This window comes from Spermophilus citellus (assembly GCF_964194105.1).
Source record: "Spermophilus citellus genome assembly, chromosome: 11".
NCBI classification, from domain to species: Eukaryota; Metazoa; Chordata; class Mammalia; order Rodentia; family Sciuridae; genus Spermophilus; species Spermophilus citellus.
Genome location: NC_138192.1, coordinates 75252424 through 75374319, shown reverse-complemented (window position 1 = coordinate 75374319; position 121896 = coordinate 75252424). Strand labels below are relative to the sequence as shown.

The 121896-nt window shown below is 35.8% G+C and overlaps 1 protein-coding gene across 2 annotated transcripts; it reads right to left on the bottom strand.

The window, feature by feature from the left end:
* Nucleotides 1–6456: 6456 nt before the first annotated feature.
* DYNC1I2 (dynein cytoplasmic 1 intermediate chain 2) lies at nucleotides 6457–61681 on the bottom strand. Of its 2 annotated transcripts, none has more exons than XM_081262226.1 (16): nucleotides 61538–61681; nucleotides 59361–59477; nucleotides 56244–56361; nucleotides 43644–43734; nucleotides 37018–37133; nucleotides 25931–26026; nucleotides 25571–25733; nucleotides 25364–25463; nucleotides 24545–24670; nucleotides 23551–23697; nucleotides 23054–23167; nucleotides 22603–22736; nucleotides 21612–21756; nucleotides 10602–10742; nucleotides 8465–8590; nucleotides 6457–7060 (listed from the first exon to the last, which is right to left on the bottom strand). In XM_081262226.1, the coding sequence occupies exons 2-16, from the start codon at nucleotides 59466–59468 to the stop codon at nucleotides 6947–6949; spliced, it is 1839 nt and encodes a 612-aa protein (XP_081118352.1). In that variant the 5' UTR covers nucleotides 59469–59477; nucleotides 61538–61681; the 3' UTR covers nucleotides 6457–6946. The 2 variants fall into 2 exon arrangements, with proteins under 2 accessions (XP_081118352.1, XP_081118351.1); XM_081262225.1 differs by having other exon boundaries at nucleotides 61292–61680.
* Between the last annotated feature and the right edge of the window lie 60215 nt (nucleotides 61682–121896).

Here is a 121896-nt window from a genome sequence, read left to right as displayed (position 1 = left end):
CCAACCTTTTAGAGCCTATGACTTGTAGGAGCAAATTCAGATTAGTAACTGAACCTGTTGAAGGTTATTTACTCATCACCTTGCACAATAGCAATGTGTATGTTTGTATGGAGCTTCATGGTTTACTATGCATTTTTCACATACATCCTGGTTTAATTCTCATAACTGCTCTAGTGGAAGATGAGGAAATAGGCTTAGAAAGGTGAAGCCATTTGCCAAAAGGCATGGTTAACTGAGTTTCAACATGTTGACTCAAAATCCAAGACTCTTAGAACTAGAAATATAAATCTCAGGACCACTATGTTTTGAAAGGGTTAATCTACCAACCAAACATCAAGATTTTTTTCTCTCAGTTGTTATAAGCACAATTAAAGCACATCATCTTTATATTCAATTAGCCTTTTAGGGCTTTTGACTTATGCATTGTTCCAGGTATTCTCCTGTAACACTGATATTACTGTAACATTCATTTTACAGCAAAGAGAATGAAAGTCTAGAGAGATAAACTTGCCTAAGATGAGCGGGAAACCTAGGGGCAGTCTTCTTTGTATTACACTCAATTCCATAGCTGATTTGCAGCACAGAACATCTCTTTTCTCAATTGATAATGAATACTACTTAAGTAGCTCCTGAATTTCAGAAGCACTAAAGTCATTTCTTTTATCTTTGAAGGATGAAGGATCCTCTAAATCCATCTAATGACCCTTAATGTACTGACGAATTCATGATTTTTATCAGATATTAGTGGAAGTAAGAGCCCTTAGTAAGGGCCTAGCCATTTTACCAAATTTCTTATTCAACTGATGTTCAATATATCAGGTTTTGACTTGTGTCTGGAAATCATACTTTGGACATATTAAGAAAGCAAGACATCTGGAGGTCACAGTGATGCATGCCTATAATCCCAGCTACTTAGGAGGCTGAATCAGGAGGATCCCAAGTTTGAGGCCAACCTAGGCAATTTAGTGAGACCCCTTCCCTCATCTCAAAATGAAAGTCTGGGGATGTAGTTCTATGGTAGAGCATCCCTGGATTCAATCCCTAGTAGGGGGTAGGGGGAGGGGAATCAGGGATCTGCCAATCTAGGTCTGAGATTGATAAGAGTTATTCCTGCAAGACTAATTGCAGGGCTTTGTCTCAGCCTGACAACCACTCACACAGTTACCCTGCGATCAGTGCTCCTAGTGATCATCTTCCCATGGTGAGCATGTGCTATTTCCAAGGGGACTAACCCTAGGAATGTTGGAGGGGTACTGTATAAATTTGAACAAGTAATTGTTCTTCCCCAGATTTTTTAAGGAAGTGACTGATGGAGGTTCTGCCACCATGTAGCAGTCTTTAGAAGCAAGTTTGCTTACTTGCTGATTCAAAAACGGGGTCCACTTCCTCTTTTCAAAGGCTCCAGATAATCTGTGTTCTGTATATAACTAAGACCAACACCTGGTAAAGACTGAAAATTCAAAATGGATCATTGGGTTCCATTAATCATAACTTGTAACTTTATCATAGAATGTAAAAAGGGAGATTATGACAATTAATATTTTACCCTCTATTCACTGCTATTTCTAAATATCTTAAGTTTCTTAGGGTGTGTGTGCACATGTATTTTTTTGGGGTGGAGAGACTGGTGATTGAACTTGGGCTGCTACTCTTTCACTGAGTTATTTCCCCAGCCCTTTTATCTATCTATCTATCTATCTATCTATCTATCTATCTATCTATCTATCTATCTATCTTGAGACAGAGTCTCACTCAATTGACCAGTCTAACCTTGAGCGTGCAATTCTCCTGCAGTCTCCTGAAAAACTGGGATTACAGTCATGTGCCTTGCCTAGTTCATAGGGTTTAAATGTGATGAGATTTCTTTAAAAATAGTTTAATCAACACCAATTCACTTTAATCCTTTGAAGATAAGGTCTGTTTTACTACACAAAAGTTTTACAGAATGCCCCTCTCCATTCTTTTTTTAATATTTTTTTTAGTTTTAGATAGACACAATATCTTTATTTTACATTTATGTGGTGCTGAGAATTAAACCCAGTGCCTCATGCATGCTAGGCAAGCATGCTACCACTAAGCCACAACCCCAGCCCCTCCATTCTTATTCTTAAAAAAAAAAAAAAATCACAAAGGAAAAAAAATCCTTTACTTGCATAGTCCTTTATAATCTACAAAGTTTCCACATAAACATTCTCTTACATAATTGTCAAAGAAAGCAAATATTTTCATTTAACAATACTGATCTGTGTTCCAGGTTACACTATTGGTAATGGGGGAAATCAGGAATAAAACTTGGTTGTTTTGAGTCCAGTATTCTTTCTCATATACCAGGCCACCCTTAAGTGTAAGAAATTTTGTTCTAAAGCATTTCTGTTATTTTGCTCAGAAAAAAAAAGTACTTAAAAAAATCTAGTACAAAAATTCACAAAAGATAAGATTACTTGCTATCAAGGTCTTACTGGTAGTATACCTGATTTCTGAAGTCACAGTGTCAGGTCTCTGCATGTTTGATGCAATGCAGGTGTATTCTATACCCCATACAATCACTGCCCCACAGCTTTCTGAGCAAATAAAGTACATTATGAGAGAGGCGGATAATACATTACCAGAGACCTGAATAAGTGACCTCACAAAGTGAAAGAGACCTTTCAAAAAGCTTACCTGAGTGCAAGCTGTTCCATCCTCTGACTGGGAACTGGTAATGGAATATTAAGAAGCCCAAACTGAGATTCCTGCTATGAAACTAACAACACAAAATACCATAATTTTATAAAAGTTTGTAAAAGACTGCTGATTGGCTATGTTGAAACTATCTGTGGCTAGAAGCTACATACTGAAAACCGAAATACCTGACATCCATTCTAACTTTGAGAAGTTGGGGAATTGTGAACATGGCAGGCAGAAAGAAAAATCTAAACACCTAAAGTCCAACACAAAGGTCTGGAGAGCACTGGTCTATTATGAAAAGCATTACAATGTGATGACTATTCCAAGTCTTGCAGTTGGCATTCTGGTTAGGACTGTAAAGATCTTTTTCTAAAATCAACTGCATGTTTCCTATATATGAAAGGACTTTAAAATATAGTACAGTACAAGTAAATTATTAACACTTCAGGGCAATAAGACTAAAGACATAGATTAAAGGAATGTTCCTAACTGTACTTTTCCACTTGAAAATAAATACTAAACATGGATGTTCTTCCTATACTGCTTTTGGGGCATCTTTCTAAATCTTTGAGTCAAACATACAGTTCTACTTAGGAATATTTTTTAAAAACCTTTGTTTTTATGCAGTGTTGAGGATCAAACCTAGTGCCTCACAACTCACATGTGCTAGGCAAGCACAATACCACTGAGTCACTACTCCAGTCCTGGGAGTATTTTCTCCAAATCTATAAGGTCTCCCTACTTGCCTAGCTATCAGCAAGATGACAGCTAGAAAGAACTGCTTTCTTGTTATGTAGTATCAAAAATTTTTTGATACTCCAAATGATCAAGAGAAGCAAAGCTAGGGCTGTCTGTGGTTGTGGCTGGGTAGTAGAACACTTGCCTAGTATGTATGAGCACCACATAAAAAAATAAAACATTGTGTCCATCTACAACTAAAAAAAAAAAGCCATTGACTTCTTGTTCTTTTTTTCTGGTATTGGGGCTTGAACTCAGGGACACACATCCACTGAGCCATACCCCCAGCCCTATTTTGTATTTTATTTAGAGACAGGGTCTCACCAAGTTGCTTAGTGTCTCACTTTTGCTGAGGCTGGCTTTGAACTCAGGATCTTCTTATCTCAGTCTCCTGAGCCTCTGGGATTACAGGAGTGTGCCACCATGCCCAGCAGCCATTGACTTTTTAATTTAGACTTGTGCCCAATATTGAAGCATGATACCATCACTGTGGATACCAATGAGCAGCTAGAGTTGTAACTGGAGCTCCAGTCTAACATACATGTGATTAATGCAGCCTTTTCTATTTGGGGAATTACAATGTCAATGTTGAAATACTGGGGTTGTAGAAAAGACATTTAAAAGGCACTGCACAACAGAAAGAGGAAGATTGATATATTTTATAGTAGATTTTCATTAAGGCCTTCCTTTCCACATGGTTCAACTGATGGAGGTTATAGTTATCTGTACTAGTACAGAACAGAATAAATCAATGTTCTTAAAACATTGAAAGACTAGGATCAATCATCCCTAGTACTACATTCCTTTAGTTCCTGATTCTACACTTCAAGTTATTCATTCATTCACAATGCAGTATCTCAGCATTATTGCAACCATATTTTATATGAAGACATTTTTCCAAACTTTGTAGGGAACTGTAGTTTTAAGGAGGAAGAAAGCTTCTATCAATGACTATTTGGCTTAAATGCTACCCAAGGGTAATAATATTTTAACTTCCCATTCCAAACAGAAAAACCAAACAACAAAAATTAGCCAGAAAGCTACAACTTGTTTCCTGCTTAGGGAAAAAAAGAAAAAAAAAAAAAAAAAAAAAAGAAGAAAGGAAACCTGATAGTAATTTCTGTAACTAGTTTTTCAAAATTGTATTTCATTTCTAAAAGTATTAAGAGCTATAATTAGCTCTTGGGTAAGAGCTAATCAACATCTTATCAGAAAATTCTATGTCAATGACAGTTTTAGTACTTTCTCTTCTGCTATTATATAGTCAACTGTAAATATAATTCCTTACATAAGTTCATGTTTTCCTAGAAATTGAATAGGCAAAGGTCTACATTAAGATTTTGGGAGCGGGGGAGAGAAATTATTCTCCCAAAGAAAAAACTCCTTGGTGATGAGTATTTTGCAAATACCAGTTTTATTTTCTTTTACAATTGAACACAACTTGAGTCTGGTATCTGATTTGCTACATCTCTTGAGTTCTACCCTTACTCAACACTGTATTTTTTTTTTTTTTAAAGAGAGAGTGAGAGAGGGGAGGGAGGGAGGGAGGGAGGGAGAGAGAGAGAGAGAGAGAGAGAGAGAGAGAGAGAATTTTTAATATTTATTTTTTAGTTCTCGGCGGACACAACATCTTTTGTTGGTATGTGGTGCTGAGGATCGAACCCGGGCCGCACGCATGCCAGTCGAGCGCGCTACCGCTTGAGCCACATCCCCAGCCCCCTCAACACTGTATTTTAACATTTATGTGTTCCCCCTTTCTAGGCATTTTTACAGATTGAGGGTAAAAATATTACTATTATAGTGAATACATGAATTTTTCTATACAAAGACAATGTGACCCTGCTGAAAATGAGCTTCTGACTCTGTCACCATGAGATAACTTGAGTTATCATCTTTGGTACATAATGGACAATTGTGGGGGGTCAATTTATGAAAACTGAATATATAAAAGTGGGAAATTGTTTGACATAATTTCAATTAATAATTTTAAAGACAGAAAGAAATTCAGATATCATCTAATTCAAACTTAATTAACTTAGAAAAGAATGAAAACACGGATTTTATGGCTAAAATCATACTTGTCATAGGTGCCAGAGCTAGAACTAGAGTCTGAGTCTAATATTCCTGGTCAATAATTCCTTACACTACAGAAAATCCACAGGAAGTTTTGTTATTATTTAGAATTCTATCCCAAGTAGCCTTTGTTAGAATTATTAAAAATGCTCAAATTCCAATTACTAATCTTCCTTCCTAGTTCAAATCCTGTTGAATAAAAGTTAAACTTTAAAAGAACAAAGGATCAAGGGAATGGACAATGTAAAGTGGATAAAAAAAATCAAGATCAGATCATAGGCCTTTCCTCTAGTCCTGAAACAGGTTTATTTCAATACTAGTTCTTAGATATTTGTCACCTACCTTTCACACTTGTAGAGAAAGTGTGGAAACGGATCTGAAGGTATTGAGTTGATTCAGTGTCAAAGTATGCGTCATTTGAGCACTTTTCTTCATCTTTATTGTAACCATGAAATCAGTTTCTCTCAAAGGAGGCTTTACTCTGAGAGGTCACAATCATAATAGTCTCAATCAGTGAAAATAATAAGAGATTTCCATTTATTCTTTTCTTAAAAAATATTTTTTAGTTGTTAATGGACTTTTTTCTGTTTTGTTTATTTATATGTGGTATTAAGATTGAACCCAGGGCCTCACACTGAGCCACAACTCCAGCTACTCCATTTATTCTTTAAAGTAAATATAGATGGAAAGAACAGCACAAAAGTTAAACTAGGGGAAATTTTTCACTGACAGATTATACAGACATCCATTCTTAATGCACAGGGAGATCTATAATGTCCTGTATGGCATATTTAAGGCACAAAGCTTTACAGGATTAACAGGTGTGTGTGTGTGTGTGTGTGTGTGTGTGTGTGTGTGTGCGCGTGCATGTGTGTATGTATATATACATACACACAGGGGATTAAAGAATATATATGTATATATTAAAGACTACAAAGTGATGGAAAAATTAAAATTGCAAGGAGTGAAAATGAAGAGTTAGCACATATTTGCTTTTATTTATAGGTAACTACCACATGAACTATAAAGAGAAAGGATGTTAGAATGCAACTTGAATAGGTGTATGCATGCTGCAACTAAGAAGAAACAATGTTTATATTATGACTAGTGAGAACATTACAAGTTTAACAGGGAATTGTGATTATTTAAAATATGCAGAACTTATTTAATCTGTGCTTTAGAAATAACTGTATATAGTGTTATAAATCGAAAAGAATTCAAAATAATAGTATTAAATATATCCCTGTGTTCTGTAAAGTCAGTCAGCTGTATTAAAAATGACAAATAAAAAAAATGCATGTTAATATAAAAAGGGGCACTGTAAGATTTGCTTGCTGCATTAAATCAACAGTTTAATCCATGAAATTTCTCTTTAATTATCATTTAGACAAAAGCATGCAAATAGTCTTAGGATCTACTATAGAGCCTTCCTCCGGTCCACTAAAGGCTATACTCCTCTCTTTAGGAACTAAGCAGGTATTCGGGTAGCTGCTTCCTCTTCTGCATCAGCTCGGTTTGCATTAATTTCTGCAAGTGTTCGGCCGAATCGTGCCCATTCATCATTGCGGGGAACGGCAATCTGCTGTTAAAAGAAAGACAATGTTTTGTGTTACACTGAAATAAAAGATCATTTTACCTGCTATTATTCAGCTTGTTTTCAAATAATTTTTTCCACTAAAAAGTAATAATTGACCTAAACGGCCTTTCCATAATTATAGGGACTATAACAATGATTTACAACATTTCAAAACAAAAGATGGTGTTTGTCAAGTATGTTGTGACAGCCTCAGAAATGACTTTGCTATTATCACCATCAGTGCAAGAGAGAATAACAATGATGCTTTGTAAATTTTACTCCTGTATACCATCTCATGGATTTTGCTGGTGGGAATTCCTTTAAAAATTTTTTAGTTCATTCTCATCTCATTCCTAGTTAGAAATAGTTTTGAAGCATTATTTTCATCTGAAGATAACCTTCCCTCACAAAAAGCTATGCTACTATTTCACATTTAGGATTGTAACAAGATAATAAAAGAAAAAGAGACTGCAGTTCTTTTGCCTCACAGAGGCAGTTGGGTGATAAAAATTTTTGATAATTGCCAAAATAATATCACCGAGTCTATCAGGATAGGACATAAGCCACTCTGTGATAAACGGATGTTCCTCCTTCTAAATCTACACTATCCAGTAGGGGAGTTACTAGCCAATGTAACTATATTTAAAGCTAAATAAAACTTAAAATTCAGTTCTTCAGTTGTACTGCCACATTTTAATTATTCAATAGCCATATGTGGCTAATAGCTACCATATTAGTACAGACATAGAACATTTCCATCTGTGCAGATCAATTGGCTGTTCTAAATGATTCAATCTACTTCCCTTCAGATTCAATTGCTAGAGGCCATGGGATTTTCAGTCAGGATGAGGAATCATAAAACAGCAATAGAAAAATGACAAAGTTACTAGCCAGGGCTAAAATGGAGGGAATCGATCCTGGGCATTACCATATAGCCCATCAGAGCACTAAAGATGAGGGAGCTGCATCTCATCTTATTGAATTCAGTTATAATGGATCAAGGATCCAGATTCACATTTCAGTCATCAGATAATTCTCAAAAAAATACTACTTTTGGTTTCTACTATCTGGCCCAAACAAATGTATGAATAATAATAATTAAAAAAAAACTAGTATCAGTTCTTTAAAATTCCAGTGTCCATCTATAACTCCACATTTCTTTTTCTGCCTGAAGAATTTATGATTTCCAGTAACGTATTCTTCAAGAAACAAAGTACTTCCATCATACTATATTAGTCTCAAAATCTGCCCACGGACACAGAATATCCAGTTTAGAAAGAAAATCTCAAGAGTTTCTTGTGGTATGAAGTATACAAGCATATGGTTTATACAATTCAGGATCCACAAAGATACCTTCACTACAATGTCACTAAATAGATGTGTCAAAATTACAGACAGTAAGCCCCATACCTCTCCCACATCATATATAACAATCTGTCCTTCAGAATCACCCACGGCAATCTCTCTTCCAGAATGGGTCCATCTTACACGATTAAGAGCAGGATTACCCTCCACAGAAATGCTGGCAGTTGGTACCTAAAGTCATTTAAAATATAGTTCAGTGTTAAAAGTTTCATCAAGATTTCTATAAACATGTAAAACAGTATTTCCTCTTCCAATCTGTTTAAAAAAATAGATGAAAATGGATAAAGAATTTTCCCAACTTTCTTCCTATTCAGCAATATATTATGAATGACATTATAGTCAATCCTTGAACATGGTTTGGGAAAATAAGTCCTTTATAAGAAATTCTCACATGACTGGATATACCATTTTGAAATACCTTTTCTTTAATAAAGGACTCTTTGTTGTTTTACGGTCAAATCCCATTTAAGAGGAAAACATTTCAAAAGCCCTCATAAACAGATCATGGTTCCGTTTTACAGACAGGAATTACTTTTGTAGCTTGGATCTCTGAAACTTATGTTTGATCCTCAGTTCCTAAAAATAGTTCACACTGAAGGTGCACCATGAGTCTTTCCAAAACCCCTTAATTTGCACAAACTCAGAATGAAGGCATGATGATGGATGGCACTAATACAGCAGTACCAGCCTTTTGGGTCTGGTTATGTATCTCCTATGCTGAGGAAAACACCTGAAGCAAATAAATTCAGACTAAAAAGCCCCCCCAAAATTTAAAGTTTTGAAATGTGGCCAAAATAATCCTTTAATTGACACCAGTCTTCCCCAGATGATTAGCTCAAAATTGGTATAAAGAAACTTCTTTTTTTTTTTTTTTTTTTTTTTTTTGTGGTGCTAAGGATCAATCCCAGGGCCTCATACATGCTAGACAAGCACACTCTACCACTGAGCTACATCCACAGTATAAGAAACCTATTTTGGTGTATTCTTTAACTATTATGGGAAACACCCACACTTAATTATAATCACAAATATCTGGTACCAAAATCAAAGCTAAGAAAATAAAGTTAGCACCTAATACCTATCTAGGTAAAAGGTAAAATAAATTCTAATCATTCAGCAAGGCTTACTTAACACCTTTTCCTACCTCCCAAAATTACTAAGTCTGTAGATGACAATGTTAAAATTCTTACATTTGCAATATATAACTTCCTTGTCCTGCACAACCACCCATTTGACTTCAGGGATTTGGAAAGATGCCACCAAAAATATGAAGAGGTGAGAAAAAGCACCAACTGAGTTTCTCCTCAACAACCATTACTCATGGGAACTGCTAATATTACTTCTACCAACTAACAGCAACACAGAAATCTTAAGAACATTTTAGCCTCTCTGCTGGTAAAAACACATGACTAAAAATAAGTGATAGCTGCAATTAAATTTCACTGCTAATGTTATTTGAGTATAGCAATTAGGAAATCTGATGGTTTCTATATTCATTTTATAGTACAGGAACTGACTTCAATCCTTCACAGAAAAAGTCATCAAAATACATTTCTCCTTCATTCAAACAAGGCAGGCTAAGACTTATATTTATTTATTTATTTATTTATTTTTTAAAGAAAGAGTGAGAGGGAGAGAGAGAGAGAGAATTTTAATGTTTATTTCTTTTAGTATTTGGCGGACACAACATCTTTGTCTGTATGTGGTGCTGAGGATCGAACCCGGGCCGCATGCACGCCAGGCGAGCGCGCTACCGCTTGAGCCACATCCCCAGCCCCTAAGACTTATATTTATGAATCATAATTCTATCACATCTAAAAGGATAATTCAGAAATTCAGGATTAGGTTAACATTACTTCAGTAGTCTGAAACTATTTTCCAGCTTATGAATGGAAAATATCCCAGCTGCCTTTTGAATGAGACTTTGCCAGGACATTAGAGACAAGATACTGCTTTTCATAAGTTAAAGGAAATGCCCCAGTGCTCATGGCAACATTATTTCTCCCTTCAGTTCTGCACAGCATGCTGTTTGTATTTAGGGTACAAAGCTTATTTGGTTTCTTTGTGATGAAGCCACAATCAGAGTCCTACATTTCTTTGGGATAAAAGGAATTTCACAAATTATTGAATAAATCTCCAATTTTCTATTTTTCAGTGCAATTTTTGTTATTTTCCTGCTCACCTCTGTATCATTATTGAGATTCCACAAATCCAATCTCCCCATGCCATCAACACAGGCAAACAGGGCTGGGTGGGTGGGTGACCACATAACATCATAAACGTAGTCTGAATTATCTTCAAATGAGTATAAAGGCTTGTTATTCTGAAAGGGAAAAGTTGATTCTTAGTACAGTAAAAACATGACAACTCACAAATCATTTAAACTACTGATCACTGGAAAAAATATGGCTTATATTCAACAGGTATACTATTTTATGATATTTAATACAGTAGAAAAAGTTTTTGTAATTCATTACAGAATTACTTGGCATTAAACTAAGAATCAACTACTGAATCACATTTTTTTTCTTTTAATTTGTAGATGCCACATTGGTTTTAAAAAGGAATGGAATGTGCTTCAAATCATTTGTTAGTCAAATAATTCCAGGAAAATGATAGCAGTGGCAGTGTAATTTTGAATCTCCTCTAAATCTCCCCATAAAACCCGTTACAACAATGAGCATGGCAAACCAAAAATTCACAATGTTCACAGTAAAAGCAGGAGACAAACCTCCAAGCATAAGTAGGAGTTAACAAACCTCTGACAACCACAAGATCCACACAGTATCTGTATCTGTGTGGAAACAGTCCTGACAGCTCAAGTACAGAAGAACCTTATAGTCAACAGGTGCTCACTGGACAGCACAGTGGGCCAGTCTGAGAATAGCAGTAGAAACTAAGATCACATTTATAAAAAAATGCCCCAGACTGCAATGCAATACCGAATCTGGGTCCTATAAGCTCTCAAAATTAAATCAATGCTCCCTTCCACAATAAAGTCCCAATAAAGAGAAATGGCTGGGAATAGAATCCAAGTTGTAAAATAGAGGACAACGGACAAAGGAAAAGAGAAGGTTCAGATAAAAGTGGTGCAGAAGAACAGAATATGTACATCTCAGACAAGATGTATTTGTATTTCCATTTTACAAAAACCACAGAAGAGAAAGATTTAACCTAGACCATGAAGCTAGGAAACCTATCCTTGCTCATTCTCTTTGTCTTAAGATTATAGAAAAATTTATTTTACTAATAGGTAATAAGTAACAGAAAAGGATCTTGGTCTAATTCCATACATAGTTACTGTGATATAAAGATAATTAAAGAAAAAGTCTTTTCAACAAATGGTGGTGGGACAACTGGATATATACATGTAAAAAAAAATGAAGTTGTACTCCTCATCTCTCACCTATGTTTATGAACATAGGTGAACGCAAATAAATGCATCACAGATCTAAGTGGAAATACTAAAACTATATAACTCTTGTAAGAAACCATAGAAGTAAATCTGCATGGCCTTGGACTCAGCAATAGTTTCTTAAATATGAAACAAAAAGCTCAAGTGAAAAAAATAAATAAATAAAAATTAGATAAACTTCTATATGAAAATTACCCAGGCACAGTGGTGCATACCTTATCCCAATAACTTGGGATGCCGAAGCAAGAGGATTACAAGTTCAAGACCAGCCTGAGCAACTTAGCAAGGCTCTAAACAACTTAGTGAGATACTGTCTTAAAAAATAAAAAGAACTGGGGATGTGGCTCAGAGATAAAGCACCTCTTGAGTTCAATCCCTAGTAACAAAACAAAACCAACCAACAAACAAAAAAACTTCTGTGTTTCAAATGATATCATCAAAAAAGTAAAAGAACAATTTACACAGCAGAAAAAAATATTTGCACCAGGTGCAGTGGTGCTCGCCTGTAATCCCAGCAGCTTGAGAGGCTGAGGCAGGAGGATTGCGAATTCAAAACCAACATCAGCAAAAAGTGAGGTGCTAAGCAACTTAGCGAGACCCTGTTTCTAAATAAAATACAAAAACTGGGCTGGGGATATGGCTTGGTGGTTGAGTGCCCTTGGGTTCAATCGCCGGTACCAAAAAAAGAAAATATTTGCAAATCATGTATTTTATAAATGATATATCCAGAATTCTAATAATGACCAATTAAGGACAGAAAAAAATGCTCAACATTATTAGTCATGAGCTGAATGCAAATCAACATCACAATGAGATATCACTTTATACCACTAGTATCACTAGAATGAAAGAGACAAACAATATGTGTGGCTGAAGATCTGAGAAGTCAGAACTCTTTCTTACCTGTCAGGGAAGATACCATGATCACCAAGAAATCAGAACCCTCATACCTTGTTGGTAGGAAGGTAAAATGGTGTAGCCAGTTTGAAAATAGTTTTGCAATTCCAAAAATACTAATTAGAGTTACCAAATGACCTGATAATTCTACCCCTAGGTATATACCCCAAAGAAATGAAAACGTGTGCACACAGAAAATTTGAACATGAATGTTCATAGTAACCTTACTCATAATAGCTGAAAAGTAGAAACTCCAAATGTTCATTAACTGATTAACAGATAAACAAAACATAGTAAATCTATTCAATGGGACATTATTTGACCATAAAAGGAATGAAGTATTGACATATGCTAAAACATGGATAACCCTTGAGAACATTATGTAAAGTTAAATAAATCAGTGCACATATTATATGATTCATGAGATGTCCATAAACTGTCCATATAACAGGCAAATCCAGAGACAGAAATAGATTAGTGGTTTCTAGGAGCTGTGAAAAGGGAAATGAATAGTAGCTAATGGTATAGTGGGTTCTTTCTGGACTTTCTAAAATTTCTGAAAATGTTTAAAACATTCAATCCCAGTGACTTGGAAGGTGGAGGCAGGAGAAATGCCAAGTTTGAAAGCAGCTTCAGCAACTTAGCAAGGCCCTGTCTTAAAAAATAAAAAAGGAATGAGCATGTGGCTCAGGGGTTAAGTGCCCCTGGGTTCATTCCCAGTAACAATAACAACAAAAGAGACTGGTGACAGTATACTCACAGAAATATTCATGAAGAACACTGAATCGTAACTTTTTGTGTGTGTGTATTTTCAAATTTAGAGACAAGGTCTTACTGAGTTGCTTAGGGCCTTGCTAAGTTGTCAAGGCTAGCTTTGAACTCACAATCCTCCTGCCTCAGACTCCAGAGCTGCTGGGATTATAGGCATGTGCCATTGTGCCTGGCCTGAATTGTATGTTTTTGAAGGGTTAATTTTACACAAATTATCTCAATAAAACTGTCAACTTAAAAAAAAAGATAAAGTGAATTTTTTTAAAAAAGTTATAGACACAAAGAAGATTAAAAAGACACATCTATACTGGCAGATCCTGAAGAAAGAAACAAAAGCAATAATACAGAACAAATATCCAAAATAATTCTTCTAGCTGGACCTGGTGGCACACACCTGTGGTTCCAGTTACTCAGGAGGCTAAGGCAGGATTGATGGCTTGATTTCAGGAACTTGAGACAAGCCTGGACAACATAGCAAAACCCTGTCTCTTATAAGAAAAATAAGAGGGGGCTTGAGATGTAGTTCAGTGGTAGAGCACATGCTCATCTCATGTCCCTGGGTTCAATCCCCAGCATTGCAAAAACAACCAACCCCTGCCACACATACACAAGTGTCCCCCCAACCCCTCCACCAAAAAAAACAACAAAACAAAACAAAAAAAAACCCTCTCCTTTGAAACTACATATTGATTGATTGATTGTATATGTGTGTGCATACTGAAGATTAAGGCTGGCCTCAAACTTGTGATGCTCCCACTTCAGCCTCCTGAGTAGCTGGGATTATAGTGTGCCACGGGGCCCAGTGAAACTACATATTAAAAGGGTACTCTTGTGTACTTAGGAAAACTGACCTACTTCAAAAAAGAAAAAAAAAAGATCATTTCAAAACCCAGGATTTTTTAAAAAGACTAAGTCACAGTAAGGAAAACAAAATTAGCTTGTCAGACTTTTTGACAATGCTCTTTGCCAGAAGACAACAGACTAATGTAGTTAAGGTACTAAAAAAAAAATCTATGTCATGGATTGTATATATAATCAAATGATTATGATAATATGATTTTATCATGAATATGATAATACTGTACCCTTGAGCATCTTCTGAGGAATCTATTACAGAATTGAGATACATGACCAAAAAAGATTGAACAGACATCGACATGAGAGGACTGGTGAATAAACCAAGTGAATCAAGAATCTAGAATGCACGAGGCCCTAGGTTTGGTCCCTAGCAAATGGAAAAAAATAAAAAAGAGGTGGGGGGGGGGAGGGAGGGAGAAAGGGAAGGAGGGAGGGGCAGAAAAAGAAAAAGAGACAAAGACTCAACAGGCACTTCACAAAATGACCAATAAACTCATGGAAGGGTGCTTTAGCACATTAGTGTGACAGTAACACAAAACCACTACTCCATGCAACTATATCCACTGAAATGGTTAAAATAAAACACAAAAAATTGCAAGTGTAGTAAAGGATCTTACTACTGGTGGATTATAAACTGGCAAAACCGCTTTGGCAACTTCATGGTAGCTATTAAAACTGAAAGTATGCATATACTCTGATCAAGTAATTCCACTTCTAGGTGTATGCCCAATAAAAATGACTATTTATGCCCACTGAATGATAACCAGAATGCTCATGGCACAACTATTTATAACAGTTCCAAACTGAAATTAACACAAATACCATCAGCAGAATGAGTACATTATGATATTTTTATGTAATGGAATAGAGCAAGGAGAATGAACAATCTACAATTATTAACAATATGACTCTCACAAAAATAATGTTTAATAAGAGAAGCCAGAGACAAGTGTGTGTACATACTAATTTTTATAAAATATAAAAAAAACTATATGAAAATTAAATAAAACATTTATAATAAAAGAAGATTGCTAAATATCTCAGGAAATGGTTAGATCAAATATTTCACCTACTGAGTGGACAATTATGCAGAGATAAAAGAAAGATGCATTATACTTGGGTAAACAACAATGCAAATTAAAATCCCAAAAGAATAATTTAAAATGTTTTATTTAAAAGTATATATTTTTCCCTTATATTTAAAGCATTTTTGCCTAAATCATACAGAGGCAGCAGGGAAAAGTTGAACATGGACCTACTCACTCATCTCAGGCCTGCCACTAACTAGCTTCAAGACTTTGGAAAAATCACTACATCATTCCAAGCCCCTAATTCCTTATTTATAAAACAAAGGCTTTGTACCTGTGTTTCTGAAGCTTGACTTTAATTGTAACCACCTAGAGGATTTTAAAAAAATTATGCTATTACTTAGGTCTTCTCCTATTTTTGTCTAACTGGTCTGGGATGCAAGGTGAGCACTGAAAGTTTTAAAAATTGTTCAGGTGTTTCTAATATGTAAGACTGAAAACCACTGAACTAGATAATGTCTATAGGTCTCTGAAGCTTTAAAATTTTCACACATAAACAATTTACAAAACATATTTGCCAAAAGAATAATCAAAACAAAGAGCTTCTTTGAATGACAGCATTTTAATAGGCAAAAATAGCTCATCCTGGTTCAGTGGTAATAACCATTGTCTGGTCAAGGGACAAGTCACATTTTTTTCTTTTTTAAAAAAACATTTACATATTTTTAGCTGTAGTTAGACACAATACCTTTTATTTTATTTATTTATTTTTATGTGGTGCTGAGGATCGAACCGAGGGCCTTGTACGTGCTAGGCGAGTGCTCTACTGCTGAGCCACAACCTCAGACCTACAAGTCATATTTTTTTCTAAGCTCAAGTTATATACAAGTTTAGAGAGTGCCCCCTAAAATTCATTTCTACCTGGTACCTGTAAATGTTACCTTATTTAGAAATAGATTACATCTATTTCTAAATAGATGTAAATGTAATCAAGTTAAGATGAGATCATGCTGCATAAGGGTGGTCCCTAAATCTAGCATGATTGGTGTCCTTAAAAGATAACAGTTTAGATGTGCACAGAGGCATGGCAAGACAAATAGGTAGATAACATTTGATGACAGAGGCAGAGATCAGAGTAAAGCAGGTGCAAGCAAGGAATATAAAGGACTGCTAGCCATCACCAGGAGGTAGTAGAGAAGCATAGAACAGATTCTCTCAGAACCTCCCAAAGTAACCAGTCTGCCAACACCCTTGTTTTGGCATTCTAGCCTCTTAAACTGTACAGAAATAATTCCTGTTGTTTCAATCCACCCATGTAATAATTTGTTGTAGCAGTAACAGAAAACTAATGAAGATAATTTTTCAAAACTGGGTAACTGTAGAGTTCTAGTTTAATAACAAAGAGATTCTCTAGAGTAAATACTTGACAATAACAGTAAGGTGCTCCCAAGAGAAGTGGGAAATAAATATGTCCTCAACCTGGATCAGAAGAGAGAAAGATTCCTTTTTGTGGAATGTGTCTGTTAAAAGCCTAGAAATACAAGGAAGCAGAGTCTTACAGGAAAATGAAGACAGTACCTATTTAAGCATTGTCCAGGAGAGGAGTCTTAGAATTATTACCCCATGGTAAGGCTATCTCTATGTGAAGACGAGTGAATCAAGCTATCTTAGCTTGATGCCACTGAATATTCAAATTATAAAACTTCTTTTGTTCTAATTCCTTGCTCACCAAGCAATCTTCTGATTATAATTTGGCTTCCCATGTGGATTGTCTACAGGGAAACAATGAGCTGGTCAAGCCAGCAGGAGTATCTAGATCTTCTGGCAGTTAGGTTTCACACTGTAAATTAATAAATTGATATTCTCCAATGGATCAGTGTCCTGGGAGCCTGTTCCATTCAGCACTCCTTTGTCTAATCAACTCTAGTAGGATGACAAAACTGAGTTTCTGAATATGCAAAGGAAAGGCTCAAAGGAAAGGCTCAACATTGGCCAGTGCTAAGTTACTGAGGCAAAGGCTGCTAGACAGGGCTAGGTCTGCATCATCAGTCAGCCTTCTGCAAGAAATACCTCAACTTCAGAGCATTTTTTCATTTTACATACTCTATTATGTGCACAGTTGTTTTTAACCCTGTTTTAATGCTAGTATCATCTGAAAGTTAAAAAAAAAAAGATAAGCTGTTGAAATAAGGAGCGCCTTTGAGACATCAAGGATTGTGAAATTTTTCAAGGTGTATATGGACTATAAAAGTCTTAAATCTACCTATTTTAAGAAACGATCACACTAACAATCTTAACTTTGGCACTTCATGGCAAATATGGTTCTGATGAATGTTTATTCTGAAACTAGAATATACTGCACCTACATTAAAACACCTTGCCCTTCAAATAAATAATTCTTACATTTTAAGAGTAACCTGTAACAAGTATGGTTGAAGCATTCAGCTAATTTACCAGGCCTACCCCTAATCAAGCTCTTCCACAATCCTTGGTAACCCTGAAGAAGGTTCCACTCCTCATTTACTCTCCCTACCATTTTTTCAGACCTGCCAAAAATGCTTCTGCTGTGAATTTTCAAATCTGGTATTTTGAGATGGTAACAGTGATTACCAAATGTATTAGAAGCAATCCTTGATTGGTTTAAACATCACCAATATGTTGAAGAATCTAATTTTGCCTGTCTTCTATTCTAAAAACAGATGAATTTGATGAACCACAACTATTTGACTGAATATAAATTTACTACCCAGGCAAAGATTAGAAACTAGCACAGAAGTAGATTAAACTAAATTTGAGGCAGTGTCAAACTAGGATTTCCACACATTTTTAGAGGACTTATAGAATGAGAGAAAGGAATCTAGTTTTGCTATTGAGGCGGAGCTGGCCCTTAAAATGGATATTAAGGTAAAGTAATATCTAATGATTCATGAGAGGCAGAGAAGCAAAGTGTTTAAAGTGTGTTAATTATGTGAACAATTGGTTTAAAAAGCTTAAAATAGAATTTTTTTTTCACCCCCAGTAGTAGTAGGGATTGAACCCACTACTGAGCTATATCCCCAGTCATGTTATTTTTTATTCTGAGACAGTCTTGCTAAGTTGCCCAGGCTGGTCTTGAACTTGTAATCCTCCTGCCACAGTCTTCTGAGTGGCTGGGATTATAGGTGTGCACCACCTGGCCCAGCTGGAAAAATGTTTTTGAAAGGAGATTTTAAAACACTGCCTATTATACATTACCATTCATGGTCTATTAACATTGTTTATAACATTATTACAGTACAGGGGCTCCTTCAAGTTTTTCAGTAGTGTAGAAATAAATACCAGCAATAATTAAAGTAGCAAGTGTAAATTCAAGATAAAAATGACAACTCTGGGAGCCATAGAATACCCATAAAAACATCTATTCAGTATATTGTTGCTACTTGAATGTAAGTGCAAAAAAGAATGTATAACATTTTAGATGGTACTTGGGACACTCAAAAAACACCCTATTCTATGCTGGTCCATCCTTTGGCCATTAATGTTGGAAGGAGTTGGGGCAGGGGAGTGGCATGTATCACAGTTGAACAAATAAAGGAACAATGTCTAGCTTGATTAGCAAGGAAAGATAGTTTATCACCCTTATTTACTGTTGAAATACAGTAAAATACAAGAACAAAAATATCAATTACCCATCAACTAGCTGTGTAGTATCACAAAACCAAACAACAATATGTCTGCTATCACAGATAAGTTCTGTTCTTGATTAGGCAAGATGAAATATTCATTTCAAATCCTGTTGTTAATGTACATAAAGATGAAAACCTCAAATTTAAAGCCAAAAGGAGACTAGCAAACTGAAGCCCTGAGATTTAAAAAAATCAACCAATCTACAAATTGATATGATTCTTTTCAACTATAGAAAAAGGAAGCTGGCTAAAACCTAACAAGGACATAATATCTCCTGTGACTACACACAGGACTACTAAGGTAAAAGCACATCCAGAAATCTAGCCACTTTTATGGCTGTTGAACCTTATAGAGAAATAATTAGCTTTATCTTTCTAATTCTATATCTTGCTTTGGTTTTACTAGCTAGATTATGCATTTATTTACTAATGGTTATAAGAATCTTCTCCCTCTACCTTTTCCCAACTCAAGAACCTTCCAAGAAAGAAAGAAAATGGTTTATTAAATGCATTTAGATTGGGGCTGGGGTTGTAGCTCAGTGGTAGAGTGCTTGCCTTGCAAGTGTTAAGTACTGGGTTCGATCCTTAGCACCACATAAAAAATTAAATAAGTAAAATAAAGGTATTGTGTCCATCTACAACTGAAAATTTTTTTTTTAAAATGCATTTAGGCTCTGTCTAATCCCCATTAAGAGGAAAAAGGAACTGAAGATTGGTGCCTGTTACATGCTGTATACCATGTTAAGTACTTTTCTAGATGCTTCCTTATTTAGTTAAGGTAAGTGCTAGCCAGGCGTGGTGGTACATGCCTGTAATCCCAGTGGCAGGAAGATCTCGAGTTCAAAGCCAGCCTCAGCATCTTAGCAAGGCCCTAAGCAAACTCAGGGAGACCCTGTCTCTAAATAAAATATAAAAAAGGAGCTGGGTGCAGTAGCGCATACCTGTAATCCCAGCGGCTGGGGAGGCTGAGGCAGGAGGATGGCAAGTTCAAAGCTAGCCTCAGCAACTCAATGAGACCCTGTCTCTGAATGAAATACAAAAAAGGACTGGGGATATTGCTCAGTGGTTAAGCACCCCTGGGTTCAATCCCCAGTAATATATTACTACACACACATATATATATACGTATATATAGAGAAAAAGGAACTGAACATTGGTGCCTATTACATGCTGAAAACCTCATTAAACACTTTTCTAGATGCTTCCTTATTAGTTAAGGTAAGGGCTAGACAGGTGTAGTGGCACATGCCTATAATCCTAGAGCAATAATATCAAGAGTTCAAAGCCAGCCTCAGTATCTTACCAATATCTTACACACACACACACACACACACACACACACACACACACACACTTAAAATATATAAATAAATAAAAGAGCTAGGGATGTGGCTTCCAGGCTTTAATCCCCAGTACCCCTGCTCCCCCAAAAAAGGTAAGTACTATTTTTATTTGTTAATGTCAAACCTAAAAATTCTCAATTTTAAAAGGCAAGCTTTGAGAGGCAGAGAAGCAGAGTTTTCTAACTCATTACATATTAGACTGAAAGAAAGCACCAAGACAGAACAACAGTGAACAGTGATTTTATCCCAGATTTCTAATGCAATACTCGATAGATAAACAGGAGTTCACCATAATAGTGAAGGACATCTTTTAAGGCTATAGGTTTTCTCAAAAAAATTGAATAACCAAAGAAGGACTCTAAACTATCCATGATGAATTATTCAAAAAGTCAACATTTAGGGTAAGGTAGCTGGACAGAAAAAAATAAAGTGTAAAAAATTTTAATTTGTTTAAATAGAATCTGATATGTGGAATATGCAGTTTTACCACCAACAATGCAATAGTGCAGCAAAGGTAAGGTGCTTTTATCGTAAAATGGGATCAAATGAAACTACAAAATGCCTGTCATAGGAGGCACTGTTCCCTACATGAATTTGTCTCGAGACTTTTAACCAGACAGGGCAAGGTTGTATTTATTGGAATTGCTGGTGGATCAGGAAGCACTTTATCACATAAACATGTGTTTCAAATAACTGATGTTTACTAAGACCAAAGCAAACCATTACAGAATGACAATAACAAAAAGGACCCATACCTTTTCACAATGCTTTCTTAATGATTAAGGTTTATTATGTATAGCCTTAGGACTATAGATCCGTTTCAGTCTTTTCTCTACTTCCTATCAGCTCTGTGAGTCACTATAGCTCTGAATAAGCCTCTAAGTTCTCCAAAGAGCAAATGTATAGCTTTTGTGTTGGGCTGAATGACAACTATATGAGGTACCATGTGAGACACCCAGAGGCTTTTCCCCCATTTTCAGTTTATGATAAAACAGTTCTATGCTTGAAAAACCTGAAGTTGTGGTATATTTGCCAGCATACTTTTAAGAAAACAACAACATCACTCATGCTCTATGTAACTTCTTACCAGGTATGATTTATTAGTAAACAATTCTAAGCTATTTAAAAACTTTTCATCTTTCTTATGTAGTATTAGAGCACCACCTTGTGTCAGAAATCTGACCAAATGAGCAGATATATCTATATTTTAGATACCTTAGTTGTCCAAAGTTTTACTGTCCAGTCAAATGATGAAGTGACAAAAAGATGTGAGAAGTCTACTGCTCCAACAGCTGCATGACAATGGATGCCAGTGATTGGTCCTTGATGTCCCTCAAACATCTCACTAATTCCAGCTTTGCTATTTCATAAAAATAAAAATGTTATGGATATTTTTTAAAGCAGCCCACTTATAAAAACATATTATGGTGTGTTTATATATTAGAGCTTGACTTAATTTCCACAAACTTAATTCTGTGCTCATAATGCATCAGAATAACTTATGTTGAGTGTTATCTGTCCAGATTTGATAATACTACTAAAGGACTAAGTACATTTTGGAAGCATAAATACCATGCTGTTGACAAGAGAATTCAAAAGTACAATATCTGAGGTGGCAGAATTGAGACAAAGAAATATTATATGTAAGAGAGCCAATCTGGGCTACTTTTAAATCAAAAGCTTTGAAGTGAAGGTGATCTATATTTGAGATAAAACCCAGACAATTTTTTTTAAGGAAGCAATTGATAAAGGTACAGCTAGACAATTTCAAAACAGATTGAATAGCGGGAAAAGTACTAGTCAATTTAAAATGTGTACGTGACATTACTGTATGAATATCAGGAGGATTGAACTAAAGCACAAAGTCCAAATAAATAAAAAAATGGGAAAACAGCTGAAAATCTTATTTATAAATTTGAAAGCCAGTATGTGGCATGTGCATATTGTATTTGTAATTGCTAAATTTCTTCCCTACCACTAACTTCTGTGAGTGCATGCACACACCACAATCCTCAAAATCCAGAACACATCATGAATTAGAGATACTTTTTAAAAAGTTAACTTCTAAGTTTATATGCCTGAACTCAACCTGTCACAAATAATGAGTAGTTCTAGGACTAATTTCTACTCAAATAAGGGGCAACCTGTTTCAATGAGATTATTCAAGGGGGATTTTAAATAAGTGCAAATTCCAGTTTAGGTTTACCTGCCATGGCGGCATGCTGTGTACACAGAACCTTCTTCACTCCCAACAACAAAGTTGTTGACATCTCCAACAGGGAAAGACATAGATGTCACAGCTACTGCCTTTGACTGTTTGTGAACCAACTCCATGCTATCCTATATAGGGTGGAAAAAAGAAAAAAAAAAAAAAGAAAAGACGTTATTTTGTAAACAGTCAATTTTAAATTTTCAAAGAAAAACTTCTAGTTTTAAATAATTTTAAGAGATATTTAATATATTACTTACATAAACCACAATTAAAGCAATCATGTTTGAAAATAAAAGATACACACAGCACAGTACTTTTGACACATGCTTAGATTTATAATCTGTTATTATATTATGAAACACTATGAAAAACATATGCTGGGGTATATACACAGTTTAAAAATAACAACATACTTCAAAATTTCAGTTTCGCAAGTTTAACCTACCTGTGGGTGGGAAAGCATGTCCAGACTCCATGAACATATTTTTCCATCAGTGGAGATGCTGATCAGATTGTGAGCATTTTGTGTTCCAACGACATTTACACAATAGACAGGATGCTAAAGACATGAAAAGAAAGTTTTCATGGATTATTTTACTAAAAAAAGAAGCAAAAATTGAAGCTTAATCATAGGTACTCTGTTTCATATCAAAAACTGTAGGTTAATCACAGGTATTCTGTTGTAACTTGAGGTTATTTTTAATGTGAAGTTTGCTGCTATTCTATTGATTAACAAAAGGTTGTCTCAGAAGAGACATAAGTTCCTGATAAACAGATCTCCCAAAATAAAGAAAAAAGACCTTTGTTCTCGGTTGCTATCTGAGAAGGAGTTCATACACCAAAGGAAGCACATTTTGAAACCACTCTGGTAGACAGACACTACTAAGTAGTTAATAGTGAAAGAGCATAGAAGTCTAAGGAAAATAACCTTATTATACTTACTGTGTGTGCAGCAGCTGACAGTGGAGTTCTCTGCACTGGTGTTCTCTTATTGCTACGGTTATCCCAAAGCACAATTTGGCCTGAATATGTACCACCAACAACAAGATTTGGATGAAATTTTGCAAATGTAGCAGACATCACAGCTGACTGCAAGTAAGTAGGATTTTTATATTTCAGATTTAAAAGGAAAAAGTTTAATAAGTTATAAAATCAATTTATTATTCAAAATATTTCCATTTGCACTATAGGTATTAGTAGCTATTGAGACAAATTCATTAGATATTTAGAATATTTTTTGCTTAAAAGTAAAATGTAATGCCTACTATGTAACTATATTTTAAAAGCAATTTATCAAAGAAAGTAAAAAGTTATTTCATTTGATTGCAGTATTAGATAAATGGCCTTGCAACTGACACATGACTGTAATATGACAGAGTGTATATAGTTTTAATTCAGGTTAAGTGTTTATTTAGGATTATGACATTATTAAAAGATTTTAACTTATGCAACCAGAAAAGACTTGCAAATTCTGTCTGTTAAATCCACTTAAAAAATCTGCAGCTGTTTCCTACTTGAACCATATGTTTCTACTTAAAACTATCTAGTTCCAATTCCTCAGGCCATGTATAAGTAATTCAGTGGGCAAACCATCTAATTGTATATTCAGTAAATAAGTTCCTGAGAAACTCCCTGTAGAAATATGTTTTATAAAAGATTCCATATATATGATCAATCACAAGAACAGAAAATCATAACTGTAAAGGGCTTTCAGTGTGATTAAACATTATAAGACATGTCAGTAAAGCTACAAAAGCCAGATTATGTTGAACTGAGAAGTCAGTTTTCTGTTAACATCTGTTTGCAAACATAAAGTGGTTTAGTAAATGCCAATCCAATGAAATCATAATGTTGACAAGAACAGAAAAAAAGGCACCTGTCTAAATTCATTAATGAATCCTTAAACTTGTGGAAGACTGTTGAAAGACCATCTTACCTGGCAGTGGAACACATACTCTGGAGTAGTTTTTTTGTATTTCATATTCCATACAAGGGCAACTCCATCAGGTTCATGAGGAGCATCTTCATTGTTATTATAGGAAGCCACAAGTAACTCAGGATACTGCTCGTCAGAACCAAGTAGAAAAGAAAGGGAATGCATAATAAGAACTATTTCTGGACTATCCTATTATTCTGAAAAGTACAAATATCTACCACTTCACCAATTAAGAAATCTCTTTCTTACTTGACTATCTATCAGATAATTGTGAAAGAACAAATATCTAATACTTCTAAGAAAGACGTCTCTATATTTATATTAATTGGGATATCAGTATAATTTTATTTATTTTTTGTTTTAGAGATGGGGTTTTGTTAAATTGCCCAGGCTGGCATTGAACTTGTGAGTCCTCCTGCCTCAGCCTCCTGATTAGCTGGAATTACAGGCATGTGCCACTGTGCCTGGCATTAGTACAATTTTAAATCAGTACAGTTAATTATTTAAAATATTTTAATATTAAAAAACTTAATTGAAGTATGTGTTTGTATTTCATACAAAGTATTTTGTGAGTAACTGAAATCAGTAAAGCTAGGTTTTGGCATAAGGTTCTGAATTTCAAATATAAATAATATTCCCATTTCTTTCTTCCAAAGTACTTAAGATGAAATGAATATGGTAACACAGAACCATCATCATTATTCAATTTTAAATGATACATACTGATTCAATCATACAAAGTTCCTATAACTAAAATAAAACCACATGCTAATTATAATTTAAAACAACTTAATAATAACCAATTTTGTTATATTTTACCTGAGATGACCAATCCAAACAACTAACAACCCGATGCTTTGACCAACGTTCATCAAAAAATTGCCGGTTTAATGATAGTTTAGCACCTGCTTGAATCTCTCTACAGAAAAAAACAAATCCAAAAAAAGACTGTTATGACTTATGTCATTCTTAATCTTAAAATAATTTAACACTGCTGAAGCTGTTGTGTTATCAGTTAAACATTACCCTTCTTTGTCTTCCAGATCTCTCCCACTATAGTCAAAGAAGATGTTAATCTGTTCAGAAAGAGCTCTTTCTACAATTCTTGTAGAATGGTCAAAGAAACTTAAAAATTCCTCTGAGTGTAAGATTTGTTGCTTTTCTTCTTCAGTCAGCTCATGAGGCGGAGCTGGAAAATGAATATTTTTTTTAACTATGTTAGTCAAATTATGTCAACTCAGTATAACATGATTCAGGGAATGCCTCACATTCTTTTTAAATATTCACCTCTTTTTATTTAGAGCATTTCATTCTATTTTAATTGCTTAATAAATAATAAATCTTAAGAAGAATAAAAAAAATTTAAAGTTAAATTCTTTAAGTTACCTTTACTTTCATTTTCTTCATCTTTTTTTAAAACTTTCTCTTCTTCAGGTTCAATAGGTGGTTTAGGAGTCACTACATCATCATCTTCCTCTTCATCTAAAAAACAGAAAAAAACAAATATTATTTTCATGAAAATAGCTAGTAACTCTGAGGTAGTAATTTCCAAAGGTATCACAACTCCCTAGATAAAAGCAAAAGCAAACCACTGTGCCAAGAATAAGTACAAATAATATGAGCTTTCCCAACACAATCTTAAAGAATTAAGTGGAACCCTCTTGCCTTTTATACATACCTATGTGGTACCTCATCAACAGTCACACTAAATTCTATAGCTACAAAGCGGAAACAAGATATATAAGCATGTAGGACGAATTCCTCATGGAAGTCTCTAAAAGCTTGCAAGCATTTATCATTCCAGACAGAACAACATGCAACTCCTGCATAGTTTTATATAGCATGCTGACACATTAATGCTGTAGAATGAAGAAAATCAAATGTCTAAAATAGCCCACAGAGCTGGCTGCTTACTTGTGATCTGAAACCATCAGTGTCTAATGGGTCTTCATATGGCATAAAGACGGCTTACATTAACTCTCAGGTTGCTATTTGAGAGGCAGATTTTAAAGATAATAGCTACAGGACCACATTTTCTATTCCGTCATTTTAAACGCAAGTCTCATTATCCATCGTTGTATGATGTGGCAATAAGCACTTATAATAATGCTTTCTTTAGTTTTAATAAAAATACATATTAAGATATACGTTTCAAAGACTAAATTACCCAAATTTCACATTCCCAAACCAGGAAGTAACTTAAAATAATTTATTTAAAAATGTTACAGGACATGTAACCTTGTCTACCTTCTCTTTTGCAACAAACTGAGATAGGTTTTTTATGAAGAAAATCCTTATTTTCATTACTAAGCATGTGTTATCTGTCTATAAAGGGAGGCAGCAGACACCTGCAGCAGAATGTATCTCAAGTAATGAGAGCCTGTTCGACATAGGGACTTCACTTGTTATAGTCATTTCCTTGACCCATGGACAAAATCATCTAAAACACACATACATACAATGTGCACAAAAGAATGGTCAAGGATGGGAACCAGCTGCCAAGTCAAGGTCCCAGCAGCCAGGCCAGCTGACTAGATAGCAACAACCAGATGGCACTGCTGGGATTATGTCTTTCTGCTATAAGGTGGCAATGGGATGGCATAACATTCTTACGCTTGACTGCCTCCAATCCTGTGTCTCTCCCCAATGGTGAGCCTGTGCAATTACCCGCACTCCAGGAGGCCTACAGACAAGCCTTTACCCTGCAAACAAAATGCAGCTTGTAGGCCACACCAGCTGCCAAACCACACACATAGTGTTAGGCTTAGAGAGCTATGAAAATCTTTCTAACTCTATAGTATAAGCAATAAAAATATAACTGTACCTGTGGAAAGAAAGCTTCAAATGACACTGTATAATGCACACAATGATACAACCTCCAACTTAATCAAAATGATAATGACGTATGCCAATCCTACATTACTTGAAATTGAGCGATTTTTACGTTCTGACAAGTTTACAGAACTAGGATAAATGGCACGAATGATTTCAATATATGCTCATACTTTTGAACCAAATGGTGAAGGTTAAAATTTTTCCTTTCAAGGGCCTCAATCAGCCACAAAGGAAAACAGTAATCACTGTCTTTTCAGCCAGCCCAACCGCATTTGTCAGCCCTTTCTCCGTCAATGCAGCCAGAGCAATCAACCTGCCAAACATTCAGAATGGAAAAACAATCTGAAAATACAGGGTATAATGCACCTGCCAGTGAAAATGGCCATTTCAAGAAAAGCTAGTGATCTCAGTGACCCTGCTGAGGAGGCGGTGGTGCAAAGGGGAAAGAACACGTAAAAGAATTCTTAGTGATCGCCACTCTCTTGCACATTGACACTTCCTTACAAAGCATGCCAATTACAGCTTTTGTGCTACTTAAAAAAATGAAAGCTTTTTTGGGCAAAATAATCACATAGAGAAACAGAAAGACACTACTCCTTTTTAGATGAATTCTCATATATGACAGATTATTAATCTGAAAACAGTATAACTGCTGGGGATGCTATACTATACTGCTCAAACATTAGGATAAAATTCTGCCATAGTCATTTGCAGGTGTAATGTAATAAAATAATTTAATTACATTTAACTCAAAAGTTGACTTTTAGAAAAGGACATTTACTTCAATTAAATATTCAGTGTGAGAAAAAGTACATTATATATTTTATCTTCTGCTAATTCTGTTAGCTTTCCTAATCAATTTTGTTAACCAGTAGAGTTCTTTGGATATAAATCCTAAAATCAAGGAGAGATTTTGAGTTACTTGGACAGGTCATTCTTAACCACAGTGAATTAAGAGATTTTGAGTTACCTGGACAGGTCATTCTTAAACACTGTGAATTATAAATTACAGCCTCCTACCCACATCTTATTCTCCTCCATCAACTTTGTTGACTTATCTGGCTTCTAAGTACCATTTCCAGTGACAGGTGTCAAATTCCTGTTATAATGCATATGGCCAGTAGTTTAGTGCTAAGTGACCTCATAATCTACATATTTAACAAAAAAGGTCTTGTTTACAGACATTCTTTTCCTTTTAGTATTTAAAATGTAGATGAAGTTTGTTAGTGATCTGCATCTGCCTGTTATACAGCAATTGCCATGGGCCACGTGTCCTATAATTATTTTAGTTGTAGTTACATGAGTATCAACTATTTAAATATATGGTCTCAGATTTTTATAATTATTTTAGTTGTAGTTACATGAGTATCAACTATTTAAATATATGGTCTCAGATTTCTACTTTAGAATCAATGTATATACTTCCCCTTCTATATGGATTAAAAGTGAATTTAGAAATTATAATTGGGACTTAAACTCAAGCTTCATTAAAATGATTAAGCTAAATAAATTTCCAGGAAAATAAAAACAGGTATGTTGTTCTGAAAAATTTCAAAATGTCACACTTTTTGTCTAAGCTGAGCTTAAGCAATTATCAACATATATCAAAAACATCTAGCAAAAATGCCTAACTTCGATAACATCAGATTGAAGAATGTTCCTTTGAAACAAGGAACATTCTTATCATAAACTAATAAATAGTGACTAAAAGACTATTAACATGGCCAAAAAATATAGTATTATAATTCTAAAGATTTTCTTAGCTAGTCTCTTTTACATGATAAGCTATAATATATTAAAACTGGAAAATACTAACAGAGCAAGAAGACTGAAAAATAGGACTGCCATGGCACATCAATTTACTGATGAATATTCATTACAATATGCTAAGTGGTTAACTCCATGCTTTCTCTGACAGGGAATCTAATGTTACAAACTGAGCAGTAAAGAGTGCAGAAAAGTAGCAGTTACTTTTGAAATGACAAATCTCTTGTCAATGAATTCTACAACAAGGCTTAATGAACCAGTGAATTTTTACTTTGAGTTAACATCAAAATTGTGATGTATTTTGGTAAGATGGAAAGAAAAGCTGTTCTGTAAATTAAGCTGCACCTAGAAATAATACCAACCAGTGAAATCCCAGTTGTTGGAATAATCTGTTACAATGGAATAGGTTAATCAAAGTTAAATCATCTATGAAATGGGTGGCTTTTGTTAAAGTGAAGGATGGAGTCTTCGAACAAGTTTTCTCTATATGTCATATTACATTTAAGGTAAAATAAGCCATAAACATACTTTTAGTAGTTAAAAACATTATAGCACATTAAAAATGAAATATGTAAGATTAAAAAAAAAATCCTTAACAAACATGCTAGTTATGAATATATCACTTATGATTCTTAATATGAAGTAAAAAACAAAGTGCATTGTTGTTTAAGAAATACATTTGCTCTCAATTCACTATGTAGTCTTATACTGATATATACTTTTCAGATAATTTAATATCTTATACAGAATTCTTAACTTACAAAATAGTTTGATTATTCATGGTACAAAGAAATTTGATAATCAGTTCTAAAAATTGGGAAATTTGTTGCTTATAAAAATTGATTCACTCTACTGTTATGTATAACTAAAAAGAATAAAAATAAATTTAAAAAATTGATTCAATTGAAAAAATTCAATTTAAAACTTTGTAAACATTTATAAGAACATAAGAGGAAATGCTTCACTTATTAGCTCAAAATATAGGCTATATAGGAATATTTTTTCCTTTTTTATTTTCAGAATAATCTTTTTCTTTGATCAACATAATTTTGAATTACTCAATTTCAATCCATTTTTCCATAATTTCATCTTCTTATACCATAAAAATAACATTCACATTTAAGAGAATCTTCATTGGAACAAAGCTTCATCAATCCTTCTATGGAATCTACTCCTTATTTTAAACATCCAGAATAAGATATAAGGTCACTTGTTATTTCCTTAATAATCTAAATTTTCAACTGGGGAAAATATATGGCTGGCTTTTTAATGAGGAAGTATTTTGAATATAGATATAATGCTAATCTGGGGAAAAATAAGGAATAGTAGTTTATACCACTTTATTTTAATATGGATTCTCTACGTAACATTTTTTAAATGTAAAATTTGTATTTTTTTTTAATTTTTTTTTTAAGAGAGTGTGGGGGGGAGAGAGAGAGAATTTTTTTAATATTTATTTTTTAGTTATTGGCAGACACAACATCTTTGTACGTGGTGCTGAGGATCGAACCCGGGTCGCACGCATGCGAGGCGAGCGCGCTACCGCTTGAGCCACATCCCCAGCCCTAAAATTTGTATTTTATTGTGGAAGTATTGGCATGACAGATTCTGTTATCTGTGATCCCATCAAATATTACATTTTTCTAAGGCTATAGTTATAAACATCCCGATTAAAGTCTTTCAATCCAAGATTAAGAACAGATGCCACAATTTTATTATATTCTTACAGAAGGTTCAAACTAATTTATTAAGTATATTATTTCAGAATTTTTATTTAAAAAATCCATTTTAAATAAAGGCAATACCATCTTAACCAGAAGGCCTATAAATTTGACCTATTTGGGAAATATGGATTCCAGGTATTAAGACCATTCAACAAAATAGTAAAGAGTTATTGATATATAATAACTTTATATATATCATAAATACTAATCAACAGCTATTGAGGAAAAGTATATCTAGCCATCAAGCCAATACCAATAGTAAGAAAGTGGAATGAAACAACAAAACATGACATTTCGGGCTGGAGTTGTGGCTCAGTGGTAGAGTGCTCACTTAGCACGTGCAAGGCCCTGGGTTTGATCCTCAGCACCACATACAATAAATAAAATAAAAGTATTGTGTCCAACTACAACTAAAAAATAAATATTAAAACAAAAACAACAACAACAACAAAAAAAACATGGCATTTCACTGGAAATCAATTCCCAGGTTCTGTTACGGCTATATTTTTTTCCTCTCACATTTAACTTAGATTTATCAATTAACTTCCCAGTTCCTCAGTTTTCACAGATGTAAATATAAGCTGATTAAGCAACCTTTAGGGTTTCTTCCTCCTTTAAAAATCTTTTTTCCTAAAAATAACATCAAAAACCCATCCTGAAACAGTAGATAAGAAAAAATAATGGCATTTTTCCAAAGAGTTAAAACTTTTAAAAGGGAAAGGGAAGAAAGTAACTTCCTGGAGTATATTTGTGGGCACTACTCTAGCCAGAAACTGTTTGCCTGTGGAGAAGGAAATTGACTGAGGTCACATGGTCCTAGTCAATTTCATTCACAGTAGGTGCTTTAAGACAGCAAAGCACCTCAGTTCAAAAACAGTACTACCGTCTTATAGAGTAAACTTGAAAGCAAGAAGATGGCTAGAATGAGAAAAAAGAAAAACAAAGCAGAATGAAAACTGACTTAAAAAAAAAAACAGGTTCAGCCATTAAAAAGAAAAAAAAAAAGGAAGACAGGTAAGAACTAAGACCAATTTTTACCTTCAATTTGGTAACTCACTACTTCTGTGATGATTACACTGCCTACCTAAATTTACTATTACACTCCAACTATGATTTTTTAAAATATTTTCTCATAGTAAGTGTTTTACTTTTTGTTACATAATAAAAAAATTTTTTTGGGGCAGTGCTGAAGATCAAACCCAGGGCTGCATCCATGTTACACACCCAGATCTGTTACATAATTCTAAAGTGAGAACCAACTATGTTGAGTTTGTGAGCTACTGTATCAAGGCAATGGGTACATTTTGTGCATGCCTTATAGCATTATAATTTCTTTTTTCTTAGGGGTGGGCAGTAGAAGACCAAATTTAGGGCCTTTGTGCAGGCTAGGCAAGCGCTCTACCACTGAACTACATCCCCAGTCTTGCTTAATTTCAAGGTCTTCCTCTTTCTAAAACTTCTACAACCTGGCAAAAGAAAGTTCATATAAGAGCCCCAGACATTAAATTAACTGTAATGATATAGAAAGGAAATAATTAAGTAGTTTCAAAGGCTAAGGATGGTTTCTTAGTATTAGAATACAATTTTCATTCTCATTCACTTATATACCTTAACTTATAACTGAAAGGACTACAAAATCAAAGAAGAGGCTGAGTGTGTTATCCCAGTGGCTCGGGAGGCTGAGGATCGAAAGTTCAGTCAGCCTCAGCAACAGTGAGGCACTATGTAATTTGGTGAAACCCTGTCTCTAAATAAAATACAAAAAAATAGGCCTAGGGATGTGGCTCAGAGGTTGAGTGCTCCCGAGTTCAATCCCCAGTACCCCTTCTCCCCACCCAAAAAAAAAAAAAATCAAAGAAAAGATAATCTAGTGCTTTTACCTACAGAGAACATAAAATCGATAAATTCAGAATCAATGGATACTTGCTAGATTAGAAATAAGCAAACATGAACTCTTATAAAATCAACATCTAAGTTTAGTCTACGTAAGAAAACTAAAAAAGTAATGGTGCTGAATGGACATTCCCCTTAGAAACTGGGCTCATGGGCTGAGAATGTGACTCAGTGGTACAGGACTTGCTTAGTGTTTATGAGGCCCTGGGTTCAATCCTCACACCACAAAACAAAAACAACAACAAAACTGGGCTCAGTTTCACCCATCTCATCATTTTCACTTCGTATCAGTGAAGGTAAGAAATATTCTATTCAGCACTGGGGAAGATCAAAGATGCTTATTCATTGCTCTGAGGCTATCACTAAAAATATTATCCTGATGCAGAAATATCAATAAAGAAGCTAACCAAACCATGCTCTCCTTTAATGAAGGTTTTTCAAATTAAAGATTTAAACCAATAAATTAAGCATGTTATGGTCAACATTTTAAAAAAATTAAATATAATAAGAGAAAGGAATGTACTATAGTTGTTTATACTGGATTATAATACAACTTGAAGTAATTACTGTAGTTCACTATCATAAAAGCATAAAAGTTGCTTATTCATGGCATGAGAAAAAGCATATCTTAGAATCAATCCATTAGACTTGCTTTAGAATCATAGCTATTGGCTAGGTGACCCTTGATGAATTACCTCTTTCAGCTTCTTTGAGTGTAAATAAAAACCAACTTCACTTTCAGAGTTTTGATGAAAGGACAAGGGATAACATTAAGTGGCTCATACCATGCCTCATATGTAGTGAGCACTCTTTTTCAGTCATCAATTTAAACATTAAGTTTGGAGAACAGTTATAAATGAATAATTTGAATGATTTATTTAAAAGATGCTGACAAGTTCAGTTTTGTTCATGGTATTCAGAGGGATACAGAAAACATAAAGTAACAGCACATGTTTATATCAACCCAGTGATAAATACGTGATACAAACTACTGTGTTGATATAAACATGGAATTCAAGAAGGCTATAAAGGAGAATCCAATGGTTTCATTTCTGGACAGAAGAGCAAATAATGATTAGTCTACAGTCGTATTAAAACCTGAGACTAATCATAGTCTTTATCCAAATTTCATCAATAATTATGTTATAGCATTAATACTCAAAAAAACACGATTTTTCCAGTAGCTGCTTCCAGAGTAAAAGCATGAAAAGAAACATCCCAAATAGGCAAAATCATTCTCCTGAGTAGGTAACAGCAATTTATTTCAAGTATTTATTGAGTATTTACTACATGCCACACACTATTCAGGTCAAGTATCACAGTAAGAAAGAAATAGTCCCTATGCTCATGGAAATTTTGGTAAAGAAGCTGAAGTATAATGATGCTAAAAAGACACCGTGAATAATTTCAAACACAAAAGAACACAGTTTATCTTGTGCTTGTGGATCATCAGTTTATCTAATAAATGATCTTTTTATTTTTTAAAATTACTTACAAAAATGGAAAAATAATTTTTTTGAAAAATGTCAGTCTTGTATTATGCCAGTTCTATATTAAAATTAATTTGAGGGGGACTGGGGTTGTAGCTCAGTAGAGCCTTTGCTTGCATGTGTGAGGTACTGGTTCAATCTTCAGCACCACATAAAAACAAATAAATAAAATAAAGGTATTGTGTCTGTGTATAACTAAAAAAAAAAAAAATTAATTCGAGGGCAATAAATTACATGTTTACATTTTAAAATTATAAGCATCTAAAAATAAACAATTCAAAATATAAATTCAAGGACACCAAGTTGTATCTATACATACACAAGTATATAATTTCTGAAAACATATTCATAGAAAACTGAATATATTCATTGGAAACAAAATATCAACAATGAATAAATCAAAATTGTACCACACAATTTCCCCTTTACATCACTTCTGTACTTTCTAAATTCTGACTAATAAGTTACTACTATTAGAGTTACCACTATTAGTTACAAAAAAAATTTTTGTTGTTGTTAAATATTTATTTAGTTGTAGATGAACACACAGTATCTTTATTTATTTTTATGTTGTGCAATGGATTGAACCTAGTGCCTCATACATGTGAGGCAAGTACTTTACCACTGAGCTACAGCCTCAGCCCCAGAAAAAATTATTTTAAAAAATGAAAGTCATCCCTTAAATTTAATGTAATTACAGTTATAAGTTATTATCAAAAATACCTTTACAATGCTGAACAATTCAAACATCCAAAAGGCATTTCATAAGTATGATGGTATAACTAAAGATACAATCTTCAAATTTCCCAAAAAAGAAAAAAGGTCTAATCTGTTTTTAAATGAGTCACTGTGCCTTCATTTTGGCAATTTTGCCACTTTCTGAGTTAATACATCTAATAATATAACTTCAAAAAGACAGACTTAATACTCAAATTAATGGACTAGTTAATAAAATAGTATTTTCTGGAAATTATAGAATCCTGCAGATTTAGTATTCTCCATACTGATAATTCAACCCTTCCTCCCTTCCTCCCTCCCTCCCTCTCTTCCTTCTCCTCCTCCTCTTCCTCCTCCTCCTTCTTCTTTTTTTTTTTTTAAAGTTGCTTGTATCTCTAGTTTAGCATCAATGGCTTTAACTCCTTTTGGGAACAAGGAAAGGAAATGTCCATGGTATTTAAATAACATTCCATTTCCATCCTTAGAGGGCAGAAAAAGAAGAGTTATTAAAGTTGTATATGTTAGGAGGCTGAGGCAGGAGAATTGCAGGTTTGAGATCAGTCTCAGCAACTTAATAATGAGACCCTGTCTCAAAATCAAAAAGGGTCGGACATGTGACTCAGTGGTAAAGTACCCCTGGATTAAATCCCCAGTACCAATAACAAAACAAAACAAAACAAAACAAAACAAAACAAAACAAACAAAACATATCTGATTATCTACTGTAAAGTCAAAAGGCAAACAGTAATAACTCTAATTTTCTTTTGAGATACACAATTAAGAAAATTGAATATTTACTTTCCCCATCCCCACTCCCTACCCGTCTTTTTCACTTACCTGTATTTTCTTGGTTTTCTGCAATGAATATTACTTTTGTTTCTCCCTAGTGGAGAAACACGGTAATTTAACTGAAATTTTAAAGATGAATTAATTAAAACATTGATAGTTTCTGGATTTGTTTTTCTGTAATTAAATATGAACATATTTTCCTGGGCAAGTAGAAAAAAATTTTCTTATGCACAGACTATTGATTATGGGTCCACAATACCTTATCCACAATTCCAAAACTGCAACCAACTTTAAAATCCATTACTGATTTGGTGATAAACCCTGAGATGATCAGAGGTAAAACTATTTCTAATCATTATTTATCTCAGTATATTCATTACCTTTTGCTGCCAAGATACTAATACTCGAGATTCTGCAGAAGTGTTAATGTATGGTATGTATACTTTGCCACTTTTCTAAAATCTGAAAAATTCTGAATTCTAATACATAAATGGCCCCATAGGTTTTTAGGTAAGAGACTGAATGAAGCTGTATTAGAGATCTCATAGAAATTTTTTTTTTTTTATGTAAGACATAAATTCATTAGCCTCATTGGTTTTACGAAAATGATTAGCAAGTTACTTTCTGTTTAAATCATTAGCTATTTAAAATTAATTCTCAACTAAAAAATGGCAATTCTTTGTCATTTAAAAACTAAAGGACTCCATATTCAATACAATGTCTATTCATACTTCCTGGAATGACACACAGATTAAAGGCTACTATGTAATATAGTGGAGTCCTTAGATTATAAAAGATGAAGTTTAAGAATGAGGTCTGGATTTGTTCATTAATATAAATAATAATGACAGCACATCATCTTTACAGAAGATAATTTATGACTTCCTTTACTATAAGACGCAATCTTTCCTGGGGAAGAATTACACTCAAATGACAGGAATAGAATATTCTTGAAGATTTTCTGCTTCTAAAATGGAGGATCTGCCAATGACAAAATGAGTACGAAAGATTTAAATTTATGTCAACAAAAAAAACCCCACATACATAGCATATACTGTTAACTTCTAGAATAAGGTTAAAAACTCTGAAAAAAAACCCCAAAGTTATGAATATGGAAGCCATAAAGCATTAATTCTGTAATGTTTCCCTAAGAAAATATGCTAAAAAACAAAACAAAAAATTAGAGAAAGGAAAAAAAACCCCAAAATCCACTTACTTAACTTGTAGTCTTAATGACAATCATATTAAGGATAGTCACCTTCTTTGGGTTGAGCCATAACTGGAGTCTGAGTTTCCTTAGTATATGTGACAATTTCTCGAGGAGGAAAGTCAACTTGCGTAATTTTGGCCATTCCAAGTTTAATAGGTCCTCGTCTAAATTAAATGAATATAAATATTTTTAAATACAACAAATGATAAATTTTAATAACATCAAACCATGTTACTTTTGAAAATATGAATTGAACATTTATGTGTATCTAACATTGGAATTTCAATCCATTTTAATCAAGAAATTTTAGATGAACAATAAATTGACTTTCATTTAATAAAAGAATTGGTAGCTAAAACAAGATACTTCTGACTCTTTTGGGGTGTTTATTTTTTACTTTAAAAGGCAAATAATTTTATTTTGTAGAGCAAATGTGTGGGTAATAATAGAGTAAGAGAACGTGAATTTCAGAATAAATTGTTGAAAAAAGGCTGGTTGCAAGTGATGTTTTTAACAGGGATATGATTCTGGTTGTTTATGAAGAGTCAGATATATGGATCTCAATCAGACTATGACTGAAAGAAAAGGTTTCTGTTGAAAACCTTTTTCTACTTCCTATATTAGGCAGAAATTTGGACTTATACTGTCAATTTAAATTTTAAAACTTTTAAATCTCTACACAATCAGTGTGTCCTTGATTCATAATGGTCAAACTAAGATCCAGATATTCTATACCTACCCTAAAGCAACAGATCTTCTGAATGTAATAAAACTAATATAGTCACTTATGTTTTAAATGAAGGAAATGCATTATTTTTTGACCTGGAAGAAGAGAGTTACAGCTAAAGAAAATGGACGAACAGAAAAATATTTCAGTAGCTATATGGGGGATTTTTATTCAATTATTATATTAGATGTCTAAGACTTCCAAGGAAGTTCTCAATTATGAAGCTATTTTAAAAGGATATCCAACAAAGATATGGCTGCAACTTCCTGAATATCAAGTGGGGTATCTGAAATATACATGTCACTGGTAATATAAGTGATTTTAAATATATATAAACATCTTTTTAAATTTTATTTAATAATTAATTCAAATGTTGTACAAAAGAGTGTTATAATTAATACATTTTAAAAATTTACTGTAAGGTCCATGACATAAGCATTAGGAAGTTTATAACAGGTTATCTCTTTTAGAAATATCTTAGCCCTAAAGATTAAAAAAAAAGCATAATCAAAAAATTAAATGAGAAATTTTTAGTATATTTGAAGTAACCTACAGGAATATAAGAATTAAGTTTGAAATAAGAACTTTATATCCTGATTTTTAACATGCAAATCATATAAAAAGTAAATCACTCACATAGCTGGAAAAAAAATGTCTTTCCAATAGTATTACAAACAAGTTACTAACTTGAATGCAAATGGAGCCTAATAGTCAAAAGCCAAAATATTGAAACAAACAAAATATTTCAAGATTTTATAGGCAGAGAAGGGTAAGAAGGTAATACCTCGCTTATCCAAAAGCACTTTTACTGAAAATAAAGAAGCAATAGGAGGGGAAAGCGAAATACCTCAGGGCCCCTAATAGAGAAGCTTTTGGTTAGTATACAAGAATCTCACAAATTTTTCTTACATGCCTTCATTCAAGGCTTATTTATTCTAGTTTTAGATATGATTTGTAAATGTATGGTTACATTTTAGAAGTTGTAAATTATCAGGGAAAAGAGCTATCTGAGTCAGTATAAAGGCAGTAGCAAACATTTACAATTTTCATTGAAGCCTAGAATGAGAGTCTGTGAATGCATGAATAGCATGGGGCCATAATATAGACACCAACATTTCCGTTCCTCTCAAAACTACAGATTCATATAAAGTAATCCAAAAAAGGTAATTTTTTGTACATCTTAGAAAAATTCACACAAAAATATAAAAATAATATGAAGAACTGGACATCCAAATGGATAGATTTTAATAAAACAACATACACGGAGTATTTCTTTCATTAATGATACAGGATAAATGAGGTGTCACAGTAAAATATAACTCTTTTGTTTTAACTATATATTACAATATTAGAAGTTTAAGCAAAATAAAATTAGGACAGTTTCACAAAGAGTAAAATTAATTATAAAAGAGGGAAGGTAATAAATCTATTCAATACCCCAAATCGGAATCTGAGTGAAGCTGAAGAACTGATGGATCTGTATCCCAGTGCAGCGTCCTAAATGGTTGTAGGACAACCATGAAGCATTAGTAAAAAAGGCCATAAGTTAGTCAAGCAAATACACTCTATGAATATCTAAAGCTAAATTACTGTTTATAATTAAAAAACACCTTTTGGTTAGTACAAAACCCCACATTAGGTGTCACTCAATGCTGTAGTGCATGCAATAAGCATAATACAGTTAAAGATGCAAGCATATAAAGAAAAATAGTCTAAACTATTTTCAGATTACGAGAAACTAACATTGCATAACAATGGACAAGAATAACTAAGGCAGATAACCCAAATAAGACATTATTTATAGATGAGAACAAGCTAGGCTATAAAAATTAAAATTTTAAGATTCCTAATTCAAAAAACATTAATAAAAATATCTTGCCCAAAGCATTAAATATGTGCAGGAAATTGTCATGCTAGTAAAGGAAATGAGTCAACATATAATCCTTTTAGTAAGAAAGCCAAAGACTATCCCATTGGGATACAAACTAGCTAAAGTTTCCAAAATGTGACCCTGCTATAATTTATGGGTTAAGAACTGCCTTGGGCTTACATGTCATCTACTTTAGCAAACAACTAAAGGTATCTGTCTCTAGGAAAAACAAAATAGATTATTTCCCTTGGAAAAAATATTTTATGTTCAAAAGAATTACCTAACTTTTGGAGAATACCAAAGTATTTAGTGATGTTTTAGTATTAGGTAAATATCTTACACAGGATTTTTTCCACTTAAGCTAAATCTAGTCATTACTAGAACAAAGTACTATATCATATTGACATCCTTATAAGTTAGCAATACTGTATAGTGTTCATACTTCCTATAAAAAAAGCTCAATACTCTATGTAGTATTATCATATTTCTCACATGTTATAATGCACAATGAATTTTAGCTGCTACAATTTACAACAAATGATTTCTTTACCTTACCTGCCTATATAATTAATCACTAAAAACAATCAGATGAAACAAACTAGAGAAAATCTTCATTTAAAAACTATAAAGAAAGATACTGGAATTTAAATAGGGTTGTGTGTATGTAATGAAAAAAGAGACTATAGAGAAGACCTACTTTTTATTACAATAAAATTAGGCTTTGTTAAATCAAAAGGGATTCTATGCAATGGTCTCCAAGGCATACTCTGTCAACAGTCTTTACATTATACAAAAGCTCTAGCTGTTATCAGTAACGTTAAGCTCCTGGTTGAGGATATTATTTTAATGTAAATTAAATAATGAAGGCTGGGGTTGTGCCTCAGCGGTAAATCGCTCGCCTAGCATGTACGAGGCCCTGGATTTGATCCTCAGTACCACATAAAAATAAATAAATAAAGGTATTGTGTCCAACTACAATTAAAAAATATTTAAAAATAAATAAAATGTTAAATAAATAAATAAATAAAATTAAATAAAACTTTACCTCAAAATATAGCCATACTAAAAATACATTGTACATCATACATGATTATACTTATCAAAGGCATCTTCAGATATATAAAGTTCAATTCCAAAATAATCCAAAAGGCTTAGAAATAAACTGATCAAAAATAGAAAAAGAAACAAGCATGAATTACCCAACTGAATAACTGTCATCTAAATTTTAAAGCTAACAGAAGTGACTAAGAAGAAAGTGAATAAGAAACTTAATGAAATGCAACTTAGTAATCTGCAAAGTTAGAGAAATCTCTCTTCTCACAGCCTTTATACTTTTTCATAAATTACTGGCAGTCCCAATAGAAATTCATTTAGAAAAGGTGGTTCAAACATGTTTAGATATGATTTGCAATGTCTAATCTATCTTTTCCTACTGTTGAGTTTACTAATCTTAGACCATCTTGGCCAACTAATGGAGTATACATATACATACATCTTTTACATCTTCATGCATTTTCCTGTGATATTTCCTTACTGTCTTTATTCTTCCATTATCATCATTCCTGCTCAATATGAGTTTACTCTGTTTTTTTTTAAAATTTTGAGATCTGAGTATTCTCTTTAAATGCCACATATTTAGAAATGCATTATTTCACTGCCAAAATCACCATCTACAATATTAATTATCTCTCCATTATGGAATCTCAAGATGCTTCAGTGGAATTCAGTTTTCTATTGCTATATGTGTGTAAAATAATATACTGGGTCCTCTTGAAAATTAATGTTTCAAAGTTGAGTCAGTGCTCTCAAATGAGACACTGTTAAGATACAAGATATAAGATCACCTTATTTTTTTTTTAAAGAGAGAGTGAGAGAGGGAGAGAGAGAAAGAGAGAGAGAGGATTTTAATATTTGTTTTTTTTAGTTATTGGCGGACACAACATCTTTGTTGGTATGTGGTGCTGAGAATCAAACCCGGGCCGCACGCATGCCAGGTGAGCGCGCTACCACTTGAGCCACATCCCCAGTCCAAGATCACCTTATTTTTTAAAAAAGATTTTTTTCCTTTTCTGTTAGAAACAAATAATACAATTAAATTTGTACTTTCTCTAATAAGAACAAATACCTCTGAAGATACTAAACTACCTGTTTTCATTTTTTATAATTAATCATAAAAAATCTATATTTTATACTAAACATAAGTTAATATACTACTTATCCTTAGAGCTTTTAAATAAAGTGAAGAGTATCTTTAAATTAATGATATAATCATCATGAGAATGTATATTTTATAAGAGCAGAGTCCTGAACATTTTAGTTTTAGTGGTAAACTATAGTACTTAATGCAATATTGATGAATGTCTGTTCTATATACAAATGCTTTTTGTGCCAGTACTTACTCTCTGAACCAATTTAAAATATTTCAAAGGGTCTCTATTAATCTCTAAGTTGTCCGTGAAACTCAGAAGGACACATTTTAATTCACATCTATTTCAAACCAAAGTAGATTTTACACAGTACTTTTGAAGGTAAATTTTGCTAACAATGTGTGAAAATAATCTTTTTACTCCAATCCAAAATCAGGAAAAACGGGTTCATACTGTAATATAATATCTATATAAAAATAAGGTTTATTATCAAATAAATTTAATATAGTATACTTTAATTGTGGGAAATATTTTTACTATGGTAATGTTTGTATTAGAAGGAAAAAAAAAGCCCTTCACTTGAAAATATCTGTTGCTTTTTAGTTATTTAAAGGAATTATATTGACATGTTTATTTTTATGGTGGGATTGAACTCTGACATGCAAATTAAGTGCTCTACTAATGAGCTATATCCCTAACCCCTAAAAACTGAAATATTTGTATAAAAAATGCAGAAGAAGGAAAAAATTTAGCCTAAAAAATTAATTTGAACTAAATAAATTATTTTTATAATATTTTATAAGATAATAATATTATTTGTAAAAAGAAAGTTTTGATTTTTTTCTTAAAAGAGTTACAGCATTTACCTCCAAAAGCAATAATGCTAGATTTGCAATTTTTTGGAAAGCACATCTTAAATTCAAAGTGGTAAGCTTTATGTGCCTTTTAATTGTTAATAACCTGATTATTCAAGAACTAATTTAAGTATTGACTTTATGGATTATCCAGTCCCCTTGCTTCTTTTTTCTTGCTCTTTCTTTTCACTCATTATTGAATACTTGTATCTTCAATCATAGGGTCCCAGGCACAAAAAAGGTAAAATATCTAATACCTGAATTTTTATTAAAAAGGTATGGTAAGCAATTATTCTAGGGAGGATAATTAACTTCCTGGCTAAAGTGAAGATTCTGAATCAGCTGTGGATTTGACTAGCTATGTTTACTCTCATTTCAATTATAATACAGAAGTCAAAAATATGATAAAGATTTGCTATTACCGTGTGTGTGTGTGTGTGTGTGTGTGTGTGTGTGTGTGTGTGTGAGAGAGAGAGAGAGAGAGAGAGAGAGAGAGAGAGAAAGAGAGAGAGGGGGGATTAATAATTTTCTCAACATGATCTTTGGAAGAAAGCTATAATCGTACTGAAGTTTTGAAAAACCAGTCCTAACATGTTTGCGGGATCTTAAAACAAACATGAAATAGAATTTTACCGTAAGTTCTCTCAATAATTCCTTGGTTTTTATTCCTTATTCTTCATATTTTATGCATTTTCTATCTTACTTAGCAGAGTAAGTTATTTAATAAAAAGAATTGTACTGCTTAACTAATTTAGGTTTTTCATTACTGAATGGGGAATTAAGCATAACAAAGGTTTTACACTATTTATAACCAAAACATTCACATAATAACAGATATGATGTTTAAACAAAAAAATTGAATTAACAACTTATAAAATTAACGATTGAGTATAAAAGTATGACAGCTAAAATATTTTAAAAATTTTCCCCAATTTACAACAGAATTTTTATATTGCTGAGATTTTAACATGTTAAAATTAACTCAATTCAACTACTTAGGATCCCTCTAAAGAAATGACAGTACTTGGACACGGAATTCGTTCTATCATTAAAATATTAAAAGAAAATTACTGTACCTAGATCCCACGGCGCCATCTCCAGAGTCTTGGCTTCCAGCTTCACTTGGCGTACTCACAGACTTGGAAGATGGAGACATAGGAGGAGGGACTAAATAGTGAAACAGACAGGTATCCGCTGTTACTACACGCAGAGGTTGCTCAGCTTATGACGTTTCAAAAATAATTTAACATGAAGTAATTAACAAAAAAGGAAAAAAATAATGGCAAACCAAAAAACAAAAATATATGAATGAAAATGAACAGTAGAAAGAAAGGGGAAAAGACACCGTTAACAATGCATGCTGAAGATTCATGCAATTTCTTTGGCAAAATGCATTTGGACTTCATATTCTGAAAATTTTTAAAAGGCAAGATTATGAAAGGATGCATCTTCATCTCATTCATCACCAAATGTGGCTACTAATTTTCAAAGGAGAGCATTCCTTCTCCCCTTTCTAACTTCTTATTTTCAAGACCACCAGATTTTAAATATTAGTTACAATTGCTATCAGAATTAAAACCCAGAAATTGCTTCATTAAGTCATTTAATCTCTGGTTTACCAAAATTTTGAAATACTAACTTTTGTTTAATGATTTTTCTTTCAAAAATTAATATTTCAAATTATTTCGTTTTCCCTCAAACAAAAAAAGTGGAGGTGGGGAAATTTAGAGAAATGACTACAACTAAAGGAATGGCTCCTTTAAAATGTCCATTAGTTTCCAGCAATTTGGGTGAAAAATGCAAACAGGCCATAATACAGCATGCCTTCTATACATGATGCATAACATAAAGTGATGCATGCAAACAAGGCAAGACTTATGGTAACTTCCTTACCCCAGTATTCAGAAAAAACTGAAGTGTACAGACAAAGATACAGACACCCAAAATATTCTTAATCCCTTCTTATAGAAAATACATTTTTCATAGTATATAAAATAAATAGCAAACACTTTCCCCTAAATTGTCATCTTTTAATATTACACAATAGCAGTTGAACGTGCACTTTTCATGCCAGGACATTTCGAAAACTTTGTGATTACCGTTGCAGGGAGTATAGGAGGATCATCACTGCCATCTTCTGGTTAAATTTTACCATAAATGTCCCCAATCCCAAGTATCTTTTTAAAATAATTTTTCAATGTACAATATTAAGTGACTAAAATACATCTGATATTGAGCTAAAAGCCTCCCAAGGACACACAATTAGCATTGCTGCCTGTTGGTCTACTGAAGAAAAGGTTAAGTTCCTAATTACATAGGAACTTAAGAATTATATATTTAACTAAATGCCTATGTTTTTAGAAGTCATATTCACTGAGCCCTTAAAATTATTTAAGGGTTCAAATATTTACAAGTGCTGCAGTTAACAACAAAAGGTTTGGTCATCTAACAAAACTTACAAAAATAGTAATGATGAACTGCATTTTAAACACAGATACAAAACTGATCATCCTTCATTTTCTCAATAGCAAATTCTATTAGTAACCAATAAGATTAGAAGATTTTTTAAAAAGTTACAATTAGAATGTTTGTTTCCTGAGATGCAAAGGTTAATTCTTGTTTAATACAAAGGACAATAAAAACATACCCAGTATTTCTGATGTTGTGATTAAATCTTTCAGAAACAATTATGTCAACCACAGACAGCTTAGTGTAATTCATGTGTTGATGGCACTGTGCTAGGTGCTGTATGTATAATTCAAAATAGCTAAAAATGACTTACAGCTAAAGTAAAAGATGTGTTATTAACTTAGGTCACATTCCCTCATCTTTTTGTTCATGTTCTCTTAGTCTAAGTCCCAGATAATACAATAATAAAGAATATTATTTAAGAGTTGTTTGCCTACTGTAAACACAAATAAATGTTTATTAAATCATAGTGAGTCCACCATGCTTTCACATTAAAGAATTTCAAAGAAAAGTTCTGTATCTTTAAATTACACAGTTCATACTTGAGAAAATATTTTTTTCAAAAGCTAAACAGTAATTATACAGAGATTAATAAATATATTTACTCAAAGTCAGTTTTGAAACAAAAGTTTCAGAAAAAAGAGTACATCAAGAGTTAGTGCTGCTACTAACTTATCACAGTTTCTTACCAAAATAATGCAAAATAAGGGCTGGGGTTGTGTCTTATCGGTAGAACGCTCGCCTAGCGCGTGCGAGGCCCTGGGTTTGATCCTCAGCACAACATAAAAATAAATAAATAAAACAAAGGTACTGTGTCCAACCATAACTAAAAAAGTATTAAAAAAAAAAGAAACTCCATCTCAGAACTATATTTTTTTGTGCTGAAAGATAATTTAAAGCCAACCAATTCAGAGAACTCATAAAAGACTCTTAGGTATTATCTAGCTCACCTACTTCATCTTGTAATAGTAAATAATGTATAAATAATGTATACCACAGAAGGGACTAACCTAGAAAAAGCAAATTACTATCATTGTAAAACAAAAACTGTTAATAGGGGGGAAAAAAAGGAACAGTAATGTTATTTGGTGACTACCACCTTTGAATCCAATTAGTCCTGAAAAAAATTCATATAGAGTAATCACACAGTAAGGTAATGCCACTATACTCTCAGACTTCAACAAATTCCTGACAGGGGGTTTATATATGCTGCAGTGAAAACAATGGGTTTGGTAATCTAACAAAATATACAAAAATGTAGTATGAAATATTGAAATGGCATGTATTCAAGGAAGTATAAAGAAAAAAGAAAAGTGAGCTTTTGTCAAATGTTTGAAATATGATTTGCTTAGAAAGAACGGTGATTCATATTACCTTACTCCATAGTTCTGTGCATAAAGTAGCCTAAAACAGGCTTTAAATGGTACAAAATAAAGAAATTAACATAAACATGTGAGTATGATAATGAATGTAAGCCTTTTAGGAGTTTAGAGCAAAAAGATGCCACTATTCCCTTGAGAGAAGAAATATGAAATAAAATGGGAAAAAAATTACACCAGGGAATTCACTGACCATGTAAGTAATATTGAAAGAATGTGACTCTAATTCTCTAGAACAAAAAGCTGACCAAGGTCTTTCATGACAGTTAAGACCTTGGCCTCCCAAGGACACACAATTAGCATTGCTGCCTTTTGGCCTGTGAAGAAACAACCAGAATATTTTTAAAACAGGAAGACACTAAGAAATGCACCTAGATTTAGAATTAGCATTAAGTCTGAGTCAACTACTCAGAATTATACAGAAGTCTCAAGGATGAAGGATGATGATAGCTCAATTATTTTTCAAGTAGAAGAAAGAAGGGGCTTCTGCCAGGAAGAAGGACCTAGAAAAGGTAGAAAGCCAAAGAAAGTGAATGTATAGAGTGGGAGCATTGGTAGAAGACATTGAAACAGGAGGAGTGAGCTTTAGGAAGAACCCAAAGTTATAAAGTTTCTTCAGCTTATCAATGGTACTCAGGGCTCAAACACAGTCCACATTATAATTATGCCCCCTTGTGGATACAAATGCTTATAGCCTAGAATATGAACATTTAAACTAACTTTATTCATATATTACTTTTTGTCCTTCTGTAAGATGTTGCCCTTAAATATTAATTTCTCCCTTTCATATGCCCCTCCTCCTAAAAATGAAGATGAAATAGTATCTTCATTGTAATTCAGAGCATTAATTTTTTTAAAAATAAAAATTTTATTGTATTAAAATACCATAAGTTGGCTGGGGTTGTGGGTCAGTGGTAGAGCACTTGCCTACCACATGTGAAGCACTGGGTTCAATCCTCAGCACCACATAAAAATAATAAAGTTACTGAGTCCATTTACAACTAAAACAAATATTTTTTAAAAATACCATAAGTAACCAATATTCCTTTTCACGTAATAATTTGTAAAAATGAAGCTACGCTTGAAAAAAATGACCTGGCAGTGTGGAAAATATTCTAAAATTCTAATTAAAAATATTTAAAAGTTTCAAGGAAAGGAAAGGGGAAAAAAATGAAGCCATGCTTTTTTGACATAGCAAACTTACTTTGTTTCTTTCTTATAAAAGAAAATTCAGATACTAAATTATAGCAATAAATGTATTCTACTCTCTTGATACAGTCTAAGGATACAGAGTAACTGACAGTATCTGTTTTCATTACTTTACAAAAATGGTTAAATAGTAGTTATAAACACACACAGATAAGTTATTTTTTTAAACATCATTCATATAAAAGAACTCCATATTTGATACAAAATATCTTAAAAGCTGTACCTAAAATTAGCTTCTAGAGAATGAATACTTAAATTTTGTGAAAGAAGAAAGTTAAACCTCACATTTTACAAAATATTTAAGTTTCAATTTCCATCATGCATTTTCCTAAAATTTAACAAGACTTGATTGTTGTTATTGTCTTAAAGAAGGATGGCTTTTATCTGGCCTTACCAGGTAGAAAGACAAGTGACCTAATAATAATCTAACAAATATTTAAGTGTCTAGCCAGTACTGGCACCAGGAATAAAAATGAAAGATTCTGCTCTCAATAATCAGTCAAATGATTAAATAAGTCAGAATCTAGCAGCAAATAAAAGTTGTGAGGTTTTATTACTAATACCTTTTTTAAAAAAATATTCTTTTTAGAAAAACAATGTTTTTAATAAACCCTCTTGAGTATTCTAGCAGTGCTTTTCTATTTCTGTAATTTGAAACATTTAATAAGTACTCAAGGAGTATTTCTACAATGAAAAGAGAACCAAGTATTTATTTATCCTGGGTTATGACAAAAAAATATGTATTTAAAATTTTTTATTTTTAAAGAGAGAGAGAGAGAGAGAGAGAGAGAGAGAGAGAGAAGAGAGAGAAGAGAGAAGAGAGAGAGAGAGAGAGAGAGAGAGAGAGAGAAAACATCTCTATTTTATTTATATGTGGTGCTGAGGATTGAACCCAGCGCCCCGAGCATGCCAGGCGAGCGTGTTACCACTTGAGCCACATCCCCAGCCCAAAATATGTATTTTTTAAACTGTGCATTATTGGAGAAAAAAAAAAAAGCTTGATAACCACAGTCTAGCCTTTATCTATATAAATATACATTGGACATTAGCATTGGAGGTTTAGGCATATGTTTTAAGGATTACGAAATGCATTTAGCTTAAATTTTCTGAAGACAGTAAAATTTTCATAAGGCCTTTGGCCCTTAATAGATTCCAATATGATGGTAAATGTGCTTAATAAGAGGTGGAAAATAGTTTAGAAGTCAGCAACTCAAAGGAAAAGATGTCTAGAGATCTGACTAGGAACCCTAAATGCTAAAATCCTAAATGCAGTGTTAACATTATCTAAGAAGGAACAGCAGGCCCTATGTCCATTTACCTAGCTATTTGAAGAGACTCTTAATTCAATGTTAATCAGCTTATACTACTTTGGTAAAATATAATCTTTACATTATTTAAAATTTCAAATAACTATCATGAGCTAAAAGAAAGCAATAATCTTTCACTACTTTTTCAACAGTATTTTCAAAGCATACTGTTTACTGCTCCCTTAAACTGTTCTATCCTCATCAGAACTGAATCTCTTTAATTACTGACAACTGAAACCTATCAAATAGTATAATAGATGAGCTGATATTTAATCAAGAAGTTACTACTCTCTCATATCTTAAAAAAAACTTCTGCTGCAAATAATGTAATCTGTAAAAAAAATGTAATCTGTAAAAAATTGTATTAATAATCTACTTATAAAATGACAGGAGAGGGCTGGGGTTATAGCTCAGCGGTACAGCGCTTGCCTAGAACATGGGAGGCCCTGGGTTCGATCCTCAGCACCACATAAAAATAAATAAATAAAGGTATTATATCCAACTACAACTAAAAAAATAAAAATATTTTTTTAAAAATGACGGGAGATAAAACTGTATTTTCCTATTCTCCAAATATAGAAAAAGTTTAAAACTTTAAAATCTTTCAGTAGAAATATTTTTTGTGAATCTCACATAAACCACATTTTAAAAAAACCTAATTTATTACAATGCTTCTCCCTGGGTTAATTTAGCAATAATAATCAACTAATTATTTGAGACTTGGCAATATTTTTCTTCTTTCATTCTCCCTTCTTCTCTCATACATTCAAAAACCAAAAAACTTGGCATAAAGAAAAATATCAAGGGAATGAGTTCTAAGTGCATCCTTTTCAAGTTTAGTTTAAACACACACATGCTACATGTATAAAAATACAGTACTAATACAGTAATATTTTTTTTTTAAAGAGAGAGTGAGAGAGGAGAGAGAGAGAGAGAGAGAGAGAGAGAATTTTTAATATTTATTTTTTAGTTCTCGGCGGACACAACATCTTTGTTGGTATGTGGTGCTAAGGATCGAACCCGGGCCGCCCGCATGCCAGGCAAGCGCGCTACCACTTGAGCCACATCCCCAGCCCATACAGTAATATTTACCTCAGCTAAAAACACTTTTTTTCTAGGTCTGCTTGATTAAGATAAAATCATTGTTATTGGCTAAAAATGGTCCATTAAAGAATATTTTAAAAATTATATTTGATAATAATATTAAATTATCCAATAATTAAATATTCATTAAATAATTAAATAATTTTTCTTAGAGTTAACTCTCAAAAATCAGTTCCTGAGAGAGGCTATAAAACTGATAACTGAAGACTGGTTAGTTATAATAAAACAAGCCAGCCTTTAATCTCTGCAATAACTTGGTTTCATAACCCATCAAGGGCATTTTGCTTAAAACTCTTAATATGAAAATTCACTTCATCACAGCTAAGGCCCTATACAACCTGACCTCTGCCTCCACTTCTGCTCTTCTCTAGGTAATAGTAGAACCATACCAACTTAAATAAACCAGGGTCTACTACTTGGGAACTCTGTGCTCACTACTTCCTCTATATGGAATGATCCTCTTCTCAACCTTAGCATGGCTGGATCCTACCTCTCACTTTATAAGTCTATTTCTTATATAGCTCTTCCTGAACACTTTGTCTATTGTCACCTCTCATAGTCTCATGCTATCATATCATCATAATAATATATCTCCCCTACAGGAACATCATAAGTTCCAAAAGAGCAAGATTTAACTGTATTGTTCTTTAAAGTAGAACTAAATAAATATTATAGGACTGAGTTTCAGAAAGCAATGTTTCAAATTGTTTTCAATGTGTCAAAAGAAAGTCAAATATATTGAGATATTTCAAGTCACCTGAATCTATATTATATATTTATCCCATATTAGTTATATAATCAGATAATGGTCATGTAAAATGATTCTATCCCAGCCCAAGGGGTGGAAGAAGAGGGGAAAGAGAGAGAGGAAGAGAGTGGGGGGAGGGAGAGAGAGAGAGAGAGAGAGAGAGAGAGAGAGAGAGAGAGAGAGAGAGAGAATATGAATGGATGTGTGTGTATACTCTTAGGACTGATTTTATGGGGGAGAGAGTACTAGGGATTGAACCCTGTACTGCACCACATCCTCAGCCCTTTTTTATTTTTAGACAAGTTTTTTCTAAGCTGCTGAGGCTGGCCTCAAACTTGATTTCCTCCTGCCTTAGCCTATAATGGGATTACAGGTACCACCATATCCACCTAAAAAACTTTATGATTGATAAAATGAAATCTGATCACATCCCTTTCGTAGCTGGAAAATTTCTGTGTGACCTCCCAACAGTTCCTTCCAAGTCTAACTTCACCCTTCACTTCCCTTATTTTCTTCTACTCTGCCAGCCAGGCAAAGTGAATAAATTGGTATTTCTCAGTACACTTTAATCTTTTCAATTTTCATGTTTTTCCTCACATTTCTTCTGCCTGAAAGGTTCTCCTTTACCATTAGTATATGTTGAAATCCTATAGATACGGGCACCAAAAAATCATACTTCACAAATAGCATTCACTTATCAATCCAAAGACATACATTTTTAGGACATTCTATGAGATTTCAACATTTTAATAAAAGCTTAGGGCTGTGGTTGTGGCTCAGAGGTAGAGTACTCGCCTAGCATGTGTAAGGCACTGGGTTCAATCCTCAGCATCACATAAAAATAAAATGAAGATGTTGTGTCTACCTAAAACTAAAGTAAATAAATATTTTTTAAAAAATAAATAAGCTTAACTATTTTTACAGTTTCTTCCTGGGTTTGAATAGCATATTTACTATCAGGATAAGAAATGTGAGTTTTACCGTAAGGATTAAAAAAACACAGAACAAAAAAAATTATGCAAAAAGCCAATTATACTTAAGGTTCATCTGTCTTTCAGCAAAAATGGAGATTTAACATGCAACTTAAATACCACTACCTCCAAATTCTATCAAATGTGGTCTATATCAATTTTTAAAATTTTGTTTGTCTTCTGACTGGATTGTAAAAATGTGATCTGAGTTATACCCTCACAGATCACTTAGAATATTTGGTACATGAATAGAAGAGCTTGGGAACAAGACATGTGGTAAGAAAATTTTGTAAGAAAAATGAAAGTGTAGGCTGGGGATATAGCTTAGTTGGTAAGTGCTTGCCTCACATGCACAAGGCCCTGGGTTCAATCCCCAGCACCACAAAAAAAAAAAAAAAAAAAAAGAAAGTGCCAGTTATTTGACAAAAGGTAAAAAGACAAACCTTTTGTAAGAAAATATAAAGAGCAGGGGTTGGGGATGTAGCTCAGTGGTAAGTATTTGCCTAGCATGTGGGAGGCTCTGGATTTGAGCACAGGAAAAGAAAAGAAGAAAAGAAGGTTAGCAAACCGTTAAAAGAAAAGAAAAAAATAATTCTAGGTATAATAAGAATAAAAAGTTATGAAGATCTGGGCGTGGTGGCACATGCCTGTAATCCCAGCAGCTCGAGAGGCTGAGACAGGAGAATTTTGCGTTCAAAGCAAGCCTCAGCAACAGGGAAGTGCTAAGCAACTCAATGAAACCCTGTCTCTAAATAAATACAAAACAGGGCTAGGGATGTGGCTCAGTGGCCGAGTGCTCCTGAGTTCAATATTCGGTACCTGTTCAAAATTATGAAGAAATCATGTATACCTGTATGTCAATAAAACTGAATACTGAATTATTTCCTATGAGAAATGAATGTCAAAACTGATAAAAGAACACAAATAATCTTATGGGAAATTCCTAACAAATATTCAGTAAATAATTTCAAAATTATACCACCGTTCCAGAGAAAAGAAGAAAGAAAAACTATATAACTCATTTAATGATCCAGGCAAAATACATTAAAAGGAAAAAAATTAAAGAAGACTGCTTCTCTTGAATATTGATGAAGAATTCCTAAATAGTATCAAACAAAAATGCAACATACACAAGAAATATATCTCATAACAATGTTGGTTTTTTTCCAGACTATAATGCTTTTATATTAAGAAAAAACTATCGGGGCTGGGGATGTGGCTCAAGCGGTAGCGCGCTCGCCTGGCATGCGTGCGGCCCGGGTTCGATCCTCGGCACCACATACCAACAAAGATGTGTCCACCGAGAACTAAAAAATAAATATTAAAAAAATTTTCTCTCTCTCTCTCTCCTCTCTCACTCTCTCTTAAAAAAAAAAAAAAAAGAAAAAGAAAAAACTATCAATGTTAACCACACTAATACACTAAAAGGAAAAAAAATGTGATCATCTCAAAATATGAAGAAACCTATGAATTTGTTGTAAATATTTTGTTGGTTTTAAGAATGCCCACAAATTCTTTCAAGAATGTGGGCTGGACTTAGTGATTCTCTTCCAATGTAAAGATGAAGTGGTGCTTTGTGACTTATAAGGGCAAGTAATGAAAGAATAGTATAATTAAACTGAAACAACTTGCCTATTTTTCTATTGGCAGTGTTCTTAGGGTAACCAAACAGGTCTAGTTGTTGAGGAAAATCTTCCCTTTCCAGAAGAACTTAAGTTAGTATGTGCAGAGGGAATGGTAGAATTACAAAACAATTTTGCAACTCTTAAATAACTTAGATAAGATCAAGTATTTATAGTATTAGATTGAAAAAACTAATGGTAAAATTAATATCCACATTGTGACAAAGAATCACCTCCAGATATTACCTATTAGTCAAAAGGAGTAACCATGATGGAAAGACCTGGTTATCACAATCCTATGAATATTCAATTTTAGTGTCATTAATAGTTCAATAATTGACAAATATGCTGGTGTGATATCCTTAAAATATACAAGGACTCTACAAATCATAAGATGAAGAACCTCAAAGCTGGGAAAGTAGTTCGGTGGTTGAGCACCTGCCTAGTATGCTTGAGGCCCTGGATACAATTCTCAATACCACACACACTCACCAAAAAAAAAAAAAAAAAAAAGAAGAAGAAAAAGAAGAAGATAAAGAAAACCTAAACAATAAGCTAACCAAAGGATACAAATATGTAATTGCAGAAAGGAAAATCTGAATGACTGATATATGAAGATGGTCAACTTCATTGTAATCAAATAAACAAATATTAAGACATTTTGGGAATATCCCTTTATATCCATCAAGTTGGCAAAAATTAGAAAGCAGATAAACTTCTGTAGCTATTCTTAAGAGTGATACACAGAACCTAAATAAGCCTATATACAATAACATGGCAAGTCAATTCTTGGCCATATAACCCAAAGAAACTCTTCTAGTCCTCAAGGGAAAAGAATATATTCTTTGCAGTGTGGATTATGGTAGCAAAAAAAGAGAGAAGCAATCTAAGTGTATAGTTCTGGGGGAACCGGTTAACAAAAATATGGTACACAATGGAATACTCTATATCAGTCAGAAATTACTAACTAGATATGTATGTAGCAACATGGAATAAATAGAATGAGACATATAGCATAATGCTCTTATGTATATAAAACCTATGTTTTACATGTGGATATGCAAAACCCCTTGAAAAATGTGAATACACAAAGGACAGAAAAAAGGAAGTATGTAAAAGTATGTTAAAAATGCAGAAGTGTGTAATTGATGCACCAATATGAAGAAGGGAACTGGAGATGGGGTAAAACAATGAAAAAAAAAAACATACACACATCCCTAAACAATGATCTTTTAAAAATCAATGTATAGAGGTGAGTCTTGAAAACACAAATAAGTGAATTCAGTAAAACCGAACAGAAAAGGAAACAAACAGACAAACAAACAAACAAAAAAACCCAGGCTGGGGTTGTAGCTCAGTGATAGAACACTTGCCTAGCATGCATAAGGCACTGGGTTTGATTCTTAGCACCACATTAAAAAAATGAATAAATAAAATAAAGATATTATTCATTACAACTAAAAATATATTTTTAAAAAATCTTACAGAAGAAAACAAAAGCCAGTGGGGTATGCTAGATGCTGTAACCTGCCTATAATCCCAGAGACTTGGGAAGCTGAGGCAGGAGGATTGCAAGTTCTAGGCCAGCCTGAGTAACACTGTGAGACCCTGTATCAAATATAAATAAATAAATGCTAATGGCACACAAAGAAAGAGAACATTCAAGGACTATACATCTAACAAATAACAAGCAATGTGGTTCAATTATTTGGGTAAAAAAAAAGTGTTCTAATTTATTTATTTTTAAAAAATGAAATATATTGAGCTAGGGGTACATGATAGAATGCTTGCATAGCACACTTGAGTCCCTGGTTTTAGACCCCAACACTACCACCTAAAAAACAAAACAACCAATATGCAAATAAGCTTCTTACAGACATAAAAATCAATATCAATATGCTAAGATTTGTTATAACACTGAAAAAAAATCAGTCTTCAAATTCTACCAATAAGGAAAAGGAAAATGAGCTTAAAGAAATAATAACAAGGGCTGGGGTTGTAGCTCAGTGGTAGAGTGCTTGTCTAGCATGTGTGAGCACTGAATTCAATCCTTAGCACCACATGAAAAGAAATAAAGGTATTGTGTCCATCTACAACTAAAAATATATTAAAATAAAAAAGAAGTAATAACAAAGCAGACCATGAAAGCAATTGGCTTTTTCCATCCTGAAACTTTTTAGAAACATCAGCTTTAAGGACATTTGTGTTGCAATTTCACAACAAGCATTCAACAGTTACTGTCTCTGGCATTTGTCCCCTGGACTAGATGAAACTAACCCTGAAATTTTCAGTCCCCAAAGGACCAAGGCCATGTTAAACTAAACTACATACTATATAACAGCACCCAGCACAGGCCTCTTCTAAGTAAGCATTAAATGTTTTAGGATATGTAATCTAGATTGTCCTTAGTATTCTACTATTTCAGCATCTTGGTTTAGCATAGGTATTAAAATGAATAACCCAGAAAAAGAACAATTCAAATCTGCCAAAATAAGCTACTGATTTTATCTCCCCAATTTACCTAACCTATAGAAAAGAATACAATTACGGTGAAATAGTCATAGTATGGCACACAAAACTTGTTCAACAAAATATATGCTGAAATAAATTACTCATTAATTAAGAAGAGTCAATTGGTAGTTTGGTATATGTTAATAAATACAGTTAATCTTGCAAGTCTTTTGAAATAAAATAACCATGTACTAGCACATCTGAAAAAAGGCAATTCCAAATAAATAAGATTAATGATTGAGATACAAATAAGAAAAATATGCAAAATATATCAAGTTAAATCACTTATCTTGCTATGTCTCAGCTGAACAGACTATATGCTTATCTCTCATAAATGAATATATTCTTATTCTTACCAATGGGGGGTTCTGTAGTTAGCCCCATGCTTTGAAGCAATGCTTCAGCTTCTCTTCTTTTCTTTTCAAGATCTGATTCTTCTTGCACAGGAGCAACAGCTTCCTTTTTCTGATCAGTCTAAAAATGTTAAGTTAAAAATTCAAGTTTGATAAATTGTGGTATAAAGGTGTATTAAGAACTGCAATGCAAAAAAATTATGAATGTAATGCACTCCTCTATTGTGATGTACAAAAGAAATAATAAAAAAAATTTTAAATTCAAGTTTGAATATGGTAGGAAATATTTCTATGTGCAAAAAACATATTTTTAAAATAAAGTGCTAACACTGTATATTTTTATGAGACAGTCATTCTCAGGAGTTCTAGTAAATACTTTCCAAATAATATGTACTGAATCGAGCCATGTTTATATGAAATCAAGGAATTTTTACAAAACCTTCCCTGATAGATAAGTTCAAAAAGTACAGTCAACTTCCAATATAAAATCGGTGACCATGGACAGGAATCATGGAAATCTCCCCCCAGAGTAGAATAAAAGCTTAGCCATGTCATAACATTGAAAAAAAATTAGATGAAATTGGCATATGTTAATAAATTAACTTAAAATTCCTAATTTTAAAAGAAATTTTAAGTGAATAAACAATTTGATTTGTTGAAAAAGTATGACTATTTCAAACTTTTCTGTATAAAATCTTCATCGTTTTTATGCAACTTTACATAGAGAACATTTATTAAAAATTTGAAAAGAGAAAGTTTTTATTTTTTAAACTACATGGCTTATTTTATTTCTTTTTTAATTTAAGAGACAGGACCAGTTTGTAAGTTGCCAGACTGGCCTTAAATTTTGGGGCTCAAACAACTCTTCTGCCTCAGCCCCGTGAAGGGCTGGGACTATAGGCAAATGTCACTCTGCCCAGATTTCAGGTTTTATTTTAATAATATAAACACAATGTTGGGTTTAGATAAAATTAAGTATTACTTTTTGCACATAAAAGCATTTTTTTGTTATGAAAAGTTTTGCCCATTAAATTTCAGTTATTTATGGTTTTAGTAAAATCTAGTTAAATTGAATAAACTTTAACATTCTCAGATCACACAAAATATCATATGTACAATTCAAGCTTTCAAAGTAAAATTTACATAACATATACATACATATATGTCTCAAATGATGTCAACTAGACAACTACTACTCATACAGTGAGTAAATTTTGTTCATCATAATATTCTATAATATTTTAACTTAAAGTCATCAGATTATTCAATCAAGATAGCAAAATAGACTATGCTAAAACTTTCCTGTTTATAATCTACTAGACTGTTTATTACTATTATCTCTTGTAATGTTTTATATAAACTTTAAATTAGATATCATGTAGTAGAAATCCCTTAGAAGCTGCTTATGGCCCAACTTAGAAAACAAAAATTGAATTTGTGTTCAGCATTCGAGAGAGTTTAAAGCCACAGACAGTATTTGGAATGGTTCTATCGATATTAATCACGCTTCTACCAGTTAGCAAGTTTTTTGTTTGTTTGTTTGTTTGTATTGGGGACTGAACCTGGGGTACTCTACTACTGAGCTATATATATCCCTAGTCCTTCTTAATTTTTAATTCTGAGACACAGTTTCACTAAATTGGTGAGGTTGGCCTTGAACTTTCGATCCTTCTGCTTGAGCCTCCCAAGTTGCTCCCTCCCAAGAGATTTCAAGGCATGCACTATCACACCTGGGTCTATCAGTTAATTTTTAATGATATATCTAATATAAAGCTCCAATCTTCTTATAACAGTGTTTGATAGAAAGGTTCAGCATAAACTAGCAAGTTCTTCAATTATAGACCTTTACAGAAACATAGCAATGCCACAACTTTGATATTTTCCAACTGATTTTTTTTTTTGAGAATTTTTAAAATATTTATTTTCCAGTTCTCGGCAGACATAACATCTTTTGTTTTTGTATGTGGTGCTGAGGATCGAACCCAGGCCGCACGCATGCCAGGCGAGTGCACTACCGCTTGAGCCACATCCCCAGCCCCTCCAACTGATTTTTTTCCTTAAGCAATTTCTACAAGCCTTGGCTATTACTTAGACTATTACATATAAAAACTAGATACTTGGGGCTGGGGATGTGGCTCAAGCGGTAGCACGCTCGCCTGGCATGCATGTGGCCTGGGTTCGATCCTCAGCACTACATACAAACAAAGATGTTGTGTCCGCCAAAAACTAAAAAAATAAATATTAAAAAATTCTCTCTCTCTAAAAAAAAAAGAAAAAACAAACTAGATACTAAAGGCATATTTAGCATAAACTATCTTACACTAGCCATTTAAAACATATCCATGTTTTGAAAGTATATAAATATGTCTAAAGAGTTTCCAAAGGGATAAATGTGTGCTTAAACACAGGAATAAGTAAAATATTTGCAGTTCAAGGACAATGTATATGCATATATGATGAAATAGATGATACCAAAAATTGTAAGACCAAAGTATTTGGTTTACCTTTATGGCACTATCAAACCTACTACTCAGTAAATATATTTCAACGATTAACTCTTTTAAAAGAGACAAGTACAAATTTTATAATCAACTAAGCTATCTACTATACACACACACATATAATCAAGTAAGCTATCTACTATACACACACACATATATGTTTGTCATTTATATTATAAATTCTGACAAAATTACTGGCATATTAGACCAGCAAAATATCCAGATAAATAAGTTCAAAGTTCAAATTACAATTGTGGTATATATGCCCTACGTCTAATACAATGCAGATGCCCCTTATTTTGTGTAACAAATACCTTCCTTAAAGACCACATATATAAGATGAACTTCTATAAATTGAATCTTATAAATGTATCCATCTATATTACTTTTATTCAGTAAAAATAACCCCAAACCTACATTTTATCAGTTTTGCCATTTTCATAAATCTGGCTTTTTTAAAAGTAAGATTACTTTAAAGTAAGATTTACTTGTAGTGCTATATTTGCCATCACAACTCCTAGATTTTTAACTATTTTGAAATTATTAAAGGTAAAAGTACTTGAAATAAAATCCAATTATTTTACACTGAGATTATTTTCCCCCCCCAAGTCAAACATACTTCTTTTTTTTTCCTTTCTTCTTCTTTTCTCTTCTTTTCCTCTCTGATTTGGGCCAATCGCTGTTTCTTACGTTCCAATTCAGCCTTTAATTCACTTTTGTCCGACATGTTTGTGACCTTAAGAAGCATATAATTATTTACAATAATCATTACCTTGGTAAAAGCAGCATACTTTATACTAAGACTTGAGAAAAATGATAAACACATGTATGTAAGAAATACTACCCTGTGCTGAGCACAATAGCTGGCACATAGTAAATGCCTTAATGTTCATGTTCCCAAATTTAACACATTGTCTTGTTTTTTGATGACAATATATTAAGTCACTGGAGATAAAGGTCAAAATTAGCACTTATAACAGACATTGTGGGATGGCATTAAGAGGTAGAGAGGATCTTAAGCTGTATAACATGGATGAAAACTATAAGTCTTGCTTTTGTTCCTAGAAACAATGGAAGGGAAAACAGGAGATTCCTATAAATTCTAAAAGTAGTACTATTAAAGACAAACAAAACACAAGCTACCAGCATTATCAAATCAAATCTCTCTACATATCATATGGCACTTTTAGAACAATTATCTGTGAACACACCTAAAATGCTCCATATTAGAGTGTAAGGTATTTGAAATCAGAGACTGTGTTTTAGTCATTTTTGATATCTTCACAGCTTCCAGCAGAGTGACTTTAACATTAAATCGACACTGGATAAATGAGTAATAGGTAAGATAGAGTTACAAATATCTTCAAAAAATTACATGTGCACTACTTGGCCTTCAGTTTTAGGAAGCATGATTAGAATTTTTCTGAACTGCAAAAAAGTAACCTAGGGGCTGAGCTAAGGTACAGGCCAGGAACTTGTTGCCTTCTCTATATTACTGATTTAACATAATGATCAAGCTGTCAATGTCTCTGTATAACTGAAATATTAAATGCTTTAAGATCAAGAAAAGTGGAAGAATAACCTCTGGAAAATTATTTGCGAGGAATCTCTTAAAAGACAGTTATTAAATCTGAATAAAGGTTAAGTTGGTTAAGGCGCAATTCCCTCTAGTAATAAATGCATCAACGAAATTTCAAAAGACCAAAAAGAGAGATGAATTTTCAAGTACATAAAAACGGTGAAAAGTTGACACAGTAGACCCTTAAATACTCATGTAATATTTACCATGATTCATTCAAACAAATTAAAACGAATGGCCCACAAGAGACCTGTGGATCTTCCTCCTTTTCTGGACCGATAAAAAGCTTCATCTTAATAAGCTGGAGAGAAATTCCATACATAACTCTGTATGCCAGGCACGACGCCTAATTTTTTGTTAATTATTTTTGCTCAGCGTCAACGAGATGCCAATACAAATATGCATGTTGAAGTAAGTGCATTTTTGATCAAACACTAAGAGTTTGTCAGGCTGAGCCACAGCGGACCGGCCCTCCCATCCTCAGAGAGCCCAGAGCCTCTGCTCCATGACGGACACGTTTCATTTTCTTAAAACTCTAAGGGAAGAAAGTGTCTCTAGAATTTTGTGCTACAACCCTCTGCGTTCAGCGACTTTCCAACATATACAAGGTGAATAGAAACGCTATGCAAGCAAGCAGCAACGACCTTTATTCGTAAAATGGAGCAAGGCGAAAAGGAATTCCCTTCCTCCCGGGCTTACGGCCAAGAGGGCGCGGTCCAGACTAGGGCGTCCGGGGAAGGGCCAGGGGGCGCCAGACAAGCTCAAAGCGCCCCGAGATGCCCCTGGAGGGTCAAAAAGAGAAAAGAGCTGACTCCTCTCCCCAGACCGCCTGAGTCACGGCCCGCGTTCCCCCGGCCTTTCCTCCCAGAAGCCGAGCCGGCGCTGTCAGCGGGAACTGCTAAGCCACCTGGCGAGTTCAGACTTGGGACACAGCAGGCACACGGGCCTTGAGGAAAGAACCATCAACTCACCTGTCAGGTGGCGGGATGGGGAAGAGTCGTCCCTTCTACAACTTCCCGGCAACGTCCCTAGTCTAAGCCCCAACGCTAACTGTAGCCACCACTAACTCGGGCGGCTTCCCAGTACACACAAAGAGGGATGGGCGGCGGCTGCTACGGCGAGAGCTAAGGGACAAATGGCTCCGCCAGAACGAGGTCGCTCTCAGAAATAAAGGATGGGGCCCTGCAGTGGGTAATTGTAGCCCCTCCGTGACTTACCCTATGTTAAGCTAAAGCCGAGAGACGAAACAAAGAATCCAACCGGCCCAGGGCCCAGAAGTGTTAGGCTGTCACCAAAAGCTGGGAAGTTACCCTTACTATCCTGAGGCTGAGCACGCAACCACAGCCCTCCCGGATCAAGTTGACACTATCTGGGAGAACTACAAGTCCCAACGACCAGAGAAACCTGCATGCGGCGAGCAATGCATCCCGGGAGTTGTGGTCACTGGTCACCGCAGGGTATGCTGGGATCCGTAGTATGTGTCATAGACTTTTCGTTTTCCCTCTTGGAGGGTTCAAAATCCCAGTGAAATGCTTATAGCCCCCCTCTTTAATGAGCAATGTCCGCTGGGCAATGCTCCCAATGCTGTATGTGTTACAATATGAGATCTTTTGTCTAGCATGTGTGAGAACCTGCACCCGGGGGAGGGGGAGAGATTTTTGACCCAACATTGGCAGAATTTTAGGGTGAAGAACATTTTTAGGATAGATATATAGATATAGATATATAATCCATAGGTAAAAATTCTAGGGCGGGGGGAGGGGGAGGCTTTATCGAGGCTTCGCGTGGCATCTGGGGAAAAATCTAGTATTTTGTTCCCAGTGTCGTAGGGAACAAAATTTTTGATAAGAAAACATTTTGTACTATTGGAATCTTAACTAAGCAAGAATGGTTTCCACAATCGTTTGATTTTTTAATATATAAATATATAATATATAAATAATTGTTAGATAACTTATATATCATTTACCAGAAATTTATGGGTTGATACATATTTTTTAATATATTTAAATTATTTAGAGTATTATTTGTCAAGAATTAGAGCTAACATCAAAACAATATCTTTCCTATGTTATAAAAAACTGATAAGGAGCACATTACTCAAGTTTAGGACTGATCTTTGGGATTCAGATTCTCAGTCCGTGGGCTTATCATCTTTTCCTTTTCTTTCTATGCCTATATACAATATAAATGTCTCAGAAATTAATTTGGAAAAGAAAACTTCAAATTTGAAGATTTTTTCCTCATAACTTAAAATTTCAAAAAGATTTAGAAATATACAAACATTATCTTGCTTTTTCTTAATATTTGGTTTTCATTTATTCATTTGACAAAAATGTTATTAATTGCCCACCATGTGCCAGTAATGGTGCTAAGTGTCATGTATATAAGAAATAAAACACACATCTATCTTTTCAATGGAGAAAGGCAGAGATCTCAGGTCAACTAAGTATTTTGATGAACGTAAGTATAGAAGTTATAGAAACACGGTGGGGAAGGAAAACTTTTTTAGGAGAAGATTATTCCAAGATGTTTTCTGAAAAGTTGAGTAGAAGTTAATCAAAGACGATGCAGAACAAAACCTTAAAGAAGAAAGAGTATGCCCAAAATACAGACATATGAGAGAATATAATAGGGTAGAATCTGGAAATAATTTTAAAAAACTGTAGCCTACACAAGAACTGGGGAATGAAGTCATAATCAAGGGTGAAGTCACATATCCCAGTTTAGATTTAGCTGTACAAAAGATGTGAATCCACTGACAAATTTTAAGTAAAAAGATGGTATGATAAAGTTTGTATTTTAGATCGTTCTTTCAAAGTGGCCTAGAGAAAGACTGATGTACAGGTTATTTTCTCTTTGTCCCCTAAATTCTTTGTCTGCCCTTCTTTGCCAACATCTGTGATTCTGGAGGTTGACCTTGGCTTCTTTAAGGACCAACTTGTGGTTAGATTTGAATTGAGACAGCCCTAGAAGAGTATATCAGAAGGCAGGTAGAAAGTGAAGTTGGGACACTTCTTCCCTACTTGCTTCCTCCTTTAATGTCACATTTCCAGTAATGAATTCATCGCTTCATGCCTGTATCAGGTGTGACTTCTTCCATCTAGTTTTCCCTGGTGTCCAGTAATTATTTTCTCCTTTTGTCTCTTTAAACAAAAAAAAAGAAGAAGAAGAAAAGAAAGAAAGGAAGGAAGGAAGGAAGGAAGGAAGGAAGGAAGGAAGGAAGGAAGGAAGGAAGGAAGGAAGAAAAGAACTAAAAAAAGTCACAGGCTGGGGTTGTGGCTCATCGGTAGAGCCCTCGCCTAGTACATGCAAGGCCCTGGGTTTGATCCTCAGCACCATGTAAAAATAAATAAATAAAATAAAGGTATTGTGTCCAACTGCAACTAAAAAAAAATATTAAAAAAGTCACAAAACACTCTAACTAGTTTCTGAGTGCCTCATCTCCTGTTTGCTCTCTTACTAGTGCTCACCCCTCTGTAACTGGTTCTTTCACCAAAGTATTTTCATTTGAACTAGCTCAGGTGAATTCTGTTTCTTGCTAAGACCCTTACTAATACAACTTGCTTGAGGAGATAGAGTTGAAGAGAAGAGGAAGGGTAAAGACTGGGCATGGAGTGCAGTTAGAAGACTTTTGGATAGTCTGAAATCATAAGGGCATAAACCAATGCATTCTTAGTGGAGACTGAGAAAAGTAGATGGGCACTGGGTTCGTTCCTCAACACCACATACAAATAAAATAAAGGCATGCTGTCCTTCACAGCTACAAAAAAAAATTTTTTTAAAATCCAAAACAGGACTGGGGGTGTGAGTTGGTGGTCAAGTTCAATCCCTGGTACTCCCCACCCACACACACACAAAGCAGATAACTGAAAACCAGTAAAATGCTTAATAAAACCTTCCTTCTTGCTTCAATGAGCTGGCAAGAAAGTAAGGAATATTTAGGACAAAAGAAGGCAGAAAGAATTTGGGATGTAGATTTGCAGAGCACTTGCCCAGAGTGAGAGGCCCTGGGCTCAATCCCCAGCACCACACACACACACACACACACACACACACACACACACACGTGGGAGCGGAAACCCAGATGGCATTTGCCTAAACTGGTGAACTTGATTAGGGTTAGAGAATGAGAGACAAAGCCAAAGGCCTATCCAAAACTGGATTTTAAAAGGAAACCTAATATATCCTTAATGTAAGAAATCAACCAGCACCTCCATCCCCCTCTTGGAAAATTGCCCAACAATCTTGGCAGAGTTGGAGTTGAATTTGAATTAGGCAATCACAATTGGAGCTTCACATGATTTGCAGCTTGAAATTTCAGTACCTGGAGAGTACATTAAAAACACAGTCTGAAAAATTTGGCTTAAAGTTGTTGTAAACTTGTCATGCCCTCCAGTGCTTGGGAGAAACAAACATGTGTTTTGGAAGAATCAGTTTTGGAACAATCAATCTTTATTTCAGGCTTTGAAGGAATCAACATTTATAAATTTTAAAAAATGAACTAAAAAAAAACCACATGAGGAAATAAGGCATCCAAAACAAGATCCAAGAGCCAACCCAAACAACAAATAACAGAGTCAAATTCATGAAGACTTAAGTTTTGGAATGAACAGACACATAATATAAAACAAGTATGATCAATGTTAAAAAATAAAAGGAGGAACTAAAATATCAATAGAGCTGTTTTGAAAAAATACCAACTAGAATTTCTAGTTATTAATAACATAATAACTCAAGTTAAAAACTCAACAAATTAAAAAAACTCAACAAATATGTTTAACATAGCTAAAGATACCAATGTAACCCTTTGATCAAGGCAAGAAGGGTCCATTCTTAGATGCTACACTTTGGAGTCTGCTCTTGCCCTCAGGCAGTTACAAGAGTTTGCAATCCTCCTACCCCAGCCTCCCAAATACCTGGGATTACAGGTGTTCACCGCTGTGCCCAGATAACAGTGTTCACTTTATGTCCCTTGCAGTGTAGTATAGAATTGAGGGTAGAAAAAAAGGGGTTTGGAGTTGGCAGTTAGAAATCAGCCTCCCTGTACCACTGCACAATAGAGTATCTAGTATTATAGAGCTATAGATATCCCAAAATTTAAAATTTAAACCTGGACTTGGTCAAGGTAGAAAGATGTAAGATTATTTTATCTTATGCTTTCTTACCTTGATTTTTAACTTTTAAATATATCTATACAGTATGTGGCCTTCCATTTGTACTCTTACCCAGGGTCCTAGAAATAAAAGGGGCAGATCTGGAAGAAAAACATTTTGTATTAAAAAGCATATTAAAGTAATTATCAAGAATACCATACAGAAATACAAAAAGATATAATGTAAGAAAGATATGAAGACATGGAGGATAGGAGGAAGTGTAATAAGCAGTAGTGAAGTTCTAGAAGAATAATAGGGAGAGGGTAGAACAGAGGTAATATCTGAAAAGATAGTTTTACATAACTGGTGAAAATCACTAATCCACAGATTCAAGAATTCCAATTAATTTGCAAATGTGATAAATGAAAAGAAATCTAGACCTCAATGCAGTAGAATGAAACTGTTACAACAAAATAAAACAAAACAAAAAATCCTGGAAATAATTTGAAATGTCCATCAACTAGTGAATGGATAAAATCATGATGCACATATACAATAGTATAGTACTGGCAACAGAGAGAAATGTGCTACTCATATATACAATGATATGAAAGAATTCTGAAAATATGCTAAGTGAAAGAAGTCAGGCGAAGATCATATGCCTGACTTCTACATAATACACACTATATGATTGCATTAATATGAAATCCTAGACAAGGTAGAGCTATAGTGACAAAAAGCCAACCAATGATTGCCTGGGGTTGTGGTGGGGAGGACTGACTGACAATGAACAAGGGGGAACTTTTTGGAGTCTTGGAAGTGTTTTGATTACTGTGGTTTGCAGCAAAATTTTAAGTCAGGAAATGTGAGCCTTTCAACTTTATTGTTTTTCAAGATTGTTTTGCCTATTTGGGGGGTCTCTTGAGATTCCACCTAAATTTTAGGATGTTTTTCTATTTCTGCCCCCCAAAAAGGCCACTAAGATTTTAGTAGAGACTATATTGAGTCTGTAGATCACTTTGGGGAGTAGTATTTTAGCAATACTAAGTCTTTCAATCTATGGATATGAACTGTTCTTCCTTTTATTTAGGTCGTATTTAATTTTTTTCAGCAATATTTTAAAAACTTCAGTGTAAAATTCTTGCCTTCCTTGATTAAAATTATTCCTAAGTATTTTATTCTTTTTTGATGCTGTTATAAATGGAATGGTTTTCTTAATATCCTTTTTAGATTATTCACTGCTAAGCAGATCAACTAAGTTTTGTTGTGTTAATCTTATATCCTGCAGCTTTTCTAGATTCACTTATTTGTTTTAACAGTATTTTATTTATTTTGTTTTTGTTTTGTAGTACTGGAGATGAACCCAGGTGCACTTTACTACTAGGTACATCCCTAGCCCTTTGTATTTTATTTTGAAACAAGTTCTCCTAAAGTTGCCAGAGCTGGCTTCGAACTTGAGACCCTCCTGCCTCCATCTCCCAAGCAGCTGGAATTATAGGTGCACACTATCTTGCTTGGGTTCTAACAACTTTTTGTGGATTCTTTAGGATTTTCTACATATAAGATGATGTCACTTGTGAATAGAGTTAGATAGCTTTACTTCTTTCTAATTTGGTTTCTTTTTCTTTCTTTTGCTGAGAACTTTTGGTGCTGTGTTGAACAGAGAGAGATGAAAGAGGGCATTCTTAGGGGAGAGAGCTTTCACTCTTGAAACTACTTATTTTTAAAAAGACCTAAATACTCCTTCCTTTAATTTGGAGAGTACACTAGGTCTTTCTATGCAGTCTGGGTTCTCTAAGACTATGGGTAACCCCTCAGTCATTATTTTCACCTAGTCATCCAGGAACTATGTCAGCTCTGGACTCCAGGGACTGAAAACTCCTGATTTTAGGCAGGGAACTGAAAGGGGTGAAGGATATATCTATATATGTTGTTTGGAATTTCCATCTACCTAATAGGTACTAATGGATATTATGAAACCCTTTGACTAATCTCTTTTAGTGTCCTGAAATTTATATCTTGTTATAATTAAAGAATCACTGGCAAGATAGGGGATGTGTATCCATTTTTCAAATCCAATATCTGAATAAGTAAATTAAGGTGCAGCTACATAATATAGTACAATGAAGCCATTAAAATTAGCCTGGTAGTTCTTCATATGCTGATGGCAAATGACCTCCAATACTGATAATTGAAAAAATAAGATGTAGAATAATTTATATAGAATGATTCTTTTTTGCGTAAAAAAGAAGAAAGATATACATGTGTGTACTATTTTTTTTTTTTTAAAGAACACACAAGAAGTGAGTGGTAATGAATGTGTCTAGAGATGTCTTGGTGCCTAGAGTATGAAGCAGATTTTCTCCGGTGAACCACCTGAATTTTTTAAAAAACATGTGACTGTGTAACTAAAAGGAAAAAAATCCCATCTTGTTTCATTTTTAATACTTTAAAAAAATCCATTATCAGCATGATTAGAAAGACTTTAACAACAGATTAAAAAAGAATATTACTTGGTTCAAACCACTATGTGTTTGTTACTTCTTATGGAGGCAGGGCTGAGAAGGGGTCAGAGTATATATTAGTGTTAAAATGGGTTTTCTGAGGGGGTATATTTGCATTTTGAAACTTCTTAGAGTTGCCCCATGTGGTGGCACATGCCTGTAATCCTAGCACCTGGGGAGGCTGAGGCAGGAGGATCTCAAGTTCAAAGCCAACCTCAGCAAAAGTAAGGTGCTAAGCAACTCAGTGAGACTCTGTCTCTAAATAAAAAATACAAAATAGGGCTGGGGATGTGGCTCGCGGTCGAGTGCCCCTGAGTTCAGTCCCCAGTGCCCCTCCCCCTGCCAAAAAAAGCTTCTTAAAGTGGTTTGTTGGAGAGGGTGTAAATAGACATAATTGCATTTGTTGAACAATTCATATCTAGAATTATACTTGAATTCAATATGCCAACTTACAGAAAATTTTTATTAAATGATATATTGATGTGCAGGATTTCATTTACCAGATGATTCTTGAATCTACAATAGGGTTATGTCCCAATAACTCCATCATAATTTGAAAATATCATGAGTCAAAAATGGATGCAAAACACCTAACCTACCAAACATCCTTGCATCACAACACAGTACACCATGCATTGGTTGTTTAACCTTCCTGGATGTATGACTGACTGGGGGCTACAGCTTACTGTCACTGCCCAGCATCACCAGAGAGAATCACACCATATGTTGCTGGATGGGGAAAAGATCAGAATTCAAAACTCCAGTTCTGGTTTCTAATTAATGTGTATTGCTTTCACACCATGGTAGAGTTAGAAAATCCTAAGTTGAGCCATCATAAATTGGGGACCATCTGTATGAAATTCAAAAGCAGGCAAAGCTAATTTAATGTTATGTCAGAATAGGAGCCTGTTGAGATAAAGGGATGTTGAAATGGATATGGAAAGATTTCTTGGATGTTGGTAATGCTCCATGTCTTGCTCTGCTGGGGGTTACACCAATTTGTATATTTGTAAAAATTAATAAAACTCTAACCTTAAGATGGGTTCTCTTTATCATACATATGTTATATTCAATATAGAAGAAAAACATAGCTATTAAACTATGAATATTAAACAAATATACAAACCATCAAAAAGATGTAGCACACATCCAAATTCAAGAAGAAGAATTTGAAATGGATAGAAATAAAGTCTGTTACCCAGAGATAATGGAGATCTCAAATGCTTAGATCGCCATTAAGTCTTCCCAAGTAATCAGTCGCAACATTTATAACCATTTGCTGACAACCTTGTTATATGCCCCCTCATTGTACAAAGTTTATAGTGAAATTGCCATTGTGGAAAAGAAAGTTGTAGTCCAATGCCAATGCATGAAGCTTTCCAGTAATTATACTGTTCGTATTTGTCTGCAATTGCACTTGATTGATTATGACTTTGCTAAAATGAAATATACTAAAATTTAAGATAATGTATTCTCATGACATTCTTACCGGGCAAAGAACATATTTCCAAGGACTTCTAAATATTGGTTTTCTAGTATTTTTTTCCACATGTTAATCATGGGTACTCTTAAAATCTCACTTTGAATACTCAAGTTCATGACATTTCTACCCCCTGGCCTCTGGAACTTTGAGACTGTTAATCTTTTGCATGTTAACATCTCTTTCCAAACTACTTGCATTTAAAATGTTTTCTTCTAAGTATTTCCACTTCATCTTCAGGAAATGCATTTGACCCTTTTAGAAACATTGGCAGAAGAAAATATTTTCCTCCAACTTTGGGAACTATCTTAACTTTCCCGTTTCCTCTCATGTCTAAGGGAAGCTCTTTAAGAAACTATCTTCACTCAGGGGAGTGTTCACGAACTGGCCAGGAAGTCTCTCATAATTTAACAACATTACTTCTCTATTATCCTTATTATTGTTCTAGTCTGTATTTTTTTTCCTTTGGAGTGTTTGCTGCATTGTTAACTTAATATAGGTTTTTTTTTTCTCCCATTATTTCCTCTACTTGTCTTGATGCACATATTTTCTCTCTTAGTGTCAAAATAAGGCGATGGTGAATTAGGAGTCCCTTCTGAGCTGAGAATACTTTTGTAATCTGGTAACCTTTGGCATGAAGCACATATCCTAGTGAATGATGGAGCACTTAAGAGTGATTCACCACTGAGCATTACAGAAAATAGGCTGAGGGGCTCAAAAATTCAAGGCAAGTTCCTTGTACTCAGCGTGGTGTATATACTGTACTCTCACTTTTCTACCCCCTATTATGTGGTTAAGAGAGAGGAGATAATGATGGCTTCCTAAAGTTACCTGTAATGCACTCAAAACTCTGTTAGGCGTAATGGTTTTAAAAGGTAGAATGAAAACACAGCTAGGAGATCAACACAAAAGGAATCATTTTGTGATAGAGACAGTGAGCCTGTGCTCCTCTTGATACACACATACACAACTCCTATTAAATGTAATGGGAATTATGAGTGCCCCATTAAAGGAGAATATACTCCCCAAATGGGGTAGGGGGTTATTCATTCTCCCTCAGAGTTTCTATTGATTTAGGTTTTGTGTGTGTGTGTGTGTGGTAAAAATAAAATCTTGTATTTTTAAAAGATACCCTTAAGTATTCAATACATTGTCTTTTGAATATATAGTTAACCACAAACCCTGTGTAAAGCCTAAATCAAACCAAGATGGATTAATTTTCATGCTAGAAATATTGATCCATGATATTCCTCTTTGAATAAATATTTATTCAACAGCTGATCTTACTGACTTTAGGCAAATTTCAGGATAGTTAAGATTTTCTCTATTAACATAGAAATGAGCTTCTAATGGTACAGAACTGTTGATTAACAACATGCCCAGATGTGCATCATGGAAAAAACTATGGTTTGGTGAATAATCTTTTCAGCTATTTATGAATATGGAAATCTTGATCACTGCAGATATTTAGCTTTTAAAATGTTGTCTGCGTATGTCTGATTATATGTGTATGTATGTATATGTGTATATACACACATACTTACACACTGAGAAATGTTTCCAAAAATGTAACACTATCTCCTGAGCTCCCAAGCCATACATCTAACTCTCCATTGGCTGTCTCCTGGAGACCCTATAGGCACCTCAAATTCAACATGTCTAAAATGGAACTGTCTTCCTTCCCAGCAAATAGGCTAAAAGAGATGTCTTACTCAAATCTCTCCTGTTCCCAGTCTCACTGAAGGAAGCCACTATTACTTCAGTCATCCAAGCCACAGTCCTAAAAAATCATCTTCTTTCAGATTCTGTGTCCCCATATGACCAATGTCAATTCCATCTCCTAAATCTCTTTTGGAGGTAACAGAAAACCATCTATAATGCTGTGGGCAGGTTGTAGCAAGCATGAATCTAGCATCAGGTTTAGGCAGATGTTCTTCCTGAGAGAAGTGTGGTAGCAGGATCTGTAAATCTAGCCCCAGGGACAGATGGTGCTGAGATTCAACCAAGATAGTTTCCAGATTCAGAGAACTAATAGATTAGGGGGACTATGAGGCAGTGTACTAAGGGGATGTCAGAGGTAGAGGCATAAGATGGGGAATATGTTCCTGAAATTGAGATGGCAGGCAGGGGACTTGGTCGTATGTGGCTTTAAAAAGGCACCAGGTGCTGAGAAGTAAGATGTAAGGTTAGAACTAGACCAGCAGCGAACACCTTTACTGGTGCAGAGCCACAGAGCTGTCCTTATACTTCTCTGACCTTGGAACCAAATTAACCTCAGAACCTGGAACAGAAATGTAGGAGCAGGTAGGCCTTAGATGGCCCCAGCTATCAGCTTCTAGGACTTTGGGTCCAATGAGGTTAATAACTTTGCTATGCTGGTGATATGTGTCATCAGCAGCCATCCTTAATTTTAATTTGCTACCTAAAATGCTTTTCTCTGAATAATTGCACTGTTTCTAAAGAATAGTATATGTGCCATGCATTTGGCTGTTGTCAGATACATTCTAGATTGTCAGGATACCTGGATAAAGATAGTAAATTGCAGGAAGACACAGCCCCATCTTGCTTGGCCACAACTGTATTCCCAGCCTTGAGAACAGTGTCTATCTACAACTAAAAAATAAATAAAAATAAGTAAATAAATGTTGAATGTTATAAAGTTGAATGTATAAAATAAAACCAGTCTAATAAAATTCTGGTGTTGTTTGCTTCACATATTGGGGTTTTAAAGCCAATTTTATTGAAGAGAAGCTTCTTCTGTTTAAAAACAAAAGGGGAAACTGGTACATTCTTCCCAGGGGTTGCTGTACAGCTGAGCCAGGGTCCACATTACAAATGCTAATGAGTCCTCATCCAGGAGCTCCCCAGCAGCCTGACTGAGCTGTGTCTCCCCCTGAGCCTGCCTACCCACATCCCCACTGACTTCCTCTTCTGAGGCCAGATGCATTCCTGTTATCTCACCTCCAAAAATTTCCTCTCTGCATTCTTTGTAAGGCTGGTCTCAGTGCCACCCACTTGTTATATCTCCCTGTGTTCCCTCTTTCCTTAGGTTTGCCCATGCTTGGACAGTGGTGGGAGTACTGGGTGGAGGAGTGGGGGATTGTAATGACTGCCAATAGTAAAGAGAGTATTTACTCTATATGATTTTTCAACGTTTATTCAAAAACATTTACTAAGCATTTATCAGGTACTGTGCTCTGTCACAAAGAGCTTACAGTCTAATGGGAATATTAATTAAAATGGCATGAAAATTTAGAGTTGTAAGTACTCTGAGAGTGGAGGAGTCAAGATGGGTTTCCAACAGCAAATAATATGGGTTATATTTATAGGATGTATAGAAGTTAGGTGAACAAATAAGAAAAAAAGTATTCCTGATAAAGAGCAGAATTAGGTATAATGTACGCAACAGTGGTAGAAGTTTTTTTTGAAATGCTAATGAGTTTGGATTTTATCTTGATGGCAATAGAGAGCAACTGAAGCATTTTAGAGTAGAGAACTATATGTTCTTATATATGTGTGTATAGTGTGTGTGCTTGTGTGTGTGGGGTGTGTGTGTGTGTGTGTGTGTATATATATATATATATATATATATATGTGTATATATATATATATCCCGCAGTACTGAGGATTGAACACAGAGGTGCTTTGCCACTGAGCTATATCCCAATCCTTCTTTAAACAAAACAAAACAAAACAAAACAAAACTAGTATTAGTTGTAGAAGGACATAATACCTTTATTTTACTTATTTATCTTTATGTGGTGCTGAAGATTGAACCCCAGGGCCTCATGTATGCTAGGCAAGCGCTGTACCTCTGAGCTATGACCCCAGCCCCATCCCAGTCCTTTTTACTTGATTTTTTTTTTTAATTTGAGACAGGTTTTTTTTTTTTTTTTTTTTTTTAAGCTGCTGAGGCTATCCTTGAACTTGTGATTATCCTGCTTCAGCCTCTCAAGTTGCTGGAATTACAGTCAGGCACCACTGTTCCTGGCCTAGTTTTTATTTTTTAAAAATACTTTGGTAGTTGTATCAAAAATAATTGGGTGGGAAACCGAGAGCAGGGTTAGGGAGACTAGTTAGTAAATTAAATGAAAAAATGATTAGATGAAATCAGACAATTGTAGAATTGGGAATGATCTGAGGAATATTTATAAAGTAGAAATAGTAGGATTCCAAAACTAATTTAGGGCATGGGACACATGAGAGTTCTGAGCAGTATGATAATTCAACATTTATCTAATGGATTTGGGAACAAAGTGACTTTCTATGAATACAATTCAAATATAGAAACACGTGACTATAGAAATTCACATACTAATATACTTTCATTGACTAAAGCGGAGCAAATAGGCTAAAAGAGATGACTTACTCAAATTAAAATAATTCAAGGTTTGTGTACCCAAGGGATTAATGTTTTCTCAGGTATGGGGAATGGGAGGGAGAACTACAAGTGAACCACTTTAACCAGTTTAGAATCCATGGCTACAGAGATTTCATCACATGGAGAATGTGGGGAGGAAGAGGAATGAAAACAAGGAAGCAGGCAAAATCCTGCAGGGGGATCTGCCTTGAGAGGAGTGGTCACCTTCTGCCAGGAGCCCAGGCAGCTCAGGTGATCTCACGTGGAGGAAACCTGGAGAACAAGTACCCTGATCACATTCTCCCTCCGATCTCCTCCTGGGTCTTCCCATTGGCCAAACCCAACCAGAAGCCAGAGGGAATGGGAGGCAGAAAGCAGGGTGAGGAATGATGGAAGTGCATCTGGAGAGGCAAGAGAAGGGATCAGAGGATACATTAAAGGGTTTTAATTCTTATAACTGAATAAAGCACTTGTTTCTGGTAGGCAACCAGGCATTATTAAGTCTTAGATTTTAGCTGATCACATTACTGACTTCAGATAAATAGTAGCTTATCTGAGGGTAGCTATGTGTCACAAAATAGAACAATGCCTTAAAGGAGAGGGAGAGGGAGGGAGGAAAAAGGGGGGGAGAGAGAGAGAGAGAGAGAGAGAGAGAGAGAGGGAGGGAGGTGTTGGGGGCAAAGGGAGGAAAGGGGAAGAAAGAGACAGTGACAATGTTTTTCAGGAATGAGACCAAGGTATGTTTTGCCATTTACATAAGAAGTTGCATGTGAAAACTCGAGTTCATTGGTACCACATTTCTCATTAACTCTAATAATAGTTTCTGGGCATCCATATGCAATGGCTCACTGCTGCCCTTTATTTTGAATGGTTGGATATAAGGGAGTGAGGTAGATGGAGGACTTTAGAATTCCTTAAGGACATTGTGTTTGATGAGACAAATATACAACACTGCTTTTATCTTGATCTGAATTTAAACCATTGAAGAGAGACAAGCAGACAAACAAACAGAAGTCAAGAAGCCTTCCTGGGAGTGCTTGTTTCTATACAGAACACCAGAGGAATGTACGTGTGCTTTCTTCAGGCCAAAGGAAAAGAAGATGCCAAAGAAGAAAATAAAGAGGAAGAAGGACACTGTATATACTCAAGTTTTTCCTCCAAAACACCAAAGATAATTTTCTGCTCCTCCTGTAGGGAGGAGTTAGGGGAGGTGACGAGGATGGAGTGGCTGTCCTGGAGGAGATGACACCACAAGGAAAACAAAAGGCGATTAGATAGAAAGTGTTTCTCCAACAGAAGACAATATCCCAGCTAACCGGATTAGTTACTAGGGAGTATAGGAGGAGAGGAAAATTGGGGACTTCATTTGGGAAATGTTTGGTCTGAGGGACCAATGGCATCAAGATAGAGATATACAATAGGCAAGTACATATATGGATCTGGAAATGTAGATTTGAGAGTCATATGCATATGGATAAATGGTAGTTGAAGACTGATGTGGACAATAATGATTTGGGCTTAATTTACATTAAAAAGAGAAGAAACAGATCCTATATGGAACACCATAGAACACTGGCATTCAAGAACAACTGAAGTTGTTTATAAAGATATTAGAGAAAGGTAGGTAGAATAAAATCTAAGAGAAAGTGATATTTCATAAGCTAAAGATTCCAGAAAAAGCCACCACATGCTAAATGAGACCATGCAAAATTGAGACTTTGACTCTTAGACTCCACTATACTGTCTTACTAAGAGATTACCTTCACCAGATAGTTTCAAGAGGGCCCCAATGACTCATTTAAAATGAGCTAATGCAGGTAACAGTGTTCAGGTAGAAGAGTTTCTTAGCTGAATTCATATCAGTAGATTTTTATTATACATATTTATAAGATGTGAGTACAGAAATTATGAGGACACGAGGATTAGCCCCAAATTGGAAAGATATTTTGTTTTAATTTTCTAGCCTCTCTTCAAGAGTCTGGAACCTCCAAAAGTATTTGAATGGGGTAGTGGGCAGCAGGAAGTCATTCAAGTGTGTGACCTAGTCAACACTGGTAACAGTGAAATAGGGCCCCAAATAGGAAAGATCCAAAGGTCAATGTCTCAACATCTTAGTTATGGCTATTTTAAAAGGTAGATTAAATCATTAGTTGGTAAATCATCAATTAATTGGAAAGGTAAGTTATCCAGCACATCCAATGTCCCAACAAGACCAATTTACTAAGGTACATTGTTCCAAATCATAAGATGATGTGTTGGATTCAATTTCTTAAAAATTTTTTTTAGTTATAGATGGACACATAGCTTTATTTTGTTTATTATTTTTATGTGGTGCTGAGGATTTAACTCAGTGCCTCACATGTGTGAGGCCAGCTTTCTGCCACTAAGCCACAACCCCAGCTCCTGATGGATTCAATTTTAAGAAGGGAAAAATCAAATAAAAAACAGATCTACTAAATAAATAGATCATCATACAAAAACCTTGAAGCTGAGACCTGAAAGAATAAGAGCATCTATACCAAAATACATCTCTTTGTGTGTGTCCCCAAAATTATATCTGATTGACTTATCTATCTCAGATGGTTTTAGGGTTAGATAAGTAAAAAATAATAATAATGATAAGGAGGGCTGGGGATGTGGCTCAAGCGGTAGCGCGCTCGCCTGGCATGCGTGCGGCCCGGGTTCGCTCCTCAGCACCACATACCAACAAAGATGTTGTGTCCGCCGAGAACTAAAAAAAAAAAAATAATAAATATTTTAAAAAAAATAATGATAAGGAAACCTATGTAACATATTTAGAGCCATAGCTAGCACATCATTAAGTTCCAATGAAAGTTTATTGTATTCTATTATAACTACTACTGTTACTACTATGACTTTTCTAGGGAATACAGGGATAGAGGAAGTGTACACATAGGTAGAATTTCTCTACCTATACTTGCAACAGACTCTACCACGCGGCCTGCGCAGTGGTTTCATTAATGAGGTTCTAGGCATAAAGTTAGTTAGAAGAGATCGAAATAAAACACACAAACCAGTTACCTTATTTATATTGCTAGGTCTGAGACGGCTCACCTCTCTGGTTCCCACCTCTAGCCGCCCAGCAGGGCAGCGAGGATTACTCTGGGCTAGCAGGAGAGAGAGAGAGTGAACACGCCGGGGAGTAGCCTTTTATTTGGGGAACAAGAGATTCAGGGGAGAATTCCATCCAATGAAGGTTGAGGGGGGGCTGCACTCCAAGGTCAGGGTCAGTGATTGGGTCCCCGGGGTCAGTGGTCAGGCACACCCCCACACGGATGGGCTCTCTCATCAGGAAAGGGTCAGGAAAGCTTCGACAGAGCCAAAGCGCCTCAGGCCCTTAACGGGAGTCACCCAATCACGTGTCAGAATGGCTCCCCACATATCCCCCCTTTCTTTTCTTAACAATGAGGCGGTTCACTCTCTGGAGTTCCTGGATTCTTGATTGGAAGAATCGCCATCCTATGGTTACAATACAAAAGAGAATTAACAGCAAAGAGAATAATCCAATAATGTACCAAGCGGAGTGTTTAAGAATATTTCCAGGGTTGAATCCATTTAACTCCTTCAATATTTGGTTAGCCGAAGAAGAAGGATCTGAAAAATCAGCTCTATTATTTTGAATGTCTTGGATATGGTGATGAAGTTCCAGAATATCCAAGCTATTATTACTATTTTGCCAAATACCTAATAAATGGTTTTTAACCTTCTCCCAATCCCAGAGAGAAGCATTGTACTTGGCAGCTGTAACACAAACATACTTATAATTTGCATGGCATTTAAGCCTTTCCTTAAATTTTAAGGCTGAAAGTTCATTACCTATGTTTATAACAGTCGCCTCTAAGGCGTTTAATTTAGTCTCAATCCTTTCATCAATATTTACTTGATTACGCAGAGCCTTGGAAGTATTTTGAGCTAAATTATTAAGAAATTTTGCATGCTGAATATTTTGAGACAATGTCAGAGATGCAGAGACAGTTGAGGCAATAAAAGAGACCAGTGCTAAAACACCAACAATTATGACTCCAATAGCACGTTTAGGTCTTGTTAGCTGGGCATGAATTTGCTGCAAGACTTGTAAACCAGCATCAGCATACCATGGCTCTGAAATATTAGCAGGTAATAAAACAAAAGAGGGCTGATGAAGTATCAGCACTCCTTTTCCTCCATTATACCTAGAAATACAATTAGTTAGGTTGCACTTATTACAAGTAACAACATATCTGTCTTCCATCCATTTAACTTTTACATTTCCAATAATTAAAACATAAGGAGATTGGACACAGGCTCTTAAGCCATAGCAAGATCCCTCTTTACAGTTCTTGCCAACAAATTTTGGTAAAGGTTTATCTGTAAAATGTAAATATTCTGAGGCAGCAATTAAACGCCAAATATCTCTTTGAATACCTCCTTCACTATAAGTCAAAATATTACTAACAAATCCTGCAGGTGTCATAGCAGAATTTCTTCGTAATTGTCTCTTATCAATTTTTGGAGACCAGTCTAAAATATACCCACTAGCTTTAGACACCTTATGTTGTACAGGAAAGGTATTTACACAATCCATCCATTTAGGAAAGGTGCCAATTTCAATTGTAGAACTATTTGGACAGTGGGGTATCTGTGGAGGTTTTGCAGAAATGACTGGCTTGTTATGGGAAAGTCCCATCTTAATTACTGATCTAGTATTAGGTTTTAAGTCCCCATAAATAGAATTATTTGTCAGTCTAGGTCTACCAATCGCTGTCTTTTCTTCGAATGATACTTTCAGACAGCCAGCATGTTTATCATGTGACCAACACAAGGGTAATTGGGCACTGTAGCCAGAATAATTAAATCTAGTCACATGATTGGGAGTAATATGAGTATCTGTAAATCCTCCCATCATGAATGAGTCATTAGTAAATACTGGAATAGATTCTCCAGTCCACACAGCTGGGTGTACCAGGGGTGGATCTGGGAAATATGTCCAATAAGTGTCTACTTGATTCCCTTTTACCTGACAGCCCAGTAGGGCAATTACTGTTGCTACCATCATCACTGGGGTCCTGTTCTTTCCTAGGCATCGAAGTATTTGGGAAGCCTGGGTTGTTAGCTTCTTCACATCTTTCCATGAAATCAGCTTTTCGGCTGGTTCAATCTGGTTTTTCTTCATCTTTTTCCGATATCTCCTCCTTCTGGGTAGTGGCTCCTCCGGGTCGATCCTCAGTCGCTTGAGTCTGGGTTCTATGTCTGATAGCACGTTCAGGCACCCAAATAGGACGGAAAGCACCTTCTGGGAAGATACAGGCATGACCCTTTCCCCACATTATTACCGGGTCTGAGCCCTTCCACTGACCAGTCTGTAAATCTTTCCACAGAACTCTGCCTAAGGGGCCTGTTACTGAGGGAGACATTTGTCTCTCAGCAGCAGTGTGACCTTCTGCGTCACAGTTTAAAAAATTTAAAACAAATAAAGCATGATTAAGGCTATTTTGGGGAGTCACAATCCTATTCCCCCCTTTTAATTTTTGTAATTGAAGCTTAATAGATAAATGAGCTCGTTCCACAATGACTTGACCTTGGGGGTTATAAGGAATTCCTGTTTTATGATTAATTTTAAACTCTTGGCAAAATTGTTGAAAAGAAGAGCTTACATAAGCTGGAGCATTATCTGTTTTAATCTGCATAGGACACCCTAAAATGGAAAAAGCTGCTAAGCAATGAGAAATTACATGTTGAGTATTTTCCTTAGTACGTGCTGTGGCAAAAATAAATCTAGAATAAGTGTCCACTATGACATGCACATAACATTGCTTACCAAATTGAGGAATATGAGTTACATCCATTTGCCATATTTGATTTGGTTTTAATCCACGGGGGTTTATCCCTGATGGCAGAAATGGAGTGTGAATAACACACTTAGGGCATTGGCTTACAATCTGACGAGCTTGTTCTCTGGTAATATTAAATTTTTTACGTAAGCTAGAAGCATTTTGATGATGCAAGGAATGGGAAGCTAGTGCACAGTCATATGAAGACATCTGTTGACAAAAAGCTACTAACTTATCAATTTTGTCATTACCTGAAACTAGAGGTCCAGGAAGATTAGTATGGGCACGGATGTGTCCTATGAAACATGGGTACTTTCGCATTAGTACTGTCTTTTGTAAATTATGAAATAATTCAAATAACTCCTGTGATGAAGTAAACCCAATAATTGAGGTTTCAATATTTTTGGTAACTCCGACTGCATATAAGCTGTCAGAATAGATATTAATAGGCTCATTTGAAAAATAATCTAAGGCACAAATCAGAGCTTGAAGCTCTGCTCTTTGGGCAGAAGTATAAGAAGTTTGTATTACCTCTGAGTGAACACGGCTGAAGAAACCTGCCTTACCGGAGTTGGAACCATCCGTGAACACTGATAAAGCTTCCTCTATTGGATAAGAACGTACAATTTTTGGAAAAATAAGTGACGTTAATGATGCAAATTGTACAATTTTATCACGAGGATAATGGCTATCTATTTGTCCAGGAAAATCTGCAAAAGCTATCTGCCATGAGCTAGAAGTTTGAAAAAGCCAATTAGTCTGTTGAACAGAAAATGGAATAATTATGATATCAGGCTCAGATCCAATTAATTGTAAAATCCTAGTTCTACCTTTAATTACTAATTGAGCTATAGAATCATGAAAAGGAATTAATGTTTTTTGAGGGGAGTGGGATAAATAAATCCACTCAATAACTCCTAATCTTTGCCATATGGCTCCTGTTGGGGTATGCTCAGTTGGAAATATTAATAAATACACTATTTCTTTAGGATCTATTCTAGTAAGTTGTGCATTTTTAATTGCAATCTCTACTTTCCTTAGAGCTGTTTTGGCCTCCAGAGTTAGCTGCCATGGAGAGGTTGGAGAAGGATTTCCTTGTAATATCTGAAATAAAGGACTTAACTCAGAAGTAGTTAGTTATAAGGATGGTCTTAGCCAGTTAATCTCTCTTAAAAGCCTTGAAAATCATTAGGGGTTTGTACAGAAACTGTTGTTCCGCTCCGGTAAAATTAAAGATGGCGGCCCCCATGGTCGGCGCGATGACGTCACATTGCGCGACCACCTACTTCCTCATTTTCGTCCCGGGGGCGGGCCGACCGGAAGTTTGTGTTCCGGCTAGGCGGAAATGATGACAAGAAGGCGGGCTCATCTGCGCCATCTGAATCTACCGCGTGGCGCTGAGTCCTGCAATATCTATTATCGCCAGTAGATGGAGCTCTGAACTTAAAACCGCGCATGCGACACTTGCGCGCAAAATGATTATTTTTTCCACAAACATAACATCTCCCGCTCAGACACAATCTGGCTAAAGAAATCCAATCGCTAGGAGGAAGGGGTTGTGAGCAAATATTTTCTATCAGACTCTGTACAAAAGGCGAATTTGGACCATACGTCTCACATGCACTTTTTAATTCTTTAATAGTTGTAAATGGGATTACAGCATGAACTCTAACTCTCTGATCTTGTTCATTAGTTTGCTCAAAAACTGGAAAGAGGTGAAAACCAGTAGTATCTTCCCCCATTTCTTGAGCCTTCCTAATACCTTGCTGGACTGGGGTAAGAAAAGTCATCTTTAATTCAGCATACCTGTTAAATTTGGTCCTTCTAGCAGGTACCGGCCGAATTCGAATAGCTTGGGCAGGTGGTATTAAACGCAGCCTATTAAAATTTCTCTCTAAGTCCTGCATTTCAACGTCTGATTCTTCTTCCTCAGACTGTGAGCCGCGGTCAGACTCTGTACTATCGCCATTTCGAATTTGGGTTTCTAAACCACGTGGTTGAGAAGAACCCTGAGCCCCTCTAGGAGTCTCTTCCGTATTTTCCTCTCTAGGAAGATCGTTTACCTCTTCCGGAGGGCTCTCTAAGATTAGGGATGTTTCTCCTGTATTATGCTGTTCTGTACAATCTGCCTGCGGGCTAGCATTTTTAACCTTTGGCTTGGCCCCTAGTGCCTTTGTTTTTAAACGGCTCAAGGGAAAGGAAATTAACTTAGCCTCAGGCTGATTTTCCATTTGAATAGACTTAACAGCTCTTTGAATGCCTTTTAAAAGGTCTTCAGGGGGCCACGAACTTTGGCCCATATATTCAAAAAGACAAACTTCTAGGGCCATCCAAGTTTTCTGAATATTTTCTATGCCTCCAGGCAGTTCATTAGAAAGACAGACTCTCTGTAACTTCCTTCCTAATTTCTCCCAAGTAAGTAAATTTGGAGACTCTTGGTCACAAAACCAAGGACAATATTCACCTACAATCTTTAAGAATTGTAATAACTGAGTTTTCTTTATCTGTTTTCCTTTCTGATTAATTATACTGTCTAAAATAGTCAGATACATTTCCTTATCCATAGAAGTAGAATTTCCCATTTTAAGTAATTTAACGTCTCTTTCCTTCAATATCTCCAGGTACTTTTGTGACCCAATTGTCACCTCTTCCTTTATCTTTATTTTTATTCCTTATCTTCCTTTATCTTTATTTTTTTCCTTATGTTTTTAGCGCGCGCTCCCACTCAATCTAACTAATCTAGAATGCCCCCCTCGTGGGCGCCAATTCTACCACGTGGCCTGCGCAGTGGTTTCATTAATGAGGTTCTAGGCATAAAGTTAGTTAGAAGAGATCGAAATAAAACACACAAACCAGTTACCTTATTTATATTGCTAGGTCCGAGACGGCTCACCTCTCTGGTTCCCACCTCTAGCCGCCCAGCAGGGCAGCGAGGATTACTCTGGGCTAGCAGGAGAGAGAGAGAGTGAACACGCCGGGGAGTAGCCTTTTATTTGGGGAACAAGAGATTCAGGGGAGAATTCCATCCAATGAAGGTTGAGGGGGGGCTGCACTCCAAGGTCAGGGTCAGTGATTGGGTCCCCGGGGTCAGTGGTCAGGCACACCCCCACACGGATGGGCTCTCTCATCAGGAAAGGGTCAGGAAAGCTTTGACAGAGCCAAAGCGCCTCAGGCCCTTAACGGGAGTCACCCAATCACGTGTCAGAATGGCTCCCCACAATAGACAGTTTGGGATTTAGAAGCCTCTGGTAATTTTTAAACTTTTCTAACTGATTAAAGAAGCAGATAGCTGGGGTTGTGGCTCAGTGGCAGAGAGCTTGCCTGGCATGTGTGAAGCACTGGGTTCGATTCTCAGCACCACATATAAATAAATGAATAAAAAATAAAAGTTCATCAACATCCAAAAATATTTTAAAAAGAAGGATATAAAAATATGGCCTCTCCTTGGAAAAAATATCCCTGCACATAAAATATTACACACAATTTCAAATGTGGGCTAAGGGTTTTTACCCTTTCAGTATAAGCGTTAGACTTTTCAGGTGATCAGACAGGGAGCCAGTGAGTGACACCATCAGCCTGTCAGCTGCAGTCACAGTATCATCAGAGTGCTGTGCTAAATGTGGAGATAAGACATGTTTAAAAGAGACTTTAAAATAGCCAGTAGCCTCATGCTGCCAACATTCACTAAGTCATACTGTGCGTCCAGATGTACATTGACTCTTATGGAAAATGCAAAGACCTATAAAATAAGGGCCTCATCATCATGGTCTTAGATTTTTGTGGTGGAAAAGTACTAGACAGAGCTGTGCTCAAATCCAGAAGCACAGGGTAGAAAGCCAGACTGCTGGGAATGGAGACTGGCTAGGCTTGTTATTATAAAGTTATTGGTAAATTAAAAACATATTTACTGACATGCTGCAATTGATACAAGTGCCAGTAAGGCACCATTAAAGGACTTAAGTAGTGTTGGGGAAGACATTTATTAAAACATTTAATGATCTCAGATCCTGAAATTAGAGTAGAAAACCATAGTCATTCATGGCACTTCTGGACCACAATTATAATGTTCTCTAATAAGATTATAATATCTGGCTTGTAACAAGGAGCAAGATATACCTTTTCGAAGGCATCTTTTTAACTCCTATGTTTTCAGAGAAGAGAGGTGGCCAATAATGAGCAGAAAATACTGTGAATGAAAAACCTTTGCATGATGGCATGCCAATTAGAGAACTATCACTAAATTTTTAAAAATTGCAAACTTGTAGATGATCATCAGCTGATTAATAAGACTGTGGCTGATGATATAAAATAACCCAATTAATTTCAAGTGGAATCTGTGGAAAATCCCTTTTCATTGTAAAGCTACATTTGATCTAAAAAAACAAAAAATTAGCAGGCTGGCGTTGTAGCTCAGTGGTAGAGCACTTGCCTAGCATGTGTGAGGCTCTGGGTTTGATCCCCATCACCACATAAAACTAAATAAACAAAATAAAGGTATTGTGTCCAACTACAACTAAAAATATTAAAAATACTTAGCAGATAGATTATCTGCCTTCTGGATACTCTTGTATTTATTTATTCATTCAACAAATATTTACTGAGCACTCTCTGAGCAAGGAATGGTCATAAGTACGAGGAAATAATTGGGAACAACTCAATCAAGGGTCCCACATTCACTGATTGTACAGTAAAAAAAAAATCATTATTAATTGTGGTAAGTGCTGTGAAGGAACAACCAGGTGCATAATAACAGACCAAAGCTCTTTTAAAATAAGGTGGTTAAGGGAAAGACTGTTTTGAGGAGTTAGTTCAGTGAAGACCTGAATTATAAAGAAGCTAGGTAATCAGGGGAAGACAGGAGGGTTGGAAATTTTGAGGCCCCTAGAATTTGAACTCTTTTCTATATTTAAGGCCTTCTCATTTTGTGAGTCTTTCTAGGAGGCAGGTTTCTCCAAAGCCCATTGACTCCCCTTCCCAGACCTCCTTGTGGTCAGGATGTGGGCATGTGACTCACACTTGGTCGGTCAGTGTTATCTGCAGTGAATCAAGGGCGGATGATACTAAGAAGCAGAGTAGAGCAATTGTTGTGGTGGCAGGGACTTTGACCGTGACATCCAGTTTCTAGAGCACTGACTCCTTTAGTCTATGAGAGCTTCATATCCAGGGGAAAAGGCCAAAAGGTCTTCTTCAGACTGATTCTGGTTTGATTTTTGCCTGTAGGTCTTTTTGTCCAGTCTTCAATGTTTTTTTTTTTGTTTGTTTGTTTGTTTTGTTTTTGTTTGTTTGTTCTTTTTAGTTATACAGGACAGTAGAATGTATTTTGACATATCATACAGACACGGAGTATAACTTCCCATTTTTGTGGTTGTACATGATGTGGAGATTCTCTGCTCGTGTAATCATAGATGAACATAGGAAAGTTATGGGCAATTCATTCTACTGTTTCTCCTATTGGCAATAACTCTTTAGGAGTTTTTAAGAAGGACATTTTCATGATCGAATTCTGAACTATGGAAGTAATGTAGTTTACATTATTTTAAATTAGCACTTTACAATCAGATAAGCACTAAAGCAAGGATTTTGTGTTGTTGTTTTCCTAGCTGCAAAGATTCTATTCAGTTCAATGAAATACTACAAAAGACATGAAGGAATGAACATTCACAGGGCGTCAGCCATGTCACGAACTTTGGAGATAATTTCCAGCACATGTAACCCTCAATATATCCCTGAAAAGTAGATACTAGTACGTTCATTTTTCAAATGAGAAAGCTGAGATTCAGAAAGGTGAAGCGACTTGTCTGAGATCACATAACTTGTGATTGACTCCCAACAACAACAAAAACCATTCCACCACCCACTCTTCTTTCAGGGAGTTAACTGTCTAGCGAGGAATATGACAAACACTTGAAAACTTACCTAGAGTGGAATGCTATTAATAACTTTAGGAATGTATAGACAGTATCTTGGCACTTCAAAGGAGAAGCAAGTTCAAGACTTAACCTCTGGGTAGGGTATGGTTTGAAATTCCTTGGCACAGAAGCATGGTTAGCATGATACCGGAACTACCTTCGACTCCTGCCAACCACTAAGACCATCTGCTTAGGATACATGAGACAGTCAGATCTCGCTGAGAAAATGATAAGGCCCATTACATTTCTCACTTCTGTTATGAGAACCTGTAGCTCTGGTCTTGCCTGCTCACCAGCTGTACCCATCTTATTATCCACTTGCCTCCCTTTTACTAAGCCCAACCACTTTGTCATTTTCTCTTAGTTCCTCAGAAACTGTTTACTCTTTCAAACTCCATTCCCATTTTAGATCTTTTGCACATGCCCATATCCCACTATTCTTCAGTTTTGCTCTCCAACCCAATCCCCCCAACACCACCTACATATCCATCCAGATTCTGAGATGGAATCACCAGGAACTGACTCTGGCTGATGTAAGCCTAAAAGAAACGGATTAAAGTATATTGGGTGGCTCATGAAATTTCCAAGAAGGCTAGAATATCAGTTGGAGAGCAAATGTGGTGTATATACACAGTGGAATAGCACTCAGCCATAAAGAAGAATGAAGTTATATCCCATGTATGTATAATATGTCAAAGTACACTCCACTACCATGTATATCTAAAAAGAACAAATTTTTTAAAAAGTTTTTAAAGTTATTGCCATTCACTCAGTTCGTTCCAGGAGAGTTATTAAAGGGGAAAAAAATCAACATATTTTTCTTCAAACATCCCTAGAGAAATAGTCTAGGGTATAATTAAAGAACTGGGTCCAAAACCAAAGAGTGGATTTTGTTACCTTGAGATCATAGAGGAAGACATGACTTAAGCCTGTATGGTCTAAACCCAAATATTTTCCTTATGTAGTATTCTCTGAGCTTCACTATTTTTCATTTTAAGAATACAAAATCATATATGCTTTATACAATTGTTGTTAACTGATTAAACATGTAACTCAATTAAGCTACATCAAATATGTAGCTCAATTAAGAAGTTAAAATTTTTAAAACATTATGAGACAAAGTCCTAGAGTATCCATCCCTGGCTTCCTGACTTACTTGAACAACTTAAATCTAGTCTAACGAACTGAGAGACTTTTAGTATCCTTTTCTATCTTCCTCACCGTGATTCTTCAACATTCATTTCCCTACCTCTAATTTCCATCCTGTTTCTTAGATTTGGGTGCAAAAAAAGTTGTTTTTTCAGGTCCAGGGGTGTGTAAAGAAAGAAGTGATTACATAGTCAATGTGTGATGTTTCACTCCAAATATTAAAGAAGGCAAAGTGGGACAGATTCAATTTTCTTTCTTCATTTAATCATTTTCTATAAACCACAAGAACTTGTAACCAGTGAGAGGCCAGATGTACAATGTCTTAATTTACATAAGGGGGTTGTTTAATGATGTCTTTTAAAACTCACAACCCTCTTTTTTTTTTTTTTTTTTAATTTTCACATTCTCGACACTTTAGTATGTCCCTGGCACTGAGAATACCACACAGCCCTACTGACAGGAGCCTCCAGTGAAAACATGATCACAACTTCCCTCAAGGAAAGGGGTAAAGTTTTCGTTGCTTGTAAACAAATGCAACAAATAATTAACTACCGAGGAATGTTTTTATCGGATAATCAGGTCCTTGGAGTAATTTCTTGGCATATTTACCTTGAAATTCTAAATCACTAAGTAGTTCAGGTTCTCAGGGAAAAGATTATATGACTGCCAAGACTATGGGTGAGACAATTAGAAATGTTTATTTGCAAAGAAAAGCAAAAGTATGGCAAGATGTACTCGTTGCATGTGAGAGGAGTGCATCGGTGAACATTGCTGTATTCTTTTTATAGGTTGTGAAGTGAAATTATTTTAGGAGGATTTAACCCTCTTGACTTTGGAAGTGTCTGGTCCTGGGATGACAAGTTTCATCATGTCAAATAGGTAGGAATCAATGTATGATCTTGCTCTTTGTGCCTAAATTAATCATTGATATACAGATTTCCAAGACCAAATTCTGCTTGAAGAAAGAGAAGAAAACTGATGAATCAGATTAATTTTTGAGGACTTGAACAATTATTCTGTCCTCGTTCAACCGGTGGGTTTTAGGTAGAATTCATCAATGGCTAAGAGAGGACAGGTCAGCATCGAGAGATTTAAACATATTTGTTCATATACTTAAAAACTCAACCAAGTTACCCTGCATTGAGTGTGCCACATTCTTTCAGAACACAAACATCTCCCTGTACTGTGGTTTGGTAGATTGGCCAGTTCACTATAAGGGTGTGTGTGTGTGTGTGTGCATGCACGTGTGTGTATGTACACACACTATGTCTGTGTGTTTAGTGGCTAACAAAAGTGGGTAAAATTAAGTTATATGCTTCAATTCAAAAGTTGGTATTTCATTGCATAAGAAAAATACCCACTTTATACTTTTAAAAAAATGGCTGCTATTTTTTTAATTTTTATTTTTTTTAATTAGTTATGAATAACAGTAGAATGCACTTAGCACTTTGATATATCATACATAGATGGGGTATAATTTCTCATTTTTCTGATCGTACATGTTGTAGAATCACATTAGTCATGCCATCATATATATACATAAAGCAATAATATCTGTTTCATTCTACTATCCTTCCTATTTTAAATGGAATATTCTGTATAACCATTGAAATAGAGCATCACAACCCAAATTCCATTTAAACCCACACCTGATGAGTACATAAGCCTTTTATTAAGAGTTATATCTTTTTCTCTATTTTCCATTTTTCCTGTCAGAGAATTGAAATTTACTCAATGACATGTCAAAGTTAAAGCATCTTATGTGATGCCTGGTATGATGTAAATGTCCAGTGAATCTTAGTTACTACCCTTTCCTTTCTCAAGATTTCCTCTATCCTTTTAAATTTTTGATTCAAATTATGCAGTAAAAACATATAATAATCACATAATCTTATTTGATGAAATTGCTACTTATGTGAATGTATTCATCTTGTCTCCTTGTATTGGTTTCTTATTCTGCTGTAATCAAATGCCACACACTTGATGGCTTAAAACAATACATATGATATTTTACGATTTGCAGTTTAGATGTCTGAAATGAGCCTCACTGTGCTAAAATCAAGGCATTGGCAGGACCCTGTTCCTCTCAGGAGGCTGCTTTTCCCAAATTCTATAGGCAGCCCACTTTTCTTGGCCTATGACCAACTTTCATTTTCAAAGTCAGCAATAGCCACTTCACAAGACATCACTCTAATTTCTCCCTGCCTTTTCCACAATTCAGGACACGCTGATTTCATTGAACCCATTTATATAACAACAGCAATAATAATCTTGCATGCTATAAACTCCATATATGATATTTTTCTCTGCATTTCTCACAACAACAAGAGTAGATCTATGATTTTGGTTGATCCACTACCACCACCAGGTATTGAACCCAGGGGCACTTAACAACTGAGCCATATTCCCAGCCCCCCTTTTTTATTTTTTATTTATTTTTTATGTATTCTTTATTTATATATGACAGCAGAATGCATTACAATTCTTATTACATATATAGAACACAATTTTTCATATCTCTGGTTGTATACAAAGTATATTCACACCAATTCGTGTCTTTTTATATTTTATTTAGAGACGGGGTCTTGCTGAGTTGCTTAGAGCCTTGCTAAGTTGCTGAGGCTGGCTTTGAATTTGTGATCCTTCTGCCTCAACCTCCCCAGCCACGATTGGTTGATTCTTAAACTAACAGAATAAAAATTCTCAAAGGATAGTTTGAGGTGCTCTGGTAGTCTCTGGCTTTCAGTTGCATTAAAATTTGTCAGTGGCCAGGCACAGCTGCACACACTTACTTGGGAAACTGAGGCAGAAGGTTCAACAGTTTAGAGCTAGCCTTGGCAACTTAGCAAGACCTTGCTTCTAAACAAAAAAATAAAAAATAAAAAGGTCTGAGGATATAGCTCAGATGTAGAGCACTCCTGGGGTCAGTATCCAGTACATACACACACACACACACACACACACACACACACACACACACAAATGATAACGACATTGCATTGCACAAACAAAAGAGTAAACCAAGAAAGAAGACCTGGGGTCTGAGAATATAGAGTAGGTCAAAGAAGAAAGAAATTCTTAGCATATAGGAGGCCTGGACAGAACCAATCCAGATGGGAACCTGAGGTTGCTAAAATCTATCTTCCAGTTTTGCAGTTCAGATGTGTGAAATGAATCTCTTTGTGCTAAAAATCAAGGTGTTGGCAGGACTGTGTTCCTCGCTGGAGGAACTACTAGGTTGAACTAAATTAAAATGGAACTGCTAGGTTACTTGGTGTGTCTGAATATATTGAGAAGATATTTATACTACTTTCAGAGACTTTGGTGATGAATCCCCCAAAATTAAGCAAATAAGAATACTAGGCAATTATTGCTGGGGTGGAGGGGAGGACATTATACCACAAAGAAAAGGTACTTATTGTATACTATGCAGCTTGCCTGTAATAAGAACAAAATGATAATAATATCAACATTGAGTTTTAGTTAAATAAAAATTATTATATAATCACCTATGGAAATGAAAAGAGGAGATGTGTTGCAGGGAGGGTATACATGAGAAAGCATCAAATTCTTCCATAGTAGAAAGCTGGCAAAAAATTTAAAACTGTAAAAAAGAAATAGCTTAAAAATATTATTTAGAAATGATATCAATTATAGAAGAAATTTCTAAAAGTACAGATGTTACTGGTAGGGAAGTTCAAGGCAGGGTCCTTGTATTCCTGTTTGACTGTTTATGTGTGTAAGTCAGTTAGGCAAAAATGACAGTTAAGATGGAAATTCACCCACATTAATTTTGAAATTAAAAAGTAAAAATCTCTATTTGTGTTATTTCTTTTTTATTTTTCTTTCTCTGCACCTGACCCTTACCTTTGGCAAGTTAGTCTACAGAAACTCTTATTCTAACCAGAGTGATTTGTTGTTGTTTTGGTTCTAAAAGTTAAAAGATTTGATTATGCTTTGAGGCCAATGTGTCTATGTGCAAATGAGACCAGCCAGGTAAATGTCCTCTGATGGTGCCTATGCAAAGGGGTCAAGGAAAATTGTACTAGGAGATCAGTTTCAGGAAGAATATTAATGGAGTTGAAGTATGGAAAAGGAAGCAATCTTTATATTTCTATTAAATGGATGTATTCCCTGTTCTCCAAATGTGTTATTTTCTTAGCTATCATTCTTTATATATATTTATAAACCAATTATAAACATATTTGATGGAAGCTGGCCATGTATGGTGGCGTTTTTAATAATTCATGAAATAATATATCCAGAGGAGATCATTTAGTTCAATTGAGCTTGGGCAGAGCCTCTTCCCTTCTTCCTGCTATCTCATTTTTCCCCCTCCTTTCCTTCTGTTCTAACTATGATGAGCATGTGGTTGGCAATGATTTGAAAGGTATTGAGACAAGATGTTTAAAATTAGAACAGTTCAGGGAGTCAAGTATGGTTATCTCAGGCTCTCAGTTGTGTAGATTTCTTTTAAAGTGCCAAGGTTATTGGGCAAGGTTATGGACTTACAAGTTGCTTTTTGTTGTGCTTGTTTTCTGGGTTAGGAGGCCGTAGTGTTCATTATACCTTTTCCTATGAAGATGTACAGTTTGATTAGTTGGTTCCAGGAAAAAGTGTCTGGAAGCAGGAGGAGTTGGCACAACCAGCCCAAAGAAACCAGTTAAAGAATGGCAGATTGCTTGAGCAACCTAAGGCAAAGGGACAGTTTCCATGACTGAACAATGACAATGACTCTGTTCAGTTGCAGTTCGTTCATTCAGCCAATATTTCTTGAGCATTCTGGTGCCTGGCACTGTCATAGATGCTGGGGACACAGCTGTGGATACAGTGACACAATTCTGCCTAATTGAGATGCAACCATGTAAATTAAGAAGAGTACAGTCGAATTTTCCACCCCCTAATCAAGATCCAATCCAGAGTTCTTACTTGGCAGCATTTGACCAAAAGTTTCATAGAAAAGACACTTTCTCATGAAATTTGCAGTGTATTCAGATATTCTGAGCTTTTAGGAGAAACAAGCTTTATTTCTGCAGCAGTTTGCCCTCCTCTACATGTTCCCCCATCAGCCACCTCTCAGATAAAAACCTAAATTCCATGAAAAGCCACAACTACTCTATAGTAAAAATCAGTCCCTAATGATATTACACTTACACAAATTGAAATGGGGTTAAAAGCTCAGATTGTGGATTCTTAGGTTTCTTGCTAAGCTGGAAGCTTTTATGGGGCTCACTTTAAATTGAGAGGCAGAGTTTAGACCCTTTTGTTACTTAAGAGACTGAGCAAATTAGCAAGTCCGAAGCAAATCTTTTTTTGATTACTGAACTATTACAAATGCCTCCTGGCCAAAGAATAACCTCTCTCCAGAGGGAAATGTTCAGCGGGACCTTTTGCTTAAATTCATAAAATCTGTTAAAGCAAATCTCTCACATTTCCATTAAGTCAGTAAATTACTTCTACGGAAAGAGGATAAAATGCTGGCGGTAAAATGGCTGGACTATATTAATGATGGGAGGTGAGGCTGCAGAGGTGGAAGAATTGATGGTACATTTACGGTGCAGAGAATTTCAGCCTTTTTCACATGTAGGACTAAATGTAAATGATGTCACCTTCTCCTCCCTGAGTGAGAGGCAAAGTTATCAGGCCGCAGAGGCTTCACAGACCGCGCTGTGTGGCTGACATTAAAATGACTACAAGGTTATTTCTTTCCATGTCTATTCTCTTGGATATTTTTTCAAGACTTTATTGTAGATGGGAAAATGCATAATGCTATGGGAAACAAAGCCCTGGCTACATTCTTGCTACTGGATCATTGCCATTCTATCTCAATGATGATTGAAATCCAAGACTTTGTATCGAAGCCTTAATGAGATGCTGGCAAATATCTTTCTGCCCCACTGGAAATGTAATCTTTCTATTGAACATTTTGTCCCAGTGAATTTCATCTGCAATAGCATTTTGCATTTGAATCAGAGAGGTCACTGCTTGAGAGCAGAACATTGGTGCTGGCTTCGTTCACTTTTGGGTGAAATTGATCCCCAAAGGTGTTGGAAGTAGAGAGCAGTGAATCATTATAGGTAATTAGCTCATTGTTTCATTCGGATGATTAAAGTCACGATACTGCTGTCCAGTTTGTTGCATTTCTAAATATCAGATTTTCCCATAAAAAATAACCTACTAGGGGCTGGGGTTGTGGCTCAGCCATAGAAAATCACCTAGCACATGCAAGGCACTGGGTTTGATCCTCAGCACCACATTAAAATAGATAAATAAAGGTATTGTGTCCAACTAAAATATTAAAAAAAAATTAATAACCTACCATTTCATGACCACCATGCCTCCCGAGAATATTCAGTCATTATGTTGACTCTTAATGCATGTTGCCTATTTGCATGAGACTTAAGGAAACTCATGCATGTCATAAGATGATTTTAGTTGTCCCTCCAAATGATCATGTTTTTCTACATTTTTCCCAGTTTCTTGTGAAAGAAGTAGTCCATGCTGTGAACTTAGGTTAACATTTAAAGTTGAACTAGTCTCTTCCTTGCCTAGCCGTCAGCATTTTTCCGAGCCTTTGAATATGGTTAATCATCAACCAAATTGCTAAATTGTATGCTTATTTGCTAAGGTTGAGATGGCAGAAAGAAAGCATCTAGTTATTGGTCTTCTACAGATAAGAAACAATAACCAAATACATTTGTAAATATGTAGCCTGGTAGTTAAATAATTTATTCCATGTCTATAAGCAACAAAACATATTATAATAGGAAAAGCATGTGTGTGTATACACACACACACATATATACATACATATTTGTAACATATGTATGTATATACATATATATGCACATTTTTAAAGTAAATGTATGCTACCAAATATAAATCTGTTGCATCTCATGCTGTGTTAATATCAAAAGACTGAGCATTTAACTGCTATACGGACATGGCTTTTACATCTAAATTTGCAAATCAAAAAGGCTTAGCAGAGTCTACTTTGAATTCACTTAAATAGTAGGAGCTTACTGTTCTATGCAGTATGATCAATTTAATCAAAAAAATCAATAGAACTACTAGGGAGATTTACCTATATTAATACATCAAGATTTTGAGCTATAAACCCAATGATTATAATTCCAAGTGTGGAAGGAATTCAAGAACGTAAACAACTAGTAAATGATGAAAGAATTTTAACTTTGAGTAAAAATATGACCTATTATAATTCCAGAGAAGTAAGTTTATTATCATCATAATGTAACTTAGAGAAAGAATATGAAAATTTTGGTAAGTATGATTAATTAAAAACCAATAGAATTTTCTATAAGTAGAAAACATAATTTACAAAAATATTTAAATGTGCTTATTGAAATTTGTAATATATATATTTTTTTTAAGAGAGAGTGAGAGAGGAGAGAGAGAGAGAGAGAGAGAGAGAGAGAGAGAGAGAGAGAGAATTTTCAATATTTTATTTCTAGTTCTCGGCAGACACAACATCTTTGTTGGTATGTGGTGCTGAGGATCGAACCCGGGCCGCACGCATGCCAGGCGAGCGCGCTACCACTTGAGCCACATCCCCAGCCCCTGTAATATATATTTAAAATTTTAAATCATATGAACCTTTTGAACCAGCAATTCCATTAAGGAAATGAGTAGTTTAAAAAAAAGGTTTAAATGAATTAATTACAATTGTCATAGTGCTTTTAACAACAAAAATATTGGAAAATCTAAGAACGCTACACTGTTGATAGATAGGTTATGCACATTACTTTTAATATTGAACATATATATCCTATATAATGAAGTACTATTAGGCTATTGAAAGTGATGCTGTAGAAATATCATTGAAGAAATGTATTTATTCAGATACAGAAATAGATTTTCAGTGTTACATTATGTTAAAAAAAATGCTCAAAGCCAGGTCCAGTGGCAAATGTCTGTAATCCCAGCTATTCAGGAGGCTGAGGTAAGAGATTTCAAATTTGAGGCTAGCCTGGTCAATTTAATAAGATCCTATATCAAAGTAAAAATTAAAAAAGAAAAAATATTGCTGTAAATGTAGCTCACTGGTAGAGCTCTTGCTGGAATGCATGAAATCCTGAATTCAATCCCCAGTACCAGGAAAAAAAAAAAAAGCCCACTTTACACAACAGTATATGCTCAATGCTTTTTTTTTTTTTTTTTTTTTACTAATTCCTGTAGAAAGGTAAAAGGCAGGTCTATAAAAACAGGGACTTGTTCGGAGCAGTCACTACATTTTCCCTGCAGCCCCCCATTCTCCCCCATCCAGCCTACCTTACTTTTGCTGCTTGACCACACATGTTCTTCTGGCCAATGGGTCAGGGTCTAAAGCTGAAAGATCATTGGGCTGCCTGGAGATGGCTTAGTGACAAACCATCATTGGTTCTGTGATACCTAAAGGAAGTAGGAACCTTTGGACCAAAGGCTGCTGACATCGGAAACAGAACACATCTGCGGAGATGAGACATGCACAGGAGAGCTGACACAGAAAAGACAATCCTAATGACTGCTTGGATATTTGATGGTGACGCTTAAGCCCTATCCTTGTCACACTGTGTCTCTTCAGTCAGAGCACAAGTTAATTGAACAAAGGTTGGTTAGCTCATAGTGTTGGTTTTAGCTATTTACTATAGTTGAGATTAACAAATAAGAACCTAATCATGACCTTCCAACATGCAATGGGTTATTTTACAGCAAGAAGTAGTCAATTGTCTTCTATTCTCACTGACAGGTTGAGAGCCTGAATTATAGCCTAAGAAGTTTTGATGGATGATTTTTTTCTCCCCAGTGTTACTGTTTTTTTTTTTTCTTTATTAAGCAGTTACTATGCATCCTGTTATGTGCTAAACAGTTTTCATGCACTACATTTTTACACTAACCCTGTAGAGTAGACATTACCTACTCTAATTTATAGATGAAATAACTAATACTTAAAGATTTTAATTCTTTCTCAAGTTTCCTTAGAACAAGTAAAATGGTAGAATCAGGTCTATTTTTAAGTTGTGCTCTTAAACACTACTTTTATGTCATTTAGGATGTTTTTGGATGCAAGTAACAGAAAATCCCAATCAAATTGTCTTAAGCAAAAGAAAATGTCATAATTCATGTGACCAGAGGTCATGTGGCTCCAAGGGAATGTGCCAGGGCCCCAGACTCCTTTGCAGGGATTCCATAGGCTTTGCCTCCTCATTCTCAAGCTGATAACAAGGCAACTCATCCAGTCATGATATCTAAGCCAAAATCATCCAGGCCTGTTGGGGACTGCATATCAAGTCAAGATGGCGCCTGGCAGTTTGCCAGGAGGAGTGGTTTGTGAGGCAACGCCACCGAGCCATTAAGATGGTAGGGATTCCTTATTGGCTGATTGCTGTAACTGGATGATGCTAATTGAGTCAAGCTGTGTGTAATCAGTTAGGTATATATACCTCTGCTGTTTTGCAATAAGGCGGCTCCTGCTACCTTAGGTGCCCGCTACCTTGAGTTCCAGCTCAGTTTCTGCTGAGTTTCCCTGCAATGAGGCAGTTCCCGCTTCAACCTTCAAGTTGCCTGTCACCTCCCGGTTATTCTGCCCAGCCGGATTGCGGCACAGGCCAAAGAGTGGAGGTGGAGGTAAACATCTTGTCTCTCTTTTAAGAATGAGGAGAACTTTTCTGGAAACACTTCCTTCCCTGAAGACTTTTTTTCTATGTCTGTCTAAAGGAGGACTTCAGAATTCAGTCATATACACACTATTAAACCACTTACTAACAAGAGAAATAGGATTGCTGTTATAGTCTTAGGTTAATCGTCTAGAGTGATTCTGATGACCAAGGAATTTGTATCACTCTATTGCCTTCTATAAAATTGATTATTATTAATTAATTAGAATGCTTGAAACCAAATTTCAGGCCAACCACTAGCAATGTTTTAACTTTGGATAAAACATTTGTTTTAACATTACCCTGAATTTTATCTTATTTTTTTACCTTAGTTTTCTCAGATCCTTATTTTTCAATACACTGAAATGCATGTCTTATAAGTGACCTGTGAATAAGACCTCATTCAGAAAAGTGCAGATGTAATTAATTTAAATATCTTGAGGTGAAATCATCCTGGATTACTCAACTGGCCTCCAAATTCATTGTCAAGTTTCTTTACAAGAGAAAGAAGAGAAGACATCGAGACACAGAATAGAAGGCCATGCGAGGGACAGAGGGAGAGACTAGACTTTCAGGACCACATGCCAAGGAATTTCTGGAGTCACCAGAAGCTAGAAGAAGCAAGGATTCTTCCCTAGAGCCTTCAGAAGGAGCATGACCCCACCTGGACAGCTCGTCCTCTAGCCACACATCCACAGATCCAGCCAATAGATGACTGAAAATATTCAAGAAAAATAAATGCACCCTGGGCTGGATTATTTGCCATCCTTCTCTGCTCAGTGGGAGAGTACTTGCCTAGCAGGTATGGGGCTGTGGGTTCTATCCCCAGTACAGAAGGAGGAGGAGAAGGAGGAGGAAGAAGAGAAGATGAAAAAATTACATCAGTTTGCACCTGAACTGAACATGTACAGACTTTTTTCTTGAAATTCCTTAAATACAGTGTATTAACTATATACATAGTATTAATATTGTACCTAGGTATTAGAAGTAATATAGAGATAATTCAAAGTATATATGAGGATATGGGTAGGTTAGATGCAAACACTGTGCAATTTTACTTATTTATTTATTTACTTATTTATATATTTATGTTCTGTAGTACTGGAGATTGAACCACTGAGCTACTCCTCAGCTCTTTTCATTTTTTATTTTGAGATAGGTTCTAAGTTGCTCAGGCTGGCCTTGAACTTGAGATCCTCTGGTCTCAGCCTCCCAAGTTGCTGAGATTACAGATGTGTGCCTGACTACATTCTGCCATTTTACACAAGAGACTTGAGCATTTGGTATCCTGGGGAGGGGAAACCAATCTCTCAAGGATACTGAGGACAACTCTGTACTTTGACTTCAGACTATGGCCTCCAGAATTATGAAAATATAAGTGGCAATTGAACCCAGGTCCTAGTGCATCCTAATGAAGCATTCTACTATTGAGCTATATTCTCAGTCCAAAGTTTTGATTGTTTTAAGCCATCTAGCCCATATTAATTTTTGCAGCAGATATAGGAAACTGATATCAAGTCCTTCTTCCTGAATGGGCATCAGATTAACTTACCACAGCATTAGGATTGAGAACAATGAGGTTTCTGGATAAATACATGAAAACTCAGAAATATCTTTTGTGGAGTATACCAATTCAGTTAAATGCATTTTTGTTTGTTTTGTTTTTTGGTGGTGGTGAAGATGGCTCGTAAAAGTGATACAAAGTGGATACTAGTAATGTTAATCATGTGCACAGTCACAGAATTAATCCAGATTCTGTGGTTCGTGTCTGTTCTCACTATAAATTGGCTTACTTAGCTGACAGGACCCCCATAGAATTCTCATTGAAGCAGGCTTAATTAGTGTTATTTCAGAAAGACTTACCCTACTTACATTTTACCTAGGAATGATATTTTTTGCTATAGCATACCATATTTCCAAAAAGAACTATTTTTTGGTTCTAACATGGTAGCTGGGCATTTACTGACTTTTTACAAAAACAAAAGTAAGTTCCAAATTATACACATTATGTGACTATAATTGCTTATAAACTATGTAATTATATTTTGAATAAAAGATTTGCAATTTGTAAAGAGTATTTAGTATTTAGTCACCACAAGCAAAGAAATTGTATTGATATGGAGGATTTTAAAATATTTACATTTTAACTAAATAAAGGGGAAAAGGTTTCAGGTTTTTCTTACAGAGAATTAAAGTAATCTTTACCATTCAGAAATAATTCTCCTTCAAGAAAATTGCATTTGTGCTATTTGAAAGGAGAGGAGAGGATATCTATGAAATATAAAGCTTAGAACTGAAGGTTTATAGAAAAACCTGGAAAATCATCATAGCTTGTTTGTGAAAAGGCTCTTGCTTCTATGAAATTTCGATGTGTTCTTTACAGAGTTAAATTGTTTCCCTTCATTGTTGAGTGTCACAAGGCAGAAAGGTCTAGCATTACCATGTTATGAATGTGACTGAATTGGTTTCAAAAATATTTCAAAATAGGTAGTTATGAACAGAAGACTGAAATCCTCATTAAATAATTGTTATTATTTTAAATAACTGTGAGGTCCCCCTTTGCCACATCTAAGCAGCACTAATTGATTAGACTGAACACATACACAGAAAATGCATAAGTGGAAATGTTTTTAACATTTATTAAGATAAATACCCCAGTACCTGGGCTTTGGCCCAGCTTTTTCTTTTTCTTTTCTTTCTTCTTCCTTTGTTTTTTAATGCCTTTATATCAAAAGTGCTCCTATTAATGGTTACAGAAAAGGGAAAAGAAAGTGACTGCAGAAAGAGTGAATAAATAGGAGAACGAGATGTGGGAAAGAAAGAGTAAAGAAATGTCAAAAAGGGAGTCAACTTTTTTAAAAACACAGAGACAAATGGACATTGATGAAATAGAGATTTCTCTGTTTGAGCAGAGAATTTAGCCAGTATTAAACTGTTCCAGAGAATAGAAAGGCACAGAACATTAATTTATTTTATGAAGCTAATATCCCTGATACCAAAAGCAAACAAGGAGAGTATAAAAAAGAAAACTTAAAGGGCAGTTTTTCTCACAAACATGGATGTACAAAGCGTAGATAAAATATTGACAGTTTGAATCCAGTCATTTATAAAAAGGATAATAAGCTATGATGAGGTGAGGTTTATTTCAGAAAAGCAGGGTTAGTTTAACTATCAGAAAATATTTTTATCGTTACTACATTAACAAAATAAAGAAGAGGAAACATCTGCATCTTTTGATCAATGTAGGAAAAGGGTTTGAGAGACATCAATAAGAATTCTTGATTTTAAATGATGGAAACCAAGAATGAATAGAAACTTTTAAACTGATAGACGGTATATAATAATGACCTAGAGCAAACACCAAATGTGAAACGCCATGATCATCCACTTCAAAATCACAAACAAGATAAGGATGCCCACTGTCATTACTACTTCTAGTTCAGCACCGTACTGGAGCTACAAGGGAGAAGGAACGGAGAAAAAGAATAAAACTCAATGATTTCAAATGATATGATTGTTCACATAAAAAAATCTAAAAGAAAATACAGATAAGTTATTAAAAATCCAGATTCCCAAGGTCAATGCATTTCTAGAGTACAGGGACAAATAGAAAATGCAGTTCTAAAGATGTTTATCATAAAACACTATTAAAAAATAATATAATTAGAGCCAGGCATGGTGGCACCCACCTGTAATCTCAGCTACTTGGGGGACTCAAACAGGAGGATCACAAACAACTAAGGAAGACCCTGCCTTAAAATAAAAAAAGGACTTAGGGATGTAGTTCAGTAATAGAGTGCCCCTGGGGTTCAATCCTTCAGTATAGATAGGAGAGAAAAAGGATCACTGGAAATAAATCAAACAAAAGTAATAAGCCTTTTATAGAAAAAAATTATAAAACTTAATTGAAAGACATTAAAGATAACTTAGATGGAGAAATACACTATGCTCAAAGGTCAAAAGTTTCAAATTTATAAAATGTTTACAAAAATTAGATTAATAAGATTAAAGGAGAAAAATAAATTCTCACTTCAATAGATGGAAAATTTCTGATAAAATTCAGCTTCTGTGTTTATTTTTATTTATTTTTTAAGTTTTTTTTTTTGAAAGAATATTTTTAGTTGTAGATGGACACAATACCTTTATTTTATTTATTTATTTATTTTTATGTGCTGCTGAGGATCGAACCCAGTGCCTTAAACGCACCAGGCAAACGCTCTACCACTGAGCCCCAGCCCTAGCCCATCAGCCTCTGTTTTTAAATTAAATAAATAAAACTCTTCATAAGCCAGGAATAGAAGAAAACTTTCTTAATACATGGCCCCTTTTGCAGGCACTATACTGAATAGTTATATAATAACCCTCCTTAAAACTACAAATGAATAACATCTCTACTTCTGTTCTACCTTTTATCTAGATTGTGCAATGAAATAAGAAAGTATAGTAAATTACAGTCAAATTTTTAGAATTAATAATACTTTTTATCAACGTAGTTTTATACAAGATGAATATAAATTCTAGTAGCAAAAGTAAGGAAATATAATTAAAATAACAAAAAATATAAGATACTTACAAATTAACCTAACAATATAATTTTTTTTTGTACCAGGGATTGAAGCCAGGGATGCTTAACCACTGAACCACATCCCCAGCCCTTTTTATTTTTTATTTTGGGACAGGTCTTGGCTTAGGGCCTCTCTAAGTTGCTGAGGTTGGTTTTGAACTTGCAATCCTTCTGCCTCAGCCTTCCCAGAAGCTGGGATTACAGGCATGCAACACCATGTCTGGCAAACAATATAAACTTTAATATGATTGTAGACTTAATTATAGGCTGGTGGTGTAGCTCTATGGTAGAACACTTGCCTAGAATGCTCAAGGCCATGGGTTTAATTCCCCGCACTGAAAAAAAAAATGATAAAACTCAGTATTTAAAAAAAATTAATTTTTAGTTGTAAACAGACACACAATAACTTTATTTTATTTATTTATTTTTTTGTGTGGTACTGAGGATAGACCCCAGTGCCTCACACATGCTAGGCAAGGGCTCTACAACTGAGCCACAACCCCAGCCCCAAAATTCAACATTTTAAAAAGACCTAAATAAAAGAAGAAATATGAATATGATAATCATAGAAAAAGAAAATAAATATAATAAAAGTGTAAATACTGTACATCTTGATCTAAAGATTTGATGTAATTCCAATTAAAATCCCAACAGAGTTTGTTATAGAACTTGTCAAGGTGACTTCTAAAGTTATCTGAACAGTATAAATGAATTATGGCTACTCATACCAAGAATTGATTATAGATTATTGTAGAACAATGGAGGTCAAAATAGCCGAGATACTCCTGCAGAATGCTATGGTTTGGATATAGTTTGTACCCAAAGGTTTGTGTGCTGGAAATTTTGCCTCTGGTAGTAGAACCTTTAAAAGGTGGTGCTTAGTGCCAGAAAATTAGGTCATGGGAGCGCAACCCTCATGAATGGACTAATGCTATCCCTAGGGAGCAGGTCAGTTCTCCTTGACTAGATTAGGTGTTTTGAGAACAAGTTATTATAAAGTAAGGCTACTCATTCCTTGGCCCCCTTTTGCAGGCACTGATTCTCTTCTGCTTCTCCATTGTGTTATGATGTAGCCAAGGGGACCTCACCAGGATGCCAGTGACATTCTATTTTGAACCCTCCAGCCACCAGAATAATGAGCCAAATAAACCTTTTTATAAGTTATGCACCCTCTGGTATTTTGTTATAGCAACACAAGATAGATTAAGAAAAGAACCAAGTAAAAGGATCTGTTCCACCCATATATCAAAACTTAAGCCAGGCACCATGGTGCACACCTATAATCCCAGCAGTTTAGGAGACTGAAACAGGAGGATTTCGAGTTCAAAGCTAGCCTCAGCAATGGTGAGGCACTAGGCAACTCAGTGAGACCCTGTCTCTAAATAAAGTACAAAATAGAGCTGGGGATGTGAATCATTGGTTGAGTGCCCCTGAGTTCAATTCCCAGGACCAAAAAATTAAAAAAAAAAACTTAGTATAAATATGTGGTAATTAAACCACTATGGTGTTAGTGTAGGGGGTAGACAGAATTGAGAGCCCCAAACAAACCTACAGCAAGTTGTACAAACTTGCTCAATTACAGAGCTGGTATGCTGGTATTGCAGATCACACAGAAAGAGAGAGTCTAGTTAATCACTGGTACTTGAAAATTGAATATCTATATGGCAAAAAAATGAAACTGGACTCCTATCATACCATATCCTAAATCTTGATTCCAGTTTGAATTAAAAATGTAAATGTGGGAGGAAGAGAGAGAAAAGATGGCGGCAGGAAGTGAGTAAGCCGCTCTGTGCTCCGCGCCGCCGCGTCTGAAAAGATGAGGTAAAGATCATTAAAGGAGATCTGTCGACAAAAACCCAGCACCGTGTCAAGAAAGGGGCCTAGGTGGAGTGAATCCGTCACGAATCCAGCCAAGGTGGAGGGAGTCCATCACGACTTCAGCGCGAGCAGTAAGGCTGCAGCCCCAGCTACACGGCTCTATCGGCCCCATCTCCTTCTCCTCTCCGCCTCTCCGCTTTGCTTCTCCCCAGCTGTCTCTCCTCCCAAGCTCAGTCTCTAAATCTAGATCTCAATTTCTTTCCCCCACCCCGCCCGCTCTCCCGCGTGTCCGGTACCGGGCCCGCGCAGCCCCGAGGTGCCGCCTCCCCTCCCCCAACCCGCACCCCCTCCCCGGGGGTCCTGAAGGCCACCGCCGCCGCCGCTGCCGCCTCCCACGGAGCACCATAGAGCAGACTCTTCACCGCACGAGTGAGCTGCCAAGTTAAATGAAACAGCTGATAAGATGAGTGACAATTTAAAATCCAAGTGATCCGAGAACACGAACTGAGCCCTGATCGGCTGAATTCAAACTCCCGGTCACCTGCTTCCCGCAGACAAACAGCTATGACTCAGCATTAACCCATCCGGCTGAAACAACTGGTCAGCCCTTCTCATCCTACGAAGGTAAATGCCTACCGAGCCTTCATAAGTAGTGGCCACAGGTTTGAAACGGGGCTTGGGAGAGACAGTAAGGACCACCCGTTGCATTGGTCACCCGGCAAAGGGAAACGAACTGTCGCCATTTGCAAGAGATACCACCATGGCAGAGAACTGACGTCATCAGACTGTGGCGGAGGAGATAACTTCATTGAAACCTGCAGCTACAGGTGTGTGATCCCCTAGCCTTCCCTCTCCCCCACATCGAGGTGTGTGATCCCCTAGCCTTCCCTTTCCCCCACATCGAGGAAACCTTAAGGGCCCCTCCCAGCTCTCCCGTGAGTGCTACAGCCAGCCTGAGGGAATCAGAGGTGGTGCGGGGCCTGCGGCGCGGAACTACCGCTCCCACCAGGGCTGACTGCTGAGGTCTCTTGCACCAGCTACGGGGAAGTGGATACTGGAGGGCAAGTAAAATCCGCTGAGGATTCTCAGCCCCAAGCTCTACAAACTTAGGGATTGAGGGAATGGCAAACTGGAAGAGTGTGCCCAGTCGTTCAAGAAAACAGGGCTCCCGGGAGCAGCAGACCTGGCGTGTAGCCAGTATTGTGGTGAGAGGGGCCTGGCTAGAGAAAAAGTGGGAAGTGACTAGACACAAGAGGAGGCCCTAGACACTCAGGACTGGAGATTCACCCAGTCTGGGAGGAGCTGCTGCACAGTGATTGGTTCCCGCGTATTGACAGGAGAAACTTGACCTGGTGGGCACAGCGCCATCTACTGGAAGAGAAGTTAATCAAACTCTAAGAAGGCATTTATTAGGGTTATGATCATCTCGATAGATGCAGAGAAAGCATTCGACAAAGTACAGCATCCCTTTATGTTCAAAACATTAGAAAAACTAGGGATAACAGGAACTTACCTTGACATTGTAAAAGCTATCTATGCTAAGCCTCAGGCTAGCATCATTCTGAATGGACAAAAGTTGAAGGCATTCCCTCTAAAATCCGGAACAAGACAGGGATGCCCTCTATCTCCACTTCTATTCAATATAGTTCTCGAAACACTGGCCACAGCAATTAGACAGACGAAAGAAATTAAAGGCATAAAAATTGGAAAAGAAGAACTTAAATTATCACTATTTGCAGATGACATGATTCTATACCTAGAAGACCCAAAAGGGTCTACAAAGAAACTACTAGAACTAATAAATGAATTCAGCAAAGTGGCAGGATATAAAATCAACACGCATAAATCAAAGGCATTTCTGTATATCAGCGACAAAACTTCTGAAATGGAAATGAGGAAAAACACTCCATTCACAATATCCTCAAAAAAAATAAAATACTTGGGAATCAACCTAACAAAAGAGGTGGAAGATTTATACAATGAAAACTACAGAACCCTAAAGAGAGAAGTAGAAGAAGATCTTAGAAGATGGAAAAATATACCCTGTTCATGGATAGGCAGAACTAACATCATCAAAATGGCGATATTACCAAAAGTTCTCTATAGATTTAATGCAATGCCAATCAAAATCCCAACGGCATTTCTTGTAGAAATAGATAAAGCAATCATGAAATTCATATGGAAAAATAAAAGACCCAGAATAGCAAAAGCAATTCTAAGCAGGAAATGTGAATCAGGCGGTATAGCGATACCAGATTTCAAACTATATTACAGAGCAATAGTGACAAAAACAGCATGGTACTGGTACCAAAACAGGCGGGTGGACCAATGGTATAGAATAGAGGACACAGAGACTAATCCACAAAGTTACAACTATCTTATATTTGATAAAGGGGCTAAAAGCATGCAATGGAGGAAGGATAGCATCTTCAACAAATGGTGTTGGGAAAACTGGAAATCCATATGCAACAAAATGAAACTGAATCCCTTTCTCTCGCCATGCACAAAAGTTAACTCAAAATGGATCAAGGAGCTTGATATCAAATCAGAAACTCTGCGTCTGATAGAAGAAAAAGTTGGCTCCGATCTACAGATTGTGGGGTTGGGCTCCAAATTCCTTAATAGGACACCCATAGCACAAGAGTTAACAACTAGAATCAACAAATGGGACTTAATTAAACTTAAAAGTTTTTTCTCAGCAAAAGAAACAATAAGAGAGGTAAATAGGGAGCCTACATCCTGGGAACAAATTTTTACTCCTCACACTTCAGATAGAGCCCTAATATCCAGAGTATACAAAGAACTCAAAAAATTAGACAATAAGATAACAAATAACCCAATCAACAAATGGGCCAAGGACCTGAACAGACACTTCTCAGAGGAGGATATACAATCAATCAACAAGTACATGAAAAAATGCTCTCCATCTCTAGCAGTCAGAGAAATGCAAATCAAAACCACTCTAAGATACCATCTCACTCCAGTAAGATTGGCAGCCACTATGAAGTCAAACAACAACAAGTGCTGGCGAGGATGTGGAGAAAAGGGTACACTTGTACATTGCTGGTGGGACTGCAACTTGGTGCGGCCAATTTGGAAAGCAGTTTGGAGATTCCTGGGAAAGCTGGAATGGAACCACCATTTGACCCTGCTATTGCCCTTCTCGGACTATTCCCTGAAGACCTTAAAAGAGCATGCTACAGGGATACTGCCACATCGATGTTCATAGCAGCACAATTCACAATAGCTAGACTGTGGAACCAACCCAGATGCCCTTCAATAGATGAATGGATAAAAAAAATGTGGCATCTATACACAATGGAGTACTACGCAGCAATAAAAAATGACAAAATCATAGAATTTGCAGGGAAATGGATGGCACTAGAGCAGATTATGCTTAGTGAAGCTAGCCAATCCCTAAAAAACAAATACTAAATGTCTTCTTTGATATAATGAGAGCAACTATGAACAGAGCAGGGAGGAAGAGTAGGAAGAAATGATTAACATTAAACAGAGACATGAGATGGGAGGGAAAGGGAGAGAAAAGGGAAATTGCATGGAAATGAAGGGAGACCCTCATTGCTATACAAAATTACATATAAGAGGTTGTGAGGGGAATGGGAAAATAAACAAGGAGAGAAATGAATTACAGTAGATGGGGTAGAGAGAGAAGATGTGAGGGAAGGGGAGGGGGGATAGTAGGGGATAGGAAAGGTAGCAGAATACAACAATTACTAATAGGGCATTATGTAAAATTGTGGATGTGTAACCGAGGAGATTCTGCAATCTGCATTTGGGGTAAAACTGGGGGTTCATAACCCACTTCTATCTAATGTATGAAATATGATATGTCAAGAGCTTTGTAATGTTGTGAACAACCAGTAAAAAAATAAATAAATAAAATAAAATAAATGTAAATGTGGGGCTGGCACTGTGGCTCAGTGATAGTACATTTGCCTGGCATGTGCCTGGCATGGGTTCGATTCTTAGCACCATGTATAAATAAATAAAATAAAGATCTATCAAAACTAAGAAAAAAATGTAAACGTGAAAAAAAAAAAAACTTTGAGAAGAAATTGTGGGAGAATATTTTCATGACCTTAGTGTTCTTTTTCTTTTTCTTTGATGCTGGGGATTAAACACAGAACTCTGAGCATGTGCTCTACTCTGAGCTACACCCCCAGCCCTGACCATTGTTTTTCTAAATAAGATATACAAGGCTCTAAAAGAGGAAGTTTGATGAATTTTATTCCTTCAAAACTAAGAACTCCTGATCATCAAAAAACCGCCATTAAGAAAATGAAAAGATAATTCATAATCTGGAAGGAAATATTTGCAACCCACATAACCAACAAACCACTGGCATCTAGAATATATAGGAATTTTACATATCAGCATAAAAAAATAACACAATAGAAAAATGAGCAGAAAGCATGAGCAGACATTTCACAGTCAGGAAATATGAATACCCAGTAAATGTACAAAAAGTGTATTTCACAAGCCAGGCACAGTGTCACATGCCTGTAATCCCAGCACCTTGGGAAGTGGAGACAGGAGGATTGTGAGTTCAAAGCCAGCCTGAGCAACTCAGTGAGATCCTGTCTCTAAATGAAATACAAAATAGGGCTGGGGACATGGCTCAGTGGTTGCATTCCCCTGAGTTCAATCGCCAGTACCCTACACCATGTACTTAACAGTCATCAGAGAAATATAAATTAAGAAAACGAAGAGAAACCACTTTACATCCATCACATTGATAAAAATTTAAAAGTTGGAAAATACTAAATGCAACTCAAACTCCAATATAGTGCTGGTGGGAATATACATTGAAATGGCTTCTCTGGAAAACAATTTTCTATTAACTAATAAAGATGGACACACTTTGTGATTTTACTCCCTGTACATATACCCCAAAGAAATCCATTCATATGTTAATAAAAGCATATATATTTGTAACATATATTATAAATATATTGTTTCCAAATCAAATGTCTCCCAACAAAAGGATAGGTACTACATGGTGGCCTGTTTCTACTATAAATTTCATGGAACAGTATAAATGAATTATGGCTACTCATACCAAGAATTGATTATTATAAACTGAATGTGGTGGCACACACTTGTAACCCTAGTGACTCAGAAGGAAACTGAGGCAGGAGGATTGCAAGTTTGAGGACAGCCTAGGCAACTTAGTGAGATCCTGTCTCAAAATTAAAAATAAAAAGGAATGTAGCTCAGTAGTAGAGAGTTTCTGGGTTCAACCCTGAGTAGTGAAAAAATAAATAAATAAAATATAAAAAATATTTCAGACAGAAGACACCAACACCATCTTGGCTATACTTTTATTAGAGATAAAACAATTCTGGTTTTACAATGGGACAACTGAGGCATTATGCTAGTCAGATTAACTAAGTCTTCAATATATGGATGTTAAATCTTAACACCCTGCCCCCTCCAGGAAGAAAGGGAATAAAAAAGCCAGAAGAAAGAAGGAATTAGAAATAGAATCATGGGTAGAAAGACAAGAAGAAAGAAGAGATGCCTAGGTAAGGCTGTATTAGGAATATATTTTGGTGTTCTTTTTAAAAAAAATCTTGCCACCAACTTTTTTAACCTATCTGCTAAATGCACTTTAAAACTTTCTCTAATGCAAAGAGTAAACACCTGCCTGGTAGCTTGATTCTGGATGGTTCCAGATACAGAACACAGTCCTCCATTGGCATGTTGTAACACTGATTAGTTAATCATAAGTTATTTGGAACCTTAGGTCTGGAGAAGGTGAACGTTAAGGCCAGCTAAACTGAAAATTGTGCAGAAGGAAGTAGTATGGAAGTTTGAAAAGTTTGGGTGTTTGGTTTTGGATATTTAATCCAAACTGAAATTGGGATTTGGGGTGTGGTACGAGGAGTCCAATTTCATTTTTTTCTATATGGCTATCCAGTATTCCAGTGCCATGAACTGACTAGACCCTCCTTTCTCTAGCTCTACTGGGGAAGTGGCAGGGAAGGAAGGAGCCCAGACGTTTGGGTTTGAAAACTCCAAAAGTTTTGGAAAAGCAACAGGTGAAACAAACAACAAGGCAGAAGTGAGGACTCCCAAAATCCAGCCCTAGAAAAGGAAGGGAAGGGTGTATCCAAATCAGACCTAGCCTGAGAAAAGAAATCAAGAAAAGGGAAACCACATCACCACCATGTTAATACTCACCCCATTAACTCTGTGTGTGCTTCCCTTCATGGAGTTTTGTTATGAAATGGTGACAGGAAACTAGCAATCTGTTATCTTGCCAAGGTGGAATTACCATTACTCCTTCATAGGAGGCTGATAGTGGTATGATTTGGGGAGGCTGGTGATGATCCAAATCTTGGCTAAAAGTCCGTCCATAGCCCCTGTATTAGGTATCTGAAATTCTGATACTGGAGGTCTTCATGACTTGTCCTATCTGTATGCCAAGGAAACTATTTTCTTCTGAAGGCAGAGCATTTTGTGAACTGATTGGCTGAATTTAGCTCAGAAGTTGAATTTAATTTGAGCAGTTATGTCAAAATGCTTTCAAGCTTTGTGGCAGGGACACAGTGGTAACTTTTCAATATGCCTGCCCTCTTTTCCAAGGAGAAACCAACAGAAATAGAAATTCACAGTTGGAGACCAGCTAGCTCCTTGTCACTACTTCACCACTGCTGTCCTTGATCTAGCCTGTCCCAGGTCCCTTGGCAGACAAAATCCACCATAAATATATGGTCATGTGTCACATACAACATTCCAGTCAACCACAGACAGACTGCATATATGATGTTTGCCCAATGATGAAATGGCCTAGTGATGCATTTCTCAGAATATATTCCCATTGTTAAGCAAAGCATGACTGTGGTTGATTGGATTAAGAATTTGCCCTGTCCAACAAACTTCTTTAGAGTCATCTGTTGAAAGATTAAGAAGAGAAAATCTACTATTGACATTTTGGTAAGGATGAGTTATTTAGATTCTTTACTTTTCAAAATCCAGACATGAGCTGAGCACTGAGGGAAAAGGAATTAGTTTGGGAGGCATGAAAAAGAAAGTAAACAATTTTGAAGTATAGGGTAAGTTCTGGAGGAGTGGTTTTATGGGATGCCAGGATGCAGAATATGTTTTGAAGATACATTTTTTCAGGCCCAATGCCTAGAGATTCTAACTCAATTGGGTAGCAATGTTAGGTCTAGAATTTAAATTTTTGCCAGGCACGGTGGTGCATGCCTGTAATCTCAGCAACTGGGGAGGCTGAGGTAGGAGGATTAAGAGTTCAAAGCCGGGCCAGGGCTTCGGCTCAGTGGCAGAGCACTTGCCTAGCATGTGTGAAGCACTGAGTTTGATCCTTAGTACCACATAAAATTAAACAAATAAAATAAAGGCATCTACAACGGCAAAAAAAAAAAAAAAATTTAAAAAGAAGAGTTCAAAGCCATGGGGCTGTAGCTGTAGCTCAATGGTAGACTGCTTGCCCCTCATGCATAAGGCACTGGGTTGGATCCTCAGCACCCCATAAAAATAAACAAATAAAATAAAGGCATTCTGTCCATCTACAACTCCAAAAAAAAAAAAAAAAAGAAAAAGAAAAGAAAAGAAAAAGGAAAAAAAAAGAGTTCAAAGTCACTCTCAGCAAAAGCAAGGTGCTAAACAACTCAGTGAGATCCTGTCTCTAAATAAAGTACAAAATAGGGCTGAGGATGTGACTCAGTGGTTGAGTGCCCCTGAGTTCAATCCACAGTACCCTCCTCCCCCCAAAAAACAGAATTTAAAATTTTAAATCAACACTAATTTGATAAATCTGTAGAATATCAGGCATTTGTATCCTTGTTATGAAGGTTCACATCAAAACTCATGAATGATTGTATACACGGCTCTGGTTTGCAACTGAAATTCAATTGTTGTGCACATCAAATCCTTGTGAGCATCTTTAAATACTACACGATATGGGCCAATCCTAAAATGGTCTGGAATGTTTTCTCTGTGCACCATTTCATTAAATTACCAACAATTGACCATTCACAAACCAACAATAGAGAAAATATTTTTATTTTATATAGGCAAAACATAAAAATCTACTTGGATGTGAGAGAGAAACTGACATCTAGGTTTATGCTTAGCTACACTCAAAATTATTTCACTTGTATACATAATTTTAAAGACTACAAGAAAAAAGAAAATAAAATTTTCAAGGAGGTTTTATTATTTTTTTTTTATTTTATTTTTTTTTTCATATTTTTTTTTTAGAGTGAGAGAGTAGAGAGAGAGAGAGAGAGAGAGAGAGAGAGAGAGAGAGAGAATTTTTAATATTTATTTCTTAGTTCTCGGCGGACACAACATCTTTTGTTGGTATGTGGTGCTGGGGATCGAACCCGGGCCGCACGCATGCCAGGCGAGCGCGCTACCGCGTGAGCCACATCCCCAGCCCCGGTTTTTTTAGAATCAATTTTATAAAATCACTTTTGACGGGGGGCGCTGGGGTTGGGCTCAGTGGTAAAGCACTTGCCTAGCACATGCGAGGCTCTGGGTTCGATCCTCAGCACCACATTAAAAAAAAACAAATAAACAAAATAAAGGTATTGTGTACAACTAAAAAATTTTAAAAAAACACTTTGGGGGAGCTTTTCTAATTTTTTCAGAAACTATTGCCCTCAGAGTAGGTGAAAATAAGATCTGACACTGAGTGTGTAACTCAGTGGTGAACCATTTGCCTGGCATACACAAGGTCTTAGGTTTAAACCTCAGCAACCCCCCCCCCACACACACACATACATAAAAGAAAGCCTGGAAATATAGATAAGTGATAATGTGAAAAAAATAAACCCAACTTTAATTGCAATAGAAGAATTAGAGCAAGTCTTTTTAAAAAAAAAGCCCAATAAAATCATCTAAAACTTAAATGCATTTTTGGCAAGTATAAACACTTGCACAAAACCTATGTAGAAATCTGTGAAATTGTTATTTTTGGTAATGCTTTATTCCAACAGCTAATCCAAGGCAAAAATAAATAAATAAATAATAATTTAAAAAATATATATATATATATGCATTCCATTAGCAAAAGCCTAAGCCACTTTTGAATAGTTGACAAATAATGTGTAGAGTTATCCTAAAGTAAAGGTCAGTGGCATGGCCCTAAATGGTGATAGCCAACATCACTCATTTCCTGTGGCACACAGTGCCCTCATGTGTCTCTGTCTTGCAATACCATTTTAAGCCTTTGAAAGGATATGTTATTTTCGTTTATAGTGTCACATAATTAGTAGATATTTTTAAATAATAAAATCAAGTCCAAAGTTTTAAAAATGTATATACAAGAGGAGACAGACTTTGAGGAGCTGTAAGTGGCACAGATTGGTTACCCCTGAACTCATGGAGTTGAATTTTAATTTATTGACAGAAAGTCAACAAATATTTGACCCCAGAGAAATAAATACATACAAGGTACAGATGACAAAAATATTAAATTCACCTTAGAATCAATTTGAAGCCACCTTAAATATCAAAATTTTTATAGCTTTAGGGCTGGGGTTGTAGCTCAGTGGTAGAGCGCTTGCCTAGCATGTGTGAGGCACTGGGTTCAATTCTCAGCACCACATACAAATACATAAAATAAAGGTCCATCAACAACTAAAAAACATTTTTAAAAAATTCTTTTATAATTTTAAAACCAAGTTGCCTTTATCTTCTCTGTTCAGATGTTAAAGAATTATAATTATACATTTTGTGAGAAATTGCATTTGTTGGCCAGTAGTTAACTCTTCCATTCCCTAGCAAAAAGTCAGAACTATTCTTTTCAGAAAGGTTAATTTCAAGTCCAGCTTTACCTTATGTTTTAAAATAGGTCTTAACAGAATATTAAAGCATAGCTTCAATTTAATTGGTTTAGCACCCAGGAGACTAATGTTAAAAATAAGGACATTTATATGCTGTGACAAAGAAATTATTATATACTCTGCTCCCTTCAGATTTTTAATTCATTGTTTTATAAGCCCTCAATTTAATTGCTTTCCATTTTCCCCTTTCCGATCCCACATCCTCAATGAAGGAAACTATTGCTGCAACTGGCAAATAGGTCATCCTAGTCAGTAAGAACAACCAAGAACAGGTTATCAAAAAATGCAATTTATTTTGTTTTTTGGTACTGGAGATTGAATCCAGGAACACTACTACAGAGCTACACCCCAGCCCTTTTTATTTTGAGACAAGTTCTCACTAAATTGCTACAGCTGGCCTCAAACTTGCTATCCTCCTGCCTTAGCCTCTTAAGTAGCTCGGATCACAGGTGGGCGTGGTGTCTGGCTGAAAAGCATAACATTTTTCTCCTTACTGAGAGGCTAGTAAATGTTAGAAACCACATTTAAATAGAAATTCCCAGTGAACACCTTCATGATTCTTCATACCACAATTTTTAGAAAGAACCAGAGTTGAGTCCCAGCTCGTTTCAGCAGGATCAACCTAGGACAAAGAAAGATTTGTCTCAGGCCTTACTTTTTGAGTGATGAGTTCTGAAAGGCATTATTGTCTCCCTAGAAAGTCAGCTCTTGGTTTCAGTATTATTTCATTCTCTATGTCACTCCCCCTGTGACATAGGGATGAATAAAGATCAAAGTCACAGGGGAATAAGACCTTGAGTCACTCACAGTCTGGAGAAAGGTTTCACCTATGATCTGAAGAGCAGAAACAAGAGGTGGGGACAAAGAGCAGCCTCAAGAGTTCATGGAGAGACTCCAAAAGCCTAGCAAGAAGGTAATGAAAGCCAGAGTCCAGGAGAAGACTGAAAGAACTCAGTCAGATATCAAATTGTAAATATGTTTCCAACTCCAATGGGAAACTTGCAAAATTCTACTCAATGCCATTGGCCCTGTAGGAACTGTAGAAACTCCACCCAACACCTGCCCCAAGAAACTTGACAAAGCTATAGAATGGCTTCTGGGAGCCTAAGGCCAAGTCTTTGGAACTGCAGATGAGTAGCCCACCCCTGCATAGAATTATTTTCAGTCCTTAAGTTTTGTTTCTACAGGTCATTTATTTATTTATTTATTTAATTTTTATGTTTAGTTGTTGACGGGCCTTTATGTTACTTATTTACATGTGGTACTGAGAATCAAACCCAGTGCCTCACACATGCCTGGCAAGCGCTCTACCACAACCCCAGCGTAATATATTTTCAGATTATTAATAATAAAGAAATCATCACTTCTACTTTTTAAGTTATGGAATAATTTATCTACAATGTTCAATAAAACATTAGCACCTGAAGTTACACTGGGTATATCGAAACATGGACAGACACAAATAGGACATTAACAAAATGCCTTTACAGACATTTTTCTTCTCTTTAATGGGGATGACAGTACACCTTTTGCTAGTATCCCACCAGTGTGGGCTTGAGAAAGTTAGTGTGCTCAGGGCTCCCTGAAAACAGGTTGCTACCTAAATACAATATGAGCTGTCATTATGACCAAGATAGCTGATATTTCTTTTTTAACACATTATCTTTCTTCTGCTGAGCAAACCACTAGATTTTTGGAGGACTCATGTCATCATTCCTGTCTTCTCAATGTGTCGTGCTGCTCTTGAACTAAACAATTCTTTAGCTCCTAGGGTGCTTATTTAGTAACGACGCAGTGAAGTTTCCAAAGAAAGACTTCCAATTTTCCTCCTGTGTGATGGCAGTGATCAAGCTTCAACCCTGTGGTCTGGTTCAATGAGAACGTGTGCTTGGAACTCATTCACTGACACACTTTCTGTATTTAATCTGTTAAGAACTGTAAACTGTAGAAAGTACCTGATGCTTTTCTTTTTCCCTGGATAATTTTCTCCTCTACTTTTTCCAAACTTGGAAAAAAAAAAGAGGTTAATTGCTTTATATTTTAGAACTAATTTTCTTTGAATGTATGTTTTGAAGTAAAAGGTTGTCAGTATTTTAAAACACACACACACACACACACACACACACACACGCACACACAGATACATCCTGGTTAGAAGGTGAGTGGAAAATAAGAGTTGACACTGTGGAACCATGGAGTTATTATGTTGCAGGAAACAAACTGGTTGAGAAGCCGCAAGCAGCACTCTGAGAGGAGAACTCCAAACTTTACTTTACACCAGCGAGCCTGGAGGAAAACCAAACTCCAAATTCTGAGCACCCATCCCCAGTTTCTCACAATGTTTATAGGCTATCTGGTGTCATAAATTTTCTAGTCTATCTGATATGCAGTTGTGTGGGTTTCTAGTGGGAAGCATGTTTACAGAAGCAGAGTGATAAGTGTGATAAGTGATAAGTGTGAGAATCAGAGTGTGGTAAGAACTGTCTCCTCTTACAGGGCCTTCAGTAAATCTCTAGCCTTGGGCCCTGAGCCTCCACAGGTGCATTTACCCTTCAAAGGGGAGTCAGACTCCCAGGGGAAGTTATCTGCAACCCAAAAGGTAGGGACCCAAGGTCAATCAGATTTCCTGGAGAAAGGCTGAGAGAGGGGAGGGGAACTGACCCCTTCCCCAGGCATTGGTTTCTTACCATAACATTTTTGTAACTACATTTGCCATCACAATTAGACAATTTTGATATCATTTCCAACTTCATTTCACAAATGAAGACTTGAGAGGCAGAGAGGTTATATGCTGTGGCCAAGAACAGCAATAACGCCTAACTCTCCTGTGAACCAGGTCTGGCTCCCCATTCCCTATTTGGGAACACGGTGTGATTACAACACAAAGATACCCATTAGTTGTATTGTTAATGGCTGCGTTTGTGCTACAGTGAGGACTGAGCAATCGGGACAGAGACCATATGACCACAAAGCCTGAATTATTCACTCTCTGGCCCTTTACATAAAATGGTTTTCCACCAGTATTTGAGGCATGAAGAAGTGTGTAAAGGGCAGGGCCTGGGGTGGCGCCTGTCATTTCTGTCCACATTCCTGTTGTGAGCATCAGTCATAGGGCCCACTCAGATGCAAGGAGGGCTGGGAAACATGGTCCTTTGAACTGAGAACCAGTGCAGCTGATTCTCAGGACACTAACACCCTGTGACATGGGATCATAACTTTTGATGGATAACCTGTTGCCTCTGCTGCAGGGACACAGTGCCATGTTTGTCCCTGAGTGATGCAGACACATTTGAGCCAGGAGCTGCTGAGCACATGGTCCCCATCCCCCGCAAACCATGCTGTCTCAGAGGGTGAGTCCTGTGCCACATCATCATTGTCTGACCCCACTACTTGTCATAGATCATTAATGACCTGAAGGAAGCACTTGACTCAGAAGAGCCTTCAGAGATTTGGTCAGACACACTAGGAGACACTTGTCAGTCTTGGAGTTGTTGTGTGGCTTTTAATTTTCTCCATTTACTAAGCTTTTCAAGTATAATGACATATGAACATTCTCATCAGAGACAATATTTTATCTTAAATCTGCTCCACAATTTACACATTGCTGGCTTTTTCACACAATACACATAGCTTGTTGGGCTAGGAAAGGATGGCATCACAAGGACAAAACTTGCCTATAATTAGTAATACAAATTCCCAAATGGAAAGTCAAAAGTTGCTGTCATTTAGTATTCTTCAACGTAAGGTAAAACATGAACCTAATAATGTAAGTAATTGGGGGAACAAACACAGAAGCTGTGGGGAACCACCCGTAGCCCCATAGGAAAGCAGAAAGAACCCAATGCAGGGTGAGTGGAGAGTGAAGCGCAAGCCCAGAGGAGAGGAGAGACTAGAGGGAACATGTGGCTATACAAAGAGAGCAGCACTGTTGGTCCTGAGGTCTTTGAATCCCTGGTTCCAGACCTTCATGAAGCCTGCTTGTGTTTCCTACCTTGGAGATTTTAAGATACCCGTTCAGTGAATGTACCTGGTTTTGTCCACCTTGCACCCCTTCCTTTATTTGGGGAGACAACCTCTCCACCCCATGCAGTTTCTTCTGTGTTATCAGATGGCCTTGCTTTCTATCCACAGTGATAGGAGAGGCCCATGACTTAAGCCAGGACTATCAGAATATCTTCTGGGATACACATGAAAGGAAAATGGTAAAAAGAGCAGGTCGGCAAACCATGCCTCAGCCAAATTCAGCCCACTGTCTGCTTTGTTTGTGTCTTTTGAAATAATTACAGATTCACAGATTTGCAAAAAAAAAAAAAAAAATGGTGGGGAGGGCTCAATACCCATCACCCACCTTCCCCCCATAACATCATCTTGTATAACTAAGGCACATTATTTTTTATTTTTTCATACCAGAGAATGTTTGACAAATAAGCTCCAATCCAGTGCTTTTTACTTTTTGAGACAGAGTCTCACTAAGTTGCTAAGTTGCTGAGCGCCTTGCTAAGTTGTTGAGACTAGCCTTGAGCTTCGCATCCTCCTGCCTCAGAGGCCTGAGTCCACCACACTCAGCTCTAAGTTGCAATATTAACACCATGAAAATGACAATGGCATGATACAAATGAATAAGACCACAGATCTTACTCAGATTTCACTAGTTCTTAACTCCTTTTTTTCCTACCCCCACTCCCACCCCCACTCCAACTACTAGGGATCAAACTCAGGACCTTGCACATGATAGCCAAGCACTCTACCACTGAGCCACACACCCAGCCCTTTAAGCTCTTTTTTTTTATGCCTCTATGTACAGTCTATGATATCTCACCATATGTAGAGAACCACATAACCAACATCATGGGCAAAATGCTGTCCACCACCACTGCTGAGCTCCCACTTCCCTCCAAACACTTGGCAACCACTGATCTGTTCTTCTCTATCGTTTTGTCACTTCAGGAATATTTTAGAAATGGGGTCATACAATGCATAGCCTTTTGCATTATATGTTTTCATCCACCTTAATCTCCTTGAGAGCCCTTCAAATTATTCCATGTAGCAATAGCTCATCTCTTTTTATTGCTGAGCAGCATTCCCTGTTATTGATGTACCACAGCTGATTAACCATTCACCTGTTGCAGCACATTTACCATTGTTTCCAGTTTTTTGCTTATTGTAAATGAGCATTGTGTATAGGTTTTTTGTGTGAACATAATTTTTCATTTCTCTGGGATAAATGCTCAGGAGAGTTTAGCTGCTGGGTAAATATGGCAAGCGTGCATGGAGGTCAGTAAGACATTGCCAGACTGATTTACACAGTGGCTGTGCCATAGTATATTTCCAACAGTGATGTATGAGAGATCCAGTTTCTTGGCCTGCTTGCTAGCATTTAGAAATGTCAGTTTTGTTATTCTAGTCATTCTTTGAGGTGTGTAGCTCATTGACTCAGAGGTCAATGATGTAGCTCATTGTGGTTTTAATTTGTATTTCCCTAATGGATAGCAATTTTGAACATCCTTTCATGGCCTTAGTTATCATGTTTATTATCTTTTTTGGTAAGGTGTCTATTGCAGTCTTTTGCCTTTTTTCTAAGTGTATTGTCTGGTTTCTTCCTGATGAATTTAGAGGTTCTTTATATATAGTCCTAATACAAGTCCCTTATAATTTATCCCTTATGTGGATAAATTTATAATTTATCCATTCAATCTTCAGTATGCCTTGGTTGACCAAGTTTTATTGAAATACAGCCACATACATTTATTTGTGGCTTCTTTCATACTATAATGTCAGAAATGAGTATTTGTCACAGAGACCATACAGCCTGCAAAGCCTACAGTATTACTGTTGGAGCTTTTACAGAAAATTTGATGACCCCTGATCTGAAGTGGGAAAAAAAAGATGAAGCCAGAACCTCTATAAGTGTGCTCCCCTGCATATGCAGAAAGTCAGTCTCAAATAGAGAAAAATCATGCAGACTTGCAGAGAAATTAAAGATAAGGCCAGGAAGTAAGACTCATATGCCTAGGTTCCAGATTCTGAATTCAGTCCATTTCCCTATACTTCTCTTGTATTCCTTATGTGAACCAGCAGACTCCCCCCTTTGCTTAAGCTGGTTCAAATATTGTTTCTGATATCAATAATCCAAAATACATTCATATCCTCATGACAAAATCACATTGTTCCTTTTGCTTCTGTAATGTATGTGCTATGGTTTAGAGATGGTTTGAATGTGTCCCCAAGGGTTCATATGTTGGGAGCTTGATATTCAATGTAGTAGTGGTGGGACCAAAGAAGTGAAGTCTTCTAAGTAATTAAGTCATTTGGGATACTGCCTTCATTATGGAATTGATATGGTTCTCACGAGACCCTGTTCAGTTCTCACAAGAGGGTTGTGAGAAAAGAGCAAGCTTGGCCTCTCTATGGTCTTCTTTGGGCTTCCTGTCTCACCATGCCACCTCTTCCTCTTGCACATGCTTCCACCATGAGTATAATGTGATGCAACCAGGGAGTCCCTCAAGAGAGACAGTGCTAGCACCATGCTGTTTGGACTATGAGCTCAAAACTGTGAGCTAAAGAAATGTGTTTTTTTTTTTTTCCTTTCTAAAGTGAAGCTGGAGGCATCACAATAACAGACCTGAAATTATACTACGGAGCTATAGTAATAAAAATGGCATGGCATTGGAACCCAAATAGAATTGAAAACCAGTGGAACAGAATAGAAGACACAAACCCACATAAATACAGTTATTTCATAATAGACAAAGGTGCCATAAACGTATACTGGAGAAAAGATAGCCTCCTCAACAAATGGTGCTGGGAAAGCTAGAATTCCATATATAGTAGAATGAAATGGAACCCCTATATCTCATCTCACTATGCACAAAACTCAACGCAAAGTGGATCAAGGACTTAGGCATTATACCAGAAACCCTGAACCTACTAAAAGAAGATGTAGGCCCAACTCTCCATCACGTCAGCTTAGGAACGGACTTCCTCAACAAGACTCCTAAAGTACAAGAAGTAAAATTAAGAATCAATAAGTGGGATGGCATCAAACTAAACAGCTTCTTCACAGCAAAGAAAAGGATCGAGAATGTGAAGACAGCCAGCTATGGTGCAACATGCCTGTAATCCCAAAGGCTGGGAAGGCTGAGGCAGGAGGATCGTTGAGTTCAAAGCCAGACTCAGCAACAATGAGGCACTAAGCAACTCAGTAAGACCCTGTCTCTAATTAAAATACAAAATAGGGCTGGAGATGTGGCTTAGTGGTCAATCTGAGTTCTATCCCTGGTACTCCCCCACCCCTCAAAAAAAAAAAAAAAAAAAAAGAATGTGAAGAGAAAGCCTACAGAATGGGAGAAAAATCTTTGCCACTTATACCTCAGATAGAGCCTCCAGGATAGATAAAGAACTCAAAAAAAATAACACCAAAATAATAATAATAACCCAACCAATAAATGGGCAAAGAAACTACATAGGCACTTCACAGAAGAACTATGAACGATTAACAAATATATGAAAAAATGTTCAACATCTCTATCAATTGGAGAAATGCAAATTAAAACTACACTGAGATTCCATTTCACTCCAATCAGAATGGCAATTATCAAGAGTACAATTAACAATACCTTGGTAGAGTAAGTTTATATTTCTTACAACCAAAGAAACTTTAACTAGGACAGAAAGTGATGAGGAGGCAGGAAGGAGACCTGCCACAGGGCACAGACAGGATGAAGAAAGCCCCAGTAGCCATTTCAGTACTTTAAAAGCTCTCTGACCTTAAAACTCATCACATCAGATGACACCTCCTGGTTCCCAGTGCCTTTCAACTTAATAGGAAGTCTCTTTCTCATTGACCTCAGTGCTATGAGTCCTTATATAAATGAGTAATGGCCATGTTCCCTCTTTTTATGTGGACCTAATAGAGTATCAGTCAGTATATCAGCATCAGTCAGAACCAATAGGAGATAATGAATATCAATGATCTACCTACCTACTCTACATCTATGTAACTCCACTCAGGTGACCCACCACCCTCTTCAACTCACAGTCTGCCTTTCACACAATTGCTCCAAAGAAGGAGCTTTAGCTCAGCTCTTCCATGGGTTAAAATAAAAAATAGAGCAGCCCCTGAAACACAGAAGCTCTGAGACCCTTTCCCCAAAGTGGGAGTGATCGAGTGTAAGGAGTGGGGTGCTGCGCAAAGGAGCCTGGATCCAAGAAATAAAGGGTTTGGCTCTTGATCCGTATACCCTAGAATAAGGATGAGGCTCTGCAGATCACTAAACATAATCAGTTGTCAGTCAGGAAAATTTAAGCCCTTGTCAACCACGAATAAAATCAACCTAGTTGAGAACACAGTAAATTACATTTATTTGAGGTTAATTAGTATCGTAATCTGGAAGAATACAGATTCAAGCAGTCTTGAAAAATGTGCTCCCAGGGTTTACAAAATGGTGGTCATATTTATAGCTTTAAATTGCAAGACAAGTTAGAAATTACATTACTTGTTAGTCAGAAATTATGACTGTTCTGGCAAAAGTTAAGCTGTCTTATAAGAAAGAGATTGGGTAGGGTCCAGTCTCTGGGTAATTTAGAGGAAGAAGTTTGTTGTACAGAAGAAGGCCAGCAAAGGTTAACAAACAATGCTTCAGGAAATTGCAGTTTGGCTCAATCTAAAGGTCTCCTGGCATCTGGGCAGACATCATAGTTCATTCATCTGAGATCTGGCTTATAATGGTCTCCCAACTCCATTTTAGGTGCCTGGATCCAAAATTACCCCATTTGATTTTGTTTTTGACATTCTCCATGGGTTAAGTTCCTGGGTCCAAATTACTTTGAAATATAGTTGTGGGTCCCATGGCAACATTTTGGTCAATGACAGGGCACATATACAACAGTAGTCTCATAGTATTAGTATTGCCTAGTGACTTCCTAAAGGTTTTGGTCTGTGTGAGTGCTCTCTGATGTTTGCACAATGATGCAATCACCTAATGTGAGAAATAGAAAGTCCAGCGATGCGTTTTCAGAATACAGTATTTAGCCTTAAATGTAAAATTACTTGGGATGTAAGAAAAGCAGCAGAGGGGAGGGCAGAGTGGAAAAGTTACAAACAGTTAACCTGGAGTGTAACAAATTCACAGCCCCTTGACAAACAGAAGGTGAGGGGGAAGGGGCATAGCCTGACCAAAGAGATAAACTGTCTTCCTGTCAATATGCACTAGCTCACAAAGGCCTTCTCAGCATGAGAGAACAAAGTGGGGACAAAGTAAGGTACATTTCTTTAAGTAACCCAATAGGAGACAATAAAACCTAAGTGATGTTTCTGAAGATTGTACTCCCCATAGTATTCAGCAGTACTCAGCCAATGAGGAACCGGGGAGGG

What these genes read in the sequence shown, in the direction of transcription:
- DYNC1I2 (XM_081262226.1), bottom strand. Translation starts at nt 59,468, where the DNA reads ATGTCGGACAAAAGTGAATTAAAGGCTGAATTGGAACGTAAGAAACAG. An exon ending in ACAGCATGCCGCCATGGCAG is followed by an intron (nt 21,757 to 22,602) that starts GTAAACCTAAAC and finishes TTTATGAAATAG; the next exon opens with CAAAGCTGGAATTAGTGAGA. An exon ending in ATCTCAATAATGATACAGAG is followed by an intron (nt 8,591 to 10,601) that starts GTGAGCAGGAAA and finishes AAATGACTTTAG; the next exon opens with GTACCAACTGCCAGCATTTC.